This window comes from Patiria miniata, unplaced genomic scaffold (genome assembly GCF_015706575.1).
Source record: "Patiria miniata isolate m_02_andy unplaced genomic scaffold, ASM1570657v1 HiC_scaffold_29, whole genome shotgun sequence".
Lineage (NCBI taxonomy): Eukaryota > Metazoa > Echinodermata > Asteroidea > Valvatida > Asterinidae > Patiria > Patiria miniata.
Window position 1 is genome coordinate 13040449 of NW_024037068.1, and position 111081 is coordinate 13151529.

A 111081-nucleotide genomic window follows, 5' to 3' on the forward strand; every position below is an offset into this window, starting at 1 on the left:
TGGACTCCTAAAAATACAGTGCCTCTTATCGTTTCATTTGTTGAACGTTCACAATCCTCACGTAGGCATGCGCAACACTACCAGGGAGTCAGAATTGTATAGTTCTAAATTCAAAACGCAACGCGCCAGGTGCGTTCTGCGCGACATCGTGCAGAACATGATACGCGCGCGTCAATCTCCATAAAAGGGTTGTTTACATCTTACTCGCCAGCTGAACACTCCATTATTTTGCAAGAGGGATGTTTCAAAAAGCATAAAGTGAATTTGTTGAACAAAATCGGGATGTTTTGAACGAATTATATGATTTTTTTTTACTGAAAAGGTATTTATTAATGGGAAGAAATATGTGCTCCGTCGGTATTTATCACTCTGTTTAAGACCACTTAAAGTCTGGGTGCTGATAATTACCCTCGCCTCCGGCTCGGGTAATTATCAGCACCCAGACTCTTAGTCTTAAACAGAGTGATAAAAACCTCCGGAGCACACATTTATTCCCTTATTATTATTATCATTAGGTAGGCCACGGTCGTTCTGGTCTCCGAATTCACGGTGTTTCCATGCTACCAGACATACCCATGTCGAAACAGATGTGCGAAGACACTAATCTAGTAAGAACGGCCATTTGCTCAAATCAATGCTGAATAATCCAATTAATGACCAGTTAATGACATATTTTGGATTATTTTTTCTTCTTCAATAGTCTTGGAATGCCGTGCAGCTGTTTATTACCAACTTAACTGTACACAGATTTGAAGCACATTGACCAATGCATGTACTGTATATTGACTCAATGCTTATAACTCGTATAGGCGTACATGTGATCTTTTACAAGAAGAAAATTAAAAAAATGCATAAACTAACTGATAATCCCGCTGAAGGGTTAAGATTGGAAAACAAAAGGCAAAGAGAAAGTAGAAAAATACACGCTTGCATCTTAAAAATATATATTTCCTTATCATCCCCTATAATGCATCATAAAAGCGATGATTCCTCGCCAGGACATGTTTTTTTTTTTACAACCGATAAGGTTTGTTTGTTAGTTATAAAACCAGAAAAAAAAATACTGTAGACATAGACTGTATTACTTTACATTGGGATAAATGTAGTTTACAATGTATACTTTAACCTGGAATAATTTCAATCCTTTACTTTTGATGTGCACTTGTACTTAGTTTCATGCATGTAACCGGATGTAAACAATAAATGTTGAGTTTGATATTAATACATTCTTCCAACTGATACATTGTAATCTTCTGAAGGTGCAATTTGATTGCAGGGATTCCCGAAAGACTTGTCCAATCATCAACAAATGGGTCCGAATTTGTTAGGTGTCAAAAGAGATGATCCACGTATCCACAGCAGTTACTCAGACCCGAAATGTTTCCTATTTCTAGCTGGCGTTATACAGTCGAACACCTTTATAACAAGGTCCTTGATATAACTTGTACCTTGTATTAACAGTATTGGAAAACCAAGAAAAACAAAGACTTGGGACCTAAAATTCTGCTTTTTTTTAAGCATGACGTTGTATTAACAGAACTCTTATTATCAGGGTTTGACTGTACATGGAGTTATACCAACTGTCTTCATGATCTTCTAAGATTGTGGTATTTTGCAATGGTTTATGTTCAATGGACACATTTCAAATTACATGCACAATTATGAAGGTTTAGAGCCCTCATTTTGTGATCATGCAACTAAACAAAATTAAGATCTGATTGCTTTTCACTGAGAGCCTTGATTTCTAATATTACTGAAATCCGTCAATAATCATACGTATTTCGTTGAGCCGCACAACCAAACCACTTAATGCGTAATTTCCAATTCAAATAGCATATGCTATAATGAAAGAGGGTGCTGTTTAAAATTACAATAATTAATCTACTTCCAAACCTAGAAATTTGTTGTCAAGTTGGAAAACGTACATGCCATATTCTCCTCCACAAAATTGAACTATACAGTCTACGCACATGAGAGTGACGGCCAGTGCAATTTTAACTCATCATTTACCGTATCCTAATCAGTGCTGCGTGGTAGAATTTCAGTTGGTGGCAAAGCCTAGAGAAAGATTTCAGGCAACTACAGAAGTTCATATTGCCCGATTTATATTAATTTATATTTCCAGAACAGGTTTGAACTTCATCAAAAAATAAAAAATAAAAATAAAAGTCCCAATTGGGTTCAATCTTTGAAGCTGCAATAAACGTTTTAAATAGCGCACGCACCACAAAACCACCACCCACCAAACGTACTTCATTTTCAAGTGCATGCACGTACAGTACATAAACGTCATCAAGAGACCAACATAACAAAATCTTAAAATCTAATTTAAGGCATGCATTTAATTCAACTGTTCTTGCGAATTCCATTATTAACCACGAACTTGTTTTCCCGACAACCTATCAAATTTAATACAGCAGAGAAAAATGCATGAGTTAAAAAAAACACACCCCCAAAACCCCATGGTGTTGCTAAAGTTACTAAAATCGCCAAGAACGCGATACAACTACATTACTTGCTATCACAGTATCGAATCGGGATACAGGAAGCAAGTTCTCCACCCAGGGTGTACTATCGGTTGAAAATAAAATAGTCACTGGGGACAAGGTTGCTTCAAACGCTGGCTTTTTTCATAGGCCATATACAGCGCCATACTTCCTGCACCGGGCCCATTGAATGAGCCTCAGCTCAATGTGAGCAATTTTGTTTGGGAACGACCTCCCACACCATAAAGAATGAATATAATATTAATGCCACGTAATTGCCAATATCTGAATAAATACATGCGATTCAATGCTCTTCATGCCTGAACACGCGACTTGGGGAAAGTTTGTCGACACACCCATGTGAAGTATCTCTTGAGGAGAAAGGAAACCGAAGATCCAATGCCACTACCTCAGTCAGTCTTAGGGAGGGAATCGATCAATAGACCTTTATTAATGGGAGGTAGAAGGCAATGGTTGTGTATCTCTAGGAAAGGCATGGGTAAACCTTTTGTGCATTCATTGTTGATAAAATAAAATACACATCGAAGAATATCGAAGAAACTCCTCCGAGACACAAGCACGCATAAAGCATGTAGGCAGAGATCAAGTGTAGATCGACTAAGCTTGGCAGGCCAGTATATGCAGCCAGCTATTGAACATGTGCCAGACCAGACGTTGGTTCATGTATACCTTATAACTATAGGGGGCAAACCGTCAATGGCTTCAATTGAAATGACTGTACATCCATCTAATTATAAAATAAAAAAAACAAAAACAAAAACAAAAACAAAAAAATAAAATAAAAAAATGACAAGCTTTCGTTTGAGTAGCTTTTGTTTCCCCCTCCAGGCCAGGCCACGTCAAGGGGATTGCATTCCGAAGACCAATTTATTCACTAGGGTTTAGACATGCCCTTACGTATACGATGGTCAGATGTATTATATTACAGTATATCTTTCTGGTAATGAAACCAAGGATTCCTCATAAGCACCCTATAGGCACTGTAGCTCGCAAGCCTGAAGAAACCCGCAGAGAGAAGACAATAAAAAGCAATAACAGGTTTAGTTAGAGGTGGGAGGAAAACTCTAGCAGAATATTCCGGGGAAAAAAACCCACGGAATCAGATATACAGTAGGGACTAAACATGTGTGGTCCGGGCAGGAATTGGACCCGGGCCATAGCGGTGGAAGGCGATGAAAGTAACCACAGCGCCAGCCCGACTCCCCAAACGTCGAGTTAACACTAACATGCTTATTCTTAGAACCACCTCTCTTTTACACAGATCAATTAGCGAGTAACTACACATGGTGTATATCTCCACACTTCTCAAACACCAAATAAATACTTCAATTGAAATAGAGGAACGGTTCCAGCACACAGAAAGGTGGGTACACTTGACAGGACAAGCAGTATACAAATATTTCTACAAATCAGAAGGTTACCAATTCCCAAACTAGCTTAGAAATAACTGATAATACATTGTAATACATTGTAATACATTGTGTATACTTATTTTTAACACATAAAACTTTAAAATAAAATATACATCGAAATGTAGACTTTTTTTATACAATCTACCTCAATATCATTGCTATAGCAAAGTTCAGTGTAACGCTCAACAAATAAATCGCCTAGAGTGGGAACTGAACCCGAGACCAATACGAGTCCTGCTCCTCTTTTTTGCACCTCGCACTGACGTAAAACAAATCTTGTCAGTATGACATAGATTTTTACAATAAATTCCATATCTTGAGCTAGTACATGAAGCCTTAAAAACTTCAAACAATTTCAGAGAGATCCATACACATTCATTAAGCTAGTGGGACCATAAAATCTTCACCTTCCCTTGGAGGATAAGTGGAAACAATCTATTTCTAGTTGTTACTGAAATTTCAGGGGTCTAAAACTAACTTACATAATTACACAAATGCTTTGAACTTCTTGGCATACCATTTGCTTTCATGCAGAGTCTCTCGCACTGGATACACGGTAAGCAAGTCTTACCAAGGCCAAACTGGAAGCTCTAAAATCCTGTTGGCACCGTGTGCTTCCGAACGACAAACTTTAGGGATGCACCTTATTAAGAAAGTTAGGATCGGTACCATTTTTTTTTTCACTTCAAAACCACAACGTACGAATGATTTGTTCTTCTGCTCAGGTGAACAAAATCTAACACATTCACCCACTGTTTGATTTTGTCAAACTGACCAGGGTTGGGGGGAGGGACCTTTTAAGAAAGTTTCCATCGGTACCGTGACCTGTGAAGAGCTAGCTCCGACACTGGGAGGGATCTTTAAGATGAAGGCTGGTTGTTAGTGATGTGGTTCAGCAAGTCGATGCGAGTAGAAATGCCCACAATGACCTCCTTGGAGGTGTAACCCTCTTCGCCAGAATCTTGACGGGAGAGAAAAAGGCAAATCAATCAGGGGAGAATGCAAAACTGAACAGGTGTTAATTACTCAAAATTTACCTTGAGGTTTTAGTGGACAATTTTTACAGGTTTTAACGGGGTACCTTATTAGGGTTGCTTTTGCAATTTTGCATTTTCCCCCCCTTTTTGATGATGACAATGAGTCGGTGGCTAAAAATGATTGTCTCTCAAAATACTGATCCATATGTTGCCTACCGTAGATGTCATCGCATTTAATGGGCAATAGTTGGACAAAGATCAACTCATTCTTGAAATGTCAGATGTTTCCATGCAATTTTAGTGCTCTGTCGTGTTAATGAAATACAATTTTGTATTAATTGATAAAAAAAAAATAATTGCAGTTACATTATAACATTTAATGGGTTCAGTTTTGGCAATTCAGCCAAAACAGCTCCTGTTTTCCCTAAGATTTAGTTTTTTTCTTCTGTTTTTTTCCCCTGTTCTTTTTCAAACACTTCTCCATAGTATTTGTACATGTTTTTCTTCTTACCCACACACTTTGGTACAAAGTCTGATCAACTTCAAACTTGGCAGATACTTAGGCTTCCACCCGAAGATGAATGCTGAAGATTTTCGTCACGATGACATTATCAGGTGTCAAGTTACGTCACATTAAATGTGCATTTTTTTCTCCATAGATTTGTACACGTTCTTTTTTCTGTAGGCTTTGTACACATTCTTTTCTCCATCGTCTTTGTACACACTCTTTTCTCCATAGGTTTTGTACACGTTCTTGTCGTCATCATGTCACAGAGTCATTTCAAACTACCGAAACACATTTCTAGTTCTTGATTCTTTTCAAGCAGATCACCATCATTTAATCATTTTTTGTTGGTGTTTTTGCAAAACGGGAAAGCTTGAATACAGTAAACAAACTCAGCCCGTATTCAGAACTTTTGCTAACAAAGATGATACTACATTGTAGCATTTTTTTTTTTTTTTTCATGTGGGCCTTGTTCGTTGCCTGTTGCAATACCGGTACATGTACTTACAAAGTTTCTGGTTGTGAGTGACCAACACAAAGTGATCGTGGTCCAGAATGCGTGACAACTGACCAAGTGTACTGTCAAGGGTCACCTGCAAGGTTAAAGGTCATATTTAGGCATTGATTAAAGCAGCAACATGAGGTTTAGTAAGTGTGATCAAATTGACAACTGCACAAAATATCCCCCAAACACTGTGTGATAACTACACATGAACACTTGTTTTTACATAATGTGCAAGGATATAAATTATGATATGAATCTATTTAAATAATGAAAACACTTGTCATATGAACATTATTATTATTATTATTATTTTTAGTCTCCTTTGCTATAAACCCGACATAATGGTTGGGAGTAATCTTATCAAATATCTGGGATAATTTGCTGACAAGTTTCACAGCAACAGCCAATTATATTGGGTACTAGTTGCAGGATGCTAAACAACTTCTCCAGAATTTTTCAGCAATGAAATTATCAGCACTGTTTCCAACCTTAAAGGGCGCATGCAATGTAACTTTTAAAATGCAGTCTTTGAAAATGCACCGTTGTGTCCAATTTAACCCCATATTCATTTTCGTTTTGCCATTTACAAGGGTATTTTGGTGCCCTTTTGGTTTTTATGCAATTCGTCAACGACACCACGAAGTAACACTCTACCGTGTTAAACCATATTTTTTTCGATTTTCAGTTTTTTGATTTTTAAACATTATTCATCAAGGCCTACCATTGCACGAAGTTTCAAAGCTTCAAGAGCTTTACTTTAATAATTACGCTAAGTATCCATGACAACTTTTGCGCAAAAGTGACAATTTTCGTTTTCACGAAGTAACACTCAAGTTCCATTTACCATTGCAATGCATGGCGCGCACTCTGCTCTTAAGTGAGCAAAAACGTTTTCACGAAGTAACACTCTTCTTGTAATTAGTTGTATGAGCGCGCGCGCGCGCTGACCTGAAGTTGCACTTTCCTCGTTTTGAGTACATTGAATTAAGAGTGTTTAATTCGTGAAAACGAGAATTTACAGTTTCGCAGCCTTTTCGGTTTCACGAACTAACACTCATCTTTTTTCTCTTTTTTTTCTTGTTTATTTAATACACAAACGGGTGAAAAACAGCAGATTTAATCAATTCAATTCATCAAGTGTCCACAACGAGAAACCCAACTGAAAATACTCTGTCGTTTTGACGCAAAGTGTAGAAGGCGTTCAATTTTAGTTGCCGTTTTCTCCGATTGCTAGTTTTTACTGGTATGTAGATGGGTGTTACTTCGTGGTGTCGGTGACAAATTGTAAATTCCCATATTCATGAGCAAAGTGAGCAATCATTTCAGGAAGAAACTTCATCGTTACAGCTGAGATACGGCACCAAAAATTGGCAGAATTTTGGATATGTTGCGGTCGTAAATTTTCTTTTCTTTGGTGATTTGTTGTTGTGACGGTACATGGCAGTACCGTAATTTTCGGAATATAAGCCGCGGCTTATACGTTGAATTTGCCCATGAAAATGTTTACTGCGGCTTATACACAGGGCGGCTTATACGCCGAGACTTGAAGAATAAAAATGACATTTACATGTGTATTTAATGTACTGGTACAAGAAGAGATGTGTTGCTGAAATAATTATCAATTAAGAAAGTCATTAACAAACCGAAAGCACATCCCACAAAAAGGTACCGAGCGGTAAAAAGTACGGCTAGTGAAAGCTGTCCCTTGGACATCGACAACCGGCCGTACGTGATGCTGCCTACATGTATGCTGCATGCATGCTGCAGGGATTCCCCATGGACCACACCATTTGTGGTAATAAAGGGGTGCACTTTCTTGGGAACAATAATTACCAATATTTCCCCAGTTTAAAAAAAGGAAAAAGACAACTAATACTTTTTATGGAGTTTGAAACATATCTTTATTTGATAATCAGTTGTTCAACGTCACAATATATTTTTTTTTCTTGAAATGTATTCAAAAAACGATGTAAAACTCAAAACAGGGGTGAAACCACCCCTACAAAATTAATGGATTCGTCCATAAAAATCTCAGCATCGTGTTGATTGTTTTCGAAGAAAGTTACATCCAAACTTGAAGTTTTGACGTTACTACTTGTTAGTAATCACAACAATTTGATAAGTTTTGCTGTAAAAACGGACTTGTTTATCCTTTAGGACAAAACAACTCAGGGGCTGTTGCCACAAAGCAGGATTTGTAGCGCTCCAGTCAGACAACACATGGTGGGTTGCATACTCTCTCAAGTGCTGGGGGAAAATAATGTCATTCGCCGGCACAGGCTCACTGACTAGCCAGCCGGCAGCAATTCCCGTTTTTTATTTCTTATCATCAATTTCCATATTTGTTTGTAAGAGTAATCGACTGTAAATGATTTGACATAACATTTGTGGCCCTTTTATAGCTTTCGTAGTGCAAATGGAACTGGTTCAGAGCATTTTGACTAGAATTTGGAGGCCTTACAAAATTGAACTGCTGCGGTCGGTGCGGCTTATACGCCGGTGCGGCTTATACGCCGACTTCAAATCTTAATTTGCAGATTTTTGCGTGCTGCGGCTTATATGCCGCGCGGCTTATATTCCGAAAATTACGGTAAGCCAATGAACAAACTTTTCTCACAAATGTTTTTAATGAGCAAATTTTAGGGTTCACAATTTGATCAGAAAACCCCTAAGCTGAACAGTGTCTTCCTGAAATTCATAGCAACAGCGTCCTCAGTTGTCCGGAAAAGCATGGACAATTTTAAATGTTTATTGAAGTGCACTTTTCAATAATTCACCAAAATGGGAAGTCAAATAGTTTGCATACATTTAAGAGGAGTAGAAAGTTGCACAAAATGACTTCCTCAGAAAAATTCATCTCATGTACCCTTTAAAACTTAAACATTGCAGGCAGTGTCCAGAGAAGTTGATCAGATTCCTGCTACTAATACCCGATACTATGGGCCTATTGGGGATAAACCTCTCCGCAACTCATCCCGGATATTTCATGAGATGGCACCTTTTTACTTTCCCTTACCTTTTTAAATTGTTTGTAGAGTATCTGTTCCACCAGGGTGGTGGGCTTGACCCGGCCGGCCATCACGTGAGACATCAGGCTGCCTAGGGTGACTACACCTAGGACATCTCTGCAAAAGAACCATGAAAATAGGTAAAAAAAAACAATCACAACGCCTCAAGCATTGAGGCAACATTTTGTAACAGGTGCTTTGAAATTGAAAAAGAAAAAAGAAAATACAGTTTAAACAGACTGTCACAGACAGTCAAAAATTCCATCCACTTTCCCTGCCATGCCTTTTATATAGGCTAGTCACCAACAGTCAGATTTCACTGTACATTTATGTGTTAACTTGCAGCCATCTCAATAATGTCTTTAACGGTGGTCACTGATCGCTGGTTAATAGACTAGTCTGGTATTCCAACGACTAACGATTTCAACCACTGACGTGATGTTACGCAATGTTACACACACGCCCATTCTACTCGTAATTGAGGTTACACCTCTATGTTCCGACACCCCTATGTTCCGACAGCACATATTCCTATTCCTAACCCTAACCCTAACCGGGAGTAACACAATCTAGGTTGTCGGAACATAGGGGTGTCGGAACATAGAGCAGTCACCGTAATTGACAAGCAAGCGTCGTGCGCCCACGCGTTCATGCGCCTTCGATCGTCTGATTATCCCGAATGACCCGTGACGTTGTGCACATACATAGTTGAAATACCAAGCTGGCTTTTTCTACACACTTGAGCATGAGCATCTCATGAACTGTACACTGCCACTGGGAGTCAGTTAGGCCTAGCGGTACTTTCCCCGCCTTCCACCGCTGTGACCCAGGTTCGAATTCCACCTGGGCCAATATGTGTTTTGAGTTTTCAGTCCCAACCTGATTCCGTGGGTTTTCCCCAGAATTTTTTTCCCGGGGTTTTCCTCCCACCTCTAAAACTGTAATTTCTTCTCATTGTCTCCTCTCTACAGGTTTCGTCAGGCTTTCGGGCTACAGTGCCTAGGGCACTTTTGAGGAATCGTTGGTTTCATTACCAGAAAGAAATAAAATGTAAAAAAAAATATCGGAGTATCTAGCAAACAGAACAAGCTTGAAAAGATGGTCTTGCCTTACCCTAGTTCTCCCACCACAGGCAGCTGGTCGAATCCTTCCCTCTTCATGATGTTGATGCCTTCTTGGCAGGTCACCGTCGGTAAGACTGTCAGCGGGGCATCAATCTTCAGGACGGCCACCTTCAAATTCCACCACCTGTCAGCGTACAAACAGTTCGGGGTACAGATTGGAAACCAAAGCTAAGGCCACCTTTCCATGTACGCACTTTGTTTATCCGTTAGGCAGACATGTTTCGTATATGTACATGTATGTGTTGCATACCTCCTAATCTAAAACATGATCTTTTGGTATTTACAGGTACATTTCATGTCCTTTTAGACTGTCAGTCAAAATTGCTTCATGGGGCTTTTGGATGGATATACAAAGTATACAGAACAGATAAAACAAAATGAAGCTTTACTCTCAAGGCAAGCCCATTGCATGTAGATACACTGAATCTATATATCGGCTTGAACATCATAAGGCATTATTTAAATTCTTAAACTAGTCTTATTAACCCTAACTCCCCAGCCTAATTTACTAGGAACCATACCCATTCTAGCCAATTCCAACACCCACATGGGAAACTGTACACACACACTGCTGGACTTAGTTTCTGGAGGTATGCCAACCCCAGTGTAAAAGACCATCAGTTTATTAGGGGTACTGTACCTATCCCAACAGATTTAAACAAAACCTGTTGTTGAAATTTGATGGGTTGTGTTCGGTTAATAGGGTTAATTAATGCAAATATGTTGCTACTCAAAAAGGTTGATTTGTGAAACGGTCAAGTTTAACAAAGACTGTACTACAGCCTGCCCCCAGTATGGTTGTTTCCAACATAAGAGAGACATGGAATATTGATCTTGGCCCAGGGGCATGTTTAGCATATCAAAGGCAATATATTTACATATTTGCATTATAGACCATACCATTCTTTCTCGGGGTTGTGACCCTCGTGCTCCACGTCCATGAAACCCTTCTCTACCATCCATTCATCAGACAGAAACTTGGTCCTTTGAGAAAAACAAATAAAAACAATTATCATCTCATTCTGCCTGTGAATTTTTTTGTACTCTAACCGTAACGTACCTGAATCCATCAAAATCCACACCCCTGTTTCGGGGGATTTCGATGGATTCACGATACCTCTATATTGAGCTGTTGGGGGACTTTGGCGGATTCAGGATCTCAACAGATTTACTCCCGCCTAACTGGTGGATTCTGATGGACTCACTGGCCACTAAAATTGTTGGCATGGCCAAATTGATGAATTTTGGCGGATTCAGGATACTTTCTAGTAAAAGAGTCCAAGGGGTTAGGGCTAATGTACCGGTACGATGCATTGAACCCATTAGCACATGTGATACATTGTGTTGATTCACTAATAAAGCCATCAAACAAGAGAGTACTCAGATGGTGTCAGGGAATAATAGACAGGGTGGTTTTGGTAGATGGTGACTAAAGAGTTATTGGACGTAGCTGCTATTGTTACAACAGCCGCAATGCGATTTTTAACTGTTATCGTTACGGCATTGCAAAATCACCATCTATACCACATTTATAACTACACTACCCGTCCAACTAGAACGCTTCTGTAGCTCAAATGGTTACACGTTTTATAATTTTTAAAAATATTTTTGAAATAGTTTTCTTTACTTTCATTATTTTTAAACAAATTGTTGTTTTTATTTAAAAAGATTTCGTTTTGTTCTTTGTAATCTCTGGGGGATTTTTTTTTTTTCAAAGGAAAATATAGCAGACACTACAGTAAGAATTAGGCAGGGCGGTTTCGGGCGCTGCATTAACTATAGGGTTAATAAATCTACTTACATGTAGTTTCTGACAGAGTCTGGTAGGATGACGACACAACGCTGGCCCTCTGTAAGTGATTTGGCAGCCTGCAGAGCTATAGACACAGCTGCTCCACAACTCCCACCTACCAAAACCAAGACCAAACCATCCATCATTGTCCATTGGTGCATTTGACCACGGATCCTCTACACAAGGATTTACTTCCCCAAATTTCTGGTTAGAGGCGTGATATGACACTTGCGCGTCGTGCGTGCGTGCGCAAGACTCGGCGCACAACTGCAGTCTTTCAGTGGTCAAATTTCTGTCAGGACGCCGGCTGTTGGCGATCATTTACGCGCGCGCATTGTTGTTCTTTGCATTGTTCTATGTGCGGACGCGGCATATCACGTCCCTAGACAAACCATTCCGTACATTTTGTACACAAGCTTGGACGAGTTGTTTATCCTTGTGTAAAGGATCTGTGATATGACATAGAGCAGGAAATTAAGAAAAAGGTCCCAATTGATGCTTGTAGCATGATTGCAAAGATCTTTGCAAAGTTTTTGTGTAACTGTCTATGATTTTTATAAACAGCATACGTTCCCACGAACACATACATGTACATTATACCTGTACAAATGTACATATATGTACATGTACATGTATGTACATGCAGTACATGTACAGGTACCGTACATGTTCTGTATTGTAGTACATGTACATGTATTTGGTCTGTAGTATAATATCAGACTTACAATATAATTATGTGTACAGTTGGATTTGAGATATTAATTTCCATGCATCAGTGAGAAGAGCCAGCCAATATGGCAAAATTATGAGAAAAAAAACCCAGATGTTATATCAAGTGAGGAAGTACACAGACCGGAATGATAAATTCGGCAAACGATTGCGCAGTCTGCAGGCCTACATGTTTGAAATAAAATGTCTGTAGTATACAGTGTGAACTATTATAGGGACCTTACATTTTAAAATGCGCCCAACTGGGCTACAAAATGTGTTTACATGAAATGATATTAATTTGAAAGAGCATTTAAAAGTAGGATATAAACGTCCACACAACCATCCTGTCAATTTTGTGTTATTCTTTCGAGAACCATGCAAGAACAAATTTCAGGGGTCAATTGCAACTCTCAAAAATCGCGCTGTTGTTGTGAATCCTGCCTCACAGTGTATCGCATTATGCGGACATGTGAGAAACAACATTGGTGTATTGGCGCTGTGTGTATAATATGACACACCACAATGTGTTGCATACATTAAATGGACATGGTTGGAAAATGCTTAGGCCACAAAGTGTCCGCCGGGTCCGATGTAAACAATCATTTTTTTCCTTCGTCTTTTCTCGGGAACTGTCAGACATTAGGTAAGTTTCCTTTCAACCACCTGGAGTTTTGAAGCAGGACGAGTAAACGATCCAAAAAAAATACCCAATCACAGTCATGTTGGCGATGCTCTTACAATTGGCATGGTCAATTGGTTTGTCCATGTGTTGACATGTGAATGGATGACTTGTGAGGACACGTGAGGACCTTTGAGGAATTTGCAGGGACTTGTGAGGACTTGTGATGACATGTGAGGACTTGTGAGGACTTGTGAGGACAAGTGAGGACTTGTGAGGAATTTTGCAGGGACTTGTGAGGACTTGTGATGACATGTGAGGACTTGTGAGGACAAGTGAGGACTTGTGAGGACCTTTGAAGACTTGTGAGGACATGCAGTGGTTGTGAGGATTTATGAGGACTTGTTTGGCTTTGTGAGGACCTTTGAGGACTTGCGAGGACTTTTTTAGACTTGTGAGGATGTGTGAAGACTTCTAAGGACCTGAGGGGAAGAGTGAGGATTTATAAAAAAAAAAAACCTCGGATTTGACTACAACAGTGAATCTTACCACACAGTAATCCTTCCTCCCTGATCAGTCTCCTGGCCATCAGAAATGACTCCTTGTCCTCGCATTTGTCCCAGTCGTCAACTACATTGTGGTCTAAGACAGTGGGGATGAAATCATAGCCGATGCCTTCCACCTCGTAGGGAGCATTTGGGTTTGTTGGCTTGTCAAAGAACGGCGGCTCCAGTGTAGAGCCGTGGGGATCAAACGACACAATCTGAGGGGAAAAGAAAGAAAAAGCAATTCTGACCCAGTATCCCCAAAGGCTACAAAATGTGTGGTACAAAACGGCTATGAGTGAAGCTCGGGGTGGAGTCAGACAGACAGCGACAAATCTCTTTTTTGAAGGTGTGGTTGCTTTTTTGGGTGTGGATGCAAAGGGAGCAGGTTGCTGACAGATATTTCCGGCCTCGCTTGTTGCGTGTCGTCATCCATTCCGAATACCACAAAACCTTTTCATGTGCTGAGTTTTGACATGTGTCTTTAATATACACATAGTTCACCTGGGTCTCGCACCCAATCTCTCAATTACTACTTAAGTGCACCCAATTACTACTGAAGTGTTTACTTTCTTAGAGTTTAGGCACTCCCCTGAAGACGGTCAGAGCATACATGTACTGACCGGAACCTGGAGTTTATACATGTACCTCTGGTTCTTTTCAGAACCATTCTCTTAGTTGAGAGATTAATTTGCACATGGTGTTTCCGCAAACCTTTCATTTACAACCTTTCATTACAAAAACTAGTGTCTACGCTTATTTTGTTTTCTCAGTGCAACCTGAGTTTTAAAACAACTTGCAGTATTCTCAGCACAACAATCTTTAGACCACATGTAACTGGCTACAAGTCCATGAAAATCCATTCCATGGTTTGGCAGTATCTGATGGATTATTTTGACATTGACCGGACCCTGGCGCGGGGTTGTTTTTTAATGAACGTCGATGCCAGACGGGTTCAGGCCGTCACCTGCGGGTAGCACCACTGATCTCTATATAAAGACTGGATAGCTAATAAAGAGCCGCACAATGTACGAATTTGACGCCATATTGGTGAGACCGGCTGGTGATCTACAAAGGACAAGTTGTCGTTTTTATAGACAGCTTGATTTCTTTTGTAACGTCGCGGCTCACTTGACTTATATTTTGGCCACCACCACTGACCAACTGACCAAGGTTTACTACAATTTGTCTAACGTAGTGGTTACTTTTATAATGCCGCAAATCACTTTTTCGGCGTTTTTGAAATAATAATCACTACGGAAATGTGTTCCTTGTAGAACATCATAATATGTGTACGTGACAAAAATGCGCGTCAACTGTTGATACAACGCGCGCGTATTTACGCGTAGAACATTCGTATTATGCGCGGCCATCTTCGTGAGACCGGGGGCGAATTGGTCAATATGCAAAGTCTACTGTGTGAATGTTGTATGCATATCCGCTATCCAGTCTTTATATAGAGATCAGTGGGTAGCACACACTGATATTTCCGGCCTCTCTCGCTTCGAGTGGGTAGCTGACAGATATTTCCATCTGTCACTTGTTCCGAAAGCCGCAAGTGGTTAACATGTTCTGAGTTTTGACTTGTGTCTTTAATGTACACGTTGTTCGCCTGGGTCTAGCACCTAATCTCTCACCTTGATATCAGGGTTCAACTGCTTGAGTTTCCGACCAATACCCGTCATGGTACCACCAGTCCCGGATCCCATGACAACCATGTCAACCTTGCCTAGTAACAGACAAAGTCAAAAGAAATATTTTATAGGTATTTACAGCTGTTGTCTGTTCTGCTAAAATTTAAACAAGTGTCTTGGGAACCGCCTATTAAAAAAACTAGTTTCGTTAAGCATGTGTTTATATATAAATACTTCTGTTTTATTTGCTATTGTGTATGTAATACTGGTGAAGCACATCTGGGAAGTTTACTTTGAAATTTGTTTTCTTTAAACTAAATTCCTAGGATGTGTGAAAAATCATTTTAAATTGGAGGACTCGGGACTGTCAGGGTAATCTACGTGTTATGTAGCTTCAAAATATTTTAAAACTTCCAATGACTTGTCAATCATGTCCTCAACAGTTACATGTAAGAGCTCCCGGCCTGCATAAAGCAGGATTTATCGGATGTGACTGTTTATGTAACTTGATGCAGCTATGCTTTGACTGTCGGTGATTGATAAGCCAGCTGTGCTTACCACTCTGCTTTTGTCCGTTGACTGAATTTGACTTGTCACAGAGCTCGCTTTAAATATGATCTGACTGTTATTGACTAGCCTGTGCAAAAGGCTAGCAGGGGAAAAGGATTGATGTTTTGACTATCAGTGACTGTTCAGATAGCAGGAGGGTTATTGACCAAAATATTTGTTTCCTCTTTAAAATGCTTTTTTACTAGATTGAACCATGACACTGGTATCCAACCTTCACACTGGTCCCAGATCTCCTGGCCCGTGGTGTCGTAATGGGCCAGCGGGTTGCCCTCGTTCCTGTACTGATCCAATATGACCGAGTTTGGTATCTCCCTGTTCAGTCTCTGGGCCACGCTGATGTGCGACTCTGGCGAGTCAAACCTTGCCGAGGTGGGCGTGCGTACGATCTCGGCGCCCAGGGCCCGCAGGACGTACACCTTCTCGTTGCTCATCTTCTCCGGCATGACGATGATGCAACGGTAGCCCTTGACGGCGGCTGCCAGGGCCAGGCCGATACCTGGAGTGAAGAGCAACAGAAGAAAACAACAAATTGACCATACATAGTCCCTGGCTTCATGTATTATAGTTCAGATTAGCCCAAGCACGTTTGTGCGTGCTCCTTGCATGTTGTTCTTTTCATGCATTTTTGGATTACCCACCAGCGATGTTTGTCATGATTGACCGTAGCTGGCGGGGTTCGGTTGCGTAAAACACAAAAATAACCTCCTGCGCATTGTATGGACGCTGTGCAGTCGATAGGGGTCAATTACTGGCTTATGGCATTTGCACTTAGCAATTTATCCTCCCGTAATCTTTAAATTTTCAACTTTTCAAACTGCAACATTTTTCACAAACCGTTGTCAATCTTGGACGATTTACAGTCTTTGGTAGCAAACGGGGCCTCAAAATGTAGCTAACAAAATTCTCCAAAAGTCTATATAAGTGGCGTCATCATAAGAGGATCAGATTTAAAATTATGACCCCTTCAATAAGTGCGGACTTTCTTTCTTTTTTGGCGGTGTTTACAATGAGCCTGTTGTGGATAAACGTGTCCGCAACTTATCCCAGATATTCAATGAGGTGGCTCCTCACCCGTGTTTCCCGAGGTCGGTTCGATCAGCGTGTACCCTGGCTTCAAGACGCCTTTCCTCTCTGCCTCTTCCACCATCCGTAGCCCGATCCGGTCCTTGACGCTGCCGCCGGCATTGAAGAACTCGCACTTGGCCACTGGCAAGAGAACGCAAAAACTATTAACCCTATCCCTTCAAAATCCTCTTTGCCAAAGTGGAGGAATTTGGAGGATTGAGGTTACATGGCAAAAGTGCATTACTGATTTCGTAGGATGCACTTTGTCAAGGTCTTGGGCCGGACCATGTGTTGCTTTTGCTCAGCCATGCATACAAATATAGTCCTGGATTATGCTTGAAATCCTCAGTACTGCTCCAGGATGTCACTTGCCAAGCCTCAACATATTGACGGTCACTGCCGCAGGATTTTGCAGGGTTCAGGCAGTGGTCACCCCTCCGTGGACCATATTCAAGAAATAATGGCGGAATTTGCAGGATTGAGGCTACATACAATGTATGCTATTTTTCCATGAGGCCAATTGGAGGATTTTGCAGGATTGAGGCTACATAGTACATCCTACCAAAAAGGCCAAGGGAGTTATAGGGTTATTGAAAGAGATGTAAATTTTATATTGGGTTTTGCCCCTCGCAAAAATAATGTAGCAGTAAAAAAAAATTCTGAGGAAACTACACTTTTTTTGGGGGGGGGCCTAAAACAATTACCATGAGATGATGAGAGTATTTCTTTACCCTTGACAGGATTTTTTGGCTCTGTATGATTTGTACCTTTGGTTTAAAAAGCTTGTAAAGACTGTCAACATCTGTATGTTTGAGCCACTTTTCAGATTATCTGGTATCCAATGAAAGGCATTCACACACCTTCTCGGTATGTGAATGCCTTTCACTGGATACCAGATAATCTGAAAAGTGGCCCAACTTGGAATTCAAGTCCTTTCATTTAATTAGTTGTATCTCTGGACTGGTGTGTCCAATTGAGGTGGGATGCAGATCATTTTGTAGAGTATTTACTATACCTTTAGACTCTATAGATTAAGTTTGCAAAAAGAGAGTGCTAGTGTTTTAAAACATGTATTCATGGATTCACTGCTACTTATTATTGACACTGTGTTTTCTGTGTTATTTAAAGGGAATGTACAACATTTGCTTTTGCTGCAATTTTCAGAAATAAATGGATTTGGAGGATTAATATGTTATAGCAAATATTGTTTATTAAACTGACTTGTTTCACCTTTTGGGCTTGTAGATGCTGGGGAAAAAAAATCATGTTCTTGAAGTCTGGTTCCCTGACCCCACTTAAGATGAAACGGAGCAATTAATAGACTTTGAGGAATTGTAAGGTCAGAGAATCAGTCTAGCAGGCTTGTACCCCTTCACAGGTGTGTAATCAATTGCAATGAAAATGCGGAATAACCAAATGGGAACAATTAGGAGCAGTTTTTGAAACAAATACAGTTTTTACAACTACACAGAAAAATACATCTTTTCTTGAAAATGTCAGCACACCAAGAGCCACGATTTTACAGGATGCTTTAGAATGTCACTCCCTAACAATCCAGTAAGGTATTTCGTGATATTTTGTTCGTTTTTTGATGTTTGCAAATGTTGTATCTTCCTTTTAAGGGTTTGCCAGAAAAATTCAAAAGTTTTTTTTATTCTATAGAATGTGTTGGGCCAACAACACAATGAATGCCCCACATGAACATTGTCATTTAGGTTTCATGAAGGCATCCATTTTTATTTGCAGGGTTTTCTTATTTTTAGCTTCTGAAGTAGGGTCAGTCGGTCAAAAAAAGTAAAACAAATAACAAATTGGAAGAAACAATTTCACACAGGGTCGGTGGTAATAATAATATTTTAATAATATAATATTTTTTTTCTTGGGTCTGGAGACCAAAATATGGTCCGTCAGAAATGAGAACCAAAGAAACAGACAGGGACGCTATTATGGCAAGGACGAAGCACACAATAATGGCCTGGATTTGAATGCCTAACCCTTCAACCATGGAAGACCACCTACACAAGGCTGCAATGTATATATTTGTAAAGGACAGTTTATTCTAGTTGCAAAAGTGCCTACGTGTACATTGTGTATGCAAATTATATGAATTTCTGATATGAACTCGTGGGAGTTCTGCTGTGACAATTTCGACATGGAAGTTTTGCTTCTTATTTAAAGGGGCACTAGGTCCTGTTAAATCCCCCAAACTTTCATGTTTTGGATTGTTTACTTATAGCCTACATGTACTTCAAACATCTGGTTGAAAGGAAACCAACCTAATGTCTTACCGTTCCCGAGAAAAGACGAAAAAAACCTGCTTGTTTACATTGGACATGACTGAGTACGAATACTTTTTTCGTGTCGTTCTTAGCTCAGTGTACGATATACACGTTGTGTGTCTCGGGACAACCTCATCCCCAGTGCTTACTTTATTTCCAACCTTTGAGAGAGCAGGTAGTGGTGGGTGCGTACGGCTCGACACCCTGAGGACGAGGTTGGTCTCGGGATCACAGTGGTGACCAACATGTATACATGTGTGTACATGTGCATACATGTATGTACACGTGTAAGTGAAGGTTGTGCTATATCACCTTTTACAGTGTAAATAAAACAGGGAAGTTTGCTACTTGTGTGTTTCCCAGTATTTCACTGTCTTGACATGCTCTGCACATTTGCAAATTCTTCGGATTCTATTCACATACACATGTCCATGTGGAAATGTAGGCCTACATGAATGTACATGCAGGAGACCTACCGTACATGTACCGGTATGTGTGTGTATAATTTTTGTATTAATAATTTTAATACGATTTTTGAACACACCCTAACCCTAACTCCCTAGGGGGTGTGCAAAATAATTTATGTATTAAAATTTGAGGATTCAGGACAGTGTTAGGGCATGGGCTACCAGCTGTACTGATTATCTGAATTTGTTTTTATCAGGGGTGTGAGTAACCACTGATAAAAATAGCTGAAAACAGCTGAAAAAGGTGTAAAAAAGCTGAATTTTTGAGATCTCTTATACTTTTGTACACAGCTAGTGAGGGAAAAAGCTGAAAAAAAGCTGAAATCCAAAACCAAAAAAGCTGAAATCAGCTTTAAAGCTGAGATTTCACACCCCTGTTTTATCTTCCTAATCTTCAGGAGAACAGACCCATGTGCCAAGGACGCACTAAGACTAGAGCAAGGACAGTGGCGCTATCCCGACTGTGCGTCAGGAGCTGAAGTTTCCCAAGGCATTGTGGGTACGCTTGTCTTCTCCACGGTGATGCACCCGCTGCCTGCCGGGACGGACTCACCCCCAACGGAATCATCGAGATGGACCGGTGCACCCTGACCTCTGGAGGTCAGGAGGTCATGCCACGCCACTTCCACGTTCTAATCGCTTTCTGGGTCATGTACCCGCGGCCGCTGCGCGCCATGTACATCCACCGGCAGGAGTACGCCACGAACGCGGACGACAAGGCGCAGTCCAGCCCCGTGGCCGCAGACATGCGATCCACGCTGTCCTGGGCGGTCAAGTTCTGGATCGCATCCCACCGCAAGACCGTCCAACGGACTGACTACAACGAAATCGCCAACCGCTTTGCCAAAGAGGTAGATTTACTTAATCACGGCCAAGTCGGCGAGCTCCTCAACCACTACCTGTTTGTGCACGCCAGCTCCAATGCGACGCTGAACGGGACCGATGATCAGATGGAACTGAGGTGGATTCAGGGGGAGACTGAGACGAAAGTGAGGGAACACCCCGATGTGCAGTGGTTTCACCAGCAGCGGATCCGGCAACGGACAAAACAGAGCTTGCAGTTCCAAGATCCGTCCTATTCCATGCAGTGGAGTGTGTGATTGTAGGAGAAGGGGGGAGGGGATGCTGATCGAGGTACAGCATTGCCCTTGTAAGGGCATAGGATCATTTGTACCGTATTTATCCCAAAGGTACATAAATGACCAAATTATCATCAAAAGTTTACTTGGATTGAAGATGATTCTAGTATTAAACACCCTGTGACATTATTCCATCTGACTTGGTGTCATTTAGAAGAAATCAAGAAAAGTAGGTGATTTCCAAACATCAGTCTTTTTGACTGATCGTTCAAAATAAAGAGTTCTAAAAAACAAAATCGTGTTTCGTTATCAAAAGGTTGGGCATGCTTTTTCACTGTTTTCTTGAAAAGCGTATTATCCACCGAACTGAAACTTCAACAGGTTAGGTTTTGAACATTCTTCTTTGGATTTTGAGTAACTCGTGTTATTATTGTAAACAAACAAAAATTGCAAATGACACCCATTGATTACTTTTTTCGAGGCGGTTGGTTATTTTTTATATCGATTTGTGTACAAACATGCAGGCTTCTAAAATCAATTCAGACGAACAATTTTTATGCAGGGAAGCAGATTTTGTTGATAGTACCGTACACCACAAAGTACACATAGCTCATGTCGAGCTACATGTATTGACCGGCCGGTAGCTCGACATGAAAATGCCAGAAAATTGCAGTTTTTACACAGGTCGCAGCCCTGTGTAAAGGGGGCCCTATACATTGACACACTTCAACAGTACTTAGTTGTTCGGGGGGGGGGGGGGGGGTCAAATAGAACTTTAAATGGAGCTAGAAATTTAGTAGAATTGAATAGAATGCCTTGACTTTTTCATACATTGTGTAGCTCAGTGAATATGTACAATAATAGAAGTTGCAGGTGACTGAAGGTTAAAAGGGCCCATGAAATGGATTTTTTTTTAAATGCAATCCTTTATATTTAGGCTTACATGTACCTCTGTGTTCCATGTTTAGTTTTTATGCTAAATTCTGCATCAAACAGCAAAACTGTGATATCATTCAAGGCAGAAACTTCAGTGTTTTTACATCTGCTTCAGCATAAAAAGTTACCAGAATGTGTTGGTTTTACTGTGGTTATTTCATTTTGCTTTAGGTGATTCATCTGTTGTTTTCGTACAAGTATGACAGTATGAGACAATGAGAAAAATGTATAGCACTACCAATGATTTCAATGAGTAAAGTTGTGTTTATAATTTGAAGAGAAAAATGCTAACCCGAAGACTGTGTGCCTAAAGTGACATCACAAGCAACAGCGTCCTCAGTTGTCAGGAAAAGCATGTTTACAAATTTAAATGTTTAAAAGAGTGCGCTTTGCAAAACATTCTGATAACTGATAACTACATAACCATGGTAATGCCGATCACAATATCTTTAGCTTTAAGATGAACAATGAAATGTCGCTTTTGTTTCATCGGTTCGGCATCCTACATGTATCTCTCTAAAACTTTTTAATAAAAGCCTAATTAAAAACGAAATTTGGGTAAACGGTGTTCTCCTCGAAATTTGACGTTTATTTCCCGGGTAAATACTTCATCTATGACGACAAAAACTGCACAATACCATCTGTTATATCCTGAAGTATTTATTTTTAAAATAATTTGGAGCAATTAGGCTATATCTTACATAAGAAGTAGTTTTACTTACAGTTTTATGAATATTTCCGTTTTAGATTTTGTTACAAAACCCAACACAATGGCACATCTGGAAAATTCGCGATTACGCGCCAACGTGTATTAATGCCTGTTATCACGCGTCTAACCAATTAAGGCAAGTTCACTGAGTGCATTTTGTACTAGAGCTCAGAACAGTCGTTAATCCTGGTGCTATGCTGTATACAATGTAGATCCATGGAGTTTGCACTTACATTGTATTATAAGCCAACAGATGCAGATAATCCTTTTTCTCATTTAACAAGCAGCTCCAGGGAGCTGGCAAAATGTGGATGCTAGTATGACGTCAACTTATGAATAACTGCCAGGACAAAAAGATCAGTACTGGATCCTGCCAATATCCAGGCAATGAGCGGTGCCAGCTGCTACATGTATCGGTAGTATTGCATGACATTTATTGTGTACATAATCGCGAACATTTACGGTGTTGGCGATCATGATTCTTCTATTTTTATGAAATGCAGTTTATAATGTACTCCAGTACATATCCGTACATGTACAGTACACGTGTATACAATTTACATGTTTTTTACCTTTTTTTTAAAAGATTTAACCAAGACGATGGTAAAAACTGAATGGGTAAAATCTTACTGGCCTCCACACTTAGACTTTGAACTTGGGGAATTTTTTTTTACCAAGATCGACCGCACGTTAAAGGAAGCAATCTCTGCATCTGCCCAATGAGCCGTCCGATGTTCTTGATCGTCGTAACATATCACTATGGAAAATTGTTCGCTAATTGAATGATGCCATGAATTACCGAATGGTACATGTAGGTCTAATGGTGCCCATAATATCTACATAATGACTTTCATATAAAAAAAATGAACAGAAATTCAAGTGCCGTGTATACCCGCATTCCCTTGCGGTTTGACCAATCACCAATGCAAAAAAGTTGTTTCTTCAACGTCCGCAAAAGGCGAACACTTTACGAATGAAATCACAACCAGCATCCAAACAGCTCAAATTTATGGGGTCCCAAAAGTGGACCCCGAAATTCGTTCTCGCACGCATAATACAGGAATAAAACAAAAACGCCCAGTTTTGAAAGGATAGTTGTTTGGATGTTTATATCCTACTATTAAATGTTTTTTCCGATGAACATCATCTCGTTCAAAGTGCGTTTTGTAGCTCAATGTGGATGTTCCAGGACCCAGTGTCCCTTTAATAGGTATGCATGCATTTATAATATTAGAGATATAAAGAAATAACATGCGGCTGCAAAGCACCGGTAGTTTACTGACTGGATTGACTTTTAACCCTAACCGCCCTGAATCCTCCAAAATCCTTTTTGCAAATTGGAGGAATTTGCAGGATTGAGGTTACATGGCAAAAGTGCGTTGCTGATTTCGGAATACGCACTGTGTCAAGGTCTTGGGCCGGACCTTGTGTTGTTTATGCTCAGCCGTGCATAAATTTAGTCCTTGATTATACTTGACATCCTCCGCACTGCTCCAGGATGTCACTTTCTCTGCCTCAGCCTATTGACAGTCATAGCCGGAGGATTTTGCAGGATTCAGGCAGTGGTCACCCCTCCATGGACCATATTCAAGAAATAACAGAGGAATTTGCAGGATTGAGGCTATATGCTATTTTTCCATGAGGCCAATTGGAGGATTTTGCAGGATTGAGGCTACATCCTAGCAAAAAGGCCTAGGGACTTTAGGGTTAATATATGAATCATAAAAGTTCTAAAGAGAGCCTGACATTTCATTCTGAGCTGAATTTTTCACAGGGGCACAAAAACCAAATTGCACCATCAGGCCCTCAAACTTCTAACTCTTAAAGGGACACTTCGTCCTGGAATACGCCCAATTGGGCTACAACACGCATTATGAACGAAATGATGTTAATCGGAAAGAACAAAAGTAGGATATATATATCCTTTAAAAATTGGGCGCTTTGGTAGTATTCTTGTGTTATTCGTGCGAGAACGACTTTCGGGGTCCACTTTTGCGAACCCAAAAAGTTGGGCTGTTCGTGCTAGTTGTGATTCCAGCCGTAATTAGGGTTCCCTTTTGCGGACGTGTAAGAAATCACATTTTGTGCATTGGTGATTTGTCACCGCTGTTCGTGAGAACGGTGCTGTGTATGTGTGTATCTAGTAGTACTAGACACACACAAGGTATAAAATATTGTACATTGAAAGAAAACGACCTTCCACGACTAGTCGTTAGCACTTCAGTGACAACAACATGTTCATGTATAAACCATGTGTTTGATGAGTACGCGTATTTTTTTCAGTCGCGCAACCATCGTGCAACCGACTATAAGCCGACCTTTACACAATTCGTGCGATTCACAATTCAGTGCGCCACCAAGAGTTTGCAACAGAGAGTTCATTTTTCCCAGTGCATTGTGGGAGAAGGTCGAAAAATTCGCGGCACGGGACATTTGAAATTGTTAAGTTTTTTTCCGGTCAGTAGTTTCGTAAGCGTATGATTCGAATATATATGTTCCCCCTTTTTTTTCTTTTAATCAACATGGTGTTTTTTGATGAGTCGGCAGAATGCTATGCCCCAATCTATTACAAAATTAGCTCACGTTGTCTACTGACACTCAATTCAAATGGACCGCGCTTTGTCGACCGTAAACTTGAAAAATGGACTCTCCATGGCAAACTCTTGGTGGTGCACTGCACCGTGAATCGCCCGAATTTAAAGAAAATCATACAATCGCTTGAGAGGCTAACATCACTAGTGACGTGGCTTTAAACTTTCTCACTAGAGGTTCCGGGGTTATCATTTCTGAGTGCATTGTCTTCTTATTTCACTTACACAGTTCACATTTCAGCCCAGCGCTTTTCCCGATGTTGTTGATTCGCACCAGCGGGGTGTGGCCAATCATCTTCAGCACATTGGGCAGGATTTTCTTCCGCGCTTCAAGGAGCTCCCTGGGGGAACCAAAAAAAATAAGAAAAATACAATGTGAAGAAATGATTCGTTGAGATGTTAAGAAAGCAATGCATGTATGACACGTCCCACCTGGCTTTCGTACCGGTAGGAAAGCGCATACATGTAAACAAAGCGTGACGTCATTACGGTGGGTCTTAAGTCTATTGTGTCTCGTGTTTTCTAAGTGTAATAAACTGTACAGGGGAGATAATAAAAAAAACGAAACCGAGATATTATTGCTAATTGGAACAGAAGTAGGGCACATGTGAATGAAACAGAGATATCCTCTGTTAGGGTTGAATCTCCTCTTTAAAATGACATCCTGATCATGTCATTACATGCACGGTTGACTGAGCAGTGACCAATTTTATGAAACGGTCTACATGTATTTAGAGAATTGCGCCACTTTTCAATTGTGTTTTTTTTTGGTGTCATCTGTCACAGAGCGAAAGGCTATGGTTGCCAATCAAAGCAGTTGGGGGGGGGGGAAAAGAGACTTCACCATGAAAAGTGGCGCAATTCTCTAAGTAGACCCTTGCATAAAAATTGGTCACTGCTCAGTCAACCGTGAGTATAATGACATGACCAGGGTGTCATGTTAACTCTTTCAGTGCCCGCGAAATTTGAAAAGTTTAACCCTAAAGCGCCCAACTTCGAGCGTTTATGTTAATTGTTCAAAATTCTGTAAAAAAAAAAGTAAATAGGTTTTACTCACTAAATTTGTTGTTGTTACTCTCTGGTATATCCTTGATATATTGGTAAGTCAAAAGTAGTCACAAACATAGTGATACACCCTGAAACACTGGCCTGAACACAGGGAGATTCCGCACTTTTTGCAGAAAATACGAGATTTAGTACTGCGCCCTCTCGCAAGAACTCGAATGAAAAAATAAATACAGGTCGTACATGCATGAAAATGGTACCATTAGAAAGAGCAAGAGCGCCCCCTTTTGATAACATATTTACTCTACCTCGTACATGTACGAGGTTTGGCAATTTTAAGTACGAACATTTACGAACTTTACCTCGTACATGTACGAGGTTGGCGCTATTGGACTAACAAATATACCTCGTACATGTACGAGTTTGGCACTGAAAGAGTTAAAGAGGAGATTCAACCCTAACAGAGGATATCTCCCTTTGATTCACATGTGCCCTACTTCTGTTCCAATTTATAGCAATAATATGTCGGTTTCTCTTTTTTTTGGATCCCTCCTGTACAGTTTATTACACTTAGAAAACATGAGACACAATAGACCTAAGACCCACCGGAATGACGTCACGCATCGTTTTTCGTGATTCTTTTGCAACAATTCAACTGCAGGGGGAAATAGACACAGCAAATAATGCAAATTATAATAAACACCTGACATACTAGTATGTAAATATACATAATTTATGTACACGTACATGTAAGAATCAATAATTTGATTCATCAGCAAATCAATGCTGAAAGTTAGACTGATTTTTTTTGTCTCCGGACACTTGGCCTCCATAAAATCAACAGGTGGTGGTGGTGGGTTGGGGGGGGGGGGGGGAGCTCGTACCAGACTTTCAATGAGGTGCCGATGATCATCAACACTATATTGTGTAAAAATACCCCCGTACGAATAACCTAGCTGGCTACAATGTATGGCCGAATTTTGTGCACAGGTGGATATTATTACCGGTACCAGTAAAGTCTATTTAAGTTTTTTTTTTGGGGGGGGGGGGGGGGGGGGGTCAGAGCAAGAGGGGGGGGGGGGGATTTCACATTTTTTTTAATGTAGGCAAAAAAACAATGGAGTCAAAGCTGGAAAGGGGGGGGGGGGGAATGTACCCCCCTCCAGATGCGTGCCTGCTTATAGTCCCAAGCTTCAGGCATGTTAGGAGTACTTACGCGTTGGACTGGTGATTATGTGGACTGGTCTTGGGATCCACTTCCAGATGCCAGGTGCAACGCGAGGGCAGGTCAGGTGCAATCCAGCTGCTGTCATTGCTACTTCCCGCAGACATGACCGATTCAGATACAGGAACTCAAAAAACAGGGAAAACAGTCAGGGAGTGGAGAGAAACAAAACTTTTCGGAGGACGACTCTTTATAAACTCAGACCTGTGGAGGAACCATAATAATCAGTGGTTTTATAACCATCATATAAATTTTATATTGAAAGCCCATTTTGTCTAGTCTTTTTTTCACTGTGTGAAATAAAACAATGAGTTTTGGGCAGAGACATCATTCATTTACTTGTACATGTTTATATTTATTTCACTGTGAATCAGTCCGGCAGTTTTTTTTCCGTTCTTGTGCTGGCACTTCCTCTGCGCATGCGTACATTAGTACATTATGCGCCTATCAATTGTTCCCCCCCTCCCCCCCCCCCCCCCTGGCTGCCCCACCCAAGTCGTGGGGATTCCGATTGTCACTTTGAAGTGACAAAATCCCCACTTTTAAGTGACAATCCCCGATCATGCCCCGACATACATACGTGGGGTGCCCTAGTAGGCCTAAATGCATATCCATGTAGCACGCAAATGGTAAAAATGTAATTTGAGTGACCAAAATCCCCACCCTGGGGCATGAAAAACGTGGCCAAATCCCGACATCAGACCTGGGGCTGCAAGGGGGGGGGGGGAGCTAGGGGGAACATTTCGTCGCAGAGCTGACATACCGGCGAATCGACCATTTTGGCGATTTCGAGATTTTGATATTTTTAGGGTTTATGAAGGTTGCTCTTTCAAGTATTTATGCCAAAATTCTGAATTTTAGTCTGGATTTTGAGATTCAGAGCCCCCCTTGTGGCGAATCACTCACAAAAACAAATCCATAATTTGACATAGTGACGAATACGAAATTTCGCTGGTAACCAGCTTATGTAAGGTGTGCGCTCAGAGTACCATCGAATGTCATTTGCCAGTTTGTCGGATTGGCGCGCGCCTACACGCGCGATCCGACAAACTGACGAATAGCTACAAGCAAATCGCTGGTAACCAGCTAATGTAAGGTGTGCGTTCAAAGTACCAACAAAGGTTATTCGTCAGTTTGTCGGAGGGCGCGCGCGTGCACGTGCGATCCGAGAAACCGACGAATAGCATACAAACGGTGTGAAGAACAACCGGCTATTGGAGATTAATGTAATTTGACAAACTGACGAATACGTTTACGATCAAATAAAATCATATCGTACAACTTCTCTGATTAAACAATCGACCTGATAGATACTAAGTTTCCTATTTTACTCCGAATACACACTAAAAGGGTTTTTATCGAAACATTATGGGTAAAATACGGCGCCCAGAAAAAAGGTCCAACTTCAAACGTGAATTACTCGAAACAAGGTTTTCGCTTATTTGTCGGTTTGTCAGGTCTGCGACGATTTGATAGGCGCATTACTTAAGTATCACACATTTCGCAGGTTTCTAGGAAACAGCCAAGTATCATTGTGAGAGCAACATGCATGGAAGCATGACAGTGAAAAACAACACGTGTAGAGTAGAAATAAACCGGGCGTACGCCTGTACGCGGACACTGTACACACACATGGCATAGCAGGCCCCTATCGCATGTTGAACATGTTGAATGATGTTCATTGTCGGAAAATTGGTTGTAAACGTAAAACACATATCGAATAATCGCAACCAACGAACTGCCCCTATCCTTAAGACGTAATCACATTAAATACACACCTTCAAAGTCCTTTAAATGTAATCAGACACTGATTTGATCTTTGCAAGATTGCAGCAGATGGATTGTCGAGTAGTGTCCACGTATACACGAAAACTAAAACTACGTACATGTACATGTACGTACGTACGTACGTACGCACAGTACGTACGTGTGCGACCGGTCTGTCGCGCGTCGTGTCTGAAAGCGCCAGACCACCCCGATAAATCGATTCTTATCTTTTTCGAAACGCTTAAAGGGAATCGACACTTGCTTTAATTAAGTCTGCTAGCTCTAAAATATTGTGTGTGGGGATCTGATACCCGGTTTATTAGAGAAAAATAGTCACCATCCGATTGTAAACACGCCGGGTTTAATACTTTTTTATTCAGAAAAAAACAAACAATTGCGATGAATGGTACATAATGACGAATGTTGATGGCGCGCGCATTCTTTGGATGCGAAAGGCGTGTTATAATTTTATTATAATACTGTATGTATTTTTATATGATTTTATTGCTTTTGTTTTTAATGATCTGGTTTTTCAATCACAAAATATATTTTTCTCGTTTCGTTGTAAATGTCCGAGGACATCCAGCAGTGGAGAGACAGTATCGATTCTACCTTGTTTACAGTATTCATCATTCAGGAATCGAAAACAAACTCGCAATCCCAATCGGATGATGTACATCATCCGATACGATATACGATGAGACGGGAAACCACTACGTGTAAAAGAATTGTGACTCCCATGAAATCTGGCCTTTAACCTTATATGGACCCCAACCCTCCATGTGACCGATCACGTCCCTGATTATCTTCGCTGAGGCATGCGCGTATTAACCAATAAGTCCGTATTTTATAGAGTCCAAGCTTCACACTACACCTATATCTTCATATCTTCATCATGCATAATGCATTATCACGCTCAGGTCCCACGTGTTGAGGACAACTATTGGTCAGTTCTGGAGGCGTTGTCCCGAAATTTTAGCCAATCATTTTGGGGGTGTGCACACACCGACATGCGTAGGCAAGGCGAGGGCGCTCGCCAAACGTAAACTTTATTGAACTTCTCGGATTTTGTCCATAAAAAAGAAAGGGTAATTTGCATGCAATTGTTAAATAGTGGAATGATTTGCTTCGTTTTGTTTTATTTCATCCTTTTCAAATCACCTTAATCTAAGCTACAGCTTGAAAGGTTAGTCTAACAACTTGTGAAGAATTGTAATTTCAGGAACTGGGGGAAAAGGAATTAATTCACATTTACAAAGTAGGCCTATATATTCGTAGCTTCCAGTTTATGTAGCGTTGAATTTAGACAGTACTGCTTACTTCATAATCCTTGTATTCATGCGTAAAAAGGGTGCAGCCCTGTATTAAAATGCCCACAGACACCAATGATAAATGCCCACTCTTCACAATTCTTTTAAAAATACTCAGGTGATCAGGATCTACAGAAAAATGATCAGCAACATGCCATCTTTCATTTTCTTTGCAATTTTTGGTTGGTTTGACCATTGACTTTTTGAGATATTCTCAGCCAAAGAAGAGCACCTCTAAAACGAATTTTGTTTCCCAAACTGGAAAAGTATCCATTTTGAAAATTAATCCCTCATTCACAACATGGCTAAATAGCGCCACCTTCGGGCTAGATTGCATCAAAAATGCTCAGAATTGGAAGCTCCAAGTCCAGACCAGAGTTTCAGCGCCATGTATTCAATTCTCCAATCTTCATTTCCATGGTGTACAAAGTGTATGAATTATTGTGGGTTTCGTTTGGGCAGATCGTGATCTAAAGTGTGGTGACCAGTATTGTTTAGCCCGCCCTCTTTTGGAAGAAATGATGATGGTAAATTATACGGGAGTGCCCTTACACACTGTAGTTTCTGTTTATGTTGTATTCATTTTTTTTTTCTTTAAACGGTTTCTATTGATTTTCAAACTTATTGTGAAGTATATTACTGTTACGTGTTTTTTTATATCTAAGTTTGAGGCTTGAAAAGACAACACATATCCAGACAGGATTCTGACTAACAACTGTGTATTCAGCATGTTTGGTTTACATAGCAATACAGAGGGCGCTATGGTTTACATAGCAATACAGAGGGCGCTACAGTTTTAATGGTGATGAAAAAAACTCCAGACAATTACAATCAATTATTGGACGTCTCCACAAAGAGTGCTTTATTTATGTTCAATGAGAATTGACTCGAATTCGGATTGATATTTTTTCGCGATTAAAGTACACTGTATTTCTTTAAATCATATTAAATTTATTTTCCAAGGGTTCCCGTCGATTTTCACAATTGTTGTGTCCTATATCCAGACCAATTTATTATTTTACGAAATTTCAATTCAATGCGATGTGATTTTCTTGAGTTATCGTCTCCACGAAGTGTATTTTATTTTTGATCAATTTAAAGCAGACTTCCTTTGGGCATATCGTGATCTGCGTGTTTTTATATTCATTTTGTTCAATTAAAAGTGACTTGAATTTGGATTGAATTTTTCGCCATTAGTACACTGTATTTCTTTAAATCATAGTAAATTTATTCTTCGAGGGTTCCCGTCGATTTTCAAATTTGTGTGTCCTATATCTAGAAAATTATTATTGGATGAAATTTCAATTCAGTGCAATGTGTTTTTCTTGAGCTATCGTCTCCACAAAGTGTATTTTATTTTTGCTCAATTAAAGCCGACTTCGTTTGGGCAGATCGTGATCCGCGTTGACAGAAGTCTTTACGGTGGTGACCAGTATTTGTGAAGCGCGCCCTCTTTCGGAAGAAATCGATGTTGATGAATTGTACCGGAGCGCCCTTGCACACTGTAGTTTTTGTTTTTGTTGTATTCATTTTTTTTCTCGAACGGTTTCTGTCGATTTTCAAAATTACTGTGTCGGATATCACAATCAATTATTGGACGCAATTTCAATTCAATGCAATGTTTTTTTTTATTTATCGTCTCCACAAAGAGTGCTTTATTTATGTTCAATTAAAAGTGACTCAAATTGGGATTGATTTTTTTTCGCTATTAGCACAGTTTTTCTGTAGCGAATGCTGTGTTGGAGAGCTGTGGTTTTACATTTAACTTGAGTGTATTTATGTTTCAAGGACCGAGTATTATTAATAAGCCATAATTCCAAAACCCTTTGACCTATAGTCATGAAGGTTTTTGGGTATGTTCATGATGAGTTGCTCTATGCATGTATCGATTTTCATTTTTTTTTCATCACTCGATGGCCGAGATCTTGGGGGGGGGGTCGGAATCCCCCCCCCCCCGGCTGAGAGATGGTCAAAATAACCTGGCCCTTTTTAGGGTTAAGACCGCAGTTAGTCAATAGGCGCAAATCGTCGCTTTGCTCACGAAGTGACAAAAACCTCAAAATTTGACAAAAGTTCAATCTGAGATAATCGCATTTGAAGTTATTCATTTTTTCAAAAGACATTTTCGACCACTTTGCAGTAACAGAATTCGGAAGTTTTTGCATTGTCCGATAGGATATGATTTGTTCTTTGTTATTTCATAATTGTTTATTAGAAATAGTTAGTAATTAAACAGTAATTCATTAATAAAACTTGTTTGCACTTCGTGAGAACAGCAATATTTTGGGTACCATATTTTGCCAATTAGTTTGTACACAGTTTTTGTCACTTCGTGGGATCATGAATCGCGGAGGCTTTACTTATTTTGTACTTTTTTCGACGCAACAAACTTGTTAATTTTGCGCGTCACGACAGTTGAGCGAGGGCGCGTGTGTTCTTTTTCAACGTCGTTCGCGCGCGCGTGTATGCTCCCATCCTGCCGCGTGTAGACCATTGTATAATTATTTTCTGTGTTCTGGCCCTGCTCACGAGCTGACTCTTTGTCACTTCGTGGGAACATGAATCGCGGAGGCTTTACTTATTTGTACTTTTGACGACATTTTGTTACTTTTGCGCGTCATACGATGGGTGAGCACGCGCGCGTCTGTTCTTTTTCAACATCGTTCGCACGCGCGTGTATGCTCCCATCCCGCCGCGTGTAAACCAATGTATAATTCCTCCGGCCCTGCTCACGAGGTGAATTTTTGTCACTTCGTGAGAACATTTTACACTTTTTTACATTTCGTAAAAATGAAAATTTCCGATTTCAGGCTTTTTGTCAATTGTTTGTTTAGAATAATTAAGAAAGTAAACAAGATTTTGCCTTGAAACTTGGTCAAATTGTTCCTTGAGACAACTTTAATAAAATGGCCAGTAAAACTCAAAATCGAATAATTATCGATTTTCGAGGTTTTTGTCACTTCGTGAGCAAAGCGACGAAATGCTTTCCGAAAACTTTCTCGTAGAAATGCATACAACCCATACCGGATGTGATTTCTTTTCCCTTGCGGACCATGTGGACACATTTTGAGCCTCGCAAAATATGCAATTTGACCCTTCGTGAATTCGAAACGGAGCCTGAGCAAGTGACGAAAATTGAAAATTTACAAACAAATATAAGTTTTACAGATTTTCCTACATTATTGCACTTTTCAACGAAAAAGAAAACGTTTATGAATGGGAATAAACGAGTGAGGACTCGAGTCTTAACGACCGTTTAAAACCTTGCAGGGTCGTGGCCGTGATGACTTGCAGGTCAAAGGTCACGCAAAATCTATCCAATCAGAGCGTGACTTCATCAGTGTATCCCAGCGTCCTGTTTGCAGGGGGTGAGGGGTGGTGGTTACGAGCGAATAATATCTTTGAATTATCTCTTCGGTTAAACCTCTGGTGGCGCACTTTTTGATATGCCCATTATGATTTTGGTTGCGAAAGAGGGGGCTGTAACGGCGCCATTTCTCGGGTACAAGTGCTGGGAAAGAACATCCGCTTAAAATGAAGAGGTTTGGTAATTTGACAGTGAAATAAAATTGTACAGGAATGTGGGTTTTTTTGGAAGCTGCAGCAATAACAGATGTTTTAAACCTCCACACGGTGCACGTTTTCTCATATTATAAGGCCTGTATACAGGCAAAGGTGATTTCGTATAAAAAACATAAACCGATACAAGATTTTGATTTATCCGAATTTTTTTTCGCAATTGGATAGATCAGATCCATAAAAAAATAGGCCTAAACCTATCACATTTCCACACGAATTACCTGCAACCAAGACATTTATTAGAAAAACCACTGAAAAATCATTGCAATATCATAAGCCACTAATTAAAATAAACAAAATACAAATATTAAATAAAAACAAAACTAATACATAGCAGTATATGTTGCTTACGTTATTCGAAGTAAAAGGGGTCGAAGTATTCGTTCAGGAGCTTAGCTCGATAAAAGAATGTAATCATAAAACCAATCCAAATCATTTTTGCTGATTTATCTCTCTCCAATGACAGTTTATAAACTGTTGTTGGTAATAATAATAAAAAAGGAACCCATAGGCTATATACCTCTCCCCAAAAAGGAAGCAATACAAATCATATTCACATTTTCGTGTACAGTCATCTTGTATTATATCAGTGGAAATCAACTGTGACAATAATTACGCTCTAAAATGTCCCGGGTCAAACTGTATAAGGAATCCGGGTCATATTTGACCTGAAGCTTTTCCAGGTCAAAATGACACTTTTCCGGGTCAAAATGACACTTTTGTGGGTCAAAATGACATTTTCTTTCCGGGTTGACTAGAGTAGTATTATTTTGACCACGAAATGTTTCATTTTGATCCGGCAAAGTGTCTGTCAAGTTAAAAATCAGATCAAATCTGCCCGGTACATTTTAGCGTGCATTGTAATACAATTACTTGCAGAAGCGGAAGACTACTTACTTAAAAGAAAACAAATGGCGTTACATCTGCCCCCCCCCAAAAAAAATCACAACAATCAAACCAAAAAACCCAGCAAGCAAACAAACTAACTAGGCCTACATAATAGTACTTCAACACCATCAGTCAGCATTTTACAAGCTATAGCAATCTTTATATACGTAGGAAACATGTACACCGCAAGTGCTATATGAGAGCTTGCGAGAAAATAAATTCCCAAGTTTAGCCAGATTGGAATCGAACCCATGACCGGCCAACCCACGGGTACTCGGAGCATATTTATGCCTACGTCCAAACCGAGTTCTCACGTGAGCAGTGCTCATAAAATAACGTCTGGGAAAGGCAACACCTAATATTATGTGTATTAAAAATTCATTTTTTTTCCGAAAGACATGTTACAATATGTTGCGTAGATAAATTTGTGTAGCACATGTCTAATAGGATATAATGATTTGTTTTTAAAGATAGAAAGCATTTAGGGCCTATGAGTATAAAAATATTAATAACATTCACATACATTCCATGCGTTTTAATAACTATTTTCGTGTTAAAATCAAATAGAACCACTACAAACGATACAAATATCGAAGGATTTAGGCCCAACCCATCATAATTGATTGTTAAAATAAACCCATTATACATAATAGCTTTCTCAGCACTATTCATCTGGGATAATAAATCGTATATACATTTGCATTTACAACCAAAATGTCACTATACAGGGCGAGTCAAAAAGAAATTGACCGAATAAGAAAAAAAAAGTGACTCGCACCATTTCATTAAAACAAAAGTCACAAAATGCATGTTATTGACTAGCAACTGTGAACTTTTCACGTCATTTGCGTACTCTATTCCAAAGTTACATCTATTTTGAAATAAAGATCACAAAATTTACCCGTCCACCACAGTGATGACTTACCGTTCTACGAACTGATGAATACCCATTACATACAATGAAGCATGGACGTTTTCCCACCTCGATGAATAGAGGAAAATTTGCAAAGGAAAACATACCAAAATCGCCATTGATATTTCAGACACTAAGATGATTAAGTTCTGCGTATTCAAAACACACAATTTGACTGAAAAAAATGTTTCAGTCTTAATTCAAACGATTCAAATCTCATCGGTATTTGAATGGTTGCGTGAAATCTGTAATTCTCACTCAACTCAATATCTTCTAATGGCATTCCATGGATGGCTATAAATTGGGTTCTTTTTAAAAAAAATCCATAACTTCGATAGCATAGATCTTTTTTTTTTAGATGAGTGGAAGAGCATGCTCTTTTAAAATTTACTCATGGGTGTTTCAAAATTGATTGGAATATTAAAAAAGGACAAATCATTAAATTCGGCCCAGTTACTTTTGACTCATCCAGTAGTGTGAGAAGGGTCCATGGTGCAATGCTTCCCATATTCAAAAATGAAAAAAAAAAAACCCCAAAACCGCATAAACATAAACAGAATCAGAAAGAACAATACAACCAATAAGAAATAACTCTCTGTCACTACCATTAACATATCATTAGTAATTATATCATAAGTTGATTACATTATTTGTTTAGGGACGCCCCTTTCAATGACGCCATTTTGTTTCTCCTTGACTACGATCCTTACAGCAAAATCCGGCTGAAAAGCACCTACTCTTTCACGATGAGAGTTTCCACATGTCAACACCAGCTTCTCAGGCGAAGGAAGTAACGTTTTCATCTGGCTCTGAGAACAGAAATGAAAAGATCCTGGCTTTAATATTATGAAAGATAAAACACGAGATAAATTTGTACTCAAACTACAATTGGTCAATAAAATAGAGAAATCAAGAAATCAAGAAATTTCTTTTTAAGCAAACTGGGCATATAATGATTATGTAAAAATAACCGCAAAAGTCACAGTGTATACTGTTACATCTGTTAATGTACCCTTAATGAGGCTTTTTGTCGAAGTACATTATACCGTAGGGAGACACCGGACATTAGGGAGACATTTCATTGTGTCCCTAATGTCGCAACTCCTATTTAGAGGCAACATTCGTGGGGGTATATAATCAAGGTAAAATTGGGGTTATGTCAGCTTAAAGTCAGGAAAAAAAACATTGTGCACAAGACTATGGGAATGTCTCCCAAGTGACCCATTATCGGTAATTACTACTTTACTGTCATTATTTTCTCTGTCTCTCACCCAGGTCGCTAAATTCCACCGTCTCGGTGACAACACTGTTATTTTCCTCGTCTCGTTTGCCTCTCCCTTTCCTGCAGAGTACAGCAACAAGAAATCATTATCATAAAGTAAACAAAACAGTACTTTGATTAATATTTGCGATGTTCACCAATATATAACAATTTCCAACAATATGTGTTTATAATCGGGACTGGTATTAAAGCACAATTACTGTCTTTATTCATACTTAGAGCTACAGAGACACATGGGAAGGTCGGATCCAGAGAGCTAGGTTACTGCCGGGGGCGGGGTAGCCGGGGGCGGGGTTAAAGTCCAGCGCGCTTACCCGGACACTTGACGCACCCCGAATGATGGCACGTAAAAAGACTAGCACGAGCGGCGAAGCGTGGCTTCGCCACTCGCACTGGTCTTTTTTTCGTGCCAGAATCAGGGGTGCCACGCGTCCAGGTAGACACGCGCGCCTTGACTAAAGGCTAGGGGCGGGTGTCCCTAGTCTGAGTATCACCCATTATCCACGGAGCCAAGTCTCCTGCATAACGTGGCATGATATGTCAAAGCATGCAGATTTATGCGATCTTGCGCCTCAGCCAATCGGAGTCAACTTTAATCGTAACATCGACTCAATCGTAACATCGTGTCATCTCATTCCCAAATCAGGACAAAACGTTTGATTGGTCAGTTGGGATGCAGTGTTTTGTAATACAACAACAGCCGGGCGCGTATCGCGTAACATAATACAGAGCGCGTGACACAGCCTTTATTGCTGTGTATATATTTTTTTGTATCCATGTCTATGACGCGACAACGGTGAATGACCGAAGACCCGATAGAGAAAGCGCCCGTTGCCTGGTCAAAATCTACAGGTCAAGATGCGGCTGTCTTGCATAATTAATCAGCGAATCTGCTCAAATGTTTATTTCGCCATGGTCTATTACATAGACTATAGGGCGTTCTGGGGGGCAGATAGGCTATCTCAAGTGAAAAATGGTCTTATTTAAGAAAATTTCGGTCACTGCCGGGGAGGGGGGGGGGGGGCGGGCGGCCCCTCCGCATACACTGGATCCTGTATACGTGGTTCGCGTCACTCAGAACCACCTCCCAAATAAGGCTTTAAGCAATGGTGCATCCGCCACGTTGAATACTTACTTTTTCTTGGCTTTGTTTGGAAGTTCTGCAGGGAGGAAAAACAATCATGAAGGTTAAATAAAAGACTGGAACTCAAACCCATGCATACATTATAATCAAGCATTTATATCCTGAATGTATGTTGCGCCCCCCCCCCTTTAAATGTGAAATTGCCGAGTGATGTGGAAAAAAAAGTGAAATTCAATATGAAAACATGGCCCCTCCATGTAGACATCTAAGGTGCTCGCCGTACTATAGCTAACTGGCATCAGAAGTATATCTGCTGAGATGCACCTTATTTTCCTACCTAGTTCATGGTTTGCCGCCCTACGTTTTCGGTAGAGTACAACTGCCACAACGATGCTAATCAGTGCAATTATCGCCAGAATCACGATAATGGCGATGAGTGCCGAGATGCCTTGCGGTTGACCTACACCCTCACCACGCCCTGAAACGAATCATAATTTGAAGAAAAAAAACTAACTTCCTTATTATGTCAGGAAAATAGCGATTTGTCGTTTACTCAAATACATTTTGTGACACGAATTAGAAAATGGGAAACGAAGTACAAATGAGTTTATTTCACATCACATGCAAGCACAGATCGAGCTACAACATTCATTTTCATACGCACCTGGCGATGCGGAAGTCTCGCCAACTTTAACAGCAGTTGTTTTATCCCCAACTGGTACCGAAGTGGATGGTACATTTCCGCCAGTTTTAACGGCTGTTGTTTTGTCTCCAGGTGATGCTGCAGTAGGCTGCACCTTTTCGCCCGTCGCGGTAGTGGTCTCTACCGCACATGACGCACACGGTGTGCTCCCTGTCGGTTTTTCTGAAAGGGAGAAATTGAACTGTATTGGTCTGAAGTACACGCTTAAATTCACAAAATACTGAAAAAGCGCGTCAATATCTTTCCTTTGTTTTGTTGGAAGGCAACACTAGGTTCCACTTATTTTATCCACATCAATTTTCGAAGTCCGCCGGGGGACTCCGCCTACGGTCCGAAGGTTTGATAGTCCGAAAGTTTATTGATCGTAAGGTTCAATAGTCCGAACGCACCCATTTCCCATAGCCGGGGGTTCATTGGTCCGAAAATGAAGGTTCGTTAATCTGAACATTTGAGGCAATAGTCCGAAGGTGTGTTATAGTCCGAAGGTTCATTATTCCGAAAGCACACATGGTTCGATAGTCCGAATGACAACAATTTTCAATGCTGTAAATTGGGACTATCAAACCTTATTGTCATTCGGACTATCGAACCTAACCGAGCCATCGGATTATTTAACCTTATTGGTTATTGCTGTGTACAAGCTACAAGGTAAAATTATTATCGTATAACAGAGTTTTAAATTTAAAAACAGATCGTGCGCCTGGGCAGCGTAGGCTGGCAGGGGTCATTGTCATAGATAGTCTTTTTATTCTCATGATATCTGGGGTCATTGTAGGATGATTGTGCGAGGCGCGCGTGTAAGTTGCTACATTGTATACATTGATGTGGTTGGGAGACAGGCATTCATGAGAGGTATGTGCCTACGTGCAGCGAATAGTAAGTGTTGGTCGTTTGACAGGAGACAGGACAGGAGAAACGTGTGTTTTTGGAGGTGAAATAAAAGAGATGGACTGTTGTCAAGTTGAATTATCAGCTGTCTGGATAACCCCTTGACCTTCTCCCTTTTCTTGAGGGAGACTTATAGTCAGCCTTTAGCAGGGCAATATTATATGGCAAGACCGTTACACACACAGCAGAGTTGGCTGAGTTTGCCCCGTGTGGACGTTCGAACAAAAAGTGGCACTCGACCTGGGAAAGTTTCACGGCGTTTCATAGTGGCGGTGAGTGTGCATTACATTTAATCAATGTGCTGTATTTCCTCGATAAATGATGTTGTTCTACTCGTCTTATGTTTCTGTTTCTCGAGCATCAAATTGGGTTGTGTACATTCGTATTTTCGTGCGTCATATTCACACTCCATGTAATACGAGAGCCCTGCTGGCTACCATTGACCTTGGACAATGTTTGTACAATTCCGGCCTGATAGTCTCTATACTGCATGTGTACATTTTAACGCAGCACTATATAGTGTCTATCAACAGAATGCAAACAAAATGCCGGACGTTGTATGTATAACCAACATAAATAATAAAAGGTATGGTTTGAAAGACCTAATACTTCCACTTTAAAATGAGACATCAAACGTCCAAATCTGATAATTGTCGACAGAGTTATGAGTACTTTTCAAAGAGAGGTCAAATTGACCACGGGACCAATTTTTCTATTTTAGGCATTGGGACAAAGGTAGGCTAATTGCCTCTGTGTGGATATGTGCCTCTGTGTGGAAATGTTTAGTATGGCATGTTTGCAAACTGATAGCAAGAATGCGTTTAGAAATGTGTTCACTCGCTAAACTTGCAAAATTACTCTTAACTCTGTCTAACATTATCAGATTTGAACGTTTGATGTCTCATATTAAAGTGGAAATGTGTATATTATCTAACTTAACTAAACATTCTACGTCTGGCATTCCCTATTTTGTTTGCCTTTTTTGGTACACACTGTAGAAGAAGGCATATTTTGTACAATATTAAATGTTTTGTTTAATTCAAGCAGACGCGACCAAATTATTTTGGAGGTTGATGTACTCTTGTTTTGTTTAGGCCTACAACTTAATTGTCCGTGAAAAATAGTAAAATAAACGTGATCAGCTTCTCCTCGGAGTGAACCACTCTTTTTGTAACAAGAAGCTGGGCCTTCAATGTTTTCAAACATTTTAAAACGAATGCACTTTCGAAAGAAATGTAACCCAGCACACTTACGAAGAGTTGCAGTAGAGAATGTGACAGGTTCACTGGCGCCAATGGCGTTCTCTGCATAAACCTCGATCTCGTAGACAGTGAAGGGACGCAAACCGACAAGGGTGTACTCGGTGACGCCATGGAGTCTGTTGCTCCGTGTGCTGGGGTCGAAGTCGGTCATAGAAAGAAAATCGCGATAATTGACGTAGAACCATTGAGGGCTCCCTCCATCGTTCCCAGGGATCCATGTGACTGTAATGGAGTCATGTGACGTTCGGTTCTGATCGCTCGACACTTGTTGAGGCGGCGATGGCTGAGCTATACGGTAATAAAACAAATATGCAACAAATGTGCATGACGCATTGTTTCATGTTTTATATGCTGCCTTCCCTCATTTTCCAATATTGATTTGCCGTCATCAGGTGTACCATTGTAATCAAAGTGATATTTTGGATATAATGATGATTTAACTTGATCGAGGATTGTTTCACAGCTTGACTGAAATAGTAAAAACCTGACAATCAATGTCATAGCTATACCATTATTTTGCCCAAAAAATGGAAAAACGTACCCTTATTAATGTAAGGCCAATGGTCCAAGAAAAACCAAGTTCAAAGAAAAAATATGCGTTCAAAGAATATCTGTTTGATAAAGATACCTTAATAATCCAATAATACGTATGCTTACATGGTGGTGCAGCTGTTGAACTAACTGGCATCGTGTTACTTGTAACAACTTCAACAGGTGAAGCCGTAGTAGGAGCTGCTGTAGTTGGTAAGGTTGCTGTTGAACCGACTCCAACTGATGGTGTAGTTGTTTTAACGTCAACTGGGGGTGCAGTTGTTGAGTCGATAAGACCAGGAAGGGTCGTAGTTATGTCGACCACGGTTGCCAGTGTTGTAGCGACACCTTTAGTTGATATTGAAAAGAGAAAGAGACAGATAAAAACTATGTGAAACTACACCTGCGGCGGATGCTAACTCCTTATAGACTCTGTCAGTTGTACGTAGTATTTGTGAGTTCAAGTTTGTTTCGGTTGAGGGAAAGTAATGACTTCTAGATAGCATAGTGGATCGCTGTAACTATGTGGCATTCTATGGAATGCAACTGTGCCACCGGTGCAAAATTTGTGTTTAGATTTGGGTCTTGGTTTTCCTCCATTCTACAAATCCAGCAACAAGGAGTAAACTTCTCCCAACTGTACGGTTCCTCCTTGAGTTTTTTTCTTCAGATTTTATCACGGGATGTACTGACGTTGATGCTCACTATTCTTTACCTTAATCACTCTTCAAAAGGTCTTCATTCATTGTTGCCTCTTCTGATCTATGCAGTCGATGTTCCAATTAAGGACATTTCAATTACAACTGACTTTTCTGAACGTGGAAGTTTGTTTCACAATTATAAACAGGGGACTATTTTGCTCTGCCGTTTTATAGTTGAAAATGAGCTTGTAATGTATTGCCAAAAGGTAACCTTTTGTAATAGGTACCGTAGAGGCTTCCACACATGGAACCATACTTGTAGAGGTCGGTGCGATTGGGGCGCACCTATCTATACGGGCCCTGTAACCTTGTGAGGGGTCTTTCGCGCACCTGATAACTTTTTAACACAAGCGAGTTGGCTGACTTCACACAATTACAAATTTAGACTAAAACCTAATTTTTTTGGGAAGCTCCCAGTTATCCGATGGCACAGGATCTGAGCTGTTATTCCATCTTCAACGATGTTGTTCGTTCCATTTTATGTTGCGACATGTACACAGGTGTATTAATATTTTTGTGCGCCATATTCACACTTACACGTAACACAAAAGCCCTGCTGGTTACATTTGACAGTGGAAAGTTTGTTGTGCCATTCGAAAAGTTCCAACCTGATAGCCTCCACCTCAGTCGCACTGTGTACAGTTCAAAAGCAGCATTGCAACAATGTATGTTGTGCAGCATTAGAACAATATTTTCAACCGATGCAGATCTGACGGAACCAATCAATTTTCCGAGATTGATTTCATATTGTTTTGTGTATTTTGCCGCCGAAAACACTAAATTAATCTGGATAAGCTTCATCGTCGAGTGGACCATATAATTAAACGTTATGAACATTTGAAAACGTTTGCACTTTCGAAACAAAAATGAAAGGATTTTAAAAACTTAGCGTAGCACACTTACGAAGTGTTGCAGTGAAGCGAGTGACAGTTTGACTCGCGCCAATGGCGTTCTCTGCATAAACCTCGATCTCGTAGACAGTGAAGGGACGCAAACCGACAAGGGTGTACTCGGTGACGTCGTGGAGTTTGTCGCTCCGTGTGCTGGGGTCGAAGTCGGTCATAGAAAGAAAATCGCGATAATTGACGTAGAACCATTGAGGGCTTCCTCCATCGTTCCCAGGGATCCATGTGACTGTAATGGAGTCATGTGACGTTCGGTTCTGATCGCTCGACACTTGTTGTGGCGGCGATGGCTGAGCTATGGTAACAACAATATATGCCACAGATAATTATACATGACGCTTGGTTTATGCTGTTTCGTTAAGGTTGTCTTCTCAAGATTGATACGCCGTCATCACATTACATTTTTGTCAGCTGTTCCAATGTATCAAAGTGATATCTTGATTATAATTATAAATGAGTTGATTTTATTTACTCAAACGAGGGTTTATACAGCTTGACTCAAATAGTTAAAACATGAGAAGCAATGTGATTGCTTTCAACCTCGTGGAACAGAATAAAACGGAAGACTGTACCCTCATACAATGCCAATGTCCAACATAGACAAAATACCAAGAAAAACAAATATTTTCCAACACTATATTTGATAAAAATACCTTTAGCTAAATAACATGTGTGCTTACATGGTGCTGCAGCAGTTGAAGTGACTGGCACCATGGCAGTTGTTACAACAGGTGAAGCCGTAGTAGGAGCTACTGTAGTTGGTAAGTTTGTCGAACTGACTCCAACTGATGGTTTAGTTGTTTCAACGTCAACTTGGGGCGCAGTAGTTGTGGTTACGTCGACCACAGTTGACAACGTTGTAGCGATACCTTTTTTTAGTTGATATTGAAAAGAGAAGGAGGGAAACAACTATGTGATACTACACCTCCGGCGGATGCTATGTCTGCACCAAGAGTCTAACATCTGTAGTTCTGTATTTGAGTGACTTTGTTTCTAGAGAGCAACTGTACAACCGTTTATATTGGCTCTTTGTTTGGCAACCTAAGGAATGCAACAATATCTTTTGTTATGAATGTCAATCGTATTTTGGATTAAGGTCGTGTCTTTCCTCTCTTTTTTGAATCAGCAACAAAAACATGCAAACTTACTGCGAGCGGGCCCCTCTCAAAACATCTTCTATATAGCTGGACGCTCCATTGCATCCTTGATAATTTTCTACAGGTATTATCATGGGATTCAGTCACTTTGATGATCATTTCTCTTTCCCCTATCTTAATCACACTTCAACAAGGCAACATGCGCTACTTCTTCTCATCCATGCACAATTGTGTTTTCTTCGCATATTTGACTTGATGCCTGCTTGATGTGAAATAATCTCACCTCTTTTAATCAGTTGAATTCTCAAAGTGTCCACCATGCCGATGCTATTCCCGCTGTTACAAGAGTAATAGCCGTAGTCTCCCTCACCAGTCACTCTGGTTATGTGCAAGATGCTCCTAACCGTTTTACCGTACACATCATCCCCGCCAGTGAGTGTATTGACCTGAAAGATCCGGCCAGGATCTGTCTGATTGTTTATTACAGCTCCCGATGGACCTGTCCATGTTATTAAAGGGAGGGGGTTTCCTTTGACTACACAAACCATGAGGGCATTTTCTCCAACGCTGGATTCGACGAGGTTGTCAGTTCCCTTGTTTGTGATGTTTACTCCATCTTTACAAAAGGGGAGAGAAAAAAAAGCCGTATGTCACAACAATTGTTTTTTATATACATGGGAATTTCACCGGGTAGATCATTACTTATATAACTTTTGCTGGAGTGGCACCGTTCCATTGTACTGAATTTTACCTTTGCGTTCAATATTCCCTATTGCCTTGAGCCAGACCACCCCCCAGTTCAACACAAGTTTATCAACACGGGATAAGTGCCTTACTTAACTTGAAAAACGCTTGTCATCAATACAATGATAAAGTAACTTACAGTGTACTGCAACATTGATCTGGTTGGAATACACTACTGGCGGTATGCCGTTGTTCCCGAGGCACCGATACGGCCCTGCCTGCTCCCTGCTAACGCTGCGTAATGTCAGAGTGCTTGACCCATCGCTGTAGACAGAGGAAAGGGAGTCAGCAGATCTGACTTTTTCCCAAGCGATGAAGTCAGGGGGCTCCGGGTTTGCGTCTGCGCTGCACGACAAGCTGACGTTCGCACCCTCCTCAACAGCGCCAGGTGGACTGGCAGTTGGCTCAGAAAAATACGGATGGTCTGCAAGCAAAATATAAATTTAACTCCGCCGATTAAAAGGCGTACTTTGCTTTATTAATTTTTTTCGGGTTAAATGCATCAGTTTTTTTCAGTTGGTAATCATACCCTTTTGGCTATTAATTCAGATCATTAATAATGACAAGACAATTGTTTCATAGTTCATCCATCGCCAACGCTTTTGTTTATAACCAGTTATTGTTTACATGTCTTACATTTTGAATCTACACTTTGATTCTCGTACAATAATCTTTAAACTAAAAGTGGATGAGGGTGGAATTTCGTCATGAAAGCAACTCAATAATCCCCTCTTACATTGAACATTTAGAGCACAACTTTCGCAGACATCACTGCATCTTTCACGGGTCGCACAACACATGTAAACAGCTCCATTGTCTGTCCTAGTGAGTGCATCTGTCGCAAATTCCAGTGTCGTGACTTGACCACTGTAGTCGCCATCAGCTATCACTAGATGAGGACGATTGGTCAGCTCGGCATCGTCTCTCGTCCAAGTCAGATTTGTAGCTGGGTTTGTACTCTCAGTGACACAGCTGAGTGAGACAGCACCGCCTGATACTACTCTGCGCGGGCAGCCGGTCATGCTGACCATCCTAGTACAAACTGGATAAAGTACGTGCATTTTCATTAAGGCAGTTTTAAGGATAATACACGACAAGGCTGATTTGCTTGCAAATTACCAACAAGAATCTACAGTGAAGTCTTTTTTAGGTTATCAGATTTAGCACGTCTGTATCTGCAAAGACAATAAGCTGCATAAGCACCACTGTGCAAATAACCTTCTCTTTCGCTTCCTTCCAGCTGTGTCATCCCGATATAAAAAAATACCAGGTTAACTACTAAAATACATCTAACAACTTACATTGGACATCTAAGGGGCCAACGGAGCTTTCTGGACTGGTGGGCCACTCATCTCTTTGCGCTACGCACCGAATGGTGTCTCTGTTATTATCTCTTGTTGGTGTGAACAGTAAGGATGTTGTGAGCGTGTAGCGATTGTCCTGCAGCATTGAATAACTTGTGTAACTAGGCAAAGAGTAATCTCCGTTGAACCAATGCAGCGACCAGTCGGATGGGAAGCCCATTGACGCTTGGCATTCCAGGTAGACCGGGGTATCCTCAATCATTGAAAAGCTGCCGATGATCCTAGGTGTGTCTGGTGGACCTAAATAAAAACAAGTTAGTGTTATATAAAAGTATGTTCACTTTGTTCAGACAACCTTATCATCGCCATGCTAGGGGCCAAGCATGTCAAAAGCTATAGGTTGTTTGAATGGTTGTGGGAAGTCCTGGGACCGTGCGATCTGACAGCCCCCACGCAACACGATAGCCCGGCTGCGTTAACAGATGTAACTGCAAATTCATTAACGCTAATATCAGTTAATTGATGATGTTAGTTAGAAAGAGAAAAGAGAAAGATTGCGGAAGGCCTGTGCTATACAAAAGTGTTTAATTAAAATAAATTGTGATGATGGCGCTGATGATGGTCGTAGATTTTGAGCATATCTTTACTTCTAAAATAAATGCCCTGTCGTTGTATCCTCAAAGGTAAACATAATTATGTCAATAATTACCATTAACATTTAGTGTGATTGCAACAAACGGCAAAGTTTGCTGCGACTCTGCCGTGCTGGCCACACACTTCACCTCCTGTCTGTGATTGGTTCTGTTGGGAGTGAACGTCCACGTGTCGGTCGCGTTGACCAATCCTTCGCCACCTCCAGAGGGCGGGCTTTTGATCCTTTGCGAGACATCATTGAGGAACCACTCAATCATTGGTGCTGGTCTGGTACCCTGAGTTTCACATCGAAAGGCCGTCGGCACACCTTGGTCTACATCAACAACACCAACGAGTCTGGCACCATCGGTGTCATATAACAACATTGAGGAAGCTTTCGGTGGCACTGGAGAACAAAACAAATACGATGATTTGGAAGGATTCTAGTATATTTTTAGGCTGTGGAACTTTGGAGTATTGATGATAGTAAAAACAAATTGCTTCGTCCAATGAACTTTACAAATATGAGTATAATGTAACTACTTTTTTTTTTTTTAATTCCAAACAAATTGGCCATTCTATTTCCGACATCAAAAAGGGGCCATCTGTAATACTGTGATAGCAAACTTTGACTCTTCAGGATCAACTAATCTTCTTCTAGAGGTCAGTAAGCACAAGTGACATTGGTCATGAAAAGTATGTTCCATAAGAGTCTTATAATCTATGAGCCACAGTCACAGTGTGTTATACTTTGTGGACACCAAGGCAGTGTTTGTTACAGAGCCCTAAAATCTGACCTTTCACATACAGCATGACGCCGGTACTAATTTCAACACCGCCATCCTCATTTGAAACGCTGCACAGTAACATCTTGCCATGCTGGCTCGCTGTAGCTTTCACCGTAACACTACTGGTGCGGTTGGTCCATCCCTCTGTGCTCTCGATGTCAGTGCTGTTATCAGGCATGATTTCCCCGCCGCCTAGCAACCACGTGAAAGATGCATCTACATCTATGTCACGTGCTTCGCATGTAAACCGATGATGTTCTCCTTCCACCAGGTATGCTGTACCACCAGATGAAGAATAGGTACCAGCTGAGTCCACTATGAAAAGGTTGGTGGGAGGCGCTACAATGAACAATACAAAATCACAGTTATCAAAATTGACTGATGAATACATCCATTGATGATGACTTCCTTGATTATCAAAAGGATGTCAGAAGTCAAGGGTACTGGTTTACATATTTAAAAAATGTGGTTGTCTTAAACCTATAGTCACTGGTGCTTATTCAAATCACATGATGGCAATATCAGCCCAAGCTACTCCATTCAAACGTGGGAAGGGAACCAGCCTCGACCACTCCCTTTGCTCATAACACTTGAAATAGTGTGGTCTTAAAGTATTTAATGTGTTTTAACTAAAATATATTTGGTAGCCTTTTGAATTTTTTTTTGAAAATACGAATTTGTCGAGTGCAATATTCGTGTCTATTATAGCATCTATTTCCGCAGATCTATTGTTCTTGCAGTGGTAGAAGAGAGCAAATTCACTTCTGACAGCCAATGGGCTATACAGATTAATATATGGAGGTCTGTGACTAGCCATTGCCTACGTCACGGCACAACACATACCACTGACATCCAGCGAGACACTTGCCGACGGGAAAGGTTGCTGTGAATCAGGCGTGCTTGCCACGCACTTTAACTCCAAACCATTGTCTGCTCGACTAGGGATGAAGGTAAAAGTAGCCGAGGTGTTGACCAAATTGTCACTCCCTGTAACTGGTGGACCGACTGAGACTTGCACATCATCCCCTATGAACCAGGAGATATCTGCTGCTGGTCTGGTTCCTCGCACCACACAAGTGAAGTTGTTTGGTGTTCCTTCCGCGACCCTGACTGTGGACTGGAGCTGGTTCCCGCTGAAATCGTACAGTGACATGCCAGATGGTACAGGAGGGACTTCAACATAGAACGAGAACGAAAATAGCTGACGATTTTGATTAACACGATACGAGTTGCTAAAATGACAATTTAATTCGGTCAATTGGATAAATGAATAACTACTTCGCTTCAAATAAAAACAACGGAAGTTTAAAATCAAGGAGAACAGATTTTGAAATGAAATACGCAACAATGAAAGTTTGAATAAGAAAGACGAAATCACGTCGCTTGTGTTTTCGCACGCACCCAAGCTTAAATATGAATTCCTTCCAATACGTCAAAAGTATTGTTGAAAAGTCATGTACCTTTGACATGAAGTGTTACACTAGTGGTAATGCCTGGTGCGCCATCCTCGTTCGAAGCACTGCACTGCAATGTTTGACCGTGGTTACTTCCCACGGCGACCACAGTCGCTATACTGGTACTGGTAATCAGTCCATCGTCATCCTCGTCGTGGATGTTACGATCTGGTGTGAAGTGCTGCCCGCCCAGCGTCCATACAAATGAAGCACCTGGGTTGATGGCTGGTACCTCGCAAGTAAACTGGTGACCGACACCCGCCACTACGTACGAGGTGTCACCAGTAGACGTGTAGTTCGTTGTCGAGTCAGATAGATATATGGTTTCTGGAAGAGCTGCAAAATAATATCACCAATTGTCAGCCTTAAAACCACTAACGCATAAAGTAATGTTAAACGCATAGCCAATGTGCTCTAAACTTCTTTGGAATTGCCAACTATTCGTACATGTATTGCTAGTGATTGGTAGTTTGTTGAAGTATCATGTTTCCTCTGCCATTTAATCAACCATCTAACCCGATGTTTCAAATCTTGTATACACGCGTGCGCCATTTTTTGTTATAAATTGGCGTTTTTTTTCATGACCCAAGTCTAAAACTGATATCTTTGTGCCATGAAAAGTATTTTCACATGTGAGGACATCAAATTTGGCCTTGCGATACCCTTGGAGAGGTCAATGAAATCTGTATATTTTAGTTGCTGCTATTTATCATATTTATGCGTCAAAACGCCATTTTTCGTCACCCAAGCCTAAATGGTGCCAAAGAACGGTATTGCACATATTAGTTTACGGTCATGTTAAGAATTCAGACCCCACAAACAATTTTGAGGTGACTTCTGACCTCGTGTCTTCTTGTTTTATTGGCAAACGCAGTATGATGAGATTGGAATAGAAATTTGTTGGTCTGTTTTGTATTGGAAAATGTACATGTCAAGCACTATTCACTCGTGTACTTTCTACACCCTGCTGTATCCAGATGGACTTAGATAACTACGTTTTTAACCTTTTTACCAAGCCCAATGGTCACTGTTGAAGAGTGATGCTTGTCCGATGTGCCTCTTATATTCTGTTGCGATTGCGTCTGCCATTAAAAAAAAGGCAAATTGAGATCAGAGGTCATGCAAAAAACCTCTTTGGGGTCTAACTTCATGGCATGCTGTAGAATAATCAGTGAAATACCCTCCTTTTGCACTGATTAGACTTCGGTCATGACAAAAAAGACATTTGGAAGATTTAACATGATAAATAGCGGCAATCAGAGTTTACAAAGTTCATCGACCTTGCAAAGGTCATCAGAGATCAAATAATTATGAAATGTCTTCATATCTGAAAATGCATGGTTAGAAGACCCTAAATTTAGACATGGGTAAGAAAATAAGTGGGGGTTTAAATAGTTAATTCTCTTATTATCTATAAATAGGATATGCAAAGTTCATCCAACCCTAGAAGTCCATTAGAGGTAACATATAAGATTCCCCACATATGCAATTTTTTTCATAGCATGAACCAAAAAAACATTACGAGTTGGGGCTTGAATAAGTGGAGTTTCAAGGGTAAATTGTATAAATAACCATAAATAGAGTTAGTAGAGTTAATACAAAGGTCACTGACCTCTGGAAGGTATCAGAGGTCAATTGTAAATTTTTCATGCATTGGGTTGTTATTTACATCGTATGAAGACTCTACATGGACTTAAGTAATAGGAAAGTGAGGTTTTCAAGACCAATATATAAATAAAGAGTATTCAAATGACATTGACCTCTTAAACCTCACCAGGGGTGAGATGTGAAATGCCTCCATATCTGAAGTTTTTGTCATGGTATGAAGACCATACATGCCGAGTTCAATGTTTTCAATGCACAATGCTGTCACTATACCGCACCACTAATATCTATGTCTTAAATGCTGTATTTTCACTTGCCTAGAGCGATTACGTGTCAAGTATATAAAAATGCATGGCACACTCCCATGAGATATAACGTACACACAGGGAGTGTTCTTTGACTTTTTACGTACGGTGTGAAACGCATTTATCGTTTGAACCCATGCTATTTTCACCATGCTTTCAAACACGATTGGGAGCAGCGAACTAGCAGACGATCAGCTGTTTGGAGCACGCGACATGCATGTGAGTTGACGTTCGATTGTCAATGATTGTTGAGTTTACTTCTTGTTTGTTTTCGTGATTTTTACATCAAAATCCAAAGAATCCAAGGCAGAGGTGTAACAAAACAATTGTTGACTGCTGTGATGTTGACTACTGTGCTGTGATATGACGCTTTGGACACTCTCGGAGCGCATGTGCCCCTGATGTGTTTAAACAATTCTTAATTATTCCATGTGTTAGTATCAGCCTTACCAAAGACATCCAGCGTCACGGCTACAAATGGAAATGGTTGCTGTGACTCTGCCGTGCTCGCCACACACTTCACCTCCTGACCTAGATTGGCTATGTTTGGAGTGAATGACCACGTGTCGTTGGTGTTGACTATTCCATCACCTCCTCCAGAGGGCGCACTAACATTGCGCTGCGACTGATCGTCGAGAAACCACTCGATAGTTGCACCTGGTCTTGTACCCTGTACCTCACAGGTGAATGTAACTGGAGCAGGTTTAACTGAGGCGATAGCATGCAGTTTCTTTCCACTTGAGTCATACATCGCCATCAAGGAAGCCTTCGGTGGGGCTTAAGTGGGAAAGGGCGTACCAAATAGAATGTTATAACAACGCTTTGTACCTTCGTTTAATTCTTATTATAATAACTTTAATGTAAACCTACTCATCTTTCATGTCAACGCGCCTTAAATATCGTGCATGTGCGGTTGTCATTAAATCTGTCACGACATTGGGTGGAGCTTATTAAACGGACACATTCTGTGGTGGTTTGTTGCTTAAACGGACACAATGTTGGTGTCACTTTAATTACCTTTGACATCCAGCAACACACTGATATTGATGCTGGGTAAGAAGTCTGTATTCCACGCTAGACACATCAGTACCTCGCCATGGTTAGATCCAGTCACCGACACTGTAGCAACGCTCGTGCTTTTCATCAACCCATCCACGTCGGTCACATTGGTGATGTAATCTAGAGTAATATCCTGACTTCCCACTGTCCAATTGAATGAGGCCTGCGGGTCTATTTCTGGCACCATGCAGGTGAACTCGCGATCAGCTCCCTCTACCAGATACGCCACACCTCCACTGGATGGGTAGATTCCGATAAAATCGGATAACACGATGCTTGTCGGGGGAACTACATTGAGAAAGAATGTAGAAATTAAATAGAGGATCATATGGTAATCCAAGTGCTAGGTGGCTACGTTTAGCACAAAATGTGTATTTTTGTTGTATGCCACGTGCTTTTAGACACGTTCGGCTGTTTTCTGCGGCAAGACAGAAAGTTAGGCAAATGGGTCGGTGTGTTAGTCAACGTACCTATTGTCTCAACGTTTGGGCATATTCTTCCAAAGAGCAGACCAACTTTTCAAAGAATTATCCCCAAAAGAGGTAAAGTCATACCAAGGTTTTGTGTTGTTTGCCGAACAGTATTTTACCCAACTTGTTTTTTGTATGTTTTCCCTTGAAATCATATTGCGAATTTTAATCAAGGACACGATCTTCACTTTAAATTGAGATCTTAGAAATCATTGATCATAATGAAAGTTGCTGTGACAATTACTTACTAATTTCACTCAAAACTCCTTTGGGTTTCTAATCAGGCCTCTTGTGTGGTTTCACCATGGACGTAACCAACACAATATCGAATAATTGAGTGTCTAGCAAAGACAGATCATGGTAAACGTGCATTTCCGATTGACGAAGTAATATACACACATACGTTAAGTTAACGGTTTAGGAAGTCACAACTGTGACATGGCACAAGTGAAGTAACGGAAATCATCGGAAGCCTTCACAAGTACACTTGTACCTACCGTTGACGTGCAGTGTAACCATGACCGACGGATACGGCTGCAGTGACTCTGCTGTGCTTGCCTCACACCTCACCTCCTGACCCTGATTGTCTCTACTCGGCGTGAAGGACCAGTTGCCTGTGGTGTTAACGAACCCATCGCCTGCAGCAAGTGGTTGCACGACGGTGCGTTGCAGCATGTTGTCTAGGTACCACTTAATTGTCACCGCCGTTTGTCTAATCAGCATCTCACAGATGAATGTAGTTGCTATGCCTTGGTATACCTCGGCTGTCTCTCCTAAGATGGGTCCACTGGAGTCATGCAGCGACATGGCCGATACCTTTGGTGGTACTTTAAAACAAAAACAAAACAAAAAAACAAACAAAGTTTGCTTAATTCGTGCGATTTATTTAATCAAGCTACTCTGCGTGTGCATGATTGACTGAATAAATATAAATTCCCATTTAGGATCTGGTCCTTCTCAAATTTTCTAAGAAGGAAATGCGAAAGATTAAGTCAGAAGTCAATATGATGACCGTAAGGATGTATTAATTTGCTATTTTAATGGGCTGTATGAATCTGGCAGATCGTACCACTGGTAGAGAGAACAACAGACAACCCAAAGTGACTCCCGTATAAGACACTATCGTTCAAGGGATTTGAAAGGGTATGCAAGGTCGAAGGACTCCATCGCATGCGCGTGAGGGCCCAAACACCCTCCAAACTCATCCTACGGGTGATTTTAACAAGAGCAATGTAGATCGGGGACCGTTGGTTGACTATTGGAGGAGTTTTGACGTATTTCACGTCGGCGTACCAATGTACAAACCTCTCTAGTTGAACGATGGTAAAAACGTCACCATCAAACTTCTTGGAACAGGCTCCTTCTTGGTCCTTATGATGAGCGCGACTACTGTAACCGGGTTGATTAGACTAGTCGAAACTGACTAGACTAATCAAACTAAAGTCAGCCAGTGCCGCCTCGACCACAAAGAGACGACCTTTGGTTAACAACAGTTGTCGCTTCAACTTGCGGTTATATGGAAATAGACGGTTTGCTGCAACCCATAGCCAGAGTTAAAGACTCAATTATTGCAGATGCCATGAAGTGAGTCCTACCTCTAACATCAAGCGTGATACTGATGGAAATACCCGGATGTCCATCCTCATTCGATGCCTTGCATTTCAACACCAGTCCGTTATAGGCTCCCGTAGGTACCACATGAGCAACACTCGTACTGGTGGTCAGTCCGTGGGTACCAGTGTCATGATTGTTCGTGTTGGCTGTGATGTGTTGGTCACCGATCGTCCACGCGAAGGAAGCGCCTGGGTCGATGTTCGGCACGACACAGGTAAACTGGTGTTCCAGCCCCTCCACGATATATGCCGTGCCACCGGTAGATTGAAAGTTCCCAGTTGAATCTGATAAGGTGATGGTCGCAGGGTAGGCTATGGGACAAAGAATAAGCAGTAGAATCATGTAGGAATATAAGAATCTGCATAATCAAGTACGCTCACATTGAAGTGCATGCAGACCTCACATACAGATGTAAGTTATTGTCTTATCTGGAAATCGGGAAGGGTTGGTTGAACCTGCCCATAAGAAACATTATGTCATAAATATAATTATACTTTCAGGACAGGGAACAAGAATCAAAAAATCAAATTGATAAGACGAGCAGCTTCAAATTGAAGTGATTTTTTTTCAGGCTATATAAGATTATTGTAGTATGTCTAGATGCATTTACATACCAAAAACAGCAAGCGTAACCGAAATTGATGGGTATGGGTCACGTGAAGCTGCAGTTCTTGCAACACACTTCACAACCTCAACGTGATTGGCCCAGTTAGGAGCAAATGTCCAAGTTGCTGTGGTATTGACCAATCCGGCATCTGCTTCATCGGTTGGGTAGGAAGTGTGCTGCAAGGTGTCGTCAAGGTACCACTCTATGATTGGTGCCGGTCTGGTTCCAAGTGCCTCACAGGAAAAAGTGTGTGGAATACCATGGATGACATCTGCAGTGGGTCCGAGAATGGTCCCCGTAGAATCATAAAGCGACAAGGAAGATGCAACTGGAGGAACTATTGAAAATAAAATGCAATCTCATGTCACAAGGTCTGAATCGGTTACAATCAAACAATAGCTCTGAAACCAACGTTGCTCGCCAATTGGCAACATTTCTAATCATTTCGCATGAAGACTTTTTCCTAACCAAAAATTGATGAACATCAGTCAGTGACAGCTGAGTGTATATGCCCTTGGTCCATCACCGTGGTCCAGCATAACTTAACAGGTCTTATCACATTTATCACCTGTAAACCGAGTAGAAATTTCCTGTTTTTTTCTATAAATGCAGAATGCCGTTACAATATTGTTAGCAACAGAAACAAGAAGTTGATGATAATTCCACAGACTGCAATTCGGTGGGAGTGTCTCTGTGAAAGGCAGGTCTACTTATCCTCCTCTTCACAGAAGAGTTGGAAAATCTTCTGCGCCTAATAAGGTGCATATTTCAGTAAGCAGCCAGTATTTGTAGATGTGTGCAAATATTGCCGCTTCTTTATTGTTTATTACCGTCAAATTCAATACATTAATTAAGACATAAATGTAGGCTATTGCATACCAATCCATACACTTGCCTTGAACATCGAGGTATATTGTAACCTCCACGCCAGAATGGCCATCGTGGCTTGACGCGTGACACTTCAGTGATTCCCCATGCATGGACCAGTCCACTGACAATGTAGCGTAGCTGGTACTTGTAGTTAAAAAGTTAGGCTTCCCGGTGTGGGTAGTTGTGTCCTGTGGTATCACCTGACCGGCCAACGTCCAAATGAATGATGCCCCCGGGTTAATGTCTGGTACCAAGCATTTGAAGCGATGGTTTGTTCCGTTCACGAGGTAGGACGTGTCACCGGTAGAGTAGTGTGCGTTGGAGTCCGACAAATTCATGCTCGTCGGAAGCACTAGATGAACATTACAAAAACAATGAATTTCTTTCAGACACCTTTACCACCAATACACTATGCAAGTGGTTTACTAGATGGGAGAGGTGGTAATGTCGCCTTAGCATGCCATTGATTGTATCTGATTTTTAAAAGGTAAATGCTTTATTCTTCATTGGTTACATTTACATCTATACTGTTCTTAAACAAAATCCGATGAAAACATAATCTCCTTGGTGGAGGTAAAAACCTCACAACTGTAGCATATTGTTAATATAACCTTGACCCTGACACAGTTGTCTGACATAAGCATGCAAGAGTTGTTTTTTTATTCCGTTGCCTCTTACACCCAGTCAGCTTTATAAACAAGGCTTTCTCACCCTGACTGTTTGTGGTGATGTCATCGATTGCAATGTCTCCCTGATAGTCGCTCCCCCGTACGGCCTCGATCGCTAAGCTGAAACTCCAAGTTATGTCTGTTATATTTATCTCAGCGGGAAGCCACGTTGTTCCGTTGGTCTGCTCGCCAGCTCTTGAGAAAATACGGTTTGCTTCACCCAGCGTTCCGTTCACAGGAATCTGGTAGACGTTTAGAGTTCCTATATGAGTTTGAAGTTTTACATAAATTAAAATTAAAATTTGTAATGTTCTGGAGGGCATGATAATTCGATCATGAGATAATGACAGCACGCATTTGGCTGTTACTATAGTCCTAATGTGTAACAAGCACATGTTTTTAATGCATATTTAGGACAGGGGTTTTTAAGTCAAAACTATTGTGAACATTAACACTTTCAACCCCACTGTACCAGATTTGCTTAATGTTGTCTCCCAGTTCGATACTGTAGAGTCTTTTGGGTACACAAAATAGTTGTGGAGTCTTTCTGGCCTCCTGTTAGAACTCCCACGCGGAGTATTTAGAAGAAGAATTGACCAAAAACCAAGAGTCAAGTTGTCCCTTTATAATACCACTGAGCATCGCCGACACAAACCAGTAAAGTTCCTCACTTTTGGCAGCCATTTCTGATTGGTTGGCAAGAAACGCGCGCGTGGGTTTGCTTGGTCAAGTCATCCATATGCCATCGTTGAAGTAGATGAAAGTGCACACATTTTGGAAGAAATCTTCGCCGATAGCGGGTCGGACATTTCTTCTGGCGACGAATCCCCACCCGTGTCTCTGTATTTTAGTTAAGAATAATTAAAGGTGCATACCCCGTGCTCTTAAAAAATATGTTATTTTCCTCCTAACGAATTTTGAATTTGAATGTTTTGTTCTGAAAAACTGCTTTATTCCGATTTTGGGCGTCAGCAACCCTTTGAAAATGGCTGCCTTTTTCTGCACAAATGAACCCGCCCTGCGAAAACCGAATCATTGCCTGGCAGCCAATAATTCGAGTTTTGAGAAGAAATTATTCAATAACTAAACGTCCAGTGAATTGTTTTCGTTCGATGACTCCATCAAAAGTGAATAAACGTTATATTACTTTGAAAAATAATATTTGGGAACTACAATTCTAATTTTCGGAATGAAACTTGACAAGGACATGCGGATACATTTCGAAAAACAGTGCAAGTTTGATTGTGGTTGCCCCTAGTTTCAACAAATAACTATACTCTGACAAAGAGTGAATGTGTGTTGCATTTTGATTTTGAAAATAATAATATTGGAGGGCTGTCGTTTTAATTCATTTTCCTATTAATTAAAAGTGCATCATTAGGTCAAAGAATAACAAAGGACACCCCCACACTGTGACATTGCTTATCGTACATACCTATCGTGTTTCCGTGCATGTTGTACCAGAAGTTGATAAACCACGTTAGGCCAGGGTAGTCTGGATTGTACTCGAATGTGCCGCTTAGAAGTACGGCATTGTCCCCGGCACTGCGTGGACTACTTGCTTCGAGGTAGCAGTAATGGCCTGTTCGACCTGTGAATATATATCGTATAAAAACAAATCATCCAAGATATGCATTTGCAAAACTTTTGTCGGCCAGGTTTACACGGATAACAACGTCGCTCTAAACTCGCCAACCGGTGAAATGTTATTACAACATTCTGCACCCTTCCTACCCGGTACCTGGTACCGGGTACAATTGAAGACTTGTAAAACTTATATGTTTCAATATTATCATCGTTAGGGATGAGATTGTCCATGTAAAAAGGGCCTATAATTCGAATTAAAGAACTGTACGATGAATTTCTTTCCATGACGCGTTTCTCTCAGATTCTTCATGTTTAATTGCAGGCAGGTGAGTTATAACTGTAGTACCCCACGGATAACGTATCACCAACCGATAATGTAACAACAATTGACCAATACTGTATCACTAACCGATAATGTAACACAAATGTACCGATAGTGTAGTAGAATGTACTTCACTATCAGTCAAGTTTTGCTACATTATTTATACATCATCAGTTGTAACACATGTGTCTGAAAAATCTCAAGCCTCTTCAATTTATTACTAATTCGACTGATTTCTTTGTTTAGCCAAAGCGGCCGTCTGTGACGTGGCTTAAAAACAGGTCAAAAAGGAAATCACAGAAAACTTGTACGTGTCAACTTCTTCAGATCATCCCTCGGGTATTGTCAACGATGATTGTTTTCTCAGCACAACCTACCACCTATAGTCCTGTCGAATTCTGGGCCAGTCCCGTCTGATTCTGTTGGTCCCTCCTGTTGACACATCCAGTCAGTGTCGTCTTCGGTAGACTGGCTCCATCCACAGGTATTGCTCTCAAAGTTGCAGTCCGCACATGGTGCTGAGCAAAAGAGGAAGGGAATTAGTGTTGATAATGTCGCCTTCAGTGATGCCTTTCTTGGGGAGCAAGAGCTGATCAGAGAGAGAGAGTAATAATGTGCTGCAGCCACTGCATTTGACATTGAGGCTACTGCAGCTGCCGATGGTGCTGGGGCTGATGGTGCTGGGGCTACTGGTACTGGTGCTGCTGCCGGTGGTACTGATTACTAGTTGATGTTTCTAGTTGATGTTAAGCTTAATAATATTGCTGGTGATCCTAAAATTGATGCATCCCTTTGGCTTCCAAATTGCTGCTCCTACGTGACCCTATCTAATATGCATGTAGTATTTCTGTCTCTGATGCTGTATTTTTATTGCTGTTAACCGTTAATGACTCCAAGAGGGAATCACAAAGCAGACATGAGACAAATATAATTACTGAATGGAACCAGGAAACCTGTCACGTACCTTTAGCTTGTACGTCATCGATTGCGATATCCCCCCTACTGTAACTACCGTAATGTCTCGACTGATGTCTCGCAACAATTGCAATGCGGAAGTCGGAGGTCACATTCGAAATATACAGCTCAGCTTCAAGCCACGTTCTCTCATCAGTTTGCTGACCGCTTCTCGTGAAGATAACCTCACCTTCACGCAGTGACCCACTGACGGGCACCTTGTAGACATACAGAGTTCCTGTTACCAACATGAAAACATGCCGCATTATTCAAATCATGAATGTTTATGAGTACATTGCTCAGAATAACTTCATAAGATGACAGAAGGAATGTTCCATTCCACGAGGTGAAGCCGTGTGGAGTAGAAAATTTCATCCGTCATCGAATGAAATTATTATTTCCATTGTACGGACGTGTATGAAACATTCAATATTTGTTTTATACAACGCCTGAATAAATCCTCAATTACCTACCTACCTATACCAATCAGATGATGGGGATTTATTCAGGCGTTATTTAATATGGAACAACTCCCTAACTAGAAACGAAGAAGGTTAAATGTACGAGAGGTTGTTCGCTGTCGTATCGTAACGTCTTGATACAAGACACTGTCTAGTCTATCCGCATGTTTTACATTACGAAAAACCACTATGCACAGTCGAAATGTGTTAGGTTAAATTTTTGTGAATTTTACCTTTGTCATCAAATATTTAAACATTTCCAATTACTAAATGTTTCAATTTCTTTAATAAATCCTTCCATTGTAAGTTATAGGCTAAAATCGAGAAACAAAGGACGTGATTTTTTAAACGAACGCACACTTTAGGTCCATATGAGTTTCGAGGAAGTGCAGCCATTTTCTTGCAAACAATCATTTCCTTCGGTCAACTTCCGTGCTCAATCTAGCATGGTGTCAACAAATAAATAAGTAAAAGGCAACTGGAATGAGATTCGAAAATCCGTAAACATGATCCTTTCAGCGATTCTATGACACTACACAGAACACAACATTTTAAGGTCCCAGACTGTACCATGACAGAAGCAACATCGACATTTTAAATATTTCAATAAAAGTTCCCAAATTCTTAATACAGTTTAGAGGTAAGGAGATTTGCACCACCTATGGTGTACCTGCAAGTTCATCCATCGCCTCTTACAAGAAATAAAACAAAGAAAACGGCCGTCATTTTACAGACGTCTCCTTTGAAACTGATGTGTGTCTTAAATTCAACGTACCAATGTAGCTCCCGTACATGTTGTACCAAAAACTGAAGCACCATGTACGGTGTTGTGTTGACTGCTCGTGGTCTATGACAGGGCTCAAAAGCACGGCTTTGTGACTGTTAGAATAACCGTCGACCTCTAAGTAGTAGTAAACACCGCTGGGGTCTGATAATAGATCACATCAACAAGATAAATATTAAAACAATAATGATACATTACTTTTGGAACTGGGGCGTTGCTAGATGAGTACGGCAGAAAAGTTATAAGATTGTTCCTTTTATGATACAAGCATGGAATTTGGCACACAGTTTAATGAGAAAGATATTTGGTTATAGGGCCATCGCAAATTTTTCCTTTGAAAAAATATAGGTAGATTAACAAGCGATGACAGCCATTTTGAAAAATTTGAAAATTGCTTTCTACTCTACTTATGTATTGTTCAAAGGTCAAATTTGCGATGGCTTTGTAGCCAAATATTGTTTTCTCATGACATATTTTGACTGTGTGTCAAATTCCATGCTTGTGTCATCAAAGGCACACTTCTCCCAAATATTTTCCCATCTGCCCCACTAGATAATCGAAGATAGCCAGCACTTAAAATGCCGACGATACTGCATTGAGGGTCGAGTGCGTTGCATGAAGTGCTCTTTATGATGCAATTGCTGGGCGATCTGGAGTGTGTCCTTATTTTTCACTGCAAACTCGAATCGTTTCAAGATGAGGCAGTGTTCAAATAGAGGAAATTCCCGGGGCTTGCTGCGGTTGGTACTTGGGCCATCACAAAAGAAATTCCAACTGAAGCGGCGGTTTGGCCCACCTGTAAATACCAGAGGCGTGGAAACAACAAAGGAGGAAACATTTGTCCACCACACATTGTTTGGGAGTCGTTAGGTTTCACTATTTAAACGCCACCTGGTCGTATCGATTATGTATCGCTCATCTACTAGGCCTACTTGTTGCTCTTATTTGCCTATCTCGATTTGGTGAAAAGTGTTTTATTGTGTAAAAAAAATACAGGCTGATATGGCAGGGGGTACAGCAAAATACACAATGTATGGAGAATGCCTTTTGAGTTGCCAGCCTATCTGTCCTTGGCGGGCGACACATAATCGCCCACTGCAAATCCAACTCCTTTTCTTTGTAAGTGTAAACTGTTGGCATAATTACCTTTTTGAGATCATTTACGACGGACACGATAGAAGGGCGCTATTCGCATTCGGTACATTGGTCGCCCTTCAATTGTTTCTACCAAACTCAATAAGGTTCTTGTATGTGACTGCCCTTTGAATCTTCACAGTGGGGCAGATAGGGGAAATATTTGGGGAAATTGTGGCTTTGATGACACAAGCATGGAATTTGGCACACAGTAAGAGTATGTCATGAAAAAAAAACATGTTTTGTTAAAGGGCCATCGCAGATTTGCCGTTTGAAATAAATATATATGTAGAAAAATGCAGGTAAAATAACAAGCAATTTTGTCTTTTGAACAAAGTATAGGTAGAATAACAAGCAAGTTTCAGAAAATGGCTGTCATTGCTTGTTATTCTACGCATTAATTTTTCAGAGGACACATCTGCTATTACTAAATATCTTTCTCGTGATATACTCTGACTGTGTGCCAAATTCCATGCTTGTATCATCAAAGGCACAATCCCATCACCTTTCTGCCGTACCATCATTATTGCAGTACAGCTGACCAGTACTACTCAACTCACCCCCTATAGTTCTGTCAAATGCAGGACCGGTGTAAGACGTAGGTGTGGGTCCTTGATGGCGCTTCCAATCAGTGTTACCTTCCGTTGAATGATACCAGCCACACAGACCTTCCTCAAAGGTGCAACTAAAACCGTAACCTCCTAAAGGAAATAAAATTAAATCGATTTGACATGATTTCTACCACCGGAAAGTGTGTATGTAAACAACAAGAAGTGAAGAAGGGTTATAACAAGTGTGGTGAAGATATATAGGTTGAACGGTTGCACCACTTGACAGATCTCCTGTGTGGGTTCATCATCATTCATTCGGCTGCGGAGCAGGCGACCACAAGTTTCCTCCAGTTGCTGTGATCCTGGGCTAAGGATGTAATTTGGTCCGGTTGCAGGTAACCCTCATGGTCTCAAAGAAGGCTCTGGATATATCTTGAATATAATGTTCGCTGTCGGCCAGGCTTTTTTTATTTACCATGCGGTATTTACCTGATGTGCTTCAAAACGATTTTCAATATTGGAAGTCCTGTCCTGGTCTTCTGAACAATCTTCAACATTGAAGCCTTTTGAGATCAGTCTGAACAACGAATTCGTCTTCAGGTGAACGCTACGTAAAATGACGTTGCTTTTCCCTGCACTGTTATGACCATAAAGTGGGCATTTATGATGACGTTTTGTATATGAGGTTTTCGGAGAAGTAATAATGATTGTAACTTTTAAGAATTGTTATTTGTTGTTTTTATTCTACTACGGTATCAGTTGTCAAAAAACTGTTCTTCCTCGGAGCCCTGGTTAAAACACAAACAAAGTGAGCCAAAAAAACTAATAGAATAGATGTACAACCCGAAGGTTAACAAAACATGTGTGAGCAGGTACTTGAAGAATTATATCGAAGGTTTAATAAACCAAAGGTTTAATTTTCAAGAGCTTAATTATTAGTATCACTGCCTGAGACAGAATTAGATGCGTGGTCTCCATTGCCGATAACAGTTCTACCTGGTGTTTTTTTTTGCCGTGTAACGTGAGCCACCGTGGTCTCTCCGTTGGTTGTACCGTGTGATATTGGGTTGCCACGGGCGGGCGGAGTAAGCCGCAAGGCGGCCAGTTGTACATCTGTTTCTGTATGTCCGTATAGTGATACACACAAACATTTTTTTTGTATTGAAATCACCGATTTTATCTGTCCAGTTTAATAGCTTCATATCTGCCATGTAAAGTTATTTACAAGCATTCGTACTAATGTTATACCTTGATGTGTTATAATCGCGGCACATCCGTACCAAACATTATCAAATTTAACTAAACAAAATGGTCCTTCGGTTAAAAAAAATATTCTAAGGAATAATGCAGAACCACACATACTCACAAAAGAGATTTATTCACATGGTGCTACCGCAAACTTATCTTGTCTTAGTATCTTTCCACCATGCAAACCTTCAAATCTCAAGAATAATGCAAACAAAAACTGAAGCTTGTATAATAAAGAGGGTTTTTTGTCTGAACTTTCCAGGTAAGACCTCCCTTGAGAGTGTACAGTGCATAAACCTTCGCCGGCTGATCGTCGGGCATGCGCAGAACATGCTCCAGGAATTTCAGCTGGCGGGTTCTTCGCTGAACTTCAAGAGGGACTGTGTTGGTCAGGTTGTAGATACATGTAGTTTTGTTTGGAATTCTGTCCATTCGCCTGATGTTCAACATGATGCGGTAACATGATGTTGCAAAGGCGTTAATGTCTGGGTTAATGAGATCATTAATAAGATATAGATTCCTAAATAAAATATCATTTCGGCTTCTTCAATCAGATTTAAATTTCAGCATCAAAACAAATCCAATCACTGTGTTTCTTTTGTTGATTGAAGCTGGATAATAGTACTAATAATGCTAGCAGGCATTTATATAGCGCTTACGCCACAACGGGGTATCAAAGCGCTTTACAAATATTATTTTTCCTGTTTCAATGGACAAACGCTCCTGAAACCTTCTCAACGGTCTGGAGGGTATACACGGCCGGTAGGCAGCCATTTCGGCGCTCTTGGCCGTAATCAACCTCTTACAGTCGCCAACAATGCCCCCTACTCATTTACTCCTGGGTGGGGAGAAGCAATGAGTGACTAAGCGCATTGTTCAAGGGAACACGCGCCATAACCCCGAGCTGGACTCGACCAATAACCTGCAGAATTACCCGCAGACCACAAATGTAATGCTCCAAACACCATTAGGCCACGGCACTCCACATGTAAAATTGTCGATTGATTGGCAAGCACGCCAACATGGCTGCCTTTATATTTTCTGATCGTGGTTAAAATTAACCCTAAAAGGGCCGGGTTATTTTGACCAGCTCTCAGACGGGGGTGGGGGGGGGGCGGATCCGCCCCCTCTAAGATCCTAGCCATTGAGTGACGAAAATTTTAGAAACTCTGTACATGCATAAAGCAAATCGTCATGAACATATCCAAGAAAGTTAATGACTATAGGTCAAAGGGTTTTGGAATTATGGCTAATTAATTATTTATATGTGCAAATCTGCTCTGTGTACACGACGTATATGGGAAAATTCAGTTTTCGCGCTGATTTTTATGTTTTTGGTATCAAAAGATGCGCAAGGCTCGAGGCTAAAAAGTCATAACAGATCAGGTCGCGAAAAAAAATCAAGGCTATCGCGGAAAAAAATTGGGGGAGGGGGGCGGATACCACCCCCGGCCCTTTTAGGGTTAATGGAAAAATAAGAATACTGAGCATTGCCAAACGGACTGCAGGGGAGAATTGTTGGGAAATACAGCAGCCAATCTTTATTTCTAGCGCTAGGGTTTACTTGTGCACACGATCCCATCATTTTCAACAACCTCGTCCCCAGGGCTTACTTTACTTTCAACCTCGTTTCCAATAGTAAGCCCTGGTATTTGAACATGTTTCCTGTATCCTGATTGAATAGTGCAACTAGCAGGATAATGGATTTTATTTGTGTATTTGGTGGTGTTATTTTTCAACGTGTTTTCAAGTTCATTGTCATTATTACGTCCACACCTCAAAAATAATCTTTTTTTACCCAATTTGCTCATATTAATATGGATATACTGCTTATTGGCTGGATGAGATTGTAACATTTGAACTTTGAAAATAAATTGTATTTCCGTAACTGACGAAGCGACGAATTGATTATGTGTTTACCCCAGACACCACATAAAAAAGCAAACGCTGATGTAAAGCACAGGTATCCAAAAAAAAGTGCACATACAAATGATCAAATACCAGGGTGAGAGAGCAGGTGGGAACGTACTGCTCGTCACCCTGGGGTCGAAGCTGCGTTTTCAATGCATCCAACCTGTAAGTGATATATCATCGATGGAGATGTCTCCTCGATACCGCCAGTAGGAGCTCGATCGTCGTACAACCTCGAAGGCAATTCTGAAACCGGGAGCCTCATCTGGGATGCTCATCTCAAACTCACGCCATTCATCACGTCTGGTTTCTGGACCTCTTCTATGAAAGATATGCTCGCCTTGGTTGAACTGTCCATTGATTGGTATCTTCCGCACTTCGAAGGTGCCTGAATGCCAAAGAGAATTATATACAAAAAAGTAAATGAAAAATAAGTTTCTTTCACTTCCAACTGAATAAATTTTGGACGCCGTACCGATTTAGTCATTATGATAAATATTTTAAAAAGTCGGTAAATTCTAACATGGATGCCTGTGCATGTGACTGAACAAGTTAGCGTTTGGACCGGGATTTCCACAATGAAAAAAATGGAAGTGAACTGACAAGACTTGCACGTTCTGTTGGTGCTGAAGGCGCTACACATTGCCTCTGAAAAAAATGTGCCTAAGCCGGTCATGAAACATTCTAAAGACCAGCTAAGCTCCTTGGAGTCCAGAGTAAATTTATACAGCTCGATGCTGCCATTTCGGCGCAACTAAATTACCTATAGATATTTTAAGTTCGAAGCTTCATACCACGGGCGTGGACTGACAGACCCTAGGTTTCATAACCATTTCTAAGATAAATGTAATAACAGTGCCAATCTTCGATCGCGATATATATATATTTTTTAATTGCCAAAGACTTACCAATGTAGTTCCCATACATATTATACCAGAAACTAAACCGCCATCTGAATCCTGGTATACCCGTTGGCTGAACAACAGGACTGATCAATATGGCATTGGTGTTCCAGTCAGGCCCACCGTAAGAGTAGCAGTAGTATCTGGTTGAAGCTACACATACAAAACAACCACAAAATACTTAATTAGAACGTGCAAGTTTGATAATCTCCCGGACTCTTTGAACACAAAACCAAATCATTACGTTTCTCTGTTTATTTCTGCTCATCTTTGTTTCATCAAACTCATGTGTCGAAAGCTTTGTTCATGTAATGTGATGCTGGATGACTGTAGGCATCATATTTCTTTTTCAGGTAAGGGAGTATAATTTTATCAAAGTCTGGTAGATTCGAAAGTTTTTATGAGATTTTGAATCAACACAGTGTTTGGAAGTATATCCACACATTTTTGAAATGTAACCAGAATAATCCTCGGGTATAAGTTGAATATATATCATATTTGTTAGACGTATATTCTCTTTCTAGGAATGGATTTTACTAGAAAGAATTTAACCCTAATTTCGATTTCCATTTTGTAATTTTTAAGGGCATATTTGTGCCTTGTTTATGCTAATGCAAATTGCAAAATTCGAGATCAAAAGTGTGATGTCATTTGAGGCAGAAAGGACATTGTTACAGCTATTTCAGCACCAACATTGGCCAGAATTGTGAATAACTTGCCGTTGTAAATAGTCTTTTCTTTCGTGATTCATTGCTGTCACCAGTACATGATTGTTAGCCAATGAGCAAAGTTTTCTAAGCAATGACCTCAATAGGCATATTATGGGCCCACATGTTGAACAAAATAAACCCTTAATTGAACAGTGTCTTTCTGAAATGACATCACAGCCTGAGCGCCTTCATTTGTCAGGAAAAGCATGGACATTTTTTAAAGTCTAGAAAAGTGCACTTTTTGATTAAAGAAATTTACTGAAAAGGGTTGTCAAATGTTATTTATACTTTCAAAGGTGCAGAAAATTGCCCAAAATATGATCCCAAGTAACATTAATTTCATGGGCCTTCCAAGCCACTTCTGTTTTGTTGTGAAATTAAAAACAATATCAATTAATCATTGTAATGCAGTCTACGTTGACATCCTGTTTTAGCTCAGAGCAAGACGAAATGTTCAAAACAAAAAACCCTCTTTTTTTTCTTAAGGAGATTGCTATTTGCATTCCGATCGATTAACCCCTGACCTACAAATCCTTCAGGGCATTATGCAAATTTGATTGTGCGTATTATTTCATACTTACTGCCTGGTGTTCTATCTGTGGAGGGACCAGTGCTGCCAAGCGGCCCCCGCCCTGCATGTCGTATCCAGTCCCCAACGTCATTCATTGATTGCGTCCAACCACACATGCCCTCTTCAAAGGTACAATCAAACCCTCGGCTCACTGCAACCAAACAAAACCACGCACACAATCAATTATCGGTCGCAATTATTCCCAGCAGCCTGGGACAGATTTCGTAGTCCCAAAGATATTTGCGGTTGAGTATTCTAGATTGGGGCATGTGCATTGTGACACCTCTTGTTTTGCCTTTTATGAGTTTTGGTGGGAGATTCTACATGTCATTTGGTGATTGGGCCGTGGGTCTGTCTGTCTGTCTGTATAGAAAAATTGGCTAAAAGCTTGGTAATCCTTATGTGCCATCGGCGTCGCTTTTTTCGGTGTAGCATTTTTCAGCTCTGGCAGGTCGCATTTTTCAGCTCTGGCAGGGATGATTTTGATCGATTTCATACAAGACTGTAATGCAAGACTACTTGCAACACGGCTAAGCTCATCGTGCACTCGCACTTGCGCTCTACAACATCTTCTTCGAAGAAGGTTGACGCCATTTTGTATAGTGGTTGGACGGTATCCACAAGGAGGAAATGTCCCTAAAAGGTGAGCGGGGTGCGATTTGTAAGCCCTGGCAGGAGTTTCTATATGTCACCTGGCGGTCGGTCGGATGGTCGGTCGGATGGTCTGTCTGTCTGTACCGAAAATTGACCAAAAATATGATGTTCCATGTGCCATCGGTATCGCATTTTTAGCCAGAGCTTATTGTGCACTCGTACTTGATACTTTATCTAAAAAAAACCACTAATTGAGTTTATCGGGTTAGCCATATTATCCGACGTCTCAATAATTCATTTATCCATTCCTTAAATCCTATGCAATTCCGTTCATTTCGGGACCGGACTATATCCATCGGACTATTTTTGGTAGGGTGGTGGCGACTGCTGAAGAATGTGGTTCGAGGTTTGCATGATAGAGATTACAGCTGATTGTCGTCAGGCTACAGACCGAAACGTCTGAGATATACAATTCACAGAAGGCTATAAGCACCAGCAAAAACGCTTCATATTACTAGAAGTTGTCTCAATAGAATTGGACCATGCCAACCAGATTATTGTTTGAAATGAACTGATAAAAGGATGTCAAATCGCTAATATTGAAAAGAAGTCCAGATAACTAAACATGCATATGCCTATGCAGACGTCGGTAAATCTACAAGTTTCTGTAATGCCAGTATCTATATTTTCCAACCTCTTTCTTTCTTTCTTTCTTTTTTTCTCCCAAGTTCTTTTTTACGCTCTCCCTACTTTGCATCTATATATCTAAATTGACCTATCACTTTGTACCTTTTGGCTGACTTTTTTTTCTATGAGCAGCTGGTCTGATCGTTTATGACCCCGAGCTCTAACACAAAAAGTTCTCTCTTCTCAGTCGATAACCGAAACATATAACAATCTAGAATTTTCCAAACAGCCACAGGATATTGATAGGCTTTAAGCGTTCCAACCGTTCGGAATAATAATTCTACCATAATTGTAAAACGACTAGTGGTATCTGCCCTTATGACTTTAAAGAGAGTCCTTAAGTGAAGCTGAGTCCAAAATAAAGAAAGGCTCCTTTGATGATATCATATTTCCGAACCCTTAAATTACCCATTACTTGTGAAAGCAAGGTGACTCGGTAATTTGTTTTTGTTACCTCAACCATAAGCTCAGGGTGTTTCTATACGATGCATTCATAAAGGCCCATAAATATACTATAATTACTAGCTGCTTACTTCAATATCGCCATTAAAGCCCCAGAAATCTGAAATGGATCTTAGAAGGTCACGATATAATTATATACAAACAAAATATTAGGCCGGATTATTCACCGACCTGAGACTGATAACCAGGTCGTTTCGTAGCATAGGCAACCGCACTGCCGGCTAAGCAGCAAGGCTCGTGTTGATCTGATGCAGCCTATCAAACTCTTCTAAAATGAAATTTCCCCTAGCCAGAGTTTTATTATAGATTATGATTTGCTCGTCATGATGAGCGTCTTCACTGAAAGTCTATTATTACCAGTCTTTGCGACTCCTCGTGAACATTGAGGATAATCCAACATTCATAATTACGTAACGTTTAAGAGCGGTTGGAGTCTGGATGCTGATAATTACTCATCCAAACTCCAACCGGTCTTTAACATAATGTTTAAAACCGGCCGGGCACACATTTATTCCCTTATTATAGGAGGACACTGTACACCTTCCAGTTGACGCAGGCGCGGTTCTAGAGTCAATACTTTTGGGGGGCTAGCAGGGTGAATCCAGATTTTTTTTGAGGGAGGCGTGCTAAAATTTAGACCGGTTATTTTCTCCGGACACTTAGGCCTCCGAAAAAAAATAGGTGGGGGATTTTCAATGGGGAGCGCTGATAAAATCCTATAATCAGGCACACTTGATTAACTAAAGTGTACAAAATGCACCCATCTCACGACTATTCATTTAGGTGGAAACCCGTTCGCATGTACCTCACATTCTTACATTTTCCTAGTGCAATTTTTTTAGGTATTTTTTTTGGGAGGAGGCTAGCCCCCTAGCGCCACCTCCCCCCGTAGTACCGCTACTGAGTTGACTTTATAGGTAGTATTTCGGATTTTCTCACTTAATTAACTTTCAGGCAGAATTAGTTTCTTCCAACTTTCGTCCACTTGTCTCTTGCATGTACAAGAACAAACTTTGCTTAAAATTGTGTTTAAGCTTTCACGTACTCAATCTCAACAATACACAGCAGTAAACAAGAGAGACATTTTTAATGGTACACTTTCTTGTTTTGTTAGAATTAGAGAGATTTTGATGGAACATTATAAACTTTGCCCAGTGGCTATTTCAAAAGCATTAAACATACAATTAACACAATTTCTATAAACCCAGAGCAAGCACAAGTATCTTTTTCGTACCATTAAAAAAGTGATGGTGTAATACAATCACCAGGTGGTAGCTGTTAGAAATATACCAAACAACAACAACATTGTCCAATAAAGCTGCTAAAAGTTACTCCCATTTGCCCTTACCTTGTACAAAGAACGTCAGTCCCAGAACTAGACGGTATAAACTTAGGCGTGTCATTTTGTTCCAGCTTCTGCATTTAATCCAGGGCGGGTAAATCCGGCACGTCTGAGATTTCGTAGTTTTGTGCAGGTGTAGGCAGAGCTGCAATTACGTGGGTTCTGAAGACTGCCGATTTTCGGCTCTCCAAGCAAGAGTCACAAATATTGTTCATCAATGTCGTAGAAGCCCGTCCACGTTGAGATCATGCAATCAAGTGTCAGACCTGATAGCAACCCTCGTCCGTAGAGGGCGCCCCTGTTATCTTCACAGCCCAGTTACCCCTCCGTGTCCCCCTCTTGTACCCGCAGTGATTTTACAATACAATTATTTGTCGGTAGTTGCAAAAAATCAACCTTGGGAATCAGTATTGAATGGTCAGACACGACGGGCTGTGACAGCCAGTCACAGCCCGCGATTCAGCCCGCGTTTCAGCCCAGTGCGAATCAGTACCGCGATTCGGCCCTCAATGTTGTGTTTGTTAGCAAGAAGCTCATACAGTTAGTATTCGTTCTTACGAGCGGAAATGAGTCCAGCTGATATCCTTCGAGCTCGTGCGCACATGATAAAGAAATTTCTTCCGTTTTTATTGTGTGCCCCCAAGCGATGACTATCGATTTAAGGGGATTTTTTAAAGAAAAAACAACCTGGACACATTGAGAGAAAATGGCCCGAATTTGTAAAGCCCTGTACATTTTCAATGGACCGCTTTCTGTTTTTGCCGCCCGGCCCTTTTATGCGCATAGTGCATAAATATGATTTAATTAGTGAAAGCCAATAGCATGTATATGACGTACAGCTTTGTTCTCGCTGCGCATCAACAATGCAAGCCAGCATCTGCAAAGTGCATATAATTAATCCTTACGGTCTTGCACTTGCAACACATCGTACAGCTCATTTTCTACAAACCACGCATAAGCATTGCACAAGCGCAGAGCACTACTGTCCTGTCTGCTCACTGTCCGCAGCTCAACTCACCTATAACATGCATCGCTCACTGTATCACGTGTCTGCCTTACATTTGCATACACGCATAAGTGCACTTTGCTACGCGCCCTTTACGGTTTGCAAATTTAACATTTAAACCCGAACTAGAGAAATCTCTATCTGAATAGAGATATCTGCATTTGGAATAGAGGTATTTTCGTTCCCAATAAAGATTTTTGTATTTGCAATAGTGGTATCTCCATTTGAAATAGAGATGTCATGTGGATTATGTATATAGTTTAATTATGTTAATAATTGTAATGTGTAAAAAATACTTATTTTGTGTATATTTAAATGCTAACATAACGATTTCATGTTTGTGTCATAACAACGTTGAAAATAAATGTTCAGTAATAACATACATCTATTTACAAATAGAGATATCCCTATTAGAAAAAGATATCTCTCTAAATCTTTTTCTGGGCTTCGTATCGGCCGCTGTGCCAAAATGTCATCAATGTCAGAATGTGACATTACATTTTAGCAAGCGAAAGTGTCCGCCAGTCAATTGTTAGCGAGTCAAAGTGTCCGCCATCTGCGCGCGTGGCAATGGCTAGACTGCCGCATGCATACAGGAAAGTAAACGCGAATTGAAAAAAAAAAACAAGATTGTAAAAAAAAAAACACTTCTTACCACACATCGCGTTGGACGACCTCTGACACAAAGACCGGACACATTATTGTCTATTTCAAACAGATATATCTTTATTTGAAATAGGGATGTCTCTATTTCTAATACAGATTTCTATTGATGTCTACTTTGGGATTAAATGTTAACTTCGCACGCCATACGCCTTGGCCAAGCAATGCCATGCACGAAGCAGCCCTACATTGGGCACTAAGCTCCGCCTAGCCTGCGCAAGGGCAGATCGGGGGGGGGGGCATAAACCCCCACCCGCAAACGAACCCATTGACGTCACAGTAAAGACAGGCAATGAGTTCACCGCCATCTTTTCCTCAAAAAAAAAACATTGGTTAAAGTGTTCAGAAATTGCCTCAGATCGCACCAGAGAGAGAGCATCTAGAATCCAAACACTTGTCGGGGCCCTTACGCGAGCCCCGAACCCCACGCCGTAATTTTTTTACCCACATTTTGGGGGACCAAATTATTTTTGGCCGCACAAAAAATGTGTTCTGGACCCGCCCTTTGCCTGTGCACGCACACAAAAGCCACAGGAATATAGTCTTGCACATTCACATTTTATGCAATTTTAATACAATAGAAATAAACTTGCCCAAAGTCCTCACTGGGCCACATTATGCTCTGATTTTCGAAAAACAGTTCAGCCATAGTCGGCGCCTGAGGATTTTTTTGCCATTAACATATAGCTATTACAGGAGACACAATACTCACAATACTTTGTTGCAAATACGTCCAAAGTCACGAAATGACGAATAAGAAAATAAAATCTAGATGAGTATGCATTGATGAATGGTCCTTTTAAGATTCCACATGCCTGCGCCAAAAGATTACCGACAATAAGCCTGCATTAAAAAATAATAATAGTTTAGTCAACACTGATGTTTTACTCTGGTTGAGTTATACTCTTCTGAGAAAATTGTAACCGCAGTCTTAGAATCGGGTTAAGTTAAAGAAGAACAATTAGCGAGTTTAATGAGTTTTGTCATTTTTTTCTTGTTTCTTTTGTCCCTGTGGTTTGGTTTGCTTATTTGTGTTGTTTGTTTTTATGAACCGAATTCGGAGCAATTACCGTGTTTTTATTAATTCAAATTGGAGAAATTATCGAGACTTATTCACTTCCACAGAAAAAAAGTCAACATGTTGATTGCTGCTTCAAGGTTTTACCTGAACAAAACCGATACTATAAGGCCTATAAAACACACAAAAAATACGTTGTAATGACACATTGTAAAGATCAATTTTGACTTCCGAAACCTTGCTTTATAAAAGAACAGATATTATGAAACCACACTCTTGCCTCAAGAAAAGTGTTGAGTTTTTGATTGTATCGGTACAAGGAAGTGTATAGAAAAATAAATGATATGTCGCTGTCCAAAACGTGAACGGAAATCACTACAGACAAAGGAATAATAATAACAATTATTCTGAGCTCTTTAATGTACCGGTTTCACCCGATTTCTTCATATAAATATATGAGGAAACTAAAGTGTTTTTTTACGACACTATATTTATACTGCCTATACTAACAGGAACCGGGACATTATGGTTCAATTAATCATATTGTATTAATGACAGCACGCACAGTGTAGCCACTACACGTATAATCACAGTCAGTCGGTTTTCACGCAGCAGTCACAGCACTTCACTTTGAACATTGGACAGTTTCAAAATGGCACACGAATTTCGCTACTTGCTGATATTCGCGTTCGTGTGCGTTATTTCGCAAGGTAAACTTTTTGTTTTTGTTCTTTTCCTAGTATAGCGATAAATGATTATATAGCGAAAATGTCATACTTCATCATTGTTAGAAGTGAGATTTAACAGGCCACGGATCCTACACACAAAGATAAACGACTATTCTGAGCTCTCGCACAAACATGCACAGAACGAATAACTTGACTGGTTGGACGCGTGCATGATAATGGGCCTTAGTACCCGTTGGCACGTTAATCGCGAATGTTCCAGGTGTGCCATTTTGTCGGTTTGTTCGCATGCCATTTAAAATGGAAATATTTATAAAACTTTAAGCAAAACCACTCCTTATGTAAGATATACTTGTTCAAAAATGGTTAAATAACAAGTACTTCAGGATATATCAGATGGTATTGTGCAGGTTTTGTTGTCAAAGATGAAGTATTTATCCGAGAAATAAACCTCAAATGTGACTCCTTTTTTTCCAGGAGAACACCGTTAACCCCAATTTCATTTTTAATTAGGCTTTCATCAAATAAAGCCGATAAAACAAATGCGACATTTTATAGTTCAGCTAAAAATATTGTGCTCGGCGTTAACATGGTTATGTAGTTATCACTTATCAGAATTCAATAATAAAGGCCAAAAACGAAGGATCAAGAATATTGACCAATATAATTATCTGGCTTGACAGAATTTGACACCAGATCGAGCGCAGATTCCTGCAATTTTGAAAGCCGCCGCGCTCAGTGAAGCGATTAAAAGCTGTCTTGTTTTTTTTTGGACAAGTATTCGTAGTAATTGTCACCTGTGTGGGAGAAAAAAAATATGATGACAAATAATTTATTTTAATCACCAGGATGTTTGAAACCAACATAATATCCAAATTGTTCAAGGGAAAGGGAAAAAGAGCTTACTGATTTTTTTTTGTTTAAAGCTTGCCTTGCCTTGCTTTTACAGCCGTGCCGCCGCCACCAGAAAACGTCTTTATCGACAGGAGTAAAATCACAGCCTCCACGGTAACTGTCACTTGGAGTCCAGGGGGCGGAGACGGCGAAACGCAGTGGTTTTTCGTCAACCATCGGGAGTATGACACCACATCGACGTTCGACACCAACACCCGAGTCCGAATACCCGACGGCGTGTACGAGCACACGGTGGTAGGCTTGCGTCCGTACACCGTGTATGAGATCGAGGTTTATGCCGAGAATGCCAATGGCCCAAGTGATTACATCAAAAGAGTCGTCACAACGCTTTCTACTGGTAGGCCTAATTAATTTTTAAACGTCACCGCGAGAGGTACTTATGTGATGGAAAACAGATAAAAAAAACTTGCGCATCGAAACTGAAAGTTTGCCAGTCCTTTGAACACGAGTTCAGCTTATTTATTTATTTATCCAATACTGTTTCAGTCTAACGTGATTGAATCCGACTTGGTGCATTTTGTGCTCTTGTTGTGGTGCAAGTTATCCATGAAAGAAAGGCATAAAACATGCATCACATTACACGGCAGGCCGTGAAGTAGAAAAATGACTTGTTGGCGCTGTGTATTGTGAATCGTTCATGATGATTGCTAGTTTTTAACAAGGTACTTCAGACTCTCGGAGTTGGAATGTTGCTGTGCTTATTTAGGGTAGACTGTCTCCCCCTCTCCTTCACAAAACGAAGGTTTCGGGAAACAGTCTATTTGCAGTGCGGATCTAACTTAAAACAAACAACGTTTTTGCAGCAGAACATTGAGGTTCAACATTTATGTTGAACTTTCACAAATGAAACAAATGAAGAGCACAGAAAAAAAAAATCATCTCAAAAAGGGAGGGGCACTTTATGTATTCCTTGAATTAGTTATATCCAGCCTGTTACTTTGTGTAGACCGGATGCATGACAAGGCTTCCAGTCCACTATGACGCGAATACATTTCTTGCGCTCTGTGACAAGCTTCACAGGGATTGCATTGACTTGTTTTTACAGCCTTGCCGCCGCCACCAGAAGACGTCTTTATCGACGATAGTAAAATCACAACCTCAACTGTAACGGTCACTTGGAGTCCAGGGGGCGAAGACGGCGAAACGCAGTGGTTTTTCGTCAACCACCGGGAAAATGACACCACATCGACGTTCGACACCAACACCCGAGCCCGAATACCAGACGGCGTGTACAAGCACACGGTGGTAGGCTTGCGTCCGTACACCGTGTATGAGATCGAGGTTTATGCCGAGAATGCCAATGGCCCGAGTGATTACGTCAAAACAATCGTCACAACTCGACCGGAGTTTGTTTCTACTGGTAATTAATTTATTAAATCTTACCGCCAGAGGTGCTTATGTGAAGAAAAATATCAAACAAACTGACTTAATGGTAATTAATGTATTAAATGTTGACGGGAGAGGTGCATTTGTGAAAACAAAAACTGGACCTGCGCGCCCAAATACTGACTGTTTCAATCATGAAAGACGGGTGAAATTCATGAATAGCTGATTGACTAAAACATGCATCAAGTTACATGGCAGACCGTGAAGTAGAAAAATGACTGTGTGACACAAGTGTATTGTAAATCGCTCATTGATTGCCAGGTTTTTTTTGTTTTGTTCATGCCGCAGCTGCAGGTGCAACTGACAGTCCAGCGAATATGCCAGCAGGTGCGTATTCCTCTTTCCGTTATTGTAGCATTCCTTTTGTCGTGGACGGTATTTTTTTGTTGGTTAGATGTTCACCAATTTTTTGGCACACTGAATATTTCGACGAGCAGCTCAAACCATACAGTGCAATCATGCGTTTGTACCGTGCTTTGTTTTTACGATTTTTTTTCAAGTTTTTTGTCTTAATAACATTTCCTTGGCGACGTAGACAATTCGACTATGGCGCATGCGTTGCCGGAAAAACCAGCAGCGAAATTCCTCCAATATTTCTCCATATGAAACGATCTCAGAAATAACCTTATAACTAATTATAATTATATCAAATCATGAATGCAACGATTAGCTAAGAGCCATTCACAATATTTTGGATATTTATAGAACTCATTTACCCTTAAGAGTAACTGGTCATAATGACCTGGAATTCGGGTTCTATTTGGCTTTATATAATTCAGATTCATAATTGACACTTTTCTGGTCCAAATGACTTCCTGTGATCATTTAATCATACTGACCCTGGAAAGTATCAATGGCCAACTAGAGACTAAATCTCAGGCCGAACCTGCTCAGGGTCTTTTTGTTTTCGTTTTTGTTTATGGATCTGTACAGTGCATAGTTTGTTCTTCATCAATACCGAGAACGGAATGAAAATATCGGAAAGGTTTATACTCCTCGGAAGAAGCAAATTACTCACATTGCCTTAGCCTGGTTTTACTACAATATATTAACGATTCCTGTGATGTTGTTTTGTAAGAACAAGCACTTCAGATTATGCATACTTTCTTATTAGGACTTCCATTTTGTCTATTTCAAGTTACTAATGGCCCAGGCAATACTGGAGTCACTGTTGGTATTGCAGTACTTGCAGTTATAGCAACTGCCGGCATCCTGATTGCTGTTGTTGGAATCATCTGGTACAGACGAAAAGCTAGCAGAACAAACTCGGGTAAGCCAAGGTGGCAGTAATTAGTAGAATTTAGGCCAAAAAAAAAAATAGTCGGTCTCTGGTCAGACCGAAGTTCCGGAATTGATGCGGCGACGCGTTTTTTTTTTGGGGGGGGGTGGCTTTTTTTTTTCAAGCTTGTATTGTACACACAAGGTGGGTACCATTTTACTTTTTTGTGTCCACATTATACATTGGTGTCCTCCATAATTTGCCTTGGTGCCCTTTATCATTTGCCTTGGTGCAATTTCCCCATTCCTTGGTGCTCCTTGGTACAACAATTTGAGGAGGCGCGGCAATAGAGGGCGCTGTTGTAGCTTCCGTGTTAATTTGAAGAAAAAGAAAAGGTTGACGTGCATGATTAAAATCGACGCGCGCGCTGACCAGAGACCTAATTCTCCTTACTTATATAAAGATATCAAAGTGGAGGTTTTTGCGTTTAAATTTACATGGAAAATGAAAAAAAAAAAACCCTTTGGTAAACATCCTTCAAATAATGTTATCATGAGAATGTTATTTTTTAAAATATGCTCTTTTTGATCAGATGACCGGAGGCCAGTCCCCCAACCGTAAGTTGATTTACTTATTCTCTGTTCAGCCAAGCTCATAGTCTTCGTTTGTTTTGATTAATTACAGTGCTCATCGTTACTTCTTATACGTTGACACATTTGTTTGATAAATTTACTGTTAAATTGCTTTTATAACCAGTAGCGTAGCAAGGACATTTGTATTTGCGGGGGAGGGGGGGGGGGATAATAACCTGTGAAAGGGCACTCGCCCATCCATAGACAGGTTTTTGTTTTTTCCGGTCACCCAGCCTCCATAAAAATTGATTTATTATGCACAAAAGACTGAGTCTTGACTTCGAGATTGTGATATCACTTCTAACTAAATTTTCAATATACCGTTTCTCCTTTAGAAAAGGCAGGTCGCAAGATAATAGTGGTTTCATTAATGAAACTCAAGGGTACCAGGATTTGGGTAAGACAATGTTATTGCTTTGGATTAAAAGTGCTCCGTCTTGTTTTTGAACACAGCTTTACTTTTGCCAGGGCACAACCATATATTTTTTACTATATAACACTTACGCTTGTAATATACATATTTTAGATATACCGATGCAATCCACATCCATTTTTGTGACCCGAGATCAAGACGCCTCACCGTACGCGACCATTTCGGAAAGTCTTGCGGAATTCTCGCGAGACCAGCTGACCATCATGCGGGAACTTGGGCAGGGTGAATTTGGAAAAGTGTTGCTGGCAAAAGCCGCGGGCATTGTACAACGCGGCGTTGTCACTCACGTCGCCATCAAAACGATTAAAGGTAAAATATAGCCCTAAAACATGGCAGTGAAAGAGCATGTATGTGGAGGCGTGATATTGTTTGTTGTTTTGAAAACAGAAACGAGTTAAAAGAACAAAATACGGAATGTAAATTAATTAAATTTAAAGGCATTTAGGATCATTTACTTCCAGAAAAAACAGTTGAAAATTACGCACGAAACACGATTTCCTCCATAGCACCAGTTATTTCCAAAAACCAGTCAACGGACTGAACGATAGAAATCCCTTTTATTTGTTAAGTTCTTTCAAGTGACAGCAAGCTAGACGAAACAATTTTACGGGTTGTTTAGCATCAGTAAATACTGTTTTTAATCCAAGTAAGCTTTTTGATAATAATTCGGTAGGTTACTTTTGGGATAAACGCAAGTGATCTCATTTGCCTTTAAAGGGAATGTACAACATTTGCTTTTGCTGCAATTTTCAGAAATGAATGGAATTGGATGATTAGTATGTTATAGCAAATATTGTTAAACTGACTTGTTTCACGTTATGGGCTCGTAGATGCTGGAAAACCAAGAACACCAATCATGTTCTTGTAGTCTTGTTCCCTGACCCAACTTAAGATGTAACGGAGCAATTAATATACTTTGGGAAATTGTAAGGTCAGAGAATCAGTCTAGCAGGCTAATACCCCTTCATAGGTGTGTAATCAATTGCAAAGAAAATAACGGCCATTAACTAAATACCTAATAACTAAATATGAAAACTTAGGAGCAGCTTTTGAAAAAAAACCCAGTTTTCTCCAACGCTGGTCGGCCGACCAGCTTTGGAAAAAAAACCCCTTTTTTTCTTGAAAATGTCCGCACACTAGGAGCCACAATTATACAGGAAGCTTTAGACTGTCATTCCCTAACAATCTAGTAAGATATTTTGTGATTATTTGATCATTTCGTTCTTTGACGTTTGCAAATGTTGTATCTTCCCTTTAAATTAAACAAAGACTGTTCATTTCATAGAAAGTTTGAAACAGGTTTAGCACAAAGACAGGCACCAGAAACACGGTCACCTGCTTAGTACTATTATTTAGCTGTTTCAACTATGCTCTTTTGAGCCTACACAGTTCAGAATTATGTCATTTCAAGCAACTTGAGACGTACTGACGTCGTGCTTTGTAAACACTGGTATAATGTACATTTTATGGGAGCCTCCCACCTAGTCTGAGTATCACCCATTATCCACGGAAGTATCTCCTGTCTAACGTCTGATTGTCAAAGCTTGCAGATGATAACATGATACATGATACCGAGCGCCGCGCGCCGAGACAGTTTTTTTGTGTCCATGTCTATGCGACGCACAACAGGTGAATGACCGAAAACCCGATAGGCCTATAGAAAGCGCCCGCTGATTGGTCAAACTCTAGGCAGTCTAGAGGCGGAGTCTTGCCTAATTAATCAGCAAATCTGTTCACGCATAATAGACCACGGCTACTCCCCACTTATTAGCTCCCACAAGAAAACACACGTGTAATGAAATTTGGAATCCACTTTCATGTTCTCTGTTGAATGACCAGACGGGGCTGGACCAACGGAGAGAGGAGATCTTCTCCGAGAGATGGACTTCATGAAGCAGTTGCCGAGTCACGCAAATGTCGTCAAGCTTCTTGGCTACTGTGTTGATAAAGGTGAACAGCGGTGTCTCTCTTTTTGTGAAAAAAAAAGCCTTACAGGGGCGGATCCACGAATTGTTTGCAAGGGGGGGGGGGAAGTTCATCAGGAAATCAGTGCTGAAATGCAGACAGGTTTGTTCTCCTCCGGGCACTAGGCCTCAGTAACATTGACTGGGGACAAAAGGGTTAGGGCACAAACAAAGGGTCCACGATTGACCGAACGTCCACGATCTCAAATCGTGTACAAAACCAATGAGAGCTGTTGCTAAAAAAAGTTAGAGTACAAACAAAGGAATAGGTGTGCTGAAAGAAAAGAGTGTGCTGTTAATGTTTGGTAGATCCCGTCTTCATCATCATGGAGTACCTTGCCAAAGGACCCCTGAAGAACGTCCTGACAGAGAGTCGGGGGAAGGTGAAGCAGGCCTACGACAACCTACACGGCAGTAGCAAATCTCTGACGTCAAGGGAACTCATCAAGTTTGCCAGAGACGTGGCCGACGGTATGGCCTTCCTAGCTTCTCAGCAGGTCGGTATTGAAGATACTACATAAGGAATAAACAATCATACCAAAATACGTTTTTCTTTTCATTGCCAAAGGAAACAAACTGTTTAACACATTAACTGAGTTAGCAATGATGTCACTAAGAAAATCCTTTCGAGTACATGAACTGTTATCAAAATAACGGTTAAAAACACTTTACCTTGCTACAGTTGGAAATACTGTTGTAGAAGCTGCTTAGTTTTCAATGATATATATTTTTTGGGTTGTTTGGGGTCTTTGAAGCTATCCAGTTTGGAATGAACATGTCGTGTAATTGTTAAGATAGAATGTAAAATTCAAAAGTAAACATTTCGTTCCCAACCTCGTTCCCAGTGCTTACCTTATTTCCAACCGCGTTTCAGATAGTAAGCCCTGGATAGGAAACTTTCTTCCTGTATCCTGATTGGATACCGCAATTGGCCAGAAATGGATTGATGTCGTGTACTTTGTGTTGTTATTCACAGTACGTGTTTTCGCAATCAATCGTCCATGCCTTCTCGAAAATATTCATTTTCTTTCCACTTTGTTCATATTAATATGAAATGTGATACTGCATGTTGTCTCGATAAGATCGTAAGAGTTTAATTAATATAAATTGTGTTGTCGTAACTCACGCCGTGCTCGCGCTGCGACGAATTTATTCTTGTTTTACCCTAGACATCTCATGTGCATACGTGTTCAAAAATCTTGCACATGCAAATGATCCAATACCAGGGTGAGAGAGCAGCTTGTGGTGGGCGCGTACTGCTCGACACCCTGGAGACGAGTTTGTTTCGTTCCAGCCAGTTAAAACAGCTTGATTTAATATGTAGATAAAGTTGTGGCAGACTGATGACAATAAGGTGGAGACAATGTAATACATTGCTGGCATTTGATTTCAATGTTATGCGATGTTAAATTTCATGTCACCTTATACTTACAGATTCTCTTTCTTCATTAGCCAAGACCTCATCACGTGTCTTCTTTTTTATAACAAGGTTTTACCGCCCCTCCTTCAAAATAAATCTTAAACTATGGTTCAGGTTTTACTGACCGCTTAAACCAGAGTTTTGGTAAAAAAATAACCTCCGTTTGTGAGCCCAGGAGTTCTTTTGATATCACCTAGCTCAGGAACGTAGGTTTCTCTTACTTCTCTTGGGGCAATATTCTTATATTATCTCTCTAGTGGAAATATGACACATTTGTCCCGGAGCAAAGTAACAACGATTAGGCCTATTAGTAAAGTCCAGTTATCGTATTTGAAAGATGATTTTTGTTTATCCACCTCCGCCTTCAGTGCATCCATAGAGACCTGGCAGCCCGAAATGTTCTCGTGGCCGAGAATATGGTGTGCAAAGTGGCCGATTTTGGGCTTGCACGCGACGTCAAGAATTTCAGAGTCTACCAACGACGGTCAAAGGTGTGGAAATCTTTGATTATCTGAGTAACGTCCAAGAAGTGTGTGATCATTTGGAACGAGGTCGCAACTCACCCGCTACCCTCAGGGGCTTCGGAACCGGGGGGGGGGGGGGGGGGGGGCTGAGGGGCTGAGGGGCAGTTGCCCCCAAGATTTACCCAAGTGTCCCTTTTGCGGACATAAATGAGCCCCCTCGAGCTAAAATGTGCCCCCTTCAAAATGAAAAAAAAAGGCCCTAAAAGTTTCCCTGAATTTGTTGTTAGTTACCATTCTCCAAAAAGGTATTAATATTTGTGATATGAGAGAGGTGACAGAGCCCCCCCCCCCCCCACCATTTCATTTTAAGGGAGGCCAAGTGTCCGGTTAGAAAAAAATTGTAAACGTGTCGACCTTTCAGCACGGCTGATGCCCCCCCCCCCCCCCCCCCCCCCCAGTTTAAAAACGGTTCCGCCGCCGCTGGCTACCCTACTATCACATTTATTTCTGCGAGGTCACCTGACCCAAGATAAACAGTTACATGCAGTTGTGTAATTGTTTAAGTTTATGTTGTATTCACACTTCGGCTGTGTTGAACAGGGTCTGTTACCTCTCCGCTGGATGGCGCTGGAGTCAATTCTTGATGACGTGTACTCAACAAAAAGTGACGTGTGGTCTTATGGCGTTCTCCTGTGGGAAATCCTAACTCTAGGTAAAACTTAGTGGATTTTATTTTTGGTTTCATTGTTTCAATGCGAAATCTTAAATCCGTAGCTGTAGCGGGCTGATTCCGACAGTCCTTCAAAACACTTTAGCACTATTCAACGATCAAAGGACTTAAATGCTTCGGGTAAACAACAACAACAACAACAACAACAACAACAGAGCAAACACGTTTGTTTGAAGGATATATTAAATAACAAACAGAAAAGAACCAGGCCATAAATAACGCAGAACGATTTTCCGGTCGCGAAAAAAAATATATATATACGAGCTGATAAACGTGGCGCCTCCAAGCATAGACAGTTTCCAAGTCCAAAAGACGTTCGCTTAGCTAAAACACCTTACCTACAAACAAATGTCATATTGTTTTTGCATTAATTGATTAATATTATTTTGATTCTGGTCCACGGTTCTGTTGGGTCAGTCCATTACTTTGTGAGTAAAACGGACACCTTGCATAAGTGTCACATATATATATAATGGAGCACATAACAATGGATTGATTTATATTTCTTCAAGGCGCCCGTCCTTACCCCACAATGAGTACCGAGACCATGATTTCCAGGCTGGTGGACGGACTACGCATGCGCAGACCAAGTCACTGTCAGGAAGAATTGTAAGCCACGTACTTCATTTTTTAAAGTAAATATTTCTGCTGCGAATATATTTTGTATTAACAAGGTCTTTTAATTATGAAATATGTTCGATGGGGAGTAATAATGAAAACAAAATATTATTTATCATTGTGTATATGACAGATAAGCCATGGAAGACCTTTCGTTGCACACATTTAAATTAAACTTTGTTTTTGACCTGACTCTTAGAACATTTGATTTGCAAATTGTAATAATGATGATAATAATAGCAAGACTATCTCATGTAAACGCATTACAATGGCATCCAAATGCACCGGTTGGAAAATGTAAACAAACAAAACGTTGGTTATCTGAAATTTCAATAATGTGAAAAAAAGAGCTCAGAGTAGCCCTGTGAAATTAAAATCAACATAAAGTAATGCAATGTACATGTGGATGTTTGCTTTAGAAGCATTCTCACCCTCTATATAGCCTAATCAGAAAGTGCTGCCTTTTTCAGATGTCCATTTTTCGTGAAATTTCCAGATACATTTGCACACGTTTGCGTATAAAAATTTCAACATGAAATTTCACAAAAATTAGACATCTGAAAAAGGCAGCACTTTCTGATTAGCCTATATATAGAGGGTGAGAATGCTTCTAAAGCAAAAAAAACCTACAAAGTAAGCCTAAATGTGAAAATCAAAATTTGGCAAAATCGACACGATTTTGTACATGTGGATGTGTGGCCTATGTTTACGGAGGCAGTCCAGTAAATAGGCCACATTTATGGGGCTATACGTGAACCAACTAAACTTGTACTACTCACTACTAGGCCCCTTAGTTGTACGCCAGCCAACTCGTACACTGGCCAAAATTAAATTCATGCCATTTGGTAAGAATGATACTGGGCCACCTCTCAGACTCAGACCTCCTGCATGATTTCTGGGACTGGGCTAGACCCGTGAACGTGGCGTTGTACTTGTACTGTAGTTTAAAAGCCACGTCCACGGGTCTAGGACTGGGCCAGTACACAAAAGGTTCAATTAGACCTAGGGCAGTGTTTCTTCATCAGATTTAAAACTGTTTTGGTACTAATTTCAGGTCATATTAAGGAATATCAGTGGTGGCCCAGTATGAAGTTCTTTCCCATACGAGTTGTCCTGTGTACGAGTTGGTCGCGTACGAGTTGGTCCGCGTACGGTGTTCATGTACGACTAGAAGTTACGAGTTGATCTGTTTTCGTAAACGTTACACTACATGTATAGTGTACGAATCCACACTCCCCGTCTCGTCTACCATCAACTGCTGGTGCTACACATTTCCAAAAAGTAGTGAATAAATTCATGCCATTCTCTCCAAGTCCATTCTCATAACTTTAGTCTTTGTTAGAAATGCTTTGCGTGCTTTTTCGCATGTACAACCCGATCATCAGCACAGTAGGAAAGAGGCACACAGCGGCCATGATGGAAAGCGCCACCGATCGACAGACCCATGCACTTTATATTTGCACGGTGCGCGTGCGGCCCGCCCCCGCGCCCGAGCTGCATGCGATGTATGCCTCGTTTATTAACGTGTCCCTTTGTATTACATGATACGGTAATATATAACGGTCATGTTTATAACATGGCGTATTACGTCCTCAAGCCTCACTTATTAACAACGGTGGCTAGTTGAATCGGGTGCACCATTGGCTTTCCAATGATACCAAATTTATCTCTGTAGCTGAATTTATTCTAAAGATACTGCTGCAGTAACTTCATGCGCCGCCAACGGCAGTGATAAACGTTCTTCAGTTTTGTCTCCACTTTTTGGGGTATTTTTTCCAAACAAAAATGCATAGTGTGAATCTTGGATACCTTGACTGCTCAAAACACACAAAACAACCAATATCAATATTGACATGATTTTTCTACTATATCCGACTTCAGGCGTCGATTACTCAAAACAAGGTTTTGTGGGACATTCCTCATTCTGCCTCAGTAGGTCACAAATAAAAAAAAGACACAGATACAATCTCAGTAGGGCTAATGGGACACTTTCAACGAAAACACAAAACGTCAAGAACGCACTGGCAACCAAATGTTACATACCATGCACTCTGTGTGTTTATTTTATTGAAGCGATACATTATCAAAGCCCTCAAACGGTTCAGTACTTTTTTTTCTGTTATCCTTAAACTGCATTTGTAACCAACGTAGAGCGTAGTGATAATAAATGCTTTGCTTTAAATTGACCCAGTGTTCCGGCCTAAGATTTAGTCAAACTAGATGACAAATGTATTTTAAGGCTATGCATTATTTTTGCTTATCAATGTAAACTAAACTAATTTTACTGTGTATCATGCCGATTCACTTTAATATGCAGACTTGCAAAAGTTATTTTTTTTTTTTTAATTATTATTATTGACATGCAACAAGCGTTCTGATTAATATGTATGTACTTAAAATAACATAAACTATATTGGTGTCTGTAATTCTTGGGCAGAATCGCCTCCTTTAAAGCTTTGCAGCTGATTATAGAAATGCAATGTTTCCATTCTTACAGTATGCTACTGTTCTGAAACCTCAGATGTACGCCAGTGCAGGACATATAGGTCGGTGAAGGGCAAAACGCAACATTGAAGTTGTGTAATTATTCTTTAAAATTAACAATAGAATTCTGAGTAATTTTCATTTTAGACCAAATACACATAAATACGAAATGCTCAAGTGGTTGTTGAAAATCCGGTCTTGTAAAGTTGCCATGATGGAAAATCGATGCAAGTGGCTAACCTAAACGCGGTTCTAACTTCAGAGTAAAATGGATCTCTGAGAAACTTAATATATCAACGTTATATTTATATAATATATACGCAGAAACTTTCAAATTCCACTTTACTTTAGCAATACTGTCGGTTCATATACACTGAAGTTCACAACAAACTATGACATCTACTACTGTGAATATTTGGGAAATACAAGCACTTGGCATTGTTTCTATAATTAAATATGTTGTTTTTGATCAAATCATGTTTGTCATGTAAATGTTCTGCCTATAATAAACATGCCGAAAATACACTCATGAAATAAAAAATCAAACTCTGATCATTTCGTTCTTGTGTAACAGACCAGTGGTCAGAGCTTGCCAATTGTCTATTTCCTCTCAGCTGGGGGCATCACCTGCATGCGAACACCTAAGAGAAAAAAAAGGAATGTCTTATATAAAGTGTATAATAGTTGATATTTTAATGTGAACAAAGAAGAGCTGATTTGAACAATCCGACTTTTAGGATGAACGAAAACTTAGTGGTGTAAAGGGGGAGGGGCGCAATGGGGACGCTATCATGCACTTCTACCGAAGAGGCCTGTGCCGATTTGTTTTGTGACCCCTCCCTCCCAAAATTTCGAAAGGACAAACAAAAGGAGTTTGTTTTTTATCAATTCAAACCCATTTTATTGTTTTCAAACCGTAGTTTGCTTTCACTGTCTTTTTTTTCTCGAAAAGTGCAATATCTACTGAGCTGCAATTTAAACGGGTTTGGTTTTGAATATTCCTCTTCACATTTTGAGTGGTGTTATTAATGGAAACGAACAGAATTCGTTAAAAGCAAATAATATGCCTTTAACAGCCCTGCATATCGTTTGTTCAGGAGTTATAGCGTGCATTCTTGACATTTAGTCCAAAATAGAGATATCTCCACTAAGAAGTCTGTTTCGGAGGTACGCACAGCTAACATTTAATCCCTGTATTAGATAAATCTCTATTATTATTAATACAGATTGCTATTGCTTATAGAGATATCTCTATTTTTGGATCAAATGTCAACATTGCACGCCATAGATATCTCTATTGGCAATAGAGATATCTGTATTATTAAAGAGATATTTCTAGTACTAATAGAGATGTCTCTATTATTAATAGAGATATCTCTATTTCCTGTCATAATAGGGCTATCTCTATTCTTAATAGATCTCTAATTTTGGATTCAATGTCAAGATTGCACGCCATAAGAAGTTACATGCAAGATAATGACACGTGAGATGCATGCTTCAAAACGGACATTATTCCGTGGTAATTTAACCGGTTTTTTTTATTTACCCGTGTTTTTTCCAGCTTCCACGGCGGCATATCTTCCCTCATCACTCTTACCAGATTCGGGTCTGATGTATGAATAAAAACATGTTTTAAGGGATTTGTTTTTATAATTATTTAACTGAGTTGAGACTCTATTGTTTCAGCCACGATTCATTGAACTAAGTAAAAAGAAACCCGATTTTTATAGGGAATAATTAATGAAAGGTAATATACAAGGCTAGAAGTCAAGGAAGCAATATCAATAAACAAGCTAGTATATTTGCAAGTAATCAGTTTCAAATGGGAAAATTACATTTTGACCCTTCCAATAACATTTGAAACCCTCAACTTTGAAATTTGTATTGACAATTTTTGTACATTTTTTTGGGGGGGGGGGGGGTTCTAGGTTTAATTAAGAGACTGTACTTACCCCGTGTGCTCTGCAGGTTGGCATCCTAAAAAAAAGGGAACAATGCGCGTTTTATTATTTCGTCGATGACAACTGTAAAATGATACAAAGATGCGATGATATTGCAACACACACAAACAACATCTCCTGAACATAAATTTCAATTGTGTTAAACACTTTATTGCATTTGAACTGCATATGGCAGTTATGAAGGTTGTTAAAGATTTAGGTTCGCAGCATTTTCCTCCATACTGCTGCACTCTGAAATTCCCACTATCCTGGTTTTTTGTGCCATTACTGCCACCGACCTACAAAACAAAGTGTGATTTAGATTTCATCTTTCCAGCTGATAATACATTTTAAATATATATCACTTTGTTTTATGGCCTGTGAGCTATTCCATTCTGAATTTAGCGTATTTTGCATCCATTTGTTTTCTTATTTATGGACAATGTCCAATTTACCTTGGCTACGTTTGGTGGTTGACCTTCTGTGGCGCATGACTCCAGCGACAATGACCACAATGATTGCTACTGATAGGATAATGGCGATTGCTCTGCCGGCAGAAAGCCCCGGGTCAGATTTCACATCTGATAAGTGGACTGAATACAAAATAAAGAACATTGGGAATGAAAACTGCTTATACAAACCCGTACATTTTTAATGTTACTGTTCTGGGTTTCAATAGCACCTCAACTTTACCGATAATGATTTGTTATCCTGAGAAACCCTCATAGTTGTCGTTTCTACCACCCACAAATCATGTTTATATGGCCTCAAACGGGAGAGGCCCCCAAGCACATTGCTATACATTGACATACAGAGAAAAGGAGTCAAGTTACGCGACCCTCTCCCAGATGATGAATACAGGGGGCTCAAGATTGCGTCCGCTCTAAAGGACAGAATGACGTCATTACCCTGCCATACGGAACTGGGCGTGGTCGTCATCGGCTTGAAAAAGAAGAGTCTGTGATTTAAAATGTTTACGAATGCATGGTGTAAATCAAACGTATAATATAGTTATTATTTATTTCCCCAAGATATAGTTATACCTCGACAAAGTGGCAGTTGCTTACTTTAATAGATCGTTTCACGGATACCGCAATCTGTGTTGTCTCATTACATTGTTAGTGTTGTAAGACGTAATTAAGGTAATTCAAGGGTGTAAGGGTTATTTATCAAACGCTTTACTGTAATACGCCTTTATTAAGGTTCCAAAACTTACATGCCACGTTCATCAGACAAGCGTCGCACACACGTGGGCAGAATGCGTTCCCTCTCGCGCAGCACGTGTACAATGCCCCGTCGTCCTCTTCGGTCAGTACACCTGTCGTGAAGTTCAGCGTCGTCACTCGGCCACCGTAGTCGCCATCCGTTATCTCTGGCTGTGCTGGATTGACCTGTTCCTCTTCGTCTCTGAACCACATCAAATCGGGCTCCGGATTGCTGCTCTCGGAGACGCAGCGGAATGACGAGTTGCTACCTGTCGTAGCTGTCAGTGGGCAAGTGGTGATGTGTATCCTAGGACAAACTGAGCAGAGAAGATTATACCTGAGTGCTCAACAAATCCATCTGCAACAGGTTATTATTCTGAGCATCAACATAATTTCATTGTATAACTGACCCTGGGCTGATTGGAATCAGTTACGAAAACACGACTTATTTGAAGTTGAACTTATCTAGCCAATATGCAGTTCTACATTTTATATTTATACTTTGAGCGAATTTAAAAGAAAGGAATAATGTTTGAGGTATGGGCGTAATAATTACAATGAACGTGCAAAAAAGACAAACTACACGATATTTCTTGCTAACTGTGGTATCGAATCAGGATACAGGAAGCAAGTTTCCATTCCAGGGCTTATGGAAACGAGGTTGACAATAAAGTAAGCACTGCGGACGAGGTTGGCCTTATGGATCTACTGCAGTACCCGATCTGGTACTGTACTTCATTTATGATGTTGTTTGCTGTGCCTTGGTCAATAACCAAGACCCATTGCGGGTCAAATCTGATCTGGGACTTTAAAAGAGCATTACAGTAAAAAAAAGTCTCCTAGTTTTTTTTTTAATAGTTGGTTTACTGTGGTTGAGGTATCCAATCGCATCGAATTGCCTACTATCCCATCATATTTGTCCCCTCAAATTATAGTATAAAAAGAGAATCAATAAAATGAAACTGAAATCACTTGTTTACACTAAGAACAGGCTTATATAGGGATGATAATTATATGAGTGCCCACACCTGTAACATCAAGTGTCACGCTGGCGTTCACTGCGGGCCAGTTATCGATGTTTGAAGCAGAGCACTGCAGTAGCTCTCCGTGGTGATTCCACGTAGTGGACAGTCTCACAGTACTCCTGCTGGTGGTCAGACCGTCGGCTCCCACGACATCCGTGCTTTCGTTTGCCGTGATGTTCCAACTCCCCAAGCTCCACTCGATCGACACCGCGGGGCGAGTCCCCGGTACTTCGCAGATGAACTCACTCTCCACTCCCTTGATCACAAAAGATGTCCCGTTGGTTTGGGTGATGTTATCGGTTGACTCATACATAGTTATCACTGTCGGTGGAACTAAACAGATATAAAAAAAAAACATGATTAATCTTTGAATAACATGCCTTTTTTGGCTTGTGGCAAGACCCTTCAACTTTGTAATGGAATTTTCGTACATTTTAAAACGTCACTTTGAAAACAAACAATATTGTTGATGGGAGAAATTTAGGTCGTCGGTAAAAAGCTTTGACGCAAAATTGTAATTTTGTTAGCGTCAACTGCCCAAAATAATAGAGTAAACGCAAAATGTTTGACCGCAAACCCAATTCTTAAACATTTGTTTTGACGTTTTCAGCAAGATATGTGGTTGAAAGTCCCCCATATTGTGTGGTACTTGTATTTTTAAAAAAATGTAGTAATTGTTTACACTAGTTTACAAAATGTTGCATTTGGACTGCCTTTAATGTATCAATGTCTAAAGGTTTTAGTGTATTTTTGTCCATTGGTCTTGGTTTTATGGTATTTGACCGGTTAGCTGTATTTAGGTACGTGTTGTGAGCTAATTTTATGTATTAGCTATTTTGTTTTCACTTTAATTATTACCTTTTATATCGAGCGTTGCACTGATGCTCAAACCAGGATGGTTTTGCTTATTTCTGGCCTGGCAATGCAGCAACTCGCTGTGGTTGCTCCAGGTCGGGGTCAGTATGAGCGAACTATTGCTGGTTATCAATCCACCGGACCCAGCGCCATTCGTGCTGCTGGCGAACGTTAGTTCCCTACCGCCGAGTGTCCAGGTGAACGATGCTCCGGGGTCGATGTCTGGTAGCTGGCACGTAAACTGCGAATCCACTCCATGTACCAGGTAAGAGATTGCATCAGTTGATGGAAGCAAGCCGGTAGGATCTGACAATGTGATTTCTGTCGGAAGCACTGCAATGGCAAAAAGAGATGTGTTTCTATAAATTCATACACACCATGAAAAATACCTAATTGGCAATGCAAATGCAAATCTTCCTAATCAATGTAGAACACTCTTGTAATATGCAATGATTAGTAACGTTTGATTGCAGCACACACAAACCATAATGATTTCTATACTGCTTGGTGTACTCCTTTTGATGTCTTGAATATTGAAGAAAAAAAAAGAGCATGCCCACTTGTTACAGCTAAGTTTTATCTCCATTTTGTTAAAACCAGATTTATATTTCCTTCTTTTCATTTTATCCGATAAACAATTTGGGTAAAATTATTCAACATACCAAATATTTCTACATCGTCGATGGCCATGTCTGACGTATCACTGTATCCCCTCGTTGCCTCAAATGCGATCCTAAAATTTGACGTCGGGTCGCTTGTACACAGATTCGCCTCAAGCCAATTCGTCGGGCTTGTTTGCTGGCCACTCCATGAACCCAGGGTTATCCCTGTCCCGATGTTACGGCTGGTTAGTAAGCGTTTCACTCTCAAAATACCTAAAGCATAACAATATAATTTTCAGAACAACGATGTATTACAAAAAGGAACAGCAATGTTCACTTCCAGGAAGCTTTCGTCACTTGTGGAGTACTCGTCGCAGCTGCAAAGATAGGCAGTGTTACTTTTTTGGGGAGGGGTAATTTTCCATTTTCCTCGGCTAAACTAATCGCGTGGAAACATTTCGTGAAATCTGCTGCATATGTCGGGAATAAACCTTCACAGAATCTCACTTTTTTTGTTAGCTACATGAACAATTATTATTTAGCGCCTTCGCAAGATCGAGTGGTAAATGATTTTGTAACTTGTCCCTTGTGACTTGCGGCTTGTCCCCGCTCAATCTGCCTCGCAGCTTCGCGATTATTTTTTTTTTCAAAGTCAATATAACCATGCAAAAAAAAATACGGTAGTTTGGTTGGCGAGCTTAATTAACCTTAGGTGTTTTAACAGCGGTGTGGGTTCACATACTAAGCCCATAGATACGTACCCATGTAGTATCCGTACATGTTGTACCAAAAGCGCACGCAGACTATTTGCCGATTATTCTTGTGTGGAAACACAGGACTAAGAAGCACCGCAACGTTATTTGGGCTCATGTTTGAAGCCTCAATGTAGAGGTAGTAGCCATAGCCGGTGCCTAGAAATATAACGGCACAGGAAAATACATTAAAAGGCACCGGAAAAACCCTTCCCCCCCAAAAAAAAAAAAAATGTGAAGAATATTGAAAAAAAAAACCACAAACCATGTAAAAATTCTAATACCAAAACCAACTACAATACCATAACAAACACACCATGCCGACACAAAAACAAACAAAATCAAATACATATACATACATACACCAACATCCACCCAAAACAGATCTAGCACTGTCAACAACAGCTATGTTTACGTTACATTCGTAGTGTGGAAATTCCTTTGTTTCGTGTAGTTAAACCTGTTTTCCAGAGAGGGGAAACACTGTGTGGACGTGGGCAAATCCACACAACGTCGATGCTACCTGGTTTAATGTGGACCTCTTTTGTTTGGAAGTCCACACAGTGAATGATATGCTTGTACACCCATACAATCACCCATGTTTACGTTATATACCTAGTGTGGACATTCTTTTGTTTCGTGTAGTTAAGAAAAACCTGTGAAACAAAACCTCATTTACTCACAATGTAAAAACTGTGTAATTTGTTTCGCCCCGAGTTATTCATCGCTTTCAGACTTCTGTTTTTAACAAAACTTTCATACATGAATCGGTAATTTCATACATTTCTTGTACCTCGGCAAATTTTCTTAAAATTTGCCATTATTTAGGAACTATTTTCCATAATATTTAATTATTTATTATTAAAAGAAACCTAAAATGCATTCACATTAATTTTGGTGTAATCAGTCTTGAACAGAATTTTTATCTGGGATGACTTTGGCATTTAAACTCACCGGTAGAGGGTGATATGCCTACCCTTTTCTTTGGGGCAATATCATCATCTTTGTTATTTTCCCCCAAATCATTTAAACCAAATTGGCACAAAATACGTATATCAATGTAATTAACTTTAAAGCATTTTTTTTTCATACATAATTTAACTTTTAAAAGTACCCTAAACTAAAGAAAATCGTTCAAAACATAAAATGGTAAATTGGTAAAGCGACAATGAATTTTAGTCTAAAGTAACCGCTTGGTAGGTTTAGGCAAAACACAAAAATGTTTTGACGAACAAAATGCATAATTTTCTGTATTTTTTATAACAAATAACTGAAATTCATGAATACCAAAACCATTTATTATTGAGGTAATTTCTTTTACACGGCAAATTTCTTAAAATGTTTACGTCTGGTGACGCGTTGCTCGTTTTTGACGGCTTAGATCACCAGGCTATTTAGACTTAAGTGACTAGTCGGAACGAAGTGGCCCTACTCCAATATGCATTAATGACAATCTGTGCAAAGTTACGTGACTTTATACTAATGTGCATACCAGAGTGACTAGATATGCAAGCGTTCGTAATTAAGGGTTAATATGGTGTTCCATTCCTAACCCCTAAGGTGTGTTACAAAAATAACCTTCAATTTGAAGGATTCAGGACTGTTCATTTTTGTCATCACTGTGTGAACCACGAACTTACTTCCATAGGTCTTATCATAAGTTGGTCCTGTATTAGACGTAGATGTCTGTCCGTACTTTCGAAACCAATTGTAGTTATCACTCCCTGACTGGGTCCAATCGCACATTCCACTCTGGAAGTCACACAGGCGCCCCAGAGCTGGTAAGGAGAAAAATCCGAATATTTAACCATCAATTCATAACGGACCATTTGTAATGTAAAATATCATTACACTGTAAAAACAGTTAAACATTTGGACGCAAACTTTAGTAAAAATGACTAATTAACCCAGGTTAAGTAATTGTTACTTTTTATTTTTACCAAAAAAGGTTAGTCATTTGGGAGCAAACATCAGTCAAAATGACTAATGTAGCTTAGTCAAGTAATGTTTACTAATTATTTTGCATCCTGGACTAACCAGGTTGACGTAAAATTACAATAAACAAAATAAGGGTGCAATGACTACTCATGATTCGTCACATTTTTTTTCTAAAAAAAGTGCTATATTGGAATATTTATGAATTCACTAGTAGCTTTATTGATAAATATAACTATGTGTGTATGTTTGTATCACTTTTAAACACGTTTTCAACCAATGATTAGTAATGTAAGCTTCTGTGACATTATTTTGAAAATTGTTCAGTCTTGAATTACTATTAAGTCGACCAGTCCAATGATTATTCCTGCGATACTCCCATGCATGCGTATTGTGACAATTCCCCCCCCCCCCGTTCAGGGCGCGAACAATTTCAAACCTCGCTGTGTCCACCACATTTTTGATTTGGTGTATCACGGAAACAGAATTTGCTATACTATTGCTATATGTACGCATTCACTTGCAGCTGTTTTCGATATATATGACAAAACGTGTTTATGTGTATTATTTCATTTTTTTCTTTTTTTCAACCATTGATCAGTAGTTTAAACTTGTGTGTCATTCTTTTGAAAAATCGGTGTCAGAAGTGTGATGAGTGTGATTGATTTAGGTGATTTCTCTGTTAAATAATTTAATTGCTCATTTTGTTGTGAAATGTTGTTGGTGATTTCATGGTGGAACGACTGCGAATGGAAGCCCAATTTCTGCAGTGGGAGAATGATCTCATTGCAAATAAATTGGAGGCTGTCAGGGAGGTGTGGTCAGGTATTTCCCCAAAGGTAGGATACACTGGTACACCGGCCGAGAGCAGGCATGTGGTCCGTCAGGTTTATTACCATTGTGAGCTTAGTTTGCCCGAAGAGACTTCTAGGTATATCTTTGGACCAACGGGGAAAGTGTCGGGCCACGTGTAGTGCCTGATTCGACCCCTAATTTTGGGAGGGCGTTGAGCTTTATGGAAAGTACACCTAGGAGAAGACAGGGCTCAGGAATATTACCCCTAGCGGAGTCGACGCGTTTGGTCAGGGAGGCAGACGGTCCAAATGAGGATATATGTCGTTCATACCTGATTGTGGCGTGGAACGGGGTAAGGCAAGTACCGACTCGTTTGTTGGTGACGTGGGATGGTGATTACCCCTATACCGGTACATACCGAACTGTTGTTTCGAAACTCCACAAGTGGAGGCGAAAAACAACAGTTCAGCTCAAGACAAAAGCTCGGCAGTGGATTTTTGGTCACTGAAACGAGAGTTACGTGTCCGTGGTGATGTGGGACAGAAAGTCGAGTAGCAGAGGTTGCTCGACCAAAAGCACGCCAAGTTGGTGAGAGCCGTTAACTTTTGAACAGAGCAGCTGTTGATGACTTTGAAAGTATGAGAACCTGCTGGTAATGTCGTTGTCGACTCAGATCAAGGGTCAGGGTCAGGGCAGGGCGTGTCGTCCCCCAATACACACAACCCCAGGAAGCCGAACCTAGAACCTTGCGGTGTTTCATGTGTCGATTCGGGGGAACATCGCCCGGGAGTGTAAAAAAAAAGATTTCAGGGAGGATGGCTGCACTCCGAAACAAAAACCAGTAAGCCCCGCATAGGACGAGTGGGAAGGCTAAATGGTCAAGAGGATCAAAAAGATGACCCAGTGACAGTGAGGGTAGTATCGGAGGAAAGAGGTCCAAACAAGGTGATGGGCGTCGAATCATAACTCTGTACGATCCAAGCATTGGTCCTCGCTCTGGTATGTTTGTGAATGGGGTAGCAAGGGAGACCAAAATGTCGATTTCTGCTTGACACGGGGTCCATCGACACTTTGATTAGTAGTACCGTGTATTACCAAATTCCAACGGAGACGAGACCCGTCTTGGAGACGGAAGATGTTCAATTGAAGCAAGTTGACGGTAGTCGCTTTATGCTGAGCATAGCTTGGATGGAAGTGCAAGTTGGTCAGACCACTTACCAATTGAGGGAAGTCTTCGCTGAGACAAAGTACTGTGGTATCCTGGGCGTCGATTTTCTTGTGCCCACGATTGGAAACTTATACTTTCTTTTAAGGTAATGGAGGTTCAATAATGACCAAATTGAGCGCTCTAATGTCGCAGGCGAGCCCTTTTGGGGCGCGTTGTAGTTTCTAAAACTACGGCCAGTCATAGTGGAACCGATGGAAAGTTTTTGCAATGTATCCCAGAAAGTTTGGTGTTGGCCAGATCTGTGGTTGAGACTGAGGCCGATGTTGTTCAAATGCGGGTCTTTAACCCTGGAAGTAAGAAAAAGTTGCCCGTGAGCTGGCAATAGCGGGAGTGATCTCCCAGGTTGAGCTTTTGGTTAGGGGCGTAGCCGACCAACCAACCCTGTCACGTAGTGCTTTTAAGGAAGCACAGTTACAGGATGCAGGATGGAACCATGCATGAGTTGGCTGTCAAGGTCGAAGAAGCATGATGGTAATGGCCGTCCTGAGTGGAAGACAGTTTTCCACTGGTCAGCAACATGTAGGACCTATTGGTCGCAGTGGGACCAGTTGAAGGTCCGTGAGGAGTTGTACATTGGAGGTGGGACTCCGGTATCGATGCGACCGTCATCAAAACCAAGCCAGAACACACAACCTGTCTCGCTGAACTGCCACACATGGTTGAAGACTTCCCCTGGAAATCGAGTGTAGAGACCCTTAATCTACTCAAGCCAGTTCAGGACACTAAAACACTGGGTCAAACATTCGGTGGTGTATTGCTGAATCTGCCAAAACACACCCTGATGGGAATGTGGGTCCCAAATTGCCTGACGTCTTTAAGCTTCGGACCGATGATGATGTTTGCCTTAAGGCCCTGTCACACTGTTTGCGATCTTATATGCGCTCTCACTGCGTCCTTAAAAATAGCTGGGGCGCAACAACAACTACTAGATCGCAACGACAACTACATAGGTCGCCAGATGGGCGCCAGAGAGTCTTAATGGTCTCCGATGAGCGCAACGGTATTTGAACATGCTCAAAACAATCGCAACACCTCTGCGCTTTGGCCAGGGCGCCGTAATGACGCAACTCGGGCGCTCTGCGAACGTGAATCGTGCGACATTGAAGTGGCATTGACGCAGCATATAGGCGCAAAGCAGTCGATGTAGTCTCTATGAGAAAGTAACTTGACTGCGATGAACTTGTATAATATTTTTTGAAACTGGACTGTGTACTGACCGTTTTGTTGTGGTATTTATACAGCGCAAGTGACGTCACATGAGCGTATATTGGTCGAATAGAGAGCACGACGCGAGCTGCTAGGACGTATCAACAGCGAGCAGAGCGCAGTATGGGCGCAGTGACAGCGACTAGATCGAGTAATTGGGCTTGACAGGGGCGCATAGAGAGCGAGTTGAACGCATCGTAAGCGCGGGAAGAGAACAGTATGAGCGTAGCTTGAGCTTCTTTGAGACAGAAAGTTGTCATTTTCTTGCCTCCTCGCTGCGATTGTTCAATTTATAAAAAAAGTGGTCGCTGTAAGGTCTCCTATGAGAGCGCATTTAATGTGACAGGCCCTTTAGTGCCTATGAGCGTCTAGCCACTGTAAAGGGCCTGTCACACTGTCACGTTCTGGTGTGGAGTTCGTACCGCGACCAAGAAAATTAACTAAAACGCGGTGGCAACGCTGATGACGGCGTGGGGACTCATTGATACTAGTTAAGGACTTCAAAAGGACTCCAAGGACTTCGCTGAACGCCAACTGCCACGTTTGTTTTGGACATGCACAAAATGTTTGATTGAAATAAACAACAAGAGTAGCTTCAACATAATGAGAACGGTGTTATCTTATTTATGCTCTAGTGTATAATTGTTAGCATTGAAGGTCTCAAGTAGCAGAAAATAAACACACATTGTGCGCGTAAACGGCTTTGAATTTGTCACGTCTAGTGCGCAATTTGTAATGTCCTCTACCGCGTGACCCTCCATGCAAGGCTACGCGAATGCACGCGCTGCCGATCTAGTCTTTGTATACTACATGTATATCTATGGCTCGCAGAGACCTACGACTACGAGTTTGACCGCGTACGCATACGAGTTGGTCCGCGTAAAGAGTTGACTCGCATACAAGTTGACCTGTATTTACAGGCCAACTCGTGATTTGAATGTTTAAATAGGCCCATCTCAAAATCATAGAAATAACTGTTCAAGGGTTTTAAATTGAAAACATTTTATCACTATCGGTAAACGAGGCACACAAATTGAATAATTTGCCGGCTAAGTATACCTTAGGCCAACTGTCAATGCGGAGATATCATTCATGTTATTACATGTATGATGTACCGCTGTTAACACTACCTACACAGAAACGGAACTTTGCAAGAACATATTGCACTCATTTCGGCGGTAAAGAAAAACCTCTACGGCTCAGGCGTTGTATCTCAGTGAAAAGTACTGTACTACTTGGAATGAATAGAACAAAAAATGACTTAAATTGTTTTAAAAAAAAACCTGATTCTTGTTCACGAAACGTCGGCACACCGAGCAACAAAGATGGCGGACAACGAAGTTGAAAATCCCGCGCGCCGCGCACTGCACATGTATGTGTTTATTTTTTTTTACCACTATCGTTACCCCGTATGTACCGTGGTTATTTCTGTGTTTCTAGTATGACCAGGTTTGCGTTAACATTTTAACAACTTAACCACGGAAGTAGTCAATAAATATGACCACGGAAATAATAACCAAGTATTTTTTAAGAGTGCATCCGATTCTCGCCTATCCATATTATGACAACCTATTTGTAGTCCACACCGATGCCAGTGATGCCTGGCTAGCGCGGATCTCCTTTAGTCTAATAAGCCAGTGAAGCCTGTCATCGCCTTTGCCAGTCCATCCATCAACAATGTCAGAAGGAATTACAGCACAACTGAAAAGGTAGGCTTGGCAGTTGTATTGGATTGAAAAACTGTCAGCCTTATCAGCCATGTGGTTGTGAAGGTTGATTTCGAAAGGTTACGTAACACTTTATTTTGAATGAAGTAAACTACATGTGCACAGACATGTTCACGTTGGCGGGCGAAATCTTTGAAAATTATTTTCTCCCGTTTAGAAGACCGTATCTTCATACAACTTTTAGGGTTTATTTCCCTTATAATGATCCAAGTATGTGTTTAAATTATTGTGATATGTTCAGTACTTTTCGTTAAAATTGGAAAAATAGGCCTGGTTACGAGCATTTTGGAAAGTTGTAACACTTGCGTTTGCAATATATGTCAATCTCTTCAAGCCACACAAATATCAATAAGGTTCCTTTCCATTATGGCGTGCAGTAAGCATGTGCATAAAAGCCTCCTTCACGAGATATTATTTGATAAATATCACCCTTTTTGCTGGTTTCCATTGGTCGATACCGAGACCCACGCCAAGTCAATCCGAGTGACGCTAATGAATATGCTAATATGCCCGTCGTCATTGTTGCCAGGCCGAAGTCGGTCAACCGTAGCGCCTACGGCGCTTTGCTGAACAATGCACGTGGGTTGGGTCGGAAAAAAAAACACTTGTCGAAATTTTCCTTGAAGATGGTTCAATGTGTAACACTAGCGTTTGCAACAACAAATTAAGCTGAAATTCAAAATGAACGTAATGTAGATGATCTAGGTGTTCAACTACTCGTGAAATAACAACTTGAGTAGATTCGAAGATTTCGAAGATTTCTTCAAGACTTGAAGGTCAGCTGTACCGGTAACCAGTATTGACGTTTCGGCATCGATGACGGCGATTTTTTTTCATTGACATAAAGTTTAGAAATTCTTCTCCCGTTATTATTTAACGTTTCAATCATACTGAGCATATTTTCTGAGAAACATAACGTTCAAAAGGCCGTGTTTTTTGGGTTCACGAATTTCACTGCTCTGTATAATAGCGTCTAAGTACGTAATCAGATTAGTTTGCTTGACAACTTCGCCTTCGCAACCATATGACTGTTATCCAGAAGGCCATGTGGTAACTGACCACCAAGCGCTCCGGTGGCTGTTTCGAAACGCAGTTTCGAACAGCAAGTTTGAGGAAATGTTCGTTATTTCCACACTTGAGAGGAGTCCAACCTGGGCTACTGCCGGCCTAGCCTGGCAAGTCTGGCCGCGACCGTGCACTGTCCATGTTTGTGCTGTGCCTACCGGTACCTTCCTAACGAAACTTGTAAGTCCCAGTGCCTACCCGCGGAAATTACGATGAATGATCTCAACCTTACCGTTGAATATCCTTTCGATTTTCTCTGCTTGTTCCGGGTCGTCAAATGCCCCTCGGATTTTGTCTTCAACAGCAAGTAGGCCGCCGAAAACGGTGGCTATTGTCATCAGGCTTAGCCTGAGGTTAGCTGTGCTGTCAAAACGACAACGCGATATCCGGCCATATCGTATGCGCGCGTTAACGCAACGTACGTGTATGCACTATAACAATGACGGCCTGTTACAACTGATAATGTAGTAACCAACCGATACTGTATCACCAACCGATAATGTATCACAAATTGACCGATATTGTATCACTAACCGATAATGTAGCAAAAATTGACTGATAGTGTAGTACAATTTGTATCCGATAATGTATCACGTGTCGACGGATAATGTAACTACAAAATAACTGTATCCGATAATGTATCGCCTCGGAACGGATACTGTATCAACTGATAATGTATCAAAAATCAACCGATAATGTATCAGTATATTTGGAAAAGGTGGAAATATTGTAAATTAATTAAAGTCTAATAAGTGCCTTTACTATAATGCGTCCCCACTCGGGATAGTTTATCATTAAGATTTTTTTTTTAATTTGGGAGGGAGTTGCTCTGGTTTGGAGACGCTCTACTTCTGAGGGGGCCTAGGCTAGTGGCGCATCCAGCTTTTGATGTCGGGTGGGGGGGGGGGGGGGGTCACCGCACTCGCACATCTGCGCCGAAATGTGGACAAGTTCTATTCTCCGGACACTTGGCCTCCGTATGGGCTCCGTGCTCCAACCAAGAAGGCGCGATTTACCACTTTTGAGAGCACCATGGACGTACGGGACCACTGATCTCCATATGGAGTTCGCTCGTACCCCCCCCCCTACCCTGCAAACAGGACGCTGTAATACTCTGATGAATTCACGCTCTGATTGGTTGGATTTTGTGTGACCAGTGACCTCCGCGTCATCAAGGTCATGACTCTGCAAGGTTTGAAAAGGCCGTTAAGACTGATTCATTACTCTTTTGTTACAGTTTAGAGATTTTTTTCATTAAAAAGCGTAATAATGTAGGAAGTTCTGTAAAACTAATCTGTGTTGTAAATTTATAATTCCCGTCACAGGTTCCGTTTCGAATCACGAACGGTTGGATGGCATAATGCGACGCTCAGAATTTTGTCCACATGGTCCGCAAGGACAAAGAAATCACATTCCGCCGGTATGGAACGAGTGCATTTCAATGGGAAGTTTTCGGATAGCATTTGCGGACATTGGCTAACTGCGGTCTTAAACAGCTGCAGCCAGTGCTTTATACATAGGCCATAGGCCACTTCCTTCACAAGATATGGTGAAGCTCATCAGAGTATCCCAGCGTCCTGTTTGCAGGGCAGGGGTACGAGCGAACGTATGGAGATCAATGGACGGGACACAGCATTTGCGCGTACTGTACTGTACTGGTTCGCGCGCAAAGTTCCACACCACTTCCAGAATGTGCCAAGGCTATTAGCCGCAGCGTCTTCGCATGATCGTCAAGCAACGTCGGCGCGCGCATACGTTCAATTTAACTTGCAATGGTCTCCCAGACTATTCCCTCCCCCAATAACTTTGCATCATTCAAAATACGCAGTGGATGGACCGGGAACCAGTCTAGGTCCTCCCCCAACTCTCCGTTTCTGGCCGTTGAAGCGGCATGTGTGCACGAAGCCCATAGCTCCATGGTATAATCAAAAACTGAGGGGGGGGGGGGGCTTCCTGGAGACCACATGACACTGGGGGCCCTGTTCATGATACAGATGTATTAGCGCATTTCAAGCTTTGTGTACTCTTTCTCCCTTTCTCAGTACTACTTGATACATTTCGGTGGTTGGAATTTTTTTTAAATACCTCAAAATCTGCCCTTTTCTCTAAATACGAAATAAGGGGGGGGGGATCCAATAGTCCAGACCCCCCTCCCCGGTCAAAAAGTGGGGCGGGATATACAGGACATAAAACGAACATTTGTGTACACCTTTTCCCCATACTTATACATTATCGATTGATTTTTTGATACTTTATCGGTTGATACAGTATACGTTCCGTGGTGATACATTATCGGATACAGTTATTTTGTAGTTACATTATCAGTACATTTTTGCTACATTATCGGTTAGTGATACAATATCGGTCAATTTGTGATACATTATCGGTTGGTGATAGTTATCCGTTGGTTACTACATTACCAGTTGTAACACGGCCGTTGAATTTTTTTGTTCAGTGAATACATTACGCGCGCAAGGTATGTACGCTAAGTACGTTTGGACACACATGATTGGCTCAATCTAAAAGTCATCGGGTCAGTGATTGGCTGTTTTCGGTAAACAGTCGCTTCAAAAGTCGGGTGGTAGTCATTGCAGGAATAAAACACACTCAAAAAAGAGTGAAATTTGTTTTTGCGTCAATTTCCTGGCCGCGGCAGAGTGACGCGAAGAATGAATGGTTCAGTCGGTTAACTTTGCTCACTCAAAAAGGAGTGGTCATCGAATCACTCCAAATATTGAGTGGTAGAGTGGCTCACTCGATAAAGAGTCATTACCCTTAGATGACTTTGTAGCATTTCGTCACTTGAATCAGAGCGAATTCCACTCAAAATATAGTTCATGCGTTAACACTCGGGCGAGAGAGTGACGTTTTCACTCTTTTGCATTTAGAGAGTAACCAGTCGTCTAGCCCGCTAGGTGCTTTGTCTCCAAGAGTTCCACTTTCATGTTATCTACCGGGACGGGTCCAAACACAATGCACTCGATGCATTGTCAAGTATTTCTGAAGCTGCAAGTGAAGTTAATATTCGTCTCCAATTACTTGGCATCTAATTGCTTGCAACAGAACCCACCGCACCTTCCATGACTCCTGATCATGCAGACAGTGACAACCCAAATGTAATAGAGTCATGCTCTTCAGCCGTTTGTCTTCACCCAGAGGATTGCATTCGAATGGGAACAGTGTAATGACCGTGATCAGTGCTATCATTTAAAGTGCGTGTATATTAGCCAAAAGGTGCTGAACAATTCTAGCGATACACTCATGCCTTGCGTGTTAAAACAAAAATGCATAGACAACCAAAACGAGGTCTAGTGGCAGAATGCAGATTTGGTTAATATAGATGTCCGTTTCAATAACATTATTATACGGGAACGTCCTCGTGATGCACAATTCGAACGATATTGTGGAACGAAATTAAACTATTCATGTGTCAAATCTGCATGGTACAAGTGTTATGTGTAACCGAATAAACCTATGTCTTAACATTCACACCTGATTTCAAGACGTTGGTATTCGGATACTGTGGACAGAAATGTTCATTTAACATGGTGTACTTGGACAAAGGCCAAATAAGTCAATCTGGAAGGGTTTTTTAAGTTGAAAAAAAAATCAAATAGCCAAAATCATGTCACACATTTATCTTCTTGTTTGCGTGTGAAAGGGTTCCATGCGAATTCATTATTGAATACAGAAATCGCGTCGAATTTAACTTGTTATTTTTAACGGGTCGACAAACACACAATTTAGAAAAAAACATGGATTTTAAACGCGCCTGAATTTCATTTCCTTTTAATGTGTAGAATCATAGGAGTATGATATTTTGTTTCAAGGGAAAACAACCCACCTTTTTCGTTTGGGCGTCTGCAACCCTTAAAACAACGGCTTTCATATTTCGCACAACTGAAACCGCCTTGCGAGAGCCGAATTATTGTCTGGCAGCCAATAATTCGAATTTTGTAATAAAAAATTCAAAAGTGAATAACTGTTATATGGCTCAGAAAATACAAATTGAACATTTTTCAAGGCTAAACTCGAAAGAAGCACAGAAAACACAACTTTAATTACGTTTTATGATTCCTGCAACCTTTTTTCCTTTAATCCTATTTAAACTTTTTTGTCAAGTTCCCAACCCCAGTAGAGCCGTTTAGATTTTTTAAATTTCTGTTCTGTATGCGATAAGGCCGTCCGCTGGCACGCCCTAAAACCAAATATGATTTTCACGTCACGGTATTGTATGTTCTTTCAAAAAACAAAAACAAAAACAATTGGGGATTCAGAAGAAAAAAAATCAGAAGTCAAAATTATCATAAATATCCAGGCTATCCATTAACGAGTAAATGAGAAAAATCAACAACACATGATTATCAGTACAAATTCGTGTGAGTGCAGTCTTTAGTAGCATGGTATGCATTCATCACAGGGCCTACATCTTGTGTACGTTTAGGAATTACCCAATTAAAACAAAGGAAGGTCTACTTACTGTATGGAAAACACGCCACAGCGAATGCAAGGCACAGCACGTGTACTTTCGACGCCATCTCTCCGTTTGAGTGATACCCACGTATTACATCCTCTACCTTATATATCTGGGTTGTGTTTTGTCACGGAGCGATTGAACATTTGATAGCCCCGTGAAGGATAGAACGAAGCAGGATACAATGACATGTGAAAGCGGAAATCGAAGAGAAAATAAAACATTCCAAATGAAATCAAAACCAATAATCAAGCAATACAGGACACATATATTCGTCTACCATGTGCACTTAGTGTTTGTGGCTTTCTGAAAACACGGATTTTCCGGAGCCGGGGAAGTCCTCGCTCCATGTTGATTACGATAAAGAGTTGGGTCGTTCCAACATAAATGACACGCAGCTATCAGTGTTATTGGGTAACTGTAAATCAAATAAATAGTCGGGAAAGAAAGAGGACACAATATATTCCATTACAGGAAAACCTTTTTTTGGTCAAGTGATTAAACTCTCAGTAACGAAAAAAAATGCAAGCAAAAGCTTGCTATCCTGCGGTGATTCCACTGCCGTTTGTAATGTTAAGAATAAAGTAATTTTCATAATTACATTTTGTACCAGAAAAATGTAGTCGCAAGGGCGCCCACATTCCTTACAAAATACTCGCCTTCATAAACATATGCATGTTAACCACTAATCTCCTTTTCTAGAAATATATTCATATCTTCATATTAATTATGCTGACGTCATACTTCAAGGACTAAAGCAAGGCTTGGGTTCGTCATTTGTTAATACGCTATCCCATAGCGTTTCGTAAAGAAACTTATAAAAGTCAGCATAGGCCAAGTTCGGGCAAAGACCATTAGTCAACTAGTGGTTGATTTGTGACGTACCTTACGCCTGTGCACTGATAGCAACGTGTGAACGTCTCTATATAGTCAAACGCTGGTCAAAATGTCATTGCAAAACTTCTGGATTCTGGCTCTCTGCTAGCGTTATGAATGCGCGCAGCTATTGGTTACCAGCGACGCAACCAACCCCAGTAGGCTGGTTCCAAATAGTCGACTAGCCTGGTCAACCACCGTCGACTAGACAGAGTTCGGACAAACGTTAGTTAACTATTGGTCAACTATAGTCCTTGAGCGAACTAGGCCATGTATTGTCTGTTTACATCGCGGTCCGTATGAGGTCCAGATGTGTACGTGTCCGTATGTCAGCAAATGTACATGCGTACATGCTACACTATGTTTGAAATGCATGTTTATATTTATATATTTTTAAAACATTTTTCTGGACAATATTTCTGGGCGGCTGTCCTTCTATACTGTACATTGTATAATCAGTGGCACACCCGAGGGGGGCTCGCGGGGCTTGAGCCCCCCCCCCCCCCCTTGTCATTTTTATTGATAATATTTTTTTTAGTCCCACGATTTGTACTTTGGCGATGTACAAGTGGCTTATTTTCGAGTGGTCTAATAGGGGTGTAAGTGGCGCCACCAACGTCAAAATAGTCCGCCTCCCAAAAAACAAAAAACAAAAAAAACAAAAAAACAAAAATCGTTTTTTTTCTGCGGCCAACAATTTTGGGCAAAATGTTTTGAAATGTTTTTTAAACTTCTACAAAGTGTTAAAAAAAGTGTCAGTCCCCTAGCCAGATCCTGGGTGAGCCACTGTGTTATAATCCTGTTATGGATCCGATAGATTAACATTTTGGATTTCCGAAAAAAAAGTCGCCTGACATTTTCTTCCTGGTAACCGGAAGGTCAAAGTTAAGTGAATTCAAAATGCAAACAAAACCCTTAAAACCTTAGCGGGAGTCAGTGCGAATAAAATTACTTCCACATTTCTTTGTTTTTTATTGTCCCAGCCACGTGGTAGCCATGCCCAGGTCATCTATCACTAGATCCTAGTATGGACCATGGTACATCCACTAGAGGGGGTGTTAGTCTTGTGATCCTACTTGAGGGGTTGGAAATTGGCGGGAAAACCTAGTGTGCTTGTGCGCATTTACATAGGCTTGTGTACAAATGCATTGTTCATATAGGGATTACCTCGATCAACCCTGTGACCAAAATGGAACTGTCAAATGGCATTGAGGAGATTAGTGTCTGGTTTTATTGACTGTTTATAGGGCCTGAGGGATACCAGGGGTTAATCTGGGGTGAAGGGTAGACTTTGAGGGCCGGGTAGCTCAAATTACATGGTGTCATGGATTGATTCCCAGCAGGCGTCTGATATCATAGTGCCATTAAAATCAAAAGGAAAACCATTTATGGAGAGGATGCAATCCAGTATGAACACGAACCCTAGCCCGAAGATGTGGACATGTGGTGACGTCCTCATGACGTTAACGTATGTCGGAGTACAAGCAAAATTATTTAAGGTCTGAATTTGACAAACAATTCTTAACTATATATTGTGAACTGAATTGAGTCAGTACCGTGGTCTGTTTTCGTAGAGTGGTACATAATGCCTTTGGACACATTTCTTATTGTCGGGTACAAAACAGCTCGACCTTTACTTCCGGGTGTACCGGAAGTGCAAAGAGAATTGAATATAACTAGATGAGGAAGCATTAAAATACAATTAAATACATTAGGGATGTGTTTAGTGAGGGATGTCAGAGCCAAATGAAAGCATGATTACGGCAAAGGCATTCAAGGTTTTTATTTAATTTACAAACAATTCCTCATGTTTTCTCTCAAATTGCTCACAGCTCTTCTTTGGACAACCGCAAATGACTTTTCAAATTTTCAGGATCATGACGTCATCAAAACGTTATTGTAAGGAGAATTTGAAAGTAAACAGTTTTCTGTTTTACAAGTAAAATCGGTCATTATTTTGATTTGTGTCCATTGGCGGTGTTCGTGGTACAGATAACGATATCACGATGACCAACAGTGTGAAAATGTAGCTACTTGATTCTATGATGTCATTATAAAACCAGAAGTTAGGTGATATTAGTACAAATACTGATAAGTTCATTGTAATTTTTGTACTTTAAGTATTTATTTTAACGTCATGATGAATATGTATGCTGCCGGAACTTAATAAATATTCAGTTTGTGGTACTCTGCACATTTTAACTAATAATTTCATCAAACCAAAGGTAACGTGTGCGTGTAAATAACACGTACAATAAAATCTATCAAATACCAAAATGATGCATTTTTATTTTGAAATTAAAACATCTTTGATTTCACTGAATTTAGTGAATTTATTTCCAGACATGAAAGTATTTACAATGCAAAAGGGCGATGTCCAAACAAATCATTTGCTGCCAGATCACCCTTGCGTTTGTAACTCAACAAACGCCGTAGCCCAGTTCTTTCTATTTTTCTTACAATTGACACGTTTTATTATAAATTGGAAGCTGTTCATTGTTTTCCGTCTGTTTCAGAAACAAAACCAAAAAAACCAAGATCTATCTCTAGACTGTTTGCAATAATTGTAAACAACTGCACGCCAGCAGTTTTGCTTGAAAGACATGCCCCCCCCCCCCGATTTACGCGAGTGCCCTTCTTGCGGACATAAATGTGCCCCCTGGAGCAAAAATGTTCCCCCTCGAGATGAAAACACAACTGGACCTAAAATTTCGGATAATTTGTTTTCGGTAACCATTTCCCCAAATTGGCGTAAAGATTTCTGATATGAACGAGGAATATGTAAACTAAGCCCCAAAACCCTTAACAATGCGCCCTGGAAATGGGCAGATATTTCGTAGTTTGCATAATGACAGGTTTTGAATCTCCCCCCCCCCCTTGATCGAAGATGGTACCAATCCCCCCCCCCCCTACACACACACACACACACACTTTTGGATTTTACGCAGGCAAAGTGTCCGGTGATAGCAACGTGTCGACATTTCTGCGACGGAAGGCAAATGTCCCTTTTTGGTGATCCCCCCCCCCCCAGTTTGAAAATCGTTCCGCCCCCGCTGTCCATATTGAACAACACAAATCGTTTCCGGCATTTTGCTTGCTAGAAACAAACGTGACTGCACTTCCTTGAATTGCTTAGGTTGCACATCTTAATGGGTCAACAGAGGGCACCACATCAATCATGGATTGGCGAGCCTGGGGAAGAGGGGAGGGGGAAGGAGCCTTGGGGGAGGGGGGGGGGAAGGGGGGGGCTGGCGAGAACAAAAATATTATTTAACGAGAGGTGTGTACGTTGGAGTTTTTGTACCACTAGGTACGTCATCAGTAGACTCCGGCAGGGTCCGGCAGTTTTTCTTAAATGCATATGAGCCTCTTCGAATGAGAAGTAGACGTCCCCTTTTTATTTAAGAGGATTTCGTTTTGAGAGGGGGATGTTGTAAATTGCATAGATAATTTTCTTCCATGCATAAAAACTTTAAATCCTAATGGGCCAAAATGTACATCTTGTTGTGGAATGAGTAAAATCCAAACAGTTTGAGGTCACGGACTTGGTTGGTAATATTTTGTTGGGGTCGGGTTCGGGATGGGATGGGGCGGGGGGGGGGGTAGGTTGACTTATTGAAAAGCCGAGTTTGTCCCACGTTTCTCTTAGTTGGTTAAATTCCACGATTTAATGTTGTTTAGAAATAAAAAAAAATCATAATTGATGAAAATATAGAACAAAATTATTGTGTCTCATAAGAAAATACTAGTTTTAAGATAAGCCTGGGGTTTGCAATAGAACCGGTAAACAAAAAAATCAAGACTTAACATACGCACTGACAACTACTAAAAGGTTACATTCCATGCACTCTGCGTATTTATTCCGTATTTATCTTGTATTAGAATGTTACAAGATGACAAACAATTAAAATGCCAAAAAAGTTCTTAACAATAAAATATGTATTTGTCTTTAGTTATACATTTAAAATACATTTTGTTTCACCTGGTGTAAATTAAGCTTCACTGTGCAACGTCCCCCTCCCCCAATAATACTTCAAAAATACATCATCTAGTTAATCCGGTGTTTATAAGTCTTTAGGTTTAAAGTTGTAAAATGATACGGATGTCAATTTAAAAGAAATGTAACTGGGTATATACTACATGTATATTGGCCTCTAAAATTCCAATAGCTTCCTTAAATGTTACTATGCAGCATGCGTTCTGATTAATATGTACGTACTTAAATCAACATAAACAATACTGATGTGTTACCCAGAATGGTTTTCTTTGGAGCGGAATATTATTGGAACAGTATATTTCAGCGATCATGAACCCAATTTCTTGAATATAATAACAGTCAGATATCACGCTGATTATCAAAGAAATTAAGTTAATTCTAAAAAAAAAAATATTCGGTCTCTGGTCAGACCAAAGTTCCGGAATTGATGCGGCGACGCAGCTTTTTTTCTTTTTCTCAAGCTTGGATGGTACAAACAAGGTGGGGTACAATTTTGCTTTTTTGGGTGTCCTTATGTACATTGGTGTCCTGCCTTGGTGCCCTCGATCATATGCCTTGGTGCAATTTCCCATTCCTTCGTGCTCTTTCGTACAAAAAATTGAGGAGGGGCAGCAATAGAGGGCGCTGTTGGAGCTACCGCGGGACATTTTGAAAAAAGAAGAAGATTGACGCGCATGATTAAAATCGACGCGCGCGCTGACCAGAGACCGACTATTTTTTGGCCTAAAATTCCATCAAAATACATTCCATTATGATAAACGAATTGTAGAGAACATGCAGGGATACCATGCTTCATGCAGAGACCTTGGGCTAAATGAGTAATCACAATTGTACAGTAATTTTTGAAAGGTGAAAATGTCACCCAGGCGTATCTTTGTTATTTTCCTGTGTCGTACGTTCAAACAAATAGTCGATATTTTCCCACCCATAATTTTAGTAGATATAGAGACATTGCAGAACAAAATAGTGTGCTGAAAGTTCTTATTACTTGACCACAATATCACGTTGTGTTAACAGTTGTGTAATCCGCAATGAAATAGTATATTTGCATTAACTCCAAAAAAATACAGTGCTCTAGAGCTGGAATTAAACAGTTCATTGTCTAAAATAGTTCAGTTTGAAACATACGTTTGGTTATACGGGTAGCACCTCATAAAAAAAAAATGCTTAAAAAAGAAATGCATCGCAAATATCAATACATATTTGGATAATCTGGTTCTTTAGCAATAGATCATTAGCTTTTCA

The 111081-nt window shown here is 40.6% G+C and overlaps 4 protein-coding genes across 4 annotated transcripts; 1 reads left to right on the forward strand and 3 right to left on the reverse strand.

Moving 5' to 3' along the window:
- Positions 1 to 1740: 1740 nt before the first annotated feature.
- LOC119735587 (cystathionine beta-synthase-like) lies at positions 1741 to 29161 on the reverse strand. Its single transcript, XM_038209350.1, has 13 exons — positions 29044 to 29161; positions 27257 to 27469; positions 25261 to 25376; positions 16981 to 17115; positions 16121 to 16405; positions 15343 to 15434; positions 13710 to 13923; positions 11840 to 11945; positions 10939 to 11022; positions 10028 to 10162; positions 8923 to 9031; positions 5910 to 5994; positions 1741 to 4880 (listed from the first exon to the last, which is right to left on the reverse strand). The coding sequence occupies exons 2-13, from the start codon at positions 27370 to 27372 to the stop codon at positions 4780 to 4782; spliced, it is 1578 nt and encodes a 525-aa protein (XP_038065278.1). The 5' UTR covers positions 27373 to 27469; positions 29044 to 29161; the 3' UTR covers positions 1741 to 4779.
- Positions 29162 to 34188: 5027 nt separating this feature from the next.
- Positions 34189 to 62528, reverse strand: LOC119736207 (hemicentin-1-like). The gene is made up of 29 exons (XM_038210240.1): positions 62099 to 62528; positions 60396 to 60548; positions 59170 to 59397; positions 58583 to 58723; positions 57732 to 57887; positions 56340 to 56558; positions 55654 to 55980; positions 54766 to 55095; positions 54133 to 54462; positions 53035 to 53364; positions 52026 to 52355; positions 51459 to 51785; positions 49105 to 49434; positions 48488 to 48817; positions 47654 to 47983; positions 46933 to 47262; positions 46221 to 46523; positions 45656 to 45961; positions 45059 to 45343; positions 44459 to 44791; positions 43759 to 43947; positions 43077 to 43373; positions 41599 to 41820; positions 40933 to 41229; positions 38753 to 38953; positions 38426 to 38566; positions 38140 to 38164; positions 36994 to 37064; positions 34189 to 36531 (listed from the first exon to the last, which is right to left on the reverse strand). Exons 2-29 carry the CDS (start codon positions 60412 to 60414, stop codon positions 36500 to 36502), a joined length of 6759 nt encoding a protein of 2252 aa, XP_038066168.1. The 5' UTR covers positions 60415 to 60548; positions 62099 to 62528; the 3' UTR covers positions 34189 to 36499.
- An 11443-nt stretch (positions 62529 to 73971) lies between these two features.
- On the forward strand, positions 73972 to 83665 carry LOC119735184 (fibroblast growth factor receptor 2-like). Its single transcript, XM_038208890.1, has 11 exons — positions 73972 to 73996; positions 74839 to 75141; positions 75850 to 76164; positions 76479 to 76517; positions 77329 to 77460; positions 78568 to 78783; positions 80314 to 80424; positions 80748 to 80935; positions 82227 to 82349; positions 82923 to 83034; positions 83565 to 83665. The coding sequence occupies exons 1-11, from the start codon at positions 73972 to 73974 to the stop codon at positions 83663 to 83665; spliced, it is 1665 nt and encodes a 554-aa protein (XP_038064818.1).
- Positions 83666 to 85705: 2040 nt separating this feature from the next.
- On the reverse strand, positions 85706 to 105187 carry LOC119735129. The gene is made up of 11 exons (XM_038208829.1): positions 104970 to 105187; positions 94174 to 94311; positions 92543 to 92692; positions 91842 to 92054; positions 91183 to 91512; positions 90328 to 90657; positions 89311 to 89616; positions 88550 to 88687; positions 88107 to 88131; positions 87701 to 87762; positions 85706 to 86795 (listed from the first exon to the last, which is right to left on the reverse strand). The coding sequence occupies exons 1-11, from the start codon at positions 105025 to 105027 to the stop codon at positions 86755 to 86757; spliced, it is 1791 nt and encodes a 596-aa protein (XP_038064757.1). The 5' UTR covers positions 105028 to 105187; the 3' UTR covers positions 85706 to 86754.
- Positions 105188 to 111081: the final 5894 nt, after the last annotated feature.

Coding starts and splice junctions, on each gene's coding strand:
- LOC119735587 (XM_038209350.1), bottom strand. CDS start 27,372: ATGTCTGCGGGAAGTAGCAATGACAGCAGCTGGATTGCACCTGACCTG. Junction 11,946..13,709: donor GGAGGAAGGATTACTGTGTG/GTAAGATTCACT, acceptor TGGTTTTGGTAG/GTGGGAGTTGTGGAGCAGCT. Junction 5,995..8,922: donor TCTACAAACAATTTAAAAAG/GTAAGGGAAAGT, acceptor TTAACCTTGCAG/GTGACCCTTGACAGTACACT.
- LOC119736207 (XM_038210240.1), bottom strand. Junction 49,435..51,458: donor CGTGACGCTGGATGTCTTTG/GTAAGGCTGATA, acceptor ATTATTTTGCAG/CTCTTCCAGAAACCATATAT. Junction 47,263..47,653: donor CGTCATGCTGTATGTGAAAG/GTCAGATTTTAG, acceptor TTTGTTCTCCAG/TGCCACCGAAAGCTTCCTCA.
- LOC119735184 (XM_038208890.1), top strand. CDS start 73,972: ATGTCATACTTCATCATTGTTAGAA. Junction 77,461..78,567: donor AGCTAGCAGAACAAACTCGG/GTAAGCCAAGGT, acceptor TACATATTTTAG/ATATACCGATGCAATCCACA. Junction 83,035..83,564: donor GTGGGAAATCCTAACTCTAG/GTAAAACTTAGT, acceptor TATTTCTTCAAG/GCGCCCGTCCTTACCCCACA.
- LOC119735129 (XM_038208829.1), bottom strand. CDS start 105,027: ATGGCGTCGAAAGTACACGTGCTGTGCCTTGCATTCGCTGTGGCGTGT. Junction 88,132..88,549: donor AACCACCAAACGTAGCCAAG/GTAAATTGGACA, acceptor CCTTTTTTTTAG/GATGCCAACCTGCAGAGCAC. Junction 86,796..87,700: donor GGAAGCTGGAAAAAACACGG/GTAAATAAAAAA, acceptor TTTTTCTCTTAG/GTGTTCGCATGCAGGTGATG.